The sequence below is a fragment of the Schistocerca gregaria genome, chromosome 4 (genome assembly GCF_023897955.1).
Source record: "Schistocerca gregaria isolate iqSchGreg1 chromosome 4, iqSchGreg1.2, whole genome shotgun sequence".
NCBI classification, from domain to species: Eukaryota; Metazoa; Arthropoda; class Insecta; order Orthoptera; family Acrididae; genus Schistocerca; species Schistocerca gregaria.
The window spans coordinates 224,778,063-224,922,241 of record NC_064923.1 but is presented as its reverse complement, the minus strand read 5'-3'; positions in this window follow the sequence as shown (position 1 = coordinate 224,922,241).

The following is a 144,179-nucleotide window of genomic DNA, read 5'->3' as shown; positions in this document are numbered from 1 at the left end:
TCCTCTTAGTCCAGTGGTGGCCAACTTCTTCATGGAACATTTCGAAGCACAGGCACTGGACTCGGCGACTTGTAAACCTAAGGTGTGGTACAGGTACGTCGATGATACTTTCGTCGTGTGGAGCCATGGTGAAGAACAGCTCGGTGACTTCCTAAGACACTTGAACAACCTCCACGCCAACATAAAATTTACCATGGAAGTGGAAAAGGACAAAAAACTACCATTTCTAGATGTGCTGGTCACAAGGGATGGCTAAAACCTGGGACATAGCGTGTACCGAAAACCGACGCACACGGACCGATATCTGCACAAACTGTCAAACCACCACCCGAGCCAGAAAAGAGGCATGATTCAGACGCTCGTAACGCGAGCAGCACGAATATGTGAGCCGCAGCACCTTAAACGCGAAATGCAACACCTGGAAAGTGTTCTGAGGAGCAATGGGTACTCCACAAATGATATTAGAAGTGTAACAGAGCCAAACCACCGGCGAAGTAAGAAACCAGAAAAAGAAATGTCGGGTACGGCCTTTCTGCCATACATTCCCAGAGTGACGGACAGAATCGGCCGTATATTACACAAGCACGGCGTAAAGACAATTTTCAAACCGACAAGGAAGATCAAAGAATGTCTTAGATCGGCAAAGGATAAAAGGGACCCACTTGCAATGTCAGGAATATACCGCTTACCATGCACATGCGGGAAAGTTTATGTCGGAATGACTGGAAGATCAATCAACACCAGGATCAAAGAACATAAGCGACATTGCAGGTTGGGACAGGTGGAAAAATCGGCCGTGGCAGAACACGCACTGAGTGAGACCGACCAGGTACATGTAATAAAATTCACCGACACGGAAGTTCTGGCTGTAGAGAAGCACTATCACACCCGCTTGTACAGAGAAGCTGTAGAAATACACAAACACGGGAACAGCTTCAACAAGAAAGAAGAAAGCCTTAAGGTAAACGGCTCCTGGCTTCCCGTACTGCAGAGAACGACCGTAGCAGGTAGCAAGAGGAGAAACGCACCGGAAATGACCGCGGAAATGACCGCGGAGAAGCCCTCGGACGTTGGCGCGCAAGGTACATATAGTCTGCGGCCGCGAGCCCGGCTCCAGTTCACCTCCGGCAATGGAGGGTGAAGCTTTGACAATGCCAGCCACTCGTGCTGGCGAAACGTCAGCAAAATCATCACACGAACGTCGGCCGAAGAACCCGAGACAGAAGCAAATAAGCAGTTTGTCAACAAGTGGCCACGAAAGTCTTAACAATTTTGTATTGCGCCTCTACGGGGAGGAAATTTGCAGATTGTACCGACGCCTTGACCAACAACGGAAGAAGAAAGCGCGATTGATGTCCTCTCTCGCCTTCCTTTCGCGGTGCAGAGATGAAGATGCTACACCGAAGTTCTTGAAATGTAAGCGCCTATTCACCACCGCCCAAGCTCATCGTATCTACAACAGAATGGAACGAGCTTTTCTTCGTGAGCGAATTCACACAATACGGAGAAACTTGGCAAAAACGGATCAGGAACTTTTGGACATGTTCTACCAACTAAGTAGCAGAATGCATCGAGACGACTGGGACAAGATCGACAGCATCACTTACAGGAGCATGCAGAATGAACTCGAGCGCTGCACAGAGCGACAGAAGAAAAAGTTTGAAGGATTCCGGAAGAAGACTGACAAGGCGATTCCCGACATGTCACGCACTGTGGTCAACCTCACTGAACGACAATTGACCGAAGAGGAAGCATCCGTTCTTCAAAAAGGAGGGAATTTCGCTGTCATCCCAAGAACTATACCTGTGGAGGACATCATTGCTAACACCGAAGCGGCCATTCGGACCCTTCCTTGTGAAAGGGCAGAGGAAATACGCACTGAAACAGCCAGGATACTGCGCCGAGCTAAACCACCAGCATGCAATCTGAAGAAAGAAGAAGTACAAGCTATTAAGAATCTTAACGCTGACAAGAGTATATTGGTACTGCCTGCCGATAAGGGGAATGCGACCGTCGTAATGAAGACCGAAGATTATGAACAAAAGATCCGAGACCTATTAGATCCGACGACGTACCGAAAACTAAGCGCAGATCCGACGCAGCGTATCACACGGAATACGAATCGGTTAATCAAGGCATCTTCTGTTCCGGAGGACATACAGAGATACCTGCGCAACACAGAAGCCCTACCACCTCGCCTGTATGGATTACCTAAGATCCATAAGAACAACGTTCCATTAAGACCGATTGTTAGCGCTCCTGGCTCACCGACATATAAACTGGCAAAACACTTGGCCTCTCTGCTCCAGCCGCACGTGGGGAAGACCGACACGTACGTAAAGGACTCAGGACATTTCATCGAGAAGCTGAAGAAACTAAAACTTGCACCAAACGACATCCTGGTCAGCTTTGATATTGTTTCTTTGTTTACGAAAGTGCCACTCAGTGACGCTCTGGAGCACATCGGTTCCATTTTCCCGCAAGACATCATGAAGCTCTTCCATGCCTGTCTCACCACGAGCTATTTCACGTGGAATGGCAATTTCTACGAACAGCTGGAAGGCGTTGCCATGGGTAGTCCTCTTAGTCCAGTGGTGGCCAACTTCTTCATGGAACATTTCGAAGCACAGGCACTGGACTCGGCGACTTGTAAACCTAAGGTGTGGTACAGGTACGTCGATGATACTTTCGTCGTGTGGAGCCATGGTGAAGAACAGCTCGGTGACTTCCTAAGACACTTGAACAACCTCCACGCCAACATAAAATTTACCATGGAAGTGGAAAAGGACAAAAAACTACCATTTCTAGATGTGCTGGTCACAAGGGATGGCCAAAACCTGGGACATAGCGTGTACCGAAAACCGACGCACACGGACCGATATCTGCACAAACTGTCAAACCACCACCCGAGCCAGAAAAGAGGCATGATTCAGACGCTCGTAACGCGAGCAGCACGAATATGTGAGCCGCAGCACCTTAAACGCGAAATGCAACACCTGGAAAGTGTTCTGAGGAGCAATGGGTGCTCCACAAATGATATTAGAAGTGTAACAGAGCCAAACCACCGGCGAAGTAAGAAACCAGAAAAAGAAATGTCGGGTACGGCCTTTCTGCCATACATTCCCAGAGTGACGGACAGAATCGGCCGTATATTACACAAGCACGGCGTAAAGACAATTTTCAAACCGACAAGGAAGATCAAAGAATGTCTTAGATCGGCAAAGGATAAAAGGGACCCACTTGCAATGTCAGGAATATACCGCTTACCATGCACATGCGGGAAAGTTTATGTCGGAATGACTGGAAGATCAATCAACACCAGGATCAAAGAACATAAGCGACATTGCAGGTTGGGACAGGTGGAAAAATCGGCCGTGGCAGAACACGCACTGAGTGAGACCGACCAGGTACATGTAATAAAATTCACCGACACGGAAGTTCTGGCTGTAGAGAAGCACTATCACACCCGCTTGTACAGAGAAGCTGTAGAAATACACAAACACGGGAACAGCTTCAACAAGAAAGAAGAAAGCCTTAAGGTAAACGGCTCCTGGCTTCCCGTACTGCAGAGAACGACCGTAGCAGGTAGCAAGAGGAGAAACGCACCGGAAATGACCGCGGAAATGACCGCGGAGAAGCCCTCGGACGTTGGCGCGCAAGGTACATATAGTCTGCGGCCGCGAGCCCGGCTCCAGTTCACCTCCGGCAATGGAGGGTGAAGGTTTGACAATGCCAGCCACTCGTGCTGGCGAAACGTCAGCAAAATCATCACACGAACGTCGGCCGAAGAACCCGAGACAGAAGCAAATAAGCAGTTTGTCAACAAGTGGCCACGAAAGTCTTAACAATTTTGTATTGCGCCTCTACGGGGAGGAAATTTGCAGATTGTACCGACGCCTTGACCAACAACGGAAGAAGAAAGCGCGATTGATGTCCTCTCTCGCCTTCCTTTCGCGGTGCAGAGATGAAGATGCTACACCGAAGTTCTTGAAATGTAAGCGCCTATTCACCACCGCCCAAGCTCATCGTATCTACAACAGAATGGAACGAGCTTTTCTTCGTGAGCGAATTCACACAATACGGAGAAACTTGGCAAAAACGGATCAGGAACTTTTGGACATGTTCTGCCAACTAAGTAGCAGAATGCATCGAGACGACTGGGACAAGATCGACAGCATCACTTACAGGAGCATGCAGAATGAACTCGAGCGCTGCACAGAGCGACAGAAGAAAAAGTTTGAAGGATTCCGGAAGAAGACTGACAAGGCGATTCCCGACATGTCACGCACTGTGGTCAACCTCACTGAACGACAATTGACCGAAGAGGAAGCATCCGTTCTTCAAAAAGGAGGGAATTTCGCTGTCATCCCAAGAACTATACCTGTGGAGGACATCATTGCTAACACCGAAGCGGCCATTCGGACCCTTCCTTGTGAAAGGGCAGAGGAAATACGCACTGAAACAGCCAGGATACTGCGCCGAGCTAAACCACCAGCATGCAATCTGAAGAAAGAAGAAGTACAAGCTATTAAGAATCTTAACGCTGACAAGAGTATATTGGTACTGCCTGCCGATAAGGGGAATGCGACCGTCGTAATGAAGACCGAAGATTATGAACAAAAGATCCGAGACCTATTAGATCCGACGACGTACCGAAAACTAAGCGCAGATCCGACGCAGCGTATCACACGGAATACGAATCGGTTAATCAAGGCATCTTCTGTTCCGGAGGACATACAGAGATACCTGCGCAACACAGAAGCCCTACCACCTCGCCTGTATGGATTACCTAAGATCCATAAGAACAACGTTCCATTAAGACCGATTGTTAGCGCTCCTGGCTCACCGACATATAAACTGGCAAAACACTTGGCCTCTCTGCTCCAGCCGCACGTGGGGAAGACCGACACGTACGTAAAGGACTCAGGACATTTCATCGAGAAGCTGAAGAAACTAAAACTTGCACCAAACGACATCCTGGTCAGCTTTGATATTGTTTCTTTGTTTACGAAAGTGCCACTCAGTGACGCTCTGGAGCACATCGGTTCCATTTTCCCGCAAGACATCATGAAGCTCTTCCATGCCTGTCTCACCACGAGCTATTTCACGTGGAATGGCAATTTCTACGAACAGCTGGAAGGCGTTGCCATGGGTAGTCCTCTTAGTCCAGTGGTGGCCAACTTCTTCATGGAACATTTCGAAGCACAGGCACTGGACTCGGCGACTTGTAAACCTAAGGTGTGGTACAGGTACGTCGATGATACTTTCGTCGTGTGGAGCCATGGTGAAGAACAGCTCGGTGACTTCCTAAGACACTTGAACAACCTCCACGCCAACATAAAATTTACCATGGAAGTGGAAAAGGACAAAAAACTACCATTTCTAGATGTGCTGGTCACAAGGGATGGCCAAAACCTGGGACATAGCGTGTACCGAAAACCGACGCACACGGACCGATATCTGCACAAACTGTCAAACCACCACCCGAGCCAGAAAAGAGGCATGATTCAGACGCTCGTAACGCGAGCAGCACGAATATGTGAGCCGCAGCACCTTAAACGCGAAATGCAACACCTGGAAAGTGTTCTGAGGAGCAATGGGTACTCCACAAATGATATTAGAAGTGTAACAGAGCCAAACCACCGGCGAAGTAAGAAACCAGAAAAAGAAATGTCGGGTACGGCCTTTCTGCCATACATTCCCAGAGTGACGGACAGAATCGGCCGTATATTACACAAGCACGGCGTAAAGACAATTTTCAAACCGACAAGGAAGATCAAAGAATGTCTTAGATCGGCAAAGGATAAAAGGGACCCACTTGCAATGTCAGGAATATACCGCTTACCATGCACATGCGGGAAAGTTTATGTCGGAATGACTGGAAGATCAATCAACACCAGGATCAAAGAACATAAGCGACATTGCAGGTTGGGACAGGTGGAAAAATCGGCCGTGGCAGAACACGCACTGAGTGAGACCGACCAGGTACATGTAATAAAATTCACCGACACGGAAGTTCTGGCTGTAGAGAAGCACTATCACACCCGCTTGTACAGAGAAGCTGTAGAAATACACAAACACGGGAACAGCTTCAACAAGAAAGAAGAAAGCCTTAAGGTAAACGGCTCCTGGCTTCCCGTACTGCAGAGAACGACCGTAGCAGGTAGCAAGAGGAGAAACGCACCGGAAATGACCGCGGAAATGACCGCGGAGAAGCCCTCGGACGTTGGCGCGCAAGGTACATATAGTCTGCGGCCGCGAGCCCGGCTCCAGTTCACCTCCGGCAATGGAGGGTGAAGCTTTGACAATGCCAGCCACTCGTGCTGGCGAAACGTCAGCAAAATCATCACACGAACGTCGGCCGAAGAACCCGAGACAGAAGCAAATAAGCAGTTTGTCAACAAGTGGCCACGAAAGTCTTAACAATTTTGTATTGCGCCTCTACGGGGAGGAAATTTGCAGATTGTACCGACGCCTTGACCAACAACGGAAGAAGAAAGCGCGATTGATGTCCTCTCTCGCCTTCCTTTCGCGGTGCAGAGATGAAGATGCTACACCGAAGTTCTTGAAATGTAAGCGCCTATTCACCACCGCCCAAGCTCATCGTATCTACAACAGAATGGAACGAGCTTTTCTTCGTGAGCGAATTCACACAATACGGAGAAACTTGGCAAAAACGGATCAGGAACTTTTGGACATGTTCTACCAACTAAGTAGCAGAATGCATCGAGACGACTGGGACAAGATCGACAGCATCACTTACAGGAGCATGCAGAATGAACTCGAGCGCTGCACAGAGCGACAGAAGAAAAAGTTTGAAGGATTCCGGAAGAAGACTGACAAGGCGATTCCCGACATGTCACGCACTGTGGTCAACCTCACTGAACGACAATTGACCGAAGAGGAAGCATCCGTTCTTCAAAAAGGAGGGAATTTCGCTGTCATCCCAAGAACTATACCTGTGGAGGACATCATTGCTAACACCGAAGCGGCCATTCGGACCCTTCCTTGTGAAAGGGCAGAGGAAATACGCACTGAAACAGCCAGGATACTGCGCCGAGCTAAACCACCAGCATGCAATCTGAAGAAAGAAGAAGTACAAGCTATTAAGAATCTTAACGCTGACAAGAGTATATTGGTACTGCCTGCCGATAAGGGGAATGCGACCGTCGTAATGAAGACCGAAGATTATGAACAAAAGATCCGAGACCTATTAGATCCGACGACGTACCGAAAACTAAGCGCAGATCCGACGCAGCGTATCACACGGAATACGAATCGGTTAATCAAGGCATCTTCTGTTCCGGAGGACATACAGAGATACCTGCGCAACACAGAAGCCCTACCACCTCGCCTGTATGGATTACCTAAGATCCATAAGAACAACGTTCCATTAAGACCGATTGTTAGCGCTCCTGGCTCACCGACATATAAACTGGCAAAACACTTGGCCTCTCTGCTCCAGCCGCACGTGGGGAAGACCGACACGTACGTAAAGGACTCAGGACATTTCATCGAGAAGCTGAAGAAACTAAAACTTGCACCAAACGACATCCTGGTCAGCTTTGATATTGTTTCTTTGTTTACGAAAGTGCCACTCAGTGACGCTCTGGAGCACATCGGTTCCATTTTCCCGCAAGACATCATGAAGCTCTTCCATGCCTGTCTCACCACGAGCTATTTCACGTGGAATGGCAATTTCTACGAACAGCTGGAAGGCGTTGCCATGGGTAGTCCTCTTAGTCCAGTGGTGGCCAACTTCTTCATGGAACATTTCGAAGCACAGGCACTGGACTCGGCGACTTGTAAACCTAAGGTGTGGTACAGGTACGTCGATGATACTTTCGTCGTGTGGAGCCATGGTGAAGAACAGCTCGGTGACTTCCTAAGACACTTGAACAACCTCCACGCCAACATAAAATTTACCATGGAAGTGGAAAAGGACAAAAAACTACCATTTCTAGATGTGCTGGTCACAAGGGATGGCCAAAACCTGGGACATAGCGTGTACCGAAAACCGACGCACACGGACCGATATCTGCACAAACTGTCAAACCACCACCCGAGCCAGAAAAGAGGCATGATTCAGACGCTCGTAACGCGAGCAGCACGAATATGTGAGCCGCAGCACCTTAAACGCGAAATGCAACACCTGGAAAGTGTTCTGAGGAGCAATGGGTACTCCACAAATGATATTAGAAGTGTAACAGAGCCAAACCACCGGCGAAGTAAGAAACCAGAAAAAGAAATGTCGGGTACGGCCTTTCTGCCATACATTCCCAGAGTGACGGACAGAATCGGCCGTATATTACACAAGCACGGCGTAAAGACAATTTTCAAACCGACAAGGAAGATCAAAGAATGTCTTAGATCGGCAAAGGATAAAAGGGACCCACTTGCAATGTCAGGAATATACCGCTTACCATGCACATGCGGGAAAGTTTATGTCGGAATGACTGGAAGATCAATCAACACCAGGATCAAAGAACATAAGCGACATTGCAGGTTGGGACAGGTGGAAAAATCGGCCGTGGCAGAACACGCACTGAGTGAGACCGACCAGGTACATGTAATAAAATTCACCGACACGGAAGTTCTGGCTGTAGAGAAGCACTATCACACCCGCTTGTACAGAGAAGCTGTAGAAATACACAAACACGGGAACAGCTTCAACAAGAAAGAAGAAAGCCTTAAGGTAAACGGCTCCTGGCTTCCCGTACTGCAGAGAACGACCGTAGCAGGTAGCAAGAGGAGAAACGCACCGGAAATGACCGCGGAAATGACCGCGGAGAAGCCCTCGGACGTTGGCGCGCAAGGTACATATAGTCTGCGGCCGCGAGCCCGGCTCCAGTTCACCTCCGGCAATGGAGGGTGAAGCTTTGACAATGCCAGCCACTCGTGCTGGCGAAACGTCAGCAAAATCATCACACGAACGTCGGCCGAAGAACCCGAGACAGAAGCAAATAAGCAGTTTGTCAACAAGTGGCCACGAAAGTCTTAACAATTTTGTATTGCGCCTCTACGGGGAGGAAATTTGCAGATTGTACCGACGCCTTGACCAACAACGGAAGAAGAAAGCGCGATTGATGTCCTCTCTCGCCTTCCTTTCGCGGTGCAGAGATGAAGATGCTACACCGAAGTTCTTGAAATGTAAGCGCCTATTCACCACCGCCCAAGCTCATCGTATCTACAACAGAATGGAACGAGCTTTTCTTCGTGAGCGAATTCACACAATACGGAGAAACTTGGCAAAAACGGATCAGGAACTTTTGGACATGTTCTACCAACTAAGTAGCAGAATGCATCGAGACGACTGGGACAAGATCGACAGCATCACTTACAGGAGCATGCAGAATGAACTCGAGCGCTGCACAGAGCGACAGAAGAAAAAGTTTGAAGGATTCCGGAAGAAGACTGACAAGGCGATTCCCGACATGTCACGCACTGTGGTCAACCTCACTGAACGACAATTGACCGAAGAGGAAGCATCCGTTCTTCAAAAAGGAGGGAATTTCGCTGTCATCCCAAGAACTATACCTGTGGAGGACATCATTGCTAACACCGAAGCGGCCATTCGGACCCTTCCTTGTGAAAGGGCAGAGGAAATACGCACTGAAACAGCCAGGATACTGCGCCGAGCTAAACCACCAGCATGCAATCTGAAGAAAGAAGAAGTACAAGCTATTAAGAATCTTAACGCTGACAAGAGTATATTGGTACTGCCTGCCGATAAGGGGAATGCGACCGTCGTAATGAAGACCGAAGATTATGAACAAAAGATCCGAGACCTATTAGATCCGACGACGTACCGAAAACTAAGCGCAGATCCGACGCAGCGTATCACACGGAATACGAATCGGTTAATCAAGGCATCTTCTGTTCCGGAGGACATACAGAGATACCTGCGCAACACAGAAGCCCTACCACCTCGCCTGTATGGATTACCTAAGATCCATAAGAACAACGTTCCATTAAGACCGATTGTTAGCGCTCCTGGCTCACCGACATATAAACTGGCAAAACACTTGGCCTCTCTGCTCCAGCCGCACGTGGGGAAGACCGACACGTACGTAAAGGACTCAGGACATTTCATCGAGAAGCTGAAGAAACTAAAACTTGCACCAAACGACATCCTGGTCAGCTTTGATATTGTTTCTTTGTTTACGAAAGTGCCACTCAGTGACGCTCTGGAGCACATCGGTTCCATTTTCCCGCAAGACATCATGAAGCTCTTCCATGCCTGTCTCACCACGAGCTATTTCACGTGGAATGGCAATTTCTACGAACAGCTGGAAGGCGTTGCCATGGGTAGTCCTCTTAGTCCAGTGGTGGCCAACTTCTTCATGGAACATTTCGAAGCACAGGCACTGGACTCGGCGACTTGTAAACCTAAGGTGTGGTACAGGTACGTCGATGATACTTTCGTCGTGTGGAGCCATGGTGAAGAACAGCTCGGTGACTTCCTAAGACACTTGAACAACCTCCACGCCAACATAAAATTTACCATGGAAGTGGAAAAGGACAAAAAACTACCATTTCTAGATGTGCTGGTCACAAGGGATGGCCAAAACCTGGGACATAGCGTGTACCGAAAACCGACGCACACGGACCGATATCTGCACAAACTGTCAAACCACCACCCGAGCCAGAAAAGAGGCATGATTCAGACGCTCGTAACGCGAGCAGCACGAATATGTGAGCCGCAGCACCTTAAACGCGAAATGCAACACCTGGAAAGTGTTCTGAGGAGCAATGGGTACTCCACAAATGATATTAGAAGTGTAACAGAGCCAAACCACCGGCGAAGTAAGAAACCAGAAAAAGAAATGTCGGGTACGGCCTTTCTGCCATACATTCCCAGAGTGACGGACAGAATCGGCCGTATATTACACAAGCACGGCGTAAAGACAATTTTCAAACCGACAAGGAAGATCAAAGAATGTCTTAGATCGGCAAAGGATAAAAGGGACCCACTTGCAATGTCAGGAATATACCGCTTACCATGCACATGCGGGAAAGTTTATGTCGGAATGACTGGAAGATCAATCAACACCAGGATCAAAGAACATAAGCGACATTGCAGGTTGGGACAGGTGGAAAAATCGGCCGTGGCAGAACACGCACTGAGTGAGACCGACCAGGTACATGTAATAAAATTCACCGACACGGAAGTTCTGGCTGTAGAGAAGCACTATCACACCCGCTTGTACAGAGAAGCTGTAGAAATACACAAACACGGGAACAGCTTCAACAAGAAAGAAGAAAGCCTTAAGGTAAACGGCTCCTGGCTTCCCGTACTGCAGAGAACGACCGTAGCAGGTAGCAAGAGGAGAAACGCACCGGAAATGACCGCGGAAATGACCGCGGAGAAGCCCTCGGACGTTGGCGCGCAAGGTACATATAGTCTGCGGCCGCGAGCCCGGCTCCAGTTCACCTCCGGCAATGGAGGGTGAAGCTTTGACAATGCCAGCCACTCGTGCTGGCGAAACGTCAGCAAAATCATCACACGAACGTCGGCCGAAGAACCCGAGACAGAAGCAAATAAGCAGTTTGTCAACAAGTGGCCACGAAAGTCTTAACAATTTTGTATTGCGCCTCTACGGGGAGGAAATTTGCAGATTGTACCGACGCCTTGACCAACAACGGAAGAAGAAAGCGCGATTGATGTCCTCTCTCGCCTTCCTTTCGCGGTGCAGAGATGAAGATGCTACACCGAAGTTCTTGAAATGTAAGCGCCTATTCACCACCGCCCAAGCTCATCGTATCTACAACAGAATGGAACGAGCTTTTCTTCGTGAGCGAATTCACACAATACGGAGAAACTTGGCAAAAACGGATCAGGAACTTTTGGACATGTTCTACCAACTAAGTAGCAGAATGCATCGAGACGACTGGGACAAGATCGACAGCATCACTTACAGGAGCATGCAGAATGAACTCGAGCGCTGCACAGAGCGACAGAAGAAAAAGTTTGAAGGATTCCGGAAGAAGACTGACAAGGCGATTCCCGACATGTCACGCACTGTGGTCAACCTCACTGAACGACAATTGACCGAAGAGGAAGCATCCGTTCTTCAAAAAGGAGGGAATTTCGCTGTCATCCCAAGAACTATACCTGTGGAGGACATCATTGCTAACACCGAAGCGGCCATTCGGACCCTTCCTTGTGAAAGGGCAGAGGAAATACGCACTGAAACAGCCAGGATACTGCGCCGAGCTAAACCACCAGCATGCAATCTGAAGAAAGAAGAAGTACAAGCTATTAAGAATCTTAACGCTGACAAGAGTATATTGGTACTGCCTGCCGATAAGGGGAATGCGACCGTCGTAATGAAGACCGAAGATTATGAACAAAAGATCCGAGACCTATTAGATCCGACGACGTACCGAAAACTAAGCGCAGATCCGACGCAGCGTATCACACGGAATACGAATCGGTTAATCAAGGCATCTTCTGTTCCGGAGGACATACAGAGATACCTGCGCAACACAGAAGCCCTACCACCTCGCCTGTATGGATTACCTAAGATCCATAAGAACAACGTTCCATTAAGACCGATTGTTAGCGCTCCTGGCTCACCGACATATAAACTGGCAAAACACTTGGCCTCTCTGCTCCAGCCGCACGTGGGGAAGACCGACACGTACGTAAAGGACTCAGGACATTTCATCGAGAAGCTGAAGAAACTAAAACTTGCACCAAACGACATCCTGGTCAGCTTTGATATTGTTTCTTTGTTTACGAAAGTGCCACTCAGTGACGCTCTGGAGCACATCGGTTCCATTTTCCCGCAAGACATCATGAAGCTCTTCCATGCCTGTCTCACCACGAGCTATTTCACGTGGAATGGCAATTTCTACGAACAGCTGGAAGGCGTTGCCATGGGTAGTCCTCTTAGTCCAGTGGTGGCCAACTTCTTCATGGAACATTTCGAAGCACAGGCACTGGACTCGGCGACTTGTAAACCTAAGGTGTGGTACAGGTACGTCGATGATACTTTCGTCGTGTGGAGCCATGGTGAAGAACAGCTCGGTGACTTCCTAAGACACTTGAACAACCTCCACGCCAACATAAAATTTACCATGGAAGTGGAAAAGGACAAAAAACTACCATTTCTAGATGTGCTGGTCACAAGGGATGGCCAAAACCTGGGACATAGCGTGTACCGAAAACCGACGCACACGGACCGATATCTGCACAAACTGTCAAACCACCACCCGAGCCAGAAAAGAGGCATGATTCAGACGCTCGTAACGCGAGCAGCACGAATATGTGAGCCGCAGCACCTTAAACGCGAAATGCAACACCTGGAAAGTGTTCTGAGGAGCAATGGGTACTCCACAAATGATATTAGAAGTGTAACAGAGCCAAACCACCGGCGAAGTAAGAAACCAGAAAAAGAAATGTCGGGTACGGCCTTTCTGCCATACATTCCCAGAGTGACGGACAGAATCGGCCGTATATTACACAAGCACGGCGTAAAGACAATTTTCAAACCGACAAGGAAGATCAAAGAATGTCTTAGATCGGCAAAGGATAAAAGGGACCCACTTGCAATGTCAGGAATATACCGCTTACCATGCACATGCGGGAAAGTTTATGTCGGAATGACTGGAAGATCAATCAACACCAGGATCAAAGAACATAAGCGACATTGCAGGTTGGGACAGGTGGAAAAATCGGCCGTGGCAGAACACGCACTGAGTGAGACCGACCAGGTACATGTAATAAAATTCACCGACACGGAAGTTCTGGCTGTAGAGAAGCACTATCACACCCGCTTGTACAGAGAAGCTGTAGAAATACACAAACACGGGAACAGCTTCAACAAGAAAGAAGAAAGCCTTAAGGTAAACGGCTCCTGGCTTCCCGTACTGCAGAGAACGACCGTAGCAGGTAGCAAGAGGAGAAACGCACCGGAAATGACCGCGGAAATGACCGCGGAGAAGCCCTCGGACGTTGGCGCGCAAGGTACATATAGTCTGCGGCCGCGAGCCCGGCTCCAGTTCACCTCCGGCAATGGAGGGTGAAGCTTTGACAATGCCAGCCACTCGTGCTGGCGAAACGTCAGCAAAATCATCACACGAACGTCGGCCGAAGAACCCGAGACAGAAGCAAATAAGCAGTTTGTCAACAAGTGGCCACGAAAGTCTTAACAATTTTGTATTGCGCCTCTACGGGGAGGAAATTTGCAGATTGTACCGACGCCTTGACCAACAACGGAAGAAGAAAGCGCGATTGATGTCCTCTCTCGCCTTCCTTTCGCGGTGCAGAGATGAAGATGCTACACCGAAGTTCTTGAAATGTAAGCGCCTATTCACCACCGCCCAAGCTCATCGTATCTACAACAGAATGGAACGAGCTTTTCTTCGTGAGCGAATTCACACAATACGGAGAAACTTGGCAAAAACGGATCAGGAACTTTTGGACATGTTCTACCAACTAAGTAGCAGAATGCATCGAGACGACTGGGACAAGATCGACAGCATCACTTACAGGAGCATGCAGAATGAACTCGAGCGCTGCACAGAGCGACAGAAGAAAAAGTTTGAAGGATTCCGGAAGAAGACTGACAAGGCGATTCCCGACATGTCACGCACTGTGGTCAACCTCACTGAACGACAATTGACCGAAGAGGAAGCATCCGTTCTTCAAAAAGGAGGGAATTTCGCTGTCATCCCAAGAACTATACCTGTGGAGGACATCATTGCTAACACCGAAGCGGCCATTCGGACCCTTCCTTGTGAAAGGGCAGAGGAAATACGCACTGAAACAGCCAGGATACTGCGCCGAGCTAAACCACCAGCATGCAATCTGAAGAAAGAAGAAGTACAAGCTATTAAGAATCTTAACGCTGACAAGAGTATATTGGTACTGCCTGCCGATAAGGGGAATGCGACCGTCGTAATGAAGACCGAAGATTATGAACAAAAGATCCGAGACCTATTAGATCCGACGACGTACCGAAAACTAAGCGCAGATCCGACGCAGCGTATCACACGGAATACGAATCGGTTAATCAAGGCATCTTCTGTTCCGGAGGACATACAGAGATACCTGCGCAACACAGAAGCCCTACCACCTCGCCTGTATGGATTACCTAAGATCCATAAGAACAACGTTCCATTAAGACCGATTGTTAGCGCTCCTGGCTCACCGACATATAAACTGGCAAAACACTTGGCCTCTCTGCTCCAGCCGCACGTGGGGAAGACCGACACGTACGTAAAGGACTCAGGACATTTCATCGAGAAGCTGAAGAAACTAAAACTTGCACCAAACGACATCCTGGTCAGCTTTGATATTGTTTCTTTGTTTACGAAAGTGCCACTCAGTGACGCTCTGGAGCACATCGGTTCCATTTTCCCGCAAGACATCATGAAGCTCTTCCATGCCTGTCTCACCACGAGCTATTTCACGTGGAATGGCAATTTCTACGAACAGCTGGAAGGCGTTGCCATGGGTAGTCCTCTTAGTCCAGTGGTGGCCAACTTCTTCATGGAACATTTCGAAGCACAGGCACTGGACTCGGCGACTTGTAAACCTAAGGTGTGGTACAGGTACGTCGATGATACTTTCGTCGTGTGGAGCCATGGTGAAGAACAGCTCGGTGACTTCCTAAGACACTTGAACAACCTCCACGCCAACATAAAATTTACCATGGAAGTGGAAAAGGACAAAAAACTACCATTTCTAGATGTGCTGGTCACAAGGGATGGCCAAAACCTGGGACATAGCGTGTACCGAAAACCGACGCACACGGACCGATATCTGCACAAACTGTCAAACCACCACCCGAGCCAGAAAAGAGGCATGATTCAGACGCTCGTAACGCGAGCAGCACGAATATGTGAGCCGCAGCACCTTAAACGCGAAATGCAACACCTGGAAAGTGTTCTGAGGAGCAATGGGTACTCCACAAATGATATTAGAAGTGTAACAGAGCCAAACCACCGGCGAAGTAAGAAACCAGAAAAAGAAATGTCGGGTACGGCCTTTCTGCCATACATTCCCAGAGTGACGGACAGAATCGGCCGTATATTACACAAGCACGGCGTAAAGACAATTTTCAAACCGACAAGGAAGATCAAAGAATGTCTTAGATCGGCAAAGGATAAAAGGGACCCACTTGCAATGTCAGGAATATACCGCTTACCATGCACATGCGGGAAAGTTTATGTCGGAATGACTGGAAGATCAATCAACACCAGGATCAAAGAACATAAGCGACATTGCAGGTTGGGACAGGTGGAAAAATCGGCCGTGGCAGAACACGCACTGAGTGAGACCGACCAGGTACATGTAATAAAATTCACCGACACGGAAGTTCTGGCTGTAGAGAAGCACTATCACACCCGCTTGTACAGAGAAGCTGTAGAAATACACAAACACGGGAACAGCTTCAACAAGAAAGAAGAAAGCCTTAAGGTAAACGGCTCCTGGCTTCCCGTACTGCAGAGAACGACCGTAGCAGGTAGCAAGAGGAGAAACGCACCGGAAATGACCGCGGAAATGACCGCGGAGAAGCCCTCGGACGTTGGCGCGCAAGGTACATATAGTCTGCGGCCGCGAGCCCGGCTCCAGTTCACCTCCGGCAATGGAGGGTGAAGCTTTGACAATGCCAGCCACTCGTGCTGGCGAAACGTCAGCAAAATCATCACACGAACGTCGGCCGAAGAACCCGAGACAGAAGCAAATAAGCAGTTTGTCAACAAGTGGCCACGAAAGTCTTAACAATTTTGTATTGCGCCTCTACGGGGAGGAAATTTGCAGATTGTACCGACGCCTTGACCAACAACGGAAGAAGAAAGCGCGATTGATGTCCTCTCTCGCCTTCCTTTCGCGGTGCAGAGATGAAGATGCTACACCGAAGTTCTTGAAATGTAAGCGCCTATTCACCACCGCCCAAGCTCATCGTATCTACAACAGAATGGAACGAGCTTTTCTTCGTGAGCGAATTCACACAATACGGAGAAACTTGGCAAAAACGGATCAGGAACTTTTGGACATGTTCTACCAACTAAGTAGCAGAATGCATCGAGACGACTGGGACAAGATCGACAGCATCACTTACAGGAGCATGCAGAATGAACTCGAGCGCTGCACAGAGCGACAGAAGAAAAAGTTTGAAGGATTCCGGAAGAAGACTGACAAGGCGATTCCCGACATGTCACGCACTGTGGTCAACCTCACTGAACGACAATTGACCGAAGAGGAAGCATCCGTTCTTCAAAAAGGAGGGAATTTCGCTGTCATCCCAAGAACTATACCTGTGGAGGACATCATTGCTAACACCGAAGCGGCCATTCGGACCCTTCCTTGTGAAAGGGCAGAGGAAATACGCACTGAAACAGCCAGGATACTGCGCCGAGCTAAACCACCAGCATGCAATCTGAAGAAAGAAGAAGTACAAGCTATTAAGAATCTTAACGCTGACAAGAGTATATTGGTACTGCCTGCCGATAAGGGGAATGCGACCGTCGTAATGAAGACCGAAGATTATGAACAAAAGATCCGAGACCTATTAGATCCGACGACGTACCGAAAACTAAGCGCAGATCCGACGCAGCGTATCACACGGAATACGAATCGGTTAATCAAGGCATCTTCTGTTCCGGAGGACATACAGAGATACCTGCGCAACACAGAAGCCCTACCACCTCGCCTGTATGGATTACCTAAGATCCATAAGAACAACGTTCCATTAAGACCGATTGTTAGCGCTCCTGGCTCACCGACATATAAACTGGCAAAACACTTGGCCTCTCTGCTCCAGCCGCACGTGGGGAAGACCGACACGTACGTAAAGGACTCAGGACATTTCATCGAGAAGCTGAAGAAACTAAAACTTGCACCAAACGACATCCTGGTCAGCTTTGATATTGTTTCTTTGTTTACGAAAGTGCCACTCAGTGACGCTCTGGAGCACATCGGTTCCATTTTCCCGCAAGACATCATGAAGCTCTTCCATGCCTGTCTCACCACGAGCTATTTCACGTGGAATGGCAATTTCTACGAACAGCTGGAAGGCGTTGCCATGGGTAGTCCTCTTAGTCCAGTGGTGGCCAACTTCTTCATGGAACATTTCGAAGCACAGGCACTGGACTCGGCGACTTGTAAACCTAAGGTGTGGTACAGGTACGTCGATGATACTTTCGTCGTGTGGAGCCATGGTGAAGAACAGCTCGGTGACTTCCTAAGACACTTGAACAACCTCCACGCCAACATAAAATTTACCATGGAAGTGGAAAAGGACAAAAAACTACCATTTCTAGATGTGCTGGTCACAAGGGATGGCCAAAACCTGGGACATAGCGTGTACCGAAAACCGACGCACACGGACCGATATCTGCACAAACTGTCAAACCACCACCCGAGCCAGAAAAGAGGCATGATTCAGACGCTCGTAACGCGAGCAGCACGAATATGTGAGCCGCAGCACCTTAAACGCGAAATGCAACACCTGGAAAGTGTTCTGAGGAGCAATGGGTACTCCACAAATGATATTAGAAGTGTAACAGAGCCAAACCACCGGCGAAGTAAGAAACCAGAAAAAGAAATGTCGGGTACGGCCTTTCTGCCATACATTCCCAGAGTGACGGACAGAATCGGCCGTATATTACACAAGCACGGCGTAAAGACAATTTTCAAACCGACAAGGAAGATCAAAGAATGTCTTAGATCGGCAAAGGATAAAAGGGACCCACTTGCAATGTCAGGAATATACCGCTTACCATGCACATGCGGGAAAGTTTATGTCGGAATGACTGGAAGATCAATCAACACCAGGATCAAAGAACATAAGCGACATTGCAGGTTGGGACAGGTGGAAAAATCGGCCGTGGCAGAACACGCACTGAGTGAGACCGACCAGGTACATGTAATAAAATTCACCGACACGGAAGTTCTGGCTGTAGAGAAGCACTATCACACCCGCTTGTACAGAGAAGCTGTAGAAATACACAAACACGGGAACAGCTTCAACAAGAAAGAAGAAAGCCTTAAGGTAAACGGCTCCTGGCTTCCCGTACTGCAGAGAACGACCGTAGCAGGTAGCAAGAGGAGAAACGCACCGGAAATGACCGCGGAAATGACCGCGGAGAAGCCCTCGGACGTTGGCGCGCAAGGTACATATAGTCTGCGGCCGCGAGCCCGGCTCCAGTTCACCTCCGGCAATGGAGGGTGAAGCTTTGACAATGCCAGCCACTCGTGCTGGCGAAACGTCAGCAAAATCATCACACGAACGTCGGCCGAAGAACCCGAGACAGAAGCAAATAAGCAGTTTGTCAACAAGTGGCCACGAAAGTCTTAACAATTTTGTATTGCGCCTCTACGGGGAGGAAATTTGCAGATTGTACCGACGCCTTGACCAACAACGGAAGAAGAAAGCGCGATTGATGTCCTCTCTCGCCTTCCTTTTGCGGTGCAGAGATGAAGATGCTACACCGAAGTTCTTGAAATGTAAGCGCCTATTCACCACCGCCCAAGCTCATCGTATCTACAACAGAATGGAACGAGCTTTTCTTCGTGAGCGAATTCACACAATACGGAGAAACTTGGCAAAAACGGATCAGGAACTTTTGGACATGTTCTACCAACTAAGTAGCAGAATGCATCGAGACGACTGGGACAAGATCGACAGCATCACTTACAGGAGCATGCAGAATGAACTCGAGCGCTGCACAGAGCGACAGAAGAAAAAGTTTGAAGGATTCCGGAAGAAGACTGACAAGGCGATTCCCGACATGTCACGCACTGTGGTCAACCTCACTGAACGACAATTGACCGAAGAGGAAGCATCCGTTCTTCAAAAAGGAGGGAATTTCGCTGTCATCCCAAGAACTATACCTGTGGAGGACATCATTGCTAACACCGAAGCGGCCATTCGGACCCTTCCTTGTGAAAGGGCAGAGGAAATACGCACTGAAACAGCCAGGATACTGCGCCGAGCTAAACCACCAGCATGCAATCTGAAGAAAGAAGAAGTACAAGCTATTAAGAATCTTAACGCTGACAAGAGTATATTGGTACTGCCTGCCGATAAGGGGAATGCGACCGTCGTAATGAAGACCGAAGATTATGAACAAAAGATCCGAGACCTATTAGATCCGACGACGTACCGAAAACTAAGCGCAGATCCGACGCAGCGTATCACACGGAATACGAATCGGTTAATCAAGGCATCTTCTGTTCCGGAGGACATACAGAGATACCTGCGCAACACAGAAGCCCTACCACCTCGCCTGTATGGATTACCTAAGATCCATAAGAACAACGTTCCATTAAGACCGATTGTTAGCGCTCCTGGCTCACCGACATATAAACTGGCAAAACACTTGGCCTCTCTGCTCCAGCCGCACGTGGGGAAGACCGACACGTACGTAAAGGACTCAGGACATTTCATCGAGAAGCTGAAGAAACTAAAACTTGCACCAAACGACATCCTGGTCAGCTTTGATATTGTTTCTTTGTTTACGAAAGTGCCACTCAGTGACGCTCTGGAGCACATCGGTTCCATTTTCCCGCAAGACATCATGAAGCTCTTCCATGCCTGTCTCACCACGAGCTATTTCACGTGGAATGGCAATTTCTACGAACAGCTGGAAGGCGTTGCCATGGGTAGTCCTCTTAGTCCAGTGGTGGCCAACTTCTTCATGGAACATTTCGAAGCACAGGCACTGGACTCGGCGACTTGTAAACCTAAGGTGTGGTACAGGTACGTCGATGATACTTTCGTCGTGTGGAGCCATGGTGAAGAACAGCTCGGTGACTTCCTAAGACACTTGAACAACCTCCACGCCAACATAAAATTTACCATGGAAGTGGAAAAGGACAAAAAACTACCATTTCTAGATGTGCTGGTCACAAGGGATGGCCAAAACCTGGGACATAGCGTGTACCGAAAACCGACGCACACGGACCGATATCTGCACAAACTGTCAAACCACCACCCGAGCCAGAAAAGAGGCATGATTCAGACGCTCGTAACGCGAGCAGCACGAATATGTGAGCCGCAGCACCTTAAACGCGAAATGCAACACCTGGAAAGTGTTCTGAGGAGCAATGGGTACTCCACAAATGATATTAGAAGTGTAACAGAGCCAAACCACCGGCGAAGTAAGAAACCAGAAAAAGAAATGTCGGGTACGGCCTTTTTGCCATACATTCCCAGAGTGACGGACAGAATCGGCCGTATATTACACAAGCACGGCGTAAAGACAATTTTCAAACCGACAAGGAAGATCAAAGAATGTCTTAGATCGGCAAAGGATAAAAGGGACCCACTTGCAATGTCAGGAATATACCGCTTACCATGCACATGCGGGAAAGTTTATGTCGGAATGACTGGAAGATCAATCAACACCAGGATCAAAGAACATAAGCGACATTGCAGGTTGGGACAGGTGGAAAAATCGGCCGTGGCAGAACACGCACTGAGTGAGACCGACCAGGTACATGTAATAAAATTCACCGACACGGAAGTTCTGGCTGTAGAGAAGCACTATCACACCCGCTTGTACAGAGAAGCTGTAGAAATACACAAACACGGGAACAGCTTCAACAAGAAAGAAGAAAGCCTTAAGGTAAACGGCTCCTGGCTTCCCGTACTGCAGAGAACGACCGTAGCAGGTAGCAAGAGGAGAAACGCACCGGAAATGACCGCGGAAATGACCGCGGAGAAGCCCTCGGACGTTGGCGCGCAAGGTACATATAGTCTGCGGCCGCGAGCCCGGCTCCAGTTCACCTCCGGCAATGGAGGGTGAAGGTTTGACAATGCCAGCCACTCGTGCTGGCGAAACGTCAGCAAAATCATCACACGAACGTCGGCCGAAGAACCCGAGACAGAAGCAAATAAGCAGTTTGTCAACAAGTGGCCACGAAAGTCTTAACAATTTTGTATTGCGCCTCTACGGGGAGGAAATTTGCAGATTGTACCGACGCCTTGACCAACAACGGAAGAAGAAAGCGCGATTGATGTCCTCTCTCGCCTTCCTTTCGCGGTGCAGAGATGAAGATGCTACACCGAAGTTCTTGAAATGTAAGCGCCTATTCACCACCGCCCAAGCTCATCGTATCTACAACAGAATGGAACGAGCTTTTCTTCGTGAGCGAATTCACACAATACGGAGAAACTTGGCAAAAACGGATCAGGAACTTTTGGACATGTTCTACCAACTAAGTAGCAGAATGCATCGAGACGACTGGGACAAGATCGACAGCATCACTTACAGGAGCATGCAGAATGAACTCGAGCGCTGCACAGAGCGACAGAAGAAAAAGTTTGAAGGATTCCGGAAGAAGACTGACAAGGCGATTCCCGACATGTCACGCACTGTGGTCAACCTCACTGAACGACAATTGACCGAAGAGGAAGCATCCGTTCTTCAAAAAGGAGGGAATTTCGCTGTCATCCCAAGAACTATACCTGTGGAGGACATCATTGCTAACACCGAAGCGGCCATTCGGACCCTTCCTTGTGAAAGGGCAGAGGAAATACGCACTGAAACAGCCAGGATACTGCGCCGAGCTAAACCACCAGCATGCAATCTGAAGAAAGAAGAAGTACAAGCTATTAAGAATCTTAACGCTGACAAGAGTATATTGGTACTGCCTGCCGATAAGGGGAATGCGACCGTCGTAATGAAGACCGAAGATTATGAACAAAAGATCCGAGACCTATTAGATCCGACGACGTACCGAAAACTAAGCGCAGATCCGACGCAGCGTATCACACGGAATACGAATCGGTTAATCAAGGCATCTTCTGTTCCGGAGGACATACAGAGATACCTGCGCAACACAGAAGCCCTACCACCTCGCCTGTATGGATTACCTAAGATCCATAAGAACAACGTTCCATTAAGACCGATTGTTAGCGCTCCTGGCTCACCGACATATAAACTGGCAAAACACTTGGCCTCTCTGCTCCAGCCGCACGTGGGGAAGACCGACACGTACGTAAAGGACTCAGGACATTTCATCGAGAAGCTGAAGAAACTAAAACTTGCACCAAACGACATCCTGGTCAGCTTTGATATTGTTTCTTTGTTTACGAAAGTGCCACTCAGTGACGCTCTGGAGCACATCGGTTCCATTTTCCCGCAAGACATCATGAAGCTCTTCCATGCCTGTCTCACCACGAGCTATTTCACGTGGAATGGCAATTTCTACGAACAGCTGGAAGGCGTTGCCATGGGTAGTCCTCTTAGTCCAGTGGTGGCCAACTTCTTCATGGAACATTTCGAAGCACAGGCACTGGACTCGGCGACTTGTAAACCTAAGGTGTGGTACAGGTACGTCGATGATACTTTCGTCGTGTGGAGCCATGGTGAAGAACAGCTCGGTGACTTCCTAAGACACTTGAACAACCTCCACGCCAACATAAAATTTACCATGGAAGTGGAAAAGGACAAAAAACTACCATTTCTAGATGTGCTGGTCACAAGGGATGGCCAAAACCTGGGACATAGCGTGTACCGAAAACCGACGCACACGGACCGATATCTGCACAAACTGTCAAACCACCACCCGAGCCAGAAAAGAGGCATGATTCAGACGCTCGTAACGCGAGCAGCACGAATATGTGAGCCGCAGCACCTTAAACGCGAAATGCAACACCTGGAAAGTGTTCTGAGGAGCAATGGGTACTCCACAAATGATATTAGAAGTGTAACAGAGCCAAACCACCGGCGAAGTAAGAAACCAGAAAAAGAAATGTCGGGTACGGCCTTTCTGCCATACATTCCCAGAGTGACGGACAGAATCGGCCGTATATTACACAAGCACGGCGTAAAGACAATTTTCAAACCGACAAGGAAGATCAAAGAATGTCTTAGATCGGCAAAGGATAAAAGGGACCCACTTGCAATGTCAGGAATATACCGCTTACCATGCACATGCGGGAAAGTTTATGTCGGAATGACTGGAAGATCAATCAACACCAGGATCAAAGAACATAAGCGACATTGCAGGTTGGGACAGGTGGAAAAATCGGCCGTGGCAGAACACGCACTGAGTGAGACCGACCAGGTACATGTAATAAAATTCACCGACACGGAAGTTCTGGCTGTAGAGAAGCACTATCACACCCGCTTGTACAGAGAAGCTGTAGAAATACACAAACACGGGAACAGCTTCAACAAGAAAGAAGAAAGCCTTAAGGTAAACGGCTCCTGGCTTCCCGTACTGCAGAGAACGACCGTAGCAGGTAGCAAGAGGAGAAACGCACCGGAAATGACCGCGGAAATGACCGCGGAGAAGCCCTCGGACGTTGGCGCGCAAGGTACATATAGTCTGCGGCCGCGAGCCCGGCTCCAGTTCACCTCCGGCAATGGAGGGTGAAGCTTTGACAATGCCAGCCACTCGTGCTGGCGAAACGTCAGCAAAATCATCACACGAACGTCGGCCGAAGAACCCGAGACAGAAGCAAATAAGCAGTTTGTCAACAAGTGGCCACGAAAGTCTTAACAATTTTGTATTGCGCCTCTACGGGGAGGAAATTTGCAGATTGTACCGACGCCTTGACCAACAACGGAAGAAGAAAGCGCGATTGATGTCCTCTCTCGCCTTCCTTTCGCGGTGCAGAGATGAAGATGCTACACCGAAGTTCTTGAAATGTAAGCGCCTATTCACCACCGCCCAAGCTCATCGTATCTACAACAGAATGGAACGAGCTTTTCTTCGTGAGCGAATTCACACAATACGGAGAAACTTGGCAAAAACGGATCAGGAACTTTTGGACATGTTCTACCAACTAAGTAGCAGAATGCATCGAGACGACTGGGACAAGATCGACAGCATCACTTACAGGAGCATGCAGAATGAACTCGAGCGCTGCACAGAGCGACAGAAGAAAAAGTTTGAAGGATTCCGGAAGAAGACTGACAAGGCGATTCCCGACATGTCACGCACTGTGGTCAACCTCACTGAACGACAATTGACCGAAGAGGAAGCATCCGTTCTTCAAAAAGGAGGGAATTTCGCTGTCATCCCAAGAACTATACCTGTGGAGGACATCATTGCTAACACCGAAGCGGCCATTCGGACCCTTCCTTGTGAAAGGGCAGAGGAAATACGCACTGAAACAGCCAGGATACTGCGCCGAGCTAAACCACCAGCATGCAATCTGAAGAAAGAAGAAGTACAAGCTATTAAGAATCTTAACGCTGACAAGAGTATATTGGTACTGCCTGCCGATAAGGGGAATGCGACCGTCGTAATGAAGACCGAAGATTATGAACAAAAGATCCGAGACCTATTAGATCCGACGACGTACCGAAAACTAAGCGCAGATCCGACGCAGCGTATCACACGGAATACGAATCGGTTAATCAAGGCATCTTCTGTTCCGGAGGACATACAGAGATACCTGCGCAACACAGAAGCCCTACCACCTCGCCTGTATGGATTACCTAAGATCCATAAGAACAACGTTCCATTAAGACCGATTGTTAGCGCTCCTGGCTCACCGACATATAAACTGGCAAAACACTTGGCCTCTCTGCTCCAGCCGCACGTGGGGAAGACCGACACGTACGTAAAGGACTCAGGACATTTCATCGAGAAGCTGAAGAAACTAAAACTTGCACCAAACGACATCCTGGTCAGCTTTGATATTGTTTCTTTGTTTACGAAAGTGCCACTCAGTGACGCTCTGGAGCACATCGGTTCCATTTTCCCGCAAGACATCATGAAGCTCTTCCATGCCTGTCTCACCACGAGCTATTTCACGTGGAATGGCAATTTCTACGAACAGCTGGAAGGCGTTGCCATGGGTAGTCCTCTTAGTCCAGTGGTGGCCAACTTCTTCATGGAACATTTCGAAGCACAGGCACTGGACTCGGCGACTTGTAAACCTAAGGTGTGGTACAGGTACGTCGATGATACTTTCGTCGTGTGGAGCCATGGTGAAGAACAGCTCGGTGACTTCCTAAGACACTTGAACAACCTCCACGCCAACATAAAATTTACCATGGAAGTGGAAAAGGACAAAAAACTACCATTTCTAGATGTGCTGGTCACAAGGGATGGCCAAAACCTGGGACATAGCGTGTACCGAAAACCGACGCACACGGACCGATATCTGCACAAACTGTCAAACCACCACCCGAGCCAGAAAAGAGGCATGATTCAGACGCTCGTAACGCGAGCAGCACGAATATGTGAGCCGCAGCACCTTAAACGCGAAATGCAACACCTGGAAAGTGTTCTGAGGAGCAATGGGTACTCCACAAATGATATTAGAAGTGTAACAGAGCCAAACCACCGGCGAAGTAAGAAACCAGAAAAAGAAATGTCGGGTACGGCCTTTTTGCCATACATTCCCAGAGTGACGGACAGAATCGGCCGTATATTACACAAGCACGGCGTAAAGACAATTTTCAAACCGACAAGGAAGATCAAAGAATGTCTTAGATCGGCAAAGGATAAAAGGGACCCACTTGCAATGTCAGGAATATACCGCTTACCATGCACATGCGGGAAAGTTTATGTCGGAATGACTGGAAGATCAATCAACACCAGGATCAAAGAACATAAGCGACATTGCAGGTTGGGACAGGTGGAAAAATCGGCCGTGGCAGAACACGCACTGAGTGAGACCGACCAGGTACATGTAATAAAATTCACCGACACGGAAGTTCTGGCTGTAGAGAAGCACTATCACACCCGCTTGTACAGAGAAGCTGTAGAAATACACAAACACGGGAACAGCTTCAACAAGAAAGAAGAAAGCCTTAAGGTAAACGGCTCCTGGCTTCCCGTACTGCAGAGAACGACCGTAGCAGGTAGCAAGAGGAGAAACGCACCGGAAATGACCGCGGAAATGACCGCGGAGAAGCCCTCGGACGTTGGCGCGCAAGGTACATATAGTCTGCGGCCGCGAGCCCGGCTCCAGTTCACCTCCGGCAATGGAGGGTGAAGCTTTGACAATGCCAGCCACTCGTGCTGGCGAAACGTCAGCAAAATCATCACACGAACGTCGGCCGAAGAACCCGAGACAGAAGCAAATAAGCAGTTTGTCAACAAGTGGCCACGAAAGTCTTAACAATTTTGTATTGCGCCTCTACGGGGAGGAAATTTGCAGATTGTACCGACGCCTTGACCAACAACGGAAGAAGAAAGCGCGATTGATGTCCTCTCTCGCCTTCCTTTCGCGGTGCAGAGATGAAGATGCTACACCGAAGTTCTTGAAATGTAAGCGCCTATTCACCACCGCCCAAGCTCATCGTATCTACAACAGAATGGAACGAGCTTTTCTTCGTGAGCGAATTCACACAATACGGAGAAACTTGGCAAAAACGGATCAGGAACTTTTGGACATGTTCTACCAACTAAGTAGCAGAATGCATCGAGACGACTGGGACAAGATCGACAGCATCACTTACAGGAGCATGCAGAATGAACTCGAGCGCTGCACAGAGCGACAGAAGAAAAAGTTTGAAGGATTCCGGAAGAAGACTGACAAGGCGATTCCCGACATGTCACGCACTGTGGTCAACCTCACTGAACGACAATTGACCGAAGAGGAAGCATCCGTTCTTCAAAAAGGAGGGAATTTCGCTGTCATCCCAAGAACTATACCTGTGGAGGACATCATTGCTAACACCGAAGCGGCCATTCGGACCCTTCCTTGTGAAAGGGCAGAGGAAATACGCACTGAAACAGCCAGGATACTGCGCCGAGCTAAACCACCAGCATGCAATCTGAAGAAAGAAGAAGTACAAGCTATTAAGAATCTTAACGCTGACAAGAGTATATTGGTACTGCCTGCCGATAAGGGGAATGCGACCGTCGTAATGAAGACCGAAGATTATGAACAAAAGATCCGAGACCTATTAGATCCGACGACGTACCGAAAACTAAGCGCAGATCCGACGCAGCGTATCACACGGAATACGAATCGGTTAATCAAGGCATCTTCTGTTCCGGAGGACATACAGAGATACCTGCGCAACACAGAAGCCCTACCACCTCGCCTGTATGGATTACCTAAGATCCATAAGAACAACGTTCCATTAAGACCGATTGTTAGCGCTCCTGGCTCACCGACATATAAACTGGCAAAACACTTGGCCTCTCTGCTCCAGCCGCACGTGGGGAAGACCGACACGTACGTAAAGGACTCAGGACATTTCATCGAGAAGCTGAAGAAACTAAAACTTGCACCAAACGACATCCTGGTCAGCTTTGATATTGTTTCTTTGTTTACGAAAGTGCCACTCAGTGACGCTCTGGAGCACATCGGTTCCATTTTCCCGCAAGACATCATGAAGCTCTTCCATGCCTGTCTCACCACGAGCTATTTCACGTGGAATGGCAATTTCTACGAACAGCTGGAAGGCGTTGCCATGGGTAGTCCTCTTAGTCCAGTGGTGGCCAACTTCTTCATGGAACATTTCGAAGCACAGGCACTGGACTCGGCGACTTGTAAACCTAAGGTGTGGTACAGGTACGTCGATGATACTTTCGTCGTGTGGAGCCATGGTGAAGAACAGCTCGGTGACTTCCTAAGACACTTGAACAACCTCCACGCCAACATAAAATTTACCATGGAAGTGGAAAAGGACAAAAAACTACCATTTCTAGATGTGCTGGTCACAAGGGATGGCCAAAACCTGGGACATAGCGTGTACCGAAAACCGACGCACACGGACCGATATCTGCACAAACTGTCAAACCACCACCCGAGCCAGAAAAGAGGCATGATTCAGACGCTCGTAACGCGAGCAGCACGAATATGTGAGCCGCAGCACCTTAAACGCGAAATGCAACACCTGGAAAGTGTTCTGAGGAGCAATGGGTACTCCACAAATGATATTAGAAGTGTAACAGAGCCAAACCACCGGCGAAGTAAGAAACCAGAAAAAGAAATGTCGGGTACGGCCTTTTTGCCATACATTCCCAGAGTGACGGACAGAATCGGCCGTATATTACACAAGCACGGCGTAAAGACAATTTTCAAACCGACAAGGAAGATCAAAGAATGTCTTAGATCGGCAAAGGATAAAAGGGACCCACTTGCAATGTCAGGAATATACCGCTTACCATGCACATGCGGGAAAGTTTATGTCGGAATGACTGGAAGATCAATCAACACCAGGATCAAAGAACATAAGCGACATTGCAGGTTGGGACAGGTGGAAAAATCGGCCGTGGCAGAACACGCACTGAGTGAGACCGACCAGGTACATGTAATAAAATTCACCGACACGGAAGTTCTGGCTGTAGAGAAGCACTATCACACCCGCTTGTACAGAGAAGCTGTAGAAATACACAAACACGGGAACAGCTTCAACAAGAAAGAAGAAAGCCTTAAGGTAAACGGCTCCTGGCTTCCCGTACTGCAGAGAACGACCGTAGCAGGTAGCAAGAGGAGAAACGCACCGGAAATGACCGCGGAAATGACCGCGGAGAAGCCCTCGGACGTTGGCGCGCAAGGTACATATAGTCTGCGGCCGCGAGCCCGGCTCCAGTTCACCTCCGGCAATGGAGGGTGAAGGTTTGACAATGCCAGCCACTCGTGCTGGCGAAACGTCAGCAAAATCATCACACGAACGTCGGCCGAAGAACCCGAGACAGAAGCAAATAAGCAGTTTGTCAACAAGTGGCCACGAAAGTCTTAACAATTTTGTATTGCGCCTCTACGGGGAGGAAATTTGCAGATTGTACCGACGCCTTGACCAACAACGGAAGAAGAAAGCGCGATTGATGTCCTCTCTCGCCTTCCTTTCGCGGTGCAGAGATGAAGATGCTACACCGAAGTTCTTGAAATGTAAGCGCCTATTCACCACCGCCCAAGCTCATCGTATCTACAACAGAATGGAACGAGCTTTTCTTCGTGAGCGAATTCACACAATACGGAGAAACTTGGCAAAAACGGATCAGGAACTTTTGGACATGTTCTACCAACTAAGTAGCAGAATGCATCGAGACGACTGGGACAAGATCGACAGCATCACTTACAGGAACATGCAGAATGAACTCGAGCGCTGCACAGAGCGACAGAAGAAAAAGTTTGAAGGATTCCGGAAGAAGACTGACAAGGCGATTCCCGACATGTCACGCACTGTGGTCAACCTCACTGAACGACAATTGACCGAAGAGGAAGCATCCGTTCTTCAAAAAGGAGGGAATTTCGCTGTCATCCCAAGAACTATACCTGTGGAGGACATCATTGCTAACACCGAAGCGGCCATTCGGACCCTTCCTTGTGAAAGGGCAGAGGAAATACGCACTGAAACAGCCAGGATACTGCGCCGAGCTAAACCACCAGCATGCAATCTGAAGAAAGAAGAAGTACAAGCTATTAAGAATCTTAACGCTGACAAGAGTATATTGGTACTGCCTGCCGATAAGGGGAATGCGACCGTCGTAATGAAGACCGAAGATTATGAACAAAAGATCCGAGACCTATTAGATCCGACGACGTACCGAAAACTAAGCGCAGATCCGACGCAGCGTATCACACGGAATACGAATCGGTTAATCAAGGCATCTTCTGTTCCGGAGGACATACAGAGATACCTGCGCAACACAGAAGCCCTACCACCTCGCCTGTATGGATTACCTAAGATCCATAAGAACAACGTTCCATTAAGACCGATTGTTAGCGCTCCTGGCTCACCGACATATAAACTGGCAAAACACTTGGCCTCTCTGCTCCAGCCGCACGTGGGGAAGACCGACACGTACGTAAAGGACTCAGGACATTTCATCGAGAAGCTGAAGAAACTAAAACTTGCACCAAACGACATCCTGGTCAGCTTTGATATTGTTTCTTTGTTTACGAAAGTGCCACTCAGTGACGCTCTGGAGCACATCGGTTCCATTTTCCCGCAAGACATCATGAAGCTCTTCCATGCCTGTCTCACCACGAGCTATTTCACGTGGAATGGCAATTTCTACGAACAGCTGGAAGGCGTTGCCATGGGTAGTCCTCTTAGTCCAGTGGTGGCCAACTTCTTCATGGAACATTTCGAAGCACAGGCACTGGACTCGGCGACTTGTAAACCTAAGGTGTGGTACAGGTACGTCGATGATACTTTCGTCGTGTGGAGCCATGGTGAAGAACAGCTCGGTGACTTCCTAAGACACTTGAACAACCTCCACGCCAACATAAAATTTACCATGGAAGTGGAAAAGGACAAAAAACTACCATTTCTAGATGTGCTGGTCACAAGGGATGGCCAAAACCTGGGACATAGCGTGTACCGAAAACCGACGCACACGGACCGATATCTGCACAAACTGTCAAACCACCACCCGAGCCAGAAAAGAGGCATGATTCAGACGCTCGTAACGCGAGCAGCACGAATATGTGAGCCGCAGCACCTTAAACGCGAAATGCAACACCTGGAAAGTGTTCTGAGGAGCAATGGGTACTCCACAAATGATATTAGAAGTGTAACAGAGCCAAACCACCGGCGAAGTAAGAAACCAGAAAAAGAAATGTCGGGTACGGCCTTTCTGCCATACATTCCCAGAGTGACGGACAGAATCGGCCGTATATTACACAAGCACGGCGTAAAGACAATTTTCAAACCGACAAGGAAGATCAAAGAATGTCTTAGATCGGCAAAGGATAAAAGGGACCCACTTGCAATGTCAGGAATATACCGCTTACCATGCACATGCGGGAAAGTTTATGTCGGAATGACTGGAAGATCAATCAACACCAGGATCAAAGAACATAAGCGACATTGCAGGTTGGGACAGGTGGAAAAATCGGCCGTGGCAGAACACGCACTGAGTGAGACCGACCAGGTACATGTAATAAAATTCACCGACACGGAAGTTCTGGCTGTAGAGAAGCACTATCACACCCGCTTGTACAGAGAAGCTGTAGAAATACACAAACACGGGAACAGCTTCAACAAGAAAGAAGAAAGCCTTAAGGTAAACGGCTCCTGGCTTCCCGTACTGCAGAGAACGACCGTAGCAGGTAGCAAGAGGAGAAACGCACCGGAAATGACCGCGGAAATGACCGCGGAGAAGCCCTCGGACGTTGGCGCGCAAGGTACATATAGTCTGCGGCCGCGAGCCCGGCTCCAGTTCACCTCCGGCAATGGAGGGTGAAGCTTTGACAATGCCAGCCACTCGTGCTGGCGAAACGTCAGCAAAATCATCACACGAACGTCGGCCGAAGAACCCGAGACAGAAGCAAATAAGCAGTTTGTCAACAAGTGGCCACGAAAGTCTTAACAATTTTGTATTGCGCCTCTACGGGGAGGAAATTTGCAGATTGTACCGACGCCTTGACCAACAACGGAAGAAGAAAGCGCGATTGATGTCCTCTCTCGCCTTCCTTTCGCGGTGCAGAGATGAAGATGCTACACCGAAGTTCTTGAAATGTAAGCGCCTATTCACCACCGCCCAAGCTCATCGTATCTACAACAGAATGGAACGAGCTTTTCTTCGTGAGCGAATTCACACAATACGGAGAAACTTGGCAAAAACGGATCAGGAACTTTTGGACATGTTCTACCAACTAAGTAGCAGAATGCATCGAGACGACTGGGACAAGATCGACAGCATCACTTACAGGAGCATGCAGAATGAACTCGAGCGCTGCACAGAGCGACAGAAGAAAAAGTTTGAAGGATTCCGGAAGAAGACTGACAAGGCGATTCCCGACATGTCACGCACTGTGGTCAACCTCACTGAACGACAATTGACCGAAGAGGAAGCATCCGTTCTTCAAAAAGGAGGGAATTTCGCTGTCATCCCAAGAACTATACCTGTGGAGGACATCATTGCTAACACCGAAGCGGCCATTCGGACCCTTCCTTGTGAAAGGGCAGAGGAAATACGCACTGAAACAGCCAGGATACTGCGCCGAGCTAAACCACCAGCATGCAATCTGAAGAAAGAAGAAGTACAAGCTATTAAGAATCTTAACGCTGACAAGAGTATATTGGTACTGCCTGCCGATAAGGGGAATGCGACCGTCGTAATGAAGACCGAAGATTATGAACAAAAGATCCGAGACCTATTAGATCCGACGACGTACCGAAAACTAAGCGCAGATCCGACGCAGCGTATCACACGGAATACGAATCGGTTAATCAAGGCATCTTCTGTTCCGGAGGACATACAGAGATACCTGCGCAACACAGAAGCCCTACCACCTCGCCTGTATGGATTATCTAAGATCCATAAGAACAACGTTCCATTAAGACCGATTGTTAGCGCTCCTGGCTCACCGACATATAAACTGGCAAAACACTTGGCCTCTCTGCTCCAGCCGCACGTGGGGAAGACCGACACGTACGTAAAGGACTCAGGACATTTCATCGAGAAGCTGAAGAAACTAAAACTTGCACCAAACGACATCCTGGTCAGCTTTGATATTGTTTCTTTGTTTACGAAAGTGCCACTCAGTGACGCTCTGGAGCACATCGGTTCCATTTTCCCGCAAGACATCATGAAGCTCTTCCATGCCTGTCTCACCACGAGCTATTTCACGTGGAATGGCAATTTCTACGAACAGCTGGAAGGCGTTGCCATGGGTAGTCCTCTTAGTCCAGTGGTGGCCAACTTCTTCATGGAACATTTCGAAGCACAGGCACTGGACTCGGCGACTTGTAAACCTAAGGTGTGGTACAGGTACGTCGATGATACTTTCGTCGTGTGGAGCCATGGTGAAGAACAGCTCGGTGACTTCCTAAGACACTTGAACAACCTCCACGCCAACATAAAATTTACCATGGAAGTGGAAAAGGACAAAAAACTACCATTTCTAGATGTGCTGGTCACAAGGGATGGCCAAAACCTGGGACATAGCGTGTACCGAAAACCGACGCACACGGACCGATATCTGCACAAACTGTCAAACCACCACCCGAGCCAGAAAAGAGGCATGATTCAGACGCTCGTAACGCGAGCAGCACGAATATGTGAGCCGCAGCACCTTAAACGCGAAATGCAACACCTGGAAAGTGTTCTGAGGAGCAATGGGTACTCCACAAATGATATTAGAAGTGTAACAGAGCCAAACCACCGGCGAAGTAAGAAACCAGAAAAAGAAATGTCGGGTACGGCCTTTTTGCCATACATTCCCAGAGTGACGGACAGAATCGGCCGTATATTACACAAGCACGGCGTAAAGACAATTTTCAAACCGACAAGGAAGATCAAAGAATGTCTTAGATCGGCAAAGGATAAAAGGGACCCACTTGCAATGTCAGGAATATACCGCTTACCATGCACATGCGGGAAAGTTTATGTCGGAATGACTGGAAGATCAATCAACACCAGGATCAAAGAACATAAGCGACATTGCAGGTTGGGACAGGTGGAAAAATCGGCCGTGGCAGAACACGCACTGAGTGAGACCGACCAGGTACATGTAATAAAATTCACCGACACGGAAGTTCTGGCTGTAGAGAAGCACTATCACACCCGCTTGTACAGAGAAGCTGTAGAAATACACAAACACGGGAACAGCTTCAACAAGAAAGAAGAAAGCCTTAAGGTAAACGGCTCCTGGCTTCCCGTACTGCAGAGAACGACCGTAGCAGGTAGCAAGAGGAGAAACGCACCGGAAATGACCGCGGAAATGACCGCGGAGAAGCCCTCGGACGTTGGCGCGCAAGGTACATATAGTCTGCGGCCGCGAGCCCGGCTCCAGTTCACCTCCGGCAATGGAGGGTGAAGGTTTGACAATGCCAGCCACTCGTGCTGGCGAAACGTCAGCAAAATCATCACACGAACGTCGGCCGAAGAACCCGAGACAGAAGCAAATAAGCAGTTTGTCAACAAGTGGCCACGAAAGTCTTAACAATTTTGTATTGCGCCTCTACGGGGAGGAAATTTGCAGATTGTACCGACGCCTTGACCAACAACGGAAGAAGAAAGCGCGATTGATGTCCTCTCTCGCCTTCCTTTCGCGGTGCAGAGATGAAGATGCTACACCGAAGTTCTTGAAATGTAAGCGCCTATTCACCACCGCCCAAGCTCATCGTATCTACAACAGAATGGAACGAGCTTTTCTTCGTGAGCGAATTCACACAATACGGAGAAACTTGGCAAAAACGGATCAGGAACTTTTGGACATGTTCTACCAACTAAGTAGCAGAATGCATCGAGACGACTGGGACAAGATCGACAGCATCACTTACAGGAGCATGCAGAATGAACTCGAGCGCTGCACAGAGCGACAGAAGAAAAAGTTTGAAGGATTCCGGAAGAAGACTGACAAGGCGATTCCCGACATGTCACGCACTGTGGTCAACCTCACTGAACGACAATTGACCGAAGAGGAAGCATCCGTTCTTCAAAAAGGAGGGAATTTCGCTGTCATCCCAAGAACTATACCTGTGGAGGACATCATTGCTAACACCGAAGCGGCCATTCGGACCCTTCCTTGTGAAAGGGCAGAGGAAATACGCACTGAAACAGCCAGGATACTGCGCCGAGCTAAACCACCAGCATGCAATCTGAAGAAAGAAGAAGTACAAGCTATTAAGAATCTTAACGCTGACAAGAGTATATTGGTACTGCCTGCCGATAAGGGGAATGCGACCGTCGTAATGAAGACCGAAGATTATGAACAAAAGATCCGAGACCTATTAGATCCGACGACGTACCGAAAACTAAGCGCAGATCCGACGCAGCGTATCACACGGAATACGAATCGGTTAATCAAGGCATCTTCTGTTCCGGAGGACATACAGAGATACCTGCGCAACACAGAAGCCCTACCACCTCGCCTGTATGGATTACCTAAGATCCATAAGAACAACGTTCCATTAAGACCGATTGTTAGCGCTCCTGGCTCACCGACATATAAACTGGCAAAACACTTGGCCTCTCTGCTCCAGCCGCACGTGGGGAAGACCGACACGTACGTAAAGGACTCAGGACATTTCATCGAGAAGCTGAAGAAACTAAAACTTGCACCAAACGACATCCTGGTCAGCTTTGATATTGTTTCTTTGTTTACGAAAGTGCCACTCAGTGACGCTCTGGAGCACATCGGTTCCATTTTCCCGCAAGACATCATGAAGCTCTTCCATGCCTGTCTCACCACGAGCCATTTCACGTGGAATGGCAATTTCTACGAACAGCTGGAAGGCGTTGCCATGGGTAGTCCTCTTAGTCCAGTGGTGGCCAACTTCTTCATGGAACATTTCGAAGCACAGGCACTGGACTCGGCGACTTGTAAACCTAAGGTGTGGTACAGGTACGTCGATGATACTTTCGTCGTGTGGAGCCATGGTGAAGAACAGCTCGGTGACTTCCTAAGACACTTGAACAACCTCCACGCCAACATAAAATTTACCATGGAAGTGGAAAAGGACAAAAAACTACCATTTCTAGATGTGCTGGTCACAAGGGATGGCCAAAACCTGGGACATAGCGTGTACCGAAAACCGACGCACACGGACCGATATCTGCACAAACTGTCAAACCACCACCCGAGCCAGAAAAGAGGCATGATTCAGACGCTCGTAACGCGAGCAGCACGAATATGTGAGCCGCAGCACCTTAAACGCGAAATGCAACACCTGGAAAGTGTTCTGAGGAGCAATGGGTACTCCACAAATGATATTAGAAGTGTAACAGAGCCAAACCACCGGCGAAGTAAGAAACCAGAAAAAGAAATGTCGGGTACGGCCTTTCTGCCATACATTCCCAGAGTGACGGACAGAATCGGCCGTATATTACACAAGCACGGCGTAAAGACAATTTTCAAACCGACAAGGAAGATCAAAGAATGTCTTAGATCGGCAAAGGATAAAAGGGACCCACTTGCAATGTCAGGAATATACCGCTTACCATGCACATGCGGGAAAGTTTATGTCGGAATGACTGGAAGATCAATCAACACCAGGATCAAAGAACATAAGCGACATTGCAGGTTGGGACAGGTGGAAAAATCGGCCGTGGCAGAACACGCACTGAGTGAGACCGACCAGGTACATGTAATAAAATTCACCGACACGGAAGTTCTGGCTGTAGAGAAGCACTATCACACCCGCTTGTACAGAGAAGCTGTAGAAATACACAAACACGGGAACAGCTTCAACAAGAAAGAAGAAAGCCTTAAGGTAAACGGCTCCTGGCTTCCCGTACTGCAGAGAACGACCGTAGCAGGTAGCAAGAGGAGAAACGCACCGGAAATGACCGCGGAAATGACCGCGGAGAAGCCCTCGGACGTTGGCGCGCAAGGTACATATAGTCTGCGGCCGCGAGCCCGGCTCCAGTTCACCTCCGGCAATGGAGGGTGAAGCTTTGACAATGCCAGCCACTCGTGCTGGCGAAACGTCAGCAAAATCATCACACGAACGTCGGCCGAAGAACCCGAGACAGAAGCAAATAAGCAGTTTGTCAACAAGTGGCCACGAAAGTCTTAACAATTTTGTATTGCGCCTCTACGGGGAGGAAATTTGCAGATTGTACCGACGCCTTGACCAACAACGGAAGAAGAAAGCGCGATTGATGTCCTCTCTCGCCTTCCTTTCGCGGTGCAGAGATGAAGATGCTACACCGAAGTTCTTGAAATGTAAGCGCCTATTCACCACCGCCCAAGCTCATCGTATCTACAACAGAATGGAACGAGCTTTTCTTCGTGAGCGAATTCACACAATACGGAGAAACTTGGCAAAAACGGATCAGGAACTTTTGGACATGTTCTGCCAACTAAGTAGCAGAATGCATCGAGACGACTGGGACAAGATCGACAGCATCACTTACAGGAGCATGCAGAATGAACTCGAGCGCTGCACAGAGCGACAGAAGAAAAAGTTTGAAGGATTCCGGAAGAAGACTGACAAGGCGATTCCCGACATGTCACGCACTGTGGTCAACCTCACTGAACGACAATTGACCGAAGAGGAAGCATCCGTTCTTCAAAAAGGAGGGAATTTCGCTGTCATCCCAAGAACTATACCTGTGGAGGACATCATTGCTAACACCGAAGCGGCCATTCGGACCCTTCCTTGTGAAAGGGCAGAGGAAATACGCACTGAAACAGCCAGGATACTGCGCCGAGCTAAACCACCAGCATGCAATCTGAAGAAAGAAGAAGTACAAGCTATTAAGAATCTTAACGCTGACAAGAGTATATTGGTACTGCCTGCCGATAAGGGGAATGCGACCGTCGTAATGAAGACCGAAGATTATGAACAAAAGATCCGAGACCTATTAGATCCGACGACGTACCGAAAACTAAGCGCAGATCCGACGCAGCGTATCACACGGAATACGAATCGGTTAATCAAGGCATCTTCTGTTCCGGAGGACATACAGAGATACCTGCGCAACACAGAAGCCCTACCACCTCGCCTGTATGGATTACCTAAGATCCATAAGAACAACGTTCCATTAAGACCGATTGTTAGCGCTCCTGGCTCACCGACATATAAACTGGCAAAACACTTGGCCTCTCTGCTCCAGCCGCACGTGGGGAAGACCGACACGTACGTAAAGGACTCAGGACATTTCATCGAGAAGCTGAAGAAACTAAAACTTGCACCAAACGACATCCTGGTCAGCTTTGATATTGTTTCTTTGTTTACGAAAGTGCCACTCAGTGACGCTCTGGAGCACATCGGTTCCATTTTCCCGCAAGACATCATGAAGCTCTTCCATGCCTGTCTCACCACGAGCTATTTCACGTGGAATGGCAATTTCTACGAACAGCTGGAAGGCGTTGCCATGGGTAGTCCTCTTAGTCCAGTGGTGGCCAACTTCTTCATGGAACATTTCGAAGCACAGGCACTGGACTCGGCGACTTGTAAACCTAAGGTGTGGTACAGGTACGTCGATGATACTTTCGTCGTGTGGAGCCATGGTGAAGAACAGCTCGGTGACTTCCTAAGACACTTGAACAACCTCCACGCCAACATAAAATTTACCATGGAAGTGGAAAAGGACAAAAAACTACCATTTCTAGATGTGCTGGTCACAAGGGATGGCCAAAACCTGGGACATAGCGTGTACCGAAAACCGACGCACACGGACCGATATCTGCACAAACTGTCAAACCACCACCCGAGCCAGAAAAGAGGCATGATTCAGACGCTCGTAACGCGAGCAGCACGAATATGTGAGCCGCAGCACCTTAAACGCGAAATGCAACACCTGGAAAGTGTTCTGAGGAGCAATGGGTACTCCACAAATGATATTAGAAGTGTAACAGAGCCAAACCACCGGCGAAGTAAGAAACCAGAAAAAGAAATGTCGGGTACGGCCTTTCTGCCATACATTCCCAGAGTGACGGACAGAATCGGCCGTATATTACACAAGCACGGCGTAAAGACAATTTTCAAACCGACAAGGAAGATCAAAGAATGTCTTAGATCGGCAAAGGATAAAAGGGACCCACTTGCAATGTCAGGAATATACCGCTTACCATGCACATGCGGGAAAGTTTATGTCGGAATGACTGGAAGATCAATCAACACCAGGATCAAAGAACATAAGCGACATTGCAGGTTGGGACAGGTGGAAAAATCGGCCGTGGCAGAACACGCACTGAGTGAGACCGACCAGGTACATGTAATAAAATTCACCGACACGAAAGTTCTGGCTGTAGAGAAGCACTATCACACCCGCTTGTACAGAGAAGCTGTAGAAATACACAAACACGGGAACAGCTTCAACAAGAAAGAAGAAAGCCTTAAGGTAAACGGCTCCTGGCTTCCCGTACTGCAGAGAACGACCGTAGCAGGTAGCAAGAGGAGAAACGCACCGGAAATGACCGCGGAAATGACCGCGGAGAAGCCCTCGGACGTTGGCGCGCAAGGTACATATAGTCTGCGGCCGCGAGCCCGGCTCCAGTTCACCTCCGGCAATGGAGGGTGAAGCTTTGACAATGCCAGCCACTCGTGCTGGCGAAACGTCAGCAAAATCATCACACGAACGTCGGCCGAAGAACCCGAGACAGAAGCAAATAAGCAGTTTGTCAACAAGTGGCCACGAAAGTCTTAACAATTTTGTATTGCGCCTCTACGGGGAGGAAATTTGCAGATTGTACCGACGCCTTGACCAACAACGGAAGAAGAAAGCGCGATTGATGTCCTCTCTCGCCTTCCTTTCGCGGTGCAGAGATGAAGATGCTACACCGAAGTTCTTGAAATGTAAGCGCCTATTCACCACCGCCCAAGCTCATCGTATCTACAACAGAATGGAACGAGCTTTTCTTCGTGAGCGAATTCACACAATACGGAGAAACTTGGCAAAAACGGATCAGGAACTTTTGGACATGTTCTACCAACTAAGTAGCAGAATGCATCGAGACGACTGGGACAAGATCGACAGCATCACTTACAGGAGCATGCAGAATGAACTCGAGCGCTGCACAGAGCGACAGAAGAAAAAGTTTGAAGGATTCCGGAAGAAGACTGACAAGGCGATTCCCGACATGTCACGCACTGTGGTCAACCTCACTGAACGACAATTGACCGAAGAGGAAGCATCCGTTCTTCAAAAAGGAGGGAATTTCGCTGTCATCCCAAGAACTATACCTGTGGAGGACATCATTGCTAACACCGAAGCGGCCATTCGGACCCTTCCTTGTGAAAGGGCAGAGGAAATACGCACTGAAACAGCCAGGATACTGCGCCGAGCTAAACCACCAGCATGCAATCTGAAGAAAGAAGAAGTACAAGCTATTAAGAATCTTAACGCTGACAAGAGTATATTGGTACTGCCTGCCGATAAGGGGAATGCGACCGTCGTAATGAAGACCGAAGATTATGAACAAAAGATCCGAGACCTATTAGATCCGACGACGTACCGAAAACTAAGCGCAGATCCGACGCAGCGTATCACACGGAATACGAATCGGTTAATCAAGGCATCTTCTGTTCCGGAGGACATACAGAGATACCTGCGCAACACAGAAGCCCTACCACCTCGCCTGTATGGATTACCTAAGATCCATAAGAACAACGTTCCATTAAGACCGATTGTTAGCGCTCCTGGCTCACCGACATATAAACTGGCAAAACACTTGGCCTCTCTGCTCCAGCCGCACGTGGGGAAGACCGACACGTACGTAAAGGACTCAGGACATTTCATCGAGAAGCTGAAGAAACTAAAACTTGCACCAAACGACATCCTGGTCAGCTTTGATATTGTTTCTTTGTTTACGAAAGTGCCACTCAGTGACGCTCTGGAGCACATCGGTTCCATTTTCCCGCAAGACATCATGAAGCTCTTCCATGCCTGTCTCACCACGAGCTATTTCACGTGGAATGGCAATTTCTACGAACAGCTGGAAGGCGTTGCCATGGGTAGTCCTCTTAGTCCAGTGGTGGCCAACTTCTTCATGGAACATTTCGAAGCACAGGCACTGGACTCGGCGACTTGTAAACCTAAGGTGTGGTACAGGTACGTCGATGATACTTTCGTCGTGTGGAGCCATGGTGAAGAACAGCTCGGTGACTTCCTAAGACACTTGAACAACCTCCACGCCAACATAAAATTTACCATGGAAGTGGAAAAGGACAAAAAACTACCATTTCTAGATGTGCTGGTCACAAGGGATGGCCAAAACCTGGGACATAGCGTGTACCGAAAACCGACGCACACGGACCGATATCTGCACAAACTGTCAAACCACCACCCGAGCCAGAAAAGAGGCATGATTCAGACGCTCGTAACGCGAGCAGCACGAATATGTGAGCCGCAGCACCTTAAACGCGAAATGCAACACCTGGAAAGTGTTCTGAGGAGCAATGGGTACTCCACAAATGATATTAGAAGTGTAACAGAGCCAAACCACCGGCGAAGTAAGAAACCAGAAAAAGAAATGTCGGGTACGGCCTTTCTGCCATACATTCCCAGAGTGACGGACAGAATCGGCCGTATATTACACAAGCACGGCGTAAAGACAATTTTCAAACCGACAAGGAAGATCAAAGAATGTCTTAGATCGGCAAAGGATAAAAGGGACCCACTTGCAATGTCAGGAATATACCGCTTACCATGCACATGCGGGAAAGTTTATGTCGGAATGACTGGAAGATCAATCAACACCAGGATCAAAGAACATAAGCGACATTGCAGGTTGGGACAGGTGGAAAAATCGGCCGTGGCAGAACACGCACTGAGTGAGACCGACCAGGTACATGTAATAAAATTCACCGACACGGAAGTTCTGGCTGTAGAGAAGCACTATCACACCCGCTTGTACAGAGAAGCTGTAGAAATACACAAACACGGGAACAGCTTCAACAAGAAAGAAGAAAGCCTTAAGGTAAACGGCTCCTGGCTTCCCGTACTGCAGAGAACGACCGTAGCAGGTAGCAAGAGGAGAAACGCACCGGAAATGACCGCGGAAATGACCGCGGAGAAGCCCTCGGACGTTGGCGCGCAAGGTACATATAGTCTGCGGCCGCGAGCCCGGCTCCAGTTCACCTCCGGCAATGGAGGGTGAAGCTTTGACAATGCCAGCCACTCGTGCTGGCGAAACGTCAGCAAAATCATCACACGAACGTCGGCCGAAGAACCCGAGACAGAAGCAAATAAGCAGTTTGTCAACAAGTGGCCACGAAAGTCTTAACAATTTTGTATTGCGCCTCTACGGGGAGGAAATTTGCAGATTGTACCGACGCCTTGACCAACAACGGAAGAAGAAAGCGCGATTGATGTCCTCTCTCGCCTTCCTTTCGCGGTGCAGAGATGAAGATGCTACACCGAAGTTCTTGAAATGTAAGCGCCTATTCACCACCGCCCAAGCTCATCGTATCTACAACAGAATGGAACGAGCTTTTCTTCGTGAGCGAATTCACACAATACGGAGAAACTTGGCAAAAACGGATCAGGAACTTTTGGACATGTTCTGCCAACTAAGTAGCAGAATGCATCGAGACGACTGGGACAAGATCGACAGCATCACTTACAGGAGCATGCAGAATGAACTCGAGCGCTGCACAGAGCGACAGAAGAAAAAGTTTGAAGGATTCCGGAAGAAGACTGACAAGGCGATTCCCGACATGTCACGCACTGTGGTCAACCTCACTGAACGACAATTGACCGAAGAGGAAGCATCCGTTCTTCAAAAAGGAGGGAATTTCGCTGTCATCCCAAGAACTATACCTGTGGAGGACATCATTGCTAACACCGAAGCGGCCATTCGGACCCTTCCTTGTGAAAGGGCAGAGGAAATACGCACTGAAACAGCCAGGATACTGCGCCGAGCTAAACCACCAGCATGCAATCTGAAGAAAGAAGAAGTACAAGCTATTAAGAATCTTAACGCTGACAAGAGTATATTGGTACTGCCTGCCGATAAGGGGAATGCGACCGTCGTAATGAAGACCGAAGATTATGAACAAAAGATCCGAGACCTATTAGATCCGACGACGTACCGAAAACTAAGCGCAGATCCGACGCAGCGTATCACACGGAATACGAATCGGTTAATCAAGGCATCTTCTGTTCCGGAGGACATACAGAGATACCTGCGCAACACAGAAGCCCTACCACCTCGCCTGTATGGATTACCTAAGATCCATAAGAACAACGTTCCATTAAGACCGATTGTTAGCGCTCCTGGCTCACCGACATATAAACTGGCAAAACACTTGGCCTCTCTGCTCCAGCCGCACGTGGGGAAGACCGACACGTACGTAAAGGACTCAGGACATTTCATCGAGAAGCTGAAGAAACTAAAACTTGCACCAAACGACATCCTGGTCAGCTTTGATATTGTTTCTTTGTTTACGAAAGTGCCACTCAGTGACGCTCTGGAGCACATCGGTTCCATTTTCCCGCAAGACATCATGAAGCTCTTCCATGCCTGTCTCACCACGAGCTATTTCACGTGGAATGGCAATTTCTACGAACAGCTGGAAGGCGTTGCCATGGGTAGTCCTCTTAGTCCAGTGGTGGCCAACTTCTTGTAAACCTAAGGTGTGGTACAGGTACGTCGATGATACTTTCGTCGTGTGGAGCCATGGTGAAGAACAGCTCGGTGACTTCCTAAGACACTTGAACAACCTCCACGCCAACATAAAATTTACCATGGAAGTGGAAAAGGACAAAAAACTACCATTTCTAGATGTGCTGGTCACAAGGGATGGCCAAAACCTGGGACATAGCGTGTACCGAAAACCGACGCACACGGACCGATATCTGCACAAACTGTCAAACCACCACCCGAGCCAGAAAAGAGGCATGATTCAGACGCTCGTAACGCGAGCAGCACGAATATGTGAGCCGCAGCACCTTAAACGCGAAATGCAACACCTGGAAAGTGTTCTGAGGAGCAATGGGTACTCCACAAATGATATTAGAAGTGTAACAGAGCCAAACCACCGGCGAAGTAAGAAACCAGAAAAAGAAATGTCGGGTACGGCCTTTTTGCCATACATTCCCAGAGTGACGGACAGAATCGGCCGTATATTACACAAGCACGGCGTAAAGACAATTTTCAAACCGACAAGGAAGATCAAAGAATGTCTTAGATCGGCAAAGGATAAAAGGGACCCACTTGCAATGTCAGGAATATACCGCTTACCATGCACATGCGGGAAAGTTTATGTCGGAATGACTGGAAGATCAATCAACACCAGGATCAAAGAACATAAGCGACATTGCAGGTTGGGACAGGTGGAAAAATCGGCCGTGGCAGAACACGTACTGAGTGAGACCGACCAGGTACATGTAATAAAATTCACCGACACGGAAGTTCTGGCTGTAGAGAAGCACTATCACACCCGCTTGTACAGAGAAGCTGTAGAAATACACAAACACGGGAACAGCTTCAACAAGAAAGAAGAAAGCCTTAAGGTAAACGGCTCCTGGCTTCCCGTACTGCAGAGAACGACCGTAGCAGGTAGCAAGAGGAGAAACGCACCGGAAATGACCGCGGAAATGACCGCGGAGAAGCCCTCGGGGGGGGATGTAGAGGATGATGGTCCAGGACCAATGAGAGATTAGCATCGAAAACATTAAATCATAACTTTACATGAACAGAAGTTCTATGACTTTTTATACCGATAGTGTGTAAGGGCTCATGTCTTGGGCCTAGAGTTGTCACATCTAGCTGGGACCTCGTCGGGACAATCTGAGATCGGGGTGTAGAAATGAAGTGAAAAATTTATTCACTATAATTACTTTTTAATTAGATCACAGTTACATGAAACATTTCGGAAGATTTCACCTTTTCCAGCAAGATTTTTTTTCTTCAAAGTATTTCTAAAACTTCATGCAAGTCAGCTTGTACTAAACTGGTACCGTAAGATTGATTCCACAGTCTCTGGTAGCAGTCGATTTCTTTCATCAGTCCACTGTCCACCTCGATACCAGAGTGGTCACCGCGGCCGAATGCTGTGCATAGGGGCCCGGGTTCGATTCTCGTCTGGGTCGGAGGTTTTCTGCGCTCAGGGACTTCATAATCATCTCATAATCATAATCATCTCATCCCCATCGACACGCAAGTCGCCGAAGTGGCGTCAACTTAAAAGAGTTGCAGCAGGTGACAGGCCTACCCGACGGGAGGCTCTAGCCACACGGCATTTCATTTCATCAGTCCACTGGGACGACATCAGCGAAATTACTCTTTCCACAGTTGCTCTGTGTGCGAGAATAGAAAACCAATACATAATTTGGAAAATCGAGAGGAAACTGCGTCTTGTCGGGATGTCGGGACAAGAAGGTCCATAACGCTGATGGTCCCGATATATCGGGACGGGTGGCAATCCTACTTGGGCCGCACGTGGCCAGCGGGCGGCGGGTTGGACAACCCTGCGCCATAGGATGTGCTCCGAAACGTGCCTTAACCAGAGTTGTACTCTGGCGTCGGATCTGTCAGAGATGGCCGCCACCAATCTTGTTTGAAGACCGTGCCAGACGGAACGAGGCCTGAAAGTGCGGCCCAACCATAAAAGAGAATGCGACTAGCTGCAGCGACTTCTGTTTGCAAGATCCCCTCGCTTCTAAACTGATACTGTTATTACTCAGCTTAGCCGCGAGTCAGTAGAGGGTCGTATATGTGACGTACAGTGTGACTGGTCAGCCTTTCCACCTGGAGTTTGCGAGTGTAATTCGGACCTTCCTAGAACCGCTTTGGTGGGTCGTGTCGTCGTATTTCCTCCTACCTATGCGCGGTGCAGCTCTCGTAAATCTCATCTCGTGCAGATTCTTCATTGGCTCATTGGATGTCTCTGTCGGTGGAAGCTAATTATCTGAAACTGCTGTCGGTCAACTTTGGGGTATTAACATTCAGAATGCCGTAATATCACTTTTATTTCTATTAGATCAATAATAAAATACTCATGTCACAAACCACTCGTAACTGAGAGCATGGCTACCATCGAACAAGACAGGAAGAACTCTTAACGCCAACTGCCGACTTTGGCGGGCAGTCAGTATCTCTTACTAGTTTCGTCATAGTTTCCGATCAAGTTCGTACAAACTAAGATATGCATTTTTTAATGAACGGGTGTGAATTTTAACGAGGCAAAATTATAATAAATAGGTTTAAACGTCCAGAGGCACCTCCTAGTATTCCTGTTGTCATAAATGTCTTTAATTATTAAATATAAATAAACAAAATCGGTGACTTTGGCGCCAAGATGGCGGTACTTGCCATCATGTATATTTCCCAGGCTAGCGCTTGTTGCTACGGTCCAGCGCCGAGCCCCACCCCACTGCGCGCGACATATGATCGCTGCGTCACCTAGCCATCCAGCGTGGGAAATGCTCTCCGATTCATGGCCGGCTCCGGACTATAGCACTTCCTAACTATTCTGAATACATCAATAAGAGACAATAATATATTAAAATTGGTAAAAATGTCTTCCTCACGTAAGGGGCACCTTACGTGTTGCTGCGTCAGCTGTCACGCAGGGGAAGCGGTACACACCTCATTAGCAGCTTGCGTGTGTAGACAGTGCAGTACGACAGAGCTGCCTCTCGCCGCTGCAGCCACATAGCAGTCAAGTACACCAGCAAAGTGCACACAGCCGCTGCGGCGAATCAGTATTTGTGGAAACTGGGCGTTTGCCGCTGCGGCAGACAGGTGAACGCCACATCAAAGCCGCTCTCTGTGTGACTAGGCAGCAACGAGTATTACTGCGATGCCAACTGCCTGCACCGCCGGGCCGCATCCCCTCTGGCCAGCCCTTTACAGAGTGGGCGAGCTTCAGACCTCCATGTTCTGAGATGAGACGTCAACGTCGAATACCTTCTCGCCAACTAGTCGTTTCACGTCCTCCTACCACTTTTCAGAGACGTTCACAATAGCAGGACGCTAACAGCCGACCAGCTCCACCGTTTCCTAAACGCTTGTCCCTAGACACACCAATTCGCCCTTTGCCAAAGTCGCTTTTCCTGACATGGAGAACACGGCATGCGCCATAACCCGACATCCCAGAAACTTCTCTGGGTGGAAGAGGGCTCAAATTAACTATGCTCGACCGTTTCCCAGGAAACGACAGTCTGAGTTTTCAAGGTACTTTATATGCCTTTTAGCAAATAAATAGATCACAGGTAGAAGTGGCAGAGTGGCTAGCGTCGCGGCTTCTCATGGTTGCTCCCCGTTTTCGAGACCCAATTATTATATTTGTTTATGTTTTTCGTTTACACATGTCCGTAGAAGATTTCCACATGAAAATTTTCCACTGCATATTGAAATAACGTGTCCTCATATTCGTTGATACATTTTGAAGAGTTTTGGAGTCAAACAGTAGCCTTCTATCAACCTTTTTTAATATTTTAAATGACTTAAAGGTGACAGGTCCTACCCTTATTATTCTGTGCTCATCTTTATACCTGTATATGTTTTGTACACTTCTTATGTACAATAGGACTATGTCATTATGCTAGTGCTTCGAAAACAGCTGGGCAAGACGGACGTTTCAAACTTCTTAGCTGTTCGTACTGTTGACAATTTAAAGTAGGAAAAGCTCACTTTGTAACCCCTTAGGCAACTTAGTTGAGCCTCATTTGTAATTACAATCATTGCAAATATTGCAGACCGACAAACCAGTAAGTTTACATAGTTTACGTATTTTCATTCAGTAAAGTCATATGGAATAATTTTCTGTGGTGTCTTCGTAGTTCAAAAACGTGTTGTAAGAGCAACACGTGGTGTTCTTGTAGACATCTGCCTAAGGAGTTGGGCATTCTGATTACTGCTTCATAGTACTTTTATTCCTTCACGAAATTTGTTGTAATTAACTAATTGACTGATCAGAATAAGCTTTTTCGATGTCGAGGAACACTAAATATGTTTCAAATATGGTTCAGATCTTTTCCCTGTCAGCTGGCGTAGAGAGCTCGTATTATTAATACACGATCTGACTCCTCTAAATCCACTCTGTTTTTTCATGTTTACAGTCATATTTCTACATTTAATAGGTTGGAAAATACAGAACTGTGAAAGCGAATGAGTCATTTGTACTAGTCCTGTATTGATATTTCTTGCCTTCTACACGAATATGGTAAGTCGCAAGTGAATACTTACATCGTGTATCTACAGTCATCCTTGAAACTGAATATAGTAAAAGTGGTGAAAATTTTCAGATGTTGAGAAACACCTAAAATCTCTAAAATTGGAATCAGGCCCAGGCGTTTGCGATCCCAAGCACATTACGTACAAAAGTTGTGACTGAGGTAGTCCCTCTTTTCACATCAATATACTGTAGATCCCTCGAACGAAAAACTGTTCTCGGAAACGAATGATATAATTATTTGAAATTGCTGTAGTGTATCTTAATTCATAATCAACTGCAAGCGCCAGTTTTCAATCAAGTGATTGCTTGTTATTGGTTTTCTGCGAAATTATTCCCAACGCATCAAATCTTCAGCATTGTTAACGACTTTCGTTCCCGATTGAGGATAATACGAGGTAATGTCACTAGGCAAACCTGCCTTCGGGTGATGTTTCGAAAGTTTCGACGATCTCCCTGAACATTAAATATAAGAACAGAATATTGGAATTAGTATAAGAATTGATATAATAATGATATATAACTATACGAAATTCTGAAAAGATTCTCAGGTTTGAAAATACGATACATACATGTAGTATATGATCAACTAGCTGACCCGGCGAACTCTGGTCCACCTTAAAGCCAATAAATAATCAGATTTTAGATGTTAAGTTCAAGGAAATACAAAAAAATAAGTATTTTAATGATTCTTTATTCTTTATGGTTTTTGGTGAATAGATTCCACTCTTCAATTAAGTACCTTATGATACGTGACATTTATTGTTTTATTATCAGGCGCAAGAACAAACAACGCAGATAGTCTTCCGACCTGCGAACAAGCCACATATAATTGACCTTATGAAAAACATGGATATTCCAGATTTAAACCATAAACTTTTAAGGATTGGCCTTGTGATTTGTTGATGGTCACGGCGAATGCACGGCGGATCGGAAATTGGTCTTTTAAACTCAAACGGTATATCGGTTGGTACCATCGGGATCCTCGGAATGAGAACTTCCTCACAATCGAATTTTCCTTTGAGTATCGTCACGTAAATAAATAAATACCTTGATTGTCGGATTAAATCCTCCTTCTTCGATACTGTCTGCCCCAAATGAGGTCAATTGGAAACAATTATTATATTTTTGGGCACAAGTAATACAAGAATTACATATTTCAGAGGACACTCGCGCTCCAACATGGGAAGAGGAACTTAGAAATACGGAAAAGCCACAAAATAATAACACAGGGCATTTCAGAAATCATGAAATAAATTGGCAAGGTGCACCGAATTTTGAGATGGAACCGCCGACACGACGTAACAATGACCGATATGCTACTCGCCGACACGATGATTTTGACTATAAAATGTTCATTACTGCACGTAAATTCAAAACATTTAAGAATTCTGGCAACGACATCCACCCACAAGCGTGGCTCCATCAATTCTCTCATTGTTTTCCTCCCAACTGGTCATTAGAGCACAGATTAGAATTTATGTGTGGCTAGTTGGAGAGTGAACCAGCTGTAAGAATGCGATCGGTCATTCACGATTATCAATTTTATCATGCCTTCCTCTCAGCATATTGGTCTCAAGCTACATAAGAGCGACTAAAACATAGCATCATAATGATGAAACATTTCGAACAATCTGAATTTTCCACTCTTGTCAAATATTTCGAAGACATGTTACATAAGAATCAATATCTTTCAAACCCATACAGCCCTTCAGAACTCATCCGCATTTGCTTAATGAAATTGCCGGAACATTTAAGGAATATTATTTTAGCAGGACGATGCAAAGACGACATTGAAGCTTTTCAGGGACTGTTACAAGAACTGGAAATTGACACTTACAGTCGCGGAATGCGAAAACAGGAGCACAACAATTACAGGTCCCACCTGTCTCAATTCCGCGATGACAGAAATAATACACGACAAGGCTATTCGTACAACGTAAATCGTGACCAAAACAGACACCACCCATATGACAACCACTGGCAGAGTAACAGTTACAGAGAAAGATCGCATTTCCGTAGTAATGAACATTACACAGACAATCATAGAAACAGACAATGTGGCAACCAGAACTATTATTATCACGGGAGACGAAGATTTTTGGTGAGGTAAGTGATTTTTGAAAGAAATAGGTTAATGTTCGTCAGGGCCATTCTTTTGTAGGGATTTTTGAAAGTCAGATTGCGTTGCGCTAAAAATACTGTGTGTCAGCTTAAGCACAGTCATGTATAAATGTTCAAAGAAGACGTTTCATATGGAACGAAATTTCTGAGAAATCGGGTTATTGCACTTGCTATGTTCTCCTCGTTAGTGGATTTCTGCATTCGCGGTCCACATCGTCTCTTGATCGGTTCTCCATTCTTTTCCATTCCGCACATATGTTTTCCTTGCCGTGTCACGTGTGCATAGGGGTCATAATGTTTCCGCTCATGTGTATGACCTCAGTAGATTATGGGCCAACAAACTGTTATTCATATAGGGTAAACTAGTACTTAAATTAGCGAAGCAAATGTTCAGACGTGATAATCCTCACATTTTGGGTGTATGTAAAACAATACACATAAAGGAAATACAAATACGTATTGCTTAATAGGGGTCAGGCAATTCATCAGTGCTACGGGCGCAGAATGATCTTAAACCGATCTGATGACATCAGCAGACAATTTATTTTGAGTAGAGAGCTGATTCTGAATGTTTGAATTTATGTTCAGCCACGTCTCTGTATCTACACTCTGCAAACCACTATGAAGAGCATGGCAGAGGGTACTGCCCACGAATGGAATGTGGAAAGACTGATCATTCAAGTTCTTATGATAGCGCTGCAATTAATCTGATCTTGTCTTCGTGGCCCTTACTGGCTCCAAGTGAGTAGGTGTATTCGTAGATACCGAATTAAAAATGTTCCAGGAAAGAATGAAAAAAGGCTTCCGTATGATAGTTGATATCCATCTTCCAACGTCTCCAGCTCTGTTTTTCAGAATCTCACTGGCGCTCTCTTGCGGGTTCAACAAACCTGAGAGCAATAATTTTTTCTGAAAATGGTAGCCCTGTATTTGAATTACGATGTTCCTCAAATCTGTAAACGCTGGAGCCGTCCTTCATATATCTCCAGTTACACCTGTTGCTTCTATTTGTCATGCGTTCCACAAAGTTGAAAATTATTGTTGTATGGGTCGCAATAGTGTTTTAGAAGTAGTCCTTTTTGTCGACTTGCTGCAGTTACATAGTTTGCTTCCAAGAACCGAAGTCTAACGGATTCTTTACCTACGACTGAGCTTACGCGATCATTCTATTGTCAGCCCTACAAAGAAACTCAGGAATTTGCATGACTAATTCCAATTGTGAATCATTCTAGTACCGGTTTCTACGTTTTTATATTATGTAAAGATTGAACTTCTACATCACTGTACGTTTGAAGTAATTTGCCAACTCCTGCACCACTTCGAAATCCAGTCAAAATTTTTGTGCAAGTTTCTTTTCAGACAGTACTTCCTCATAGATAACGGTATGATTTGGAAAATGTTTGAGGTTGCTGCTAATATTGTTTGACGATGGCTCTACATCCGAGAGAACGTGCTGTGTCCACCCAGCCAAGAAATCCTCAATCGAGCCATAAATTTCGTTTGCCAGCCTACATGATCTTACATTCGTTAATAATCGTTAGTGTGGTAGGAGTCACATGCGTTCCGGACATCAAGAAGCATATTGCATCTACCTGATTACCTTGACCTACGGCTCTCAGGATCTCATGTAAGACGTTTTCAAGTTTAGCATGGCCAATATTTACCGAATACATGTTGGGTGGCATGGAGCAGGTAATTCCCCATTAAACTTCGGCTCAGAATGTAATCCATGATTCTACCACAGATGGGTGCGAAGGAGAATGGACGAGTAACTTCTGCTAGCCTTTTTGTAGGCAGGTATGAACTCAACTCCGTTTGGTTTTCAACTTCCGAGAACAGTTTTTCGTTCGAGGGATCTACGGTATATTGAGATAAAAAGAGGGATTATCTCAGTCACAAATTTTGTATGTAATGCGCTTGGGACTGCAAACACCTGGGCCTGGTTCAAATTTGAGAGATTTTAGGTATTTCCCAACATATGAAAATTTTCACCACATTTACTCTATTCAGTTTCAAGGATTCCTGTAGAAACTCGGTGTACGTATTCACTTGCGACTTACCCTACACTTCTAGAAAGCAGGAAATATATCAATACAGGACTACTACAAATGATTCATTCGCTTTCACAGTTCTGTATTTTAACTATTGTTGCTGGATGTATTCCAATCTCTGTTACTATTTGTCGGATGTATTCAAATCTCTGTTTTTTTCTACAATTTTTACCCTCTACAGCCCCACTAGTACCACGGAAGTGGTGTCTTAACAGATGTCCTACCATCCTGTCACTTCCTCTTGTCAGTGCTTTCGCAACATTCCTTTCCCCTCCGATTCTCTGCAGAACCTCCTCATAACTTACCTTATGAGTCTACCTAATGTTCACCATTCTTCTGTAATACCACATCTCGAATCCTTCGATTCTCTTCTTTTCTGGTTTTCCCACAGTCCATGTTTCACTATCATACTATGATGTGTCCAAACGTACATTCTCAGAAATGTCGTCCTCAAATTAAGACCCATGCTTGATACTAGCAGACTTCTCGTGGCCAGGAATGACCTGTTTGCCATTGCTAGATAACAGAATTCTTTAGCTTACTTCACTTTGTGATCAGCAGTCCTGACGGTGAGTTTCTCGCTCTTCGCATTACTGGTGGTGCTTCTCAGTACTTCTCTCAGTCCATATGTTGTACTTACAGACTGTTCATTCCATTCAGCAGATGCTATAATTCTTCTTCACCTTCGCAGAGGATAGCAATTTCATCAGCAAATCATATCGTTTATATCCTTTCAGCTTGAATTCCACTCATGAATCTTTCTGTTGTTTCCGTCATTGCTTCTTCGGTGTACAAACTCAACAGTAGGGGTTAAAGACTACATCCCTGTCTTACACCTGTTTTAATTCTAGCACTTATTTCTTAGTCTGTTATTCCGTATTGGCTCTTTTATATATTGTATATTACTGGTCTTTCTCCATAGCTTACCACTATTTTTCTCAGAATCTGAAACGACTTACATACTTGACATTATCGAACGCTTTTTCAAAGTCGACAGATCCTATGAACGTGTCGTCATTTTTCTTCAGTCTTGCTTCCATTATCAACCGCAGCGTCAGAACTGCCACTGTGGTGCCTTTACCTTTGCTATAGTCAAACTGATAGTCATCTAAAACATCCTCATCAATTTTCATTTCCATTTTCCTGTATACAATTCTTGTAAGCAACGTGGATGGGTCAGCTGTTAAGCTGGTTGTGCGATGATTCTCGCACCTGTGGGCTCTTGCTACCTTCGAACTGTTTTCTTGGAAGTCCGATGCTATATCACCAGACCCTTAAATTCTACACACCAATGTGAACAGTCGTTCTGTTGCCACTTCCCCCCAACTGTTTTACACAGTCTGATGGAACATCATCCATCCCCTCTGCCTTATTCGATCTTACGTCCTCCAACACTCTTTTAAATTCTGATTCTATTATTGTGTCCCCTATCTCTCCTATATCGTCTCCTGTCGCTACTTCTGTCATCAAACAAGTCTTCCCCATCAAACGGGCCTCCACTGTACTATCTGTTCGCTCCTCTGCATTTAACAGTGATTTTCCTATTGCACTCTTCCTGTTAGCACCCACGCTTTTAATTTTACCGACGGTTGTTTTGAAATTTCTGTATGTTGAGTCAGTCCTTTCGACAACCGTTTCGTTTTAGATTCCTTCACGTTTCTCGTGTAGCCATTTCGCCTTAGCTTCCCCGCACTTCCTGTTTATTTCGTTTCTATGTCTTAAATTTATGTATTTATGAATTTCCTTGAACATTTTTGTACTTCCTTGTTTCGTCGATCAACTTAAGTATTTCTTTTTGTTACCCATGGGTTCTTCGCAGTTACCCTCTTTATACGCATGTTTTACTTTCCAGCTACTGTGATTTTCCTAATTAGAAATGTCCATTGCTCTTCATCTGAATCGACTATTCAGCTGTTCCTCATCGTACCATTTACAGCCTCAGACAGCTTCAAGTGTATCTATTAATTGCTTGGTACTTCCGTGTTCCACTTCTTTGCGTACTGATGCTTCCTGACAAATCTGTTAAACTTCAGCCTACTCTTCATCACTACTGAACTGTGATCTGAGTCTATAAATGCTCCTGTGTACACCTCACATTTCAGTACCTGACTTTGGAATCTCTGCCTTTCAATGATGTAATCCATGTGAAACCGTCCCGTATCTCCCGACTTTTCCTAAGTATACCTCTTCCTCTTCTGATTCTTGAACAGAGTATTCGCTGAAGACCTGAAGATGTGGCTTTTAGCACTACGAAACCGGTAGTGATACAATAATAAAGGACCAATTGCAGGTGAAGCGGTTATTAATACCCAAGAAGAGTATTCGCTTATATTAGCTGAAATTATGACGGAACGCAATTAGTTTTGCTCCTCTCTCATTTGTAGTACCAAGCCCATATTTTCCCGTAGCCCCGTGTATCTACTCCTTCCCCTGGAATCGCATTCAAGTCTCCCATGACTGTTAGATTTTCATCTCCCTTTACGTACTGCATTAGCCGTTCAATATAAGTCTTTCCTCTATCTCTTCAACTTGCCACGTCGATATGTATACCTGAAATATTTTATTGGTGTTGGGTTGCTGGCCATTCTGATGAGAACAACCCTACCACTGAACGCGTATACACCGTATAAAAGGCCAGTGCATTGGCAGAGCTATCATTTGTAATTGGGTGATTCATGTGAACTTGTTTCCGACTTGACTGGCCACACGATGGGAATTAACTGACATTGAACGCGGAAGAGTAGTTTGAGCTAGACACACGGGACATTCCATTTCGGTAATCGTTTGCAAATTAAATGTTCTAAGGTCCACAGTGCCAAGACTTTACCGAGAATACTAAATTTTAAGTATTACTTTTCAACACGGGCAACGTAATGGCCGCCGGCCTTCACTTAACGACCGAGTTCAGCGGCGGTTGTGTATAGTTGTCAGTGCTAACAGACACGCAACACTACTTAAAATAACCGCAGAGATCAACGAGGGACGTACGACTGGCGTGTCTGTTAGGAGAGAGCGGCGAAATGTGACGTTAATGGGCTATGGCAGCAGACGAACGACGCCTGTGCCTTTGCTAACAGGAGGACATCGCCTGCAGCGCCTCTCCTGGGGTCTTGACCATATCGGCTGGAGCCTAGATGACTAGAACACCATGGCCTGGTCAGACGTACCACGATGTCAGTTGGATAGAACTGGTGGTAGGGTTCGTTTCTGGCGCAGATCCAAAGTTGTCAACAAGGCATGGTGCAAGCTGTTAGTGACTTCAAAATAGTGTGCGCTTTGGCTACATGGAATGTGGCCTCTGGTCGAAATGAACCGAGCATTCATTGGTTATGTTAGACTACTTGGAGGTCATTTGCAGCCATTATGGACTTCATGTCCGCAAACAATGATAGAATCTTTAAAGATGATAATGCGCCACGACACCAGGCCAAGCTGTTCGTAACTGGTTGGGAGAACACTATCGAAAACTCGAGCGAACGATCTGGCCACCCACCGAACATTTATGGGAAATACCAGAGAGTCATTTCGAGCAGAAGCTCCTGCACCGACAACACTTTCGCAGTTATGAATCACTACAGAGGCAGCGTGGCCCATTAATTCTGCAGCGGACTCCCAATGACTTCTTACGTCCACGGCACATCGAGCTGCTGCACTAAGTCGGGTAAAAGACGGTGCGACACTATATTAGGACGCATCCCATGACTTTTCTCAACTCAGTGTGGAAAGCTATTATTGAGCCTGTTGCGATCGATGCTTCGGATTTGTCAGTGATTACGGAAGAGAACCGCAATAAGATCGAAGCTGTAAAAATGCACTTTCTAAGATGGCCATCAAAAATCTCCCGTTTAGAACTCACAGCAAAGGATGATGGATGAATGCAAACAAGTTTTCAGTTTCGGACACTGAATGAGAATGAGACAAGAAAGTATAATCAAAAATATGTTTTAATATAGAGCGACAAAGAACAGGCGCAGAGGAAGACCGCGCCCCACCAGCGCAGCGGCAGCAACCAGACCGAAACAGGGCAGTGCCGTCGCTGCCGGATTGCTGTTTATTCTTCAAGATTGACTGTCCTTTTTAATACTTGTCGATAAAACTAGTATCGCTTTAGACTAATTTGGGAACCCTCTAACGTATGGTCACGTAAAATTACGCTTTAAAAATAATTTTGTTTGTAACGGGAAACCAAATGACACTTTGCCGTGTGGGGTAGCCGTGCGATCCAGGGCGCCTCGCCACGGTTTGCGCGGTTCCCCCCGTGGGAGGTTAGAGTCCTCCCTTGGGCGCGGGTGTGTGTGTTGTCCTTGGTGTAAGTTAGTTTGAGTTAGAGTAAGTACTGTGTAAGCCTAGGGACCCATGACCTCAGCGGTATGGTCCCATAGAATTTTCCACAAATTTCCAGTTTTCCAACCGACGCTTTCCTTCGAAAGTGGGCTTCACAGAAAAGACGTGAGGAGCAGTATTTGTTGGGCTGATCCCAGCGACACAACGCAAAAACGCTATCGCAAATACCTGCTGAAACACCAGATAAATACGAGCTATTAGCACCTCTGCACCTTCGACATTGTGAATTCCCTCAAATGTTTTTTATTCCAGTCTTTGATCACAATATGAATTCTTTAGACTATGACCCATCTCAGTCCGTAATGACCATCCTCAGATCTATAATATACAAATATATACACCTAGTGAGCAGCGTGTCTTTCAACATAATACGGCAATATGTATCACAATATACTATCATACAATTCGGAACATGTACAGAAAATACCGTAAAACGTACCTTTTTTACACCATGTCCTAAAGTGATAAGGCCATAATGCCATCGTCAAAACATATAATCAGCCCAGCACCATCATATAGATCTAAAATAAGGTGTAGAATAAGCCACATCGTCCACACAGTCATTATTGCAACTGGCTACTGAAGTACAGCAGCTACCAGAAATCTGTTTGCCTACATCCTCCCTAGATGTCGCTACTGTGGGCTTAGATGTAGTCATCATTTGCGCAAAAAACATAATCTAATAAAAACATATTATGTAAAATACATGTAGCAGACTTTTAAAATTGATAACTATCATAGAGACCAATTGCGATGCATTAAAAGACGAATGCAGTTACCCATATAAAATTTTTAAAAGGAAATATGTGAATAGAATAGGACCAAACTTTTTTACGGTAAATTTATGGTCAACAATTAATGTACGTAATACATTGCCTGTAGCAACCTATAAATTGCCTATGAAAGACAAAACGTCTACATGACAGCTGAAAAAATGACAGAACAGTTATGAGCGCCTTCTGTTGGGTCGGCCACAGATCTCAGGATGGTCAGTATGGGCTGAAACGGGTCATCGTCTGAAGAATTTATATTGTGGTCGAAGACCGGAATATAACACATTTGACCGTATTGGATCACTGATTGTATACGCGACCATGTCGCAGTTGGTGAAATAAATCCCTCCTACTGCAAGCTCTTTGCTTTTCATATTTCGGGCATGGTAGTATCAATCAAAACAAAAAATGTCTGTAGTAAACACGGGGTCTAATATCCATACCTTAAGATCTATGAGCAGTTGTTCCATAGAAGAAATGTGTTTCACCATAGCCAAGATTAATAAATGCTACTAGCTCTTAAATCATGACTTTTAGTGTCCATGTTAACTGGACTTTTGTTCTTCTTCTTAAATGAGGAATCCATTCCTGTTTGCCGTCGAGTTTTGAAACACCGAGTATACGCTTATCAGCCCGAAAATTACGACCACAGACCTACTATTGATATAAATCTGTCCTAGCGACAGCAGCGTCACCTGGTGAGGGATGACTGCCAGGCAGACACACCCACTGTGAATGTAGTATTGCTGAGCGTGCTTTCCGTATGGAGAATGTGGAAGCCGCGCAATCTATCTGAGTTTGACCGGAGGCTCAGTACAAGCATATCGGAAAGTGCTCGACTTGTCGGGTATTTGAGGAGTGCTGTGTTCAGTGTCTTCAATACACGGCGAAACCAAGGTGAAACCAGAGACGTAGTGGGATTGGTCGGTCATCCCTCATTACAGACGTTAGACGTCATAGGATGGACCGACTGGCAAACCAGGACAGACGTCGACTTGTGGCGGAACATACATCACACCTTAATGCTGGGTAGGGTGCAAGTGTGTCTGAACACACAGTACACTGAACACTCCTAAAAATGGAACTCTGCAGCAACCGACCCATGCATTTTCCAGTGTTAACACCATGACATCTACATGTACGACTGAAATGGACACTTGACCATCGGCACTGGACGTTGGCAGATAGTTGCATGGTCTGATGAATACCGATACCTTCCTCACCACGCCTATGGAAGGGCGCGTATCCGTTGTCTTCCAGGGCAACAGCTCCTGACGCCTGTACTGCGTGACAAACTGGTGGTGGCTCCATTATGCTCTGAGGAACATTCACGTGGGCATTATGGGTCCATTAGAGTTCGTGGAAGGCACCATGACGGCCAAGAAGTGACGTACACTGAGTGGAGAGCACGTACGCTCTTTCAGGACGATCACGTGGCATTTTTCAAAGGCACTTTTTAGCAAGATAATGCCCCATGTCACAAGGCCAGGAGTGAGATGCTGTGTTTAGACGGATACAGTTGTGAGTTCCAGTTGATGTGCTCCCCCCCCCCCCCTCCCGTTCCCCCCTCCCCCCAGCTTGTCAGATATGAACCCGATCGACCACATCTGGGATGTGACTGAAAGTAGCGTCAATGTTCATCGCCCAGATTTTACAGGAATTAAGTTACTTGTGTGTGCAAATGTGGTGCCATCTCCCTCCAGCAACCCACCAACACCTCACTGATTCGATGCCACTACGTTATCCGTACCAGAGGTGAACATATCGGCCATTAGATAGGTGGTCGTAATGTTCTGGCTGAGCAATGTATATGACTGACGCATGAAGAGGACCATAAACTCATCGAGTTATGAACTGTGGCCACCAGCTATGACCGCCACCTCCAATTTTGTATCACAACGCAGGAAGCACTTGGGGTGAATACTTCGGCTATAAACTGATATTCGGAAACGGGGTAACATTCTCTTTATCTGGGAAGGTTAATCGCCACAATATAAGAGTGTGGGGCACGGAAATCCTCGATAAATCATGGAGCATGAACGAGATTCGCCGAAGGTTACCGTTTCCTGTTGACTGACACAGAAGAACCTGTATGGACCCTGTTTTTTTCTTTTTTTGAGAGAGAGAGAGAGAGAGAGAGAGAGAGAGAGAGAGAGAGAGAGAGAGAGAGAGGGGGGGGGGGGGGGTGGGAGGGAGGGAGGGAGGGAGGAGGGAGGAGGGAGGGAGACAGAGGAGGGAGACAGAGGACTGTGACAAGTATCTCTTACCTTGACATGTTGCACTTCTGGTGGTTTCCACAACTGACAGCTGATTCCGGGAATTTCCTGTTCAAACAAGACGGGGCACCCCTCATTGGACGTCTACGTTCGTCGTCACCTAAACCACGAACTCCTGCATCGCTGGGTTGGGCGTAGTAGTGAAGATAATGTTGTCTTGTAGCTTTTCCTCTCCCCCCCCCCCCTTCCCAAGTTGTCTGACCTAAAGTCTTGTGACTTTTTCCTTTGGGGTACATTAAGGACCGTCTTTACAAACGCCCAGAGTTGAAAAAGCTCAGAAATGAAATAAATGATGCTGCGATGACCATTGACAGGATATTGCTACTTGAAGCACAGAACGACCTTGCCTACCGCTTGGATGTACTTGTTGTGACCAGAGGGGCACTCAAAAACATTTTTTGAGGTAAAAATACAAATTTGGCGACTTTATTACTCTATTCATGCATCGATCATGCTTGCACTTGTAATTATTGGATATAGGGTTCGCCTGTTATGCAAAACACTGCATTTCCACGTGACTCGAAAACCTCTGTGCCATCATCAGCGGGTTTTCTTTACTCAAATCCGTGCAATGTGAACATTTTTAACCGGTAACTTACATACGAAAATTAGACGTAAAGGCACTTTTTTAGCAAATATATGTGGGAAATCAAAATTACGACTAAACATAAAGTGATGTGTTAACTAACATCATTTGGTTGCAGACTTCAAGCTTTATGCAGGAAAATGTACAAATCGTCCTACGGAACCATAAAATGTAGAATTAACGTAATAACGAAAACTATCTTTAGACCTAATTTTCGTAGTCCTTAACTAAAATATGTCCACATTTCACAGATTTAAATAAAGAAAGCATATTGATGATGGCACAGAGGTGCCGAAACATGTTTGAGTCATATTAAAAAGCAATGTTTTGCGTAACAGACAGACCTTATAACTAACAATTTTAGCTGCAAGCACGCCAGACACAAGAGCTTCAAGTGCAAATTATGATGTACATATGACACTTTGGAAAATATAGATCCTCGAAAACGATTGACTCATTTATATTGGTGACGTGCATGGTAAGACAGTAGCCTTCCCCAATCCATAGCAAAGATTTTCACAGTTTAGGATTTTGTTAAAGAAACGTCGCCCTATGTGACAGTGTGAAGGCAAACTGAATAAACAAATTGCGGCTGACGACCGGAAAAAAGTTTAAAATACTGCAAGCACTGTTCACGACACACAGTTTTAGAACTTATCCCAATTTCGGACTCAAGCATTTGCAGAACTTGAAAATGAGTAAGTACGTAAAGCAGTCTAACCAAGTCTTTTATCTGTGCAGTCATCAGCGAAACAGCACAGTTTTATGTTGTGAGACTTGTGGCACAGCGTCCTATAAATTATCGCAAATGGGAGAAGTCTTAGGCCCATTTGTTTACATGTTATATGATGTGAACACTCGTGGATCGACGTTAACTTCGGCGACTCCTTAAACGACGGTTACAAGGAGGTCACGAGCAGGTGTCGGTAGCCATTTGTGCGGAAGGGGGGACAAAACATCATGACAATTCGAAGTTGGAAATATCTTTCCGACATCATTTTTCTCGGCTTCACAACCAAAACATTTTTGAATAAATGTGCAAAGAAGACATCTCTTCTGACAGAAGTTCAGTCACCATACGTCTCCAGTAACTGTTAAGCAATAAAGCTATTGAATCCTGCCTAGTCGACAAATATGGGATGTCTAGGAAAACTGCTTTCTCAGATCTCTAGACAACAATTCAAACAAATCGTATTAACGAGTTTTATTACGAAAGGAATAAATATACTTAACATATAGTTAATCAGACGTGTCGCAAGCAAAGGGCGACTGACGAAATAATAAATGTCTTCAGTACAACTGTTCCAGGTTTGAGCTACATAGAATGTACGAGAAAAGTAACGAGCTTTGACGATTCTATTGAGGTGGCTGATCTTGAAGTTTATCGTAGAACTGGGGCGCGACTGGTCGGGCGTCGTTCTTATTTTCGTCTTCTTCAAAATTTCAAATTCAAATGGCTCTGACCACTATGGGACTTAAAATCTGAGCTCATCAGTGCCCTAGACTGAGGACATCACACACATCGATGCCCCAGGCAGGATTCCAACTTGCGACCGTAGTAGCACCGCGGTTCCGACTGAAGCGCCTAGAACCGCTCGGCCACAGTGGGCGACCGTCTTCTTTACAGCCCTCTCTGCTCTCTCGTTCCTGTTGGCGTACCGGCGCTTCACTTTACGCCGTAAGAAAAGCTACTTACCATAGAAAGGAAATAATTAAACAATAAAGAATAGAATCTTCATTGTAAGCAATACGGTATAGGTTCAAAATTCTGTCAAACCATTCTCGCATACGGTCGAATGGCTACGCCATATCACTGCAGCTGGGAAGTTGAATAACTTCTTTGTTAGACTCACTTTCCACGAAACTTGTGGGGCCCCGACGTTAAACCGTGTAGTGAAACTTTCTACCAAGCGGTAGTGTGACGCACCGTGAGTAAGAGTCTAGTGACCAGCTCGTGAGTAACGTCACCGCTGTGTCACGCTAATTGCCGATGTGGCGTGGCACAGTTGGTGGAACACACTGCAGGGATCGCGGGCTGTGTGTACTGTGACGCTGACGTCACAGCGACTCAGCCACCACCCAGCAATCCGACTCTGCCAAAACCTGTTATGTTGTCGTTCTGGTTTTTAGCGAATAAGTTGTTTAATAGCTGTAATTGGTTTCTGTGATTATTCTGCACTCGTGCAATCGTACAGTAATGCGTCTTTCTGCCCAATTATCCGCAACGCGTTACTTTTGTTAATGCTGAGCGTTAACTGCCAATCGCTGCATGAAGCAGCGATCCTCTGCAGGTCTTTCCGCATTTCGCTGCAGTTTTCTAGCGTTGCAACCTCTCTATGTGTAACAACATTATCCGTGATTGAAGATCGAATGCTGACTTGCACTATAAGTATCAGTGTATTGAGGGGTTCTGAGAGTATTTTTTGAACATTTTTCATTGAAAAATAATAGTTTGCTGTGTGATCGGCAGTTGTGCTAACCACTGCAGACGAAAAAATTTATAGTTCAAGTTTCATACAATTCATAGGAACAATAAGACGAAATGAAAATGGATAAATGCTTTTAAACGTATCATTTCGTTCTCAGCTACAGTTAGCAGTAAGAGCAAAAATAATGCACTCCAGAACGGACAGTCATGGACTGAGCGGCTGGTCCCAGCGGAGGTTCGAGTCCTCCCTCGGGCATGGGTGTGTGTTTGTCCTTTCGATAATTTAGGTTAAGTAGTGTGTAAGCTTAGGGACTGATGACCTTAGCAGTTAAGTCCCATAAGGTTTCACACACATTTGACCTTTTTTTTACAGCATGGAAAAATATCAGTTGTATTCATAGTTTATCTTCTGTTTATGCTATCTACTCCCATTTCTTCTTATATTTTCTCCTATAGGTATATAAATTAAAATCCCCTGATAGATTTTCTGCCTGTACCCTGAGGATAATCTCAGGTCCTACTTTAGCGATTCTGAAGTAGTTTTCAGTAATAGACTGATTCCAGGTTTCTGTATATAATTTACAAATATTTAGTGCAAATCGGTGAATTAAGGTTCCCCACCACTGTGCAAAAGATTTGATTGTCATCTTGGTCAGAACTTCTTAGAATCGCACAGTGCCACTTGACTGTAGTGCCAGGCCATCACGAGCTACCACCGACTTCCCTAACGACTTGTGCTGCAGAATATATAGGATCTTCTGGCGGACAGAAAGTTTTTAAAGGGTGTGAAGGAAAATCTGGAATAAGTCACATAGAAAATGTAGTTCATGCCGGACCGAAGTCATCTAGCCGTACATACCAGTGCTGCCTGTGCGAAGTGGGATGGTTCGCTAGTTGTATGTTAGTTAAGCAAGTGTGCACGGTGTCCCAACAAGCTTCTATTTGGTGTGGAAAGCGAGAGGGTCACAAGTGACGTCACCCCTCACAGCACAACTGAGACTGATACCTGCCGTTTATTCCGGCAAACGTGCTGCATCGGATAGAATTCACCTACGGTACTCTACTTGCCAGTGTAAGTACCACGGAAGCAGGGTGCATCTGTGAGTAGTACATTAGTGGGATTAAACATGAGACCGCTAAGATCTCATGTAGAAGTTTCAAAGACTGAGGCTGTGGTACACGATGAGATCACTGAAAATGAATAGATGGAGTTCATGGACGGATGACTTTGCCCAATGGTCTGAAGGTTTGGAAGTGCTAGAATTTGTGAGATATCTGGAGTAAAGATAATGTGCCACATATTTCCCAGTAAAGTATGAGTGCAAGCTGTGAACTGATTCTTATGACCTTATTTTCAGTAAGGCTGAACGAAGTTGATGATAGTATGTGATCGTCACGCGTAAGGTCAGCAAGTGTCGGTTAACTGTAAATCCACAAGTGTAGTTGAGCCTTCGAGAATATGAGTATGTGATACTGTTGCTGGGTGTCTAGTACTTTATAGTGTCTTGTAGAGTTTTGGTGGCGAAGTAGAGGCACCCGTCTGGTAAGCCAGCTAGTAATCGTTGATGCGGCCGCGCTTTAAAAGAGCAGTTCTTTTTCTAATATTCACAAACAAGAAGAAAACAGATTACTTTTCCGTCTGTCGATTGCTATTTTTATTGCTTGAAACTAACAACTTTCGGACAGTGTCCCCCTTTTATAGATCAATTCTCTTTGTTACATAAAAGCCAATGTTAACGGAACTATTTATTTCACTGTCATGATAGTCATTTGCAAAGGAAGATTCTGCGTTACTGTCCAACTTTAATTCGTACACCGCTGCGAAGATGAATGGTATAGTTACTGGTATCAAAAGAGCTGAGAAAAGCCTAAAATCGCTAAAACTAAATAAAGTCTCGTCTATAAAGAGTGTTGAAGAAGTGATCTGCAAAAACCGTCCAATATCATTACCCAATCTAGGAACACATTTTGATCCGAAGCATAACGGGGCTATTTGAACAGAAAACCCATGCCAACTTGCATAGGTTCAAACAACTGTCATTACAGTGAAATAAGTAAATTTCCTACAAGTAAGGATTGCGGGCGACATCCTACAACAATTATGTACAGTTTTAATAAATCATAGTCCAGAACTTTATTACGTACGTATTTGGGATTTATTACTACAAATATATCAAGAGTTGTAGTAGGTACCTTAATCTCTGGTACTTATCAATAAAATAAAATAAAATATGTAGTCGAACTGTGAATGGACCTTTGCCTTCAAATTATGTTATAACCCGAAATGAGTCAAGAAGTTGGTTACTAACTTTATGTATCACTTCTTCTTAGGCCCAAGTTTATAGGAAACCCTTCCTTCAACCGGGTATGTTTTCACGACACTTGTGTACTTCTAGTTCCAGCTCAACTACATTGCTTTCATGTTTCTGTCTTCTCTGGTTTCGGTTTCCAGGCCTAAACATTTCTGTCTTTTCTGTCATTTTACCTGATCTTACTTCACACATGTCTCTGAAGATACATGAGTGCCATCTGTCAAAGGCTCCAGTCACTGTCCATATATGTGCCTTCTGGTATTCCATTTGGTATCATACTAGTACCCCATTAGACTGGAAACATTTATTTTAAATTTTGGGTCTTCAAACATCTTTATATTTTAAAACATTGTTTTTTCACTACTAGAATATTTTCTCAAGAGAAGCCACTTAGATAGTAAGGCTTCTTTAGAGTACCTACTGTCCATAAATTGAATTGAAAACTCTAATTTTGGATGTATAAAAGTCTTTCGCAGTACTTCTCAAGTTTACTCATTCTAGCTTCCTTTGAAAATGTCAAGATAATATCCATTTTTTACTGATTAAAAATGCCTTCAGCTGTTCTCACCAACTGACTACTGTATTGAATTATCAAGACCACACTCGTTTCATTGACTGAAAACAGTGTCCGTTGCAAACAGATCACCTTTTTTTTAGAAACTTGCTTTAAATGTTTAGAAATATAAAATTATGCACATCAAAAAATAGAAAAACATAGTATCCTAGGGCCACAATATTAGTGAGCCATGATTGGAATCATCAAAACTCATACAAATACCAGAGTGCAACAATCTGTGCGGTTATTGTTATGATGCGAGTCGGCGGCCTCTATATTCTGAGGAACTAAATGTTAAGTCCTCGTTGCTAATAATAAATAGGAGGAAGTTGGCCAAAGGTGTCTGTCACCATAGGAATCTAGGCAGGCAAGCAAAAGATCAGTTGACGTAAGTGCACTTAAATATATTGAACTCAACTTGTGTGGAAGGACTGCCACACTCTTGACGACTTGTGGCAACTGTAAGTGGAGGCCCGACACCGCCGTGTGTCCTCAGACATCGGCTTTGACAATGTCAATAGGCTACGATACTACAGATATGAAGTGAAATGATTACACAGGCTCTTCTTCTTCTTTTTCTTCTTCATCGTCACCTTGTCCCACGTCACGTAGGGTCGGCTTTGCTCTTCTAGATCCTTCTCCTCCATAGTACTCTATCCATTGACTCTTCCTTCTTCCATCCTTTCTCCCTTACGTCCCCGGGTATCTTATCCTTCCACCTCATCTTCGGTCTTCCTCTCCTTCTCGCTCCTTCTATCTTTATATCTTCAACTCTGTTTCCGGTATACTCTTCCCCTTTTCTCTGTAAGTGCCCGTACCACCTTAGTCTGCTTTCTTGTATCTTTTTCCCCATGGGTCCCACTTTTACAGCTCCTCTAACAAATTAATTTCTAATCCTATCCTTCCGTGTGCCCCACACATCCATCTCAGCATCCTCATTTCCGCCACTTCCATCTTCCTTTCCTGGACCACTATGATTGGCCACGTCTCTGCCCCGTATATCATATCAGGCCTTACATCAACTTCTGCACTTTCCCTTTCAACCCAATGCTCACCTTCTTGTCACACAACACTCCACTCATTTTCCTCCAGTTGTTCCAACCGCTATTTATTCGGTGTTGTATCTCGCTTTCCAGTTCTCCGTCCCTCTGTATGTACGACACCAGGTTAAATTTGCAGACCGATTTCAGCTCATCATCTTGGGTCTTGCAAGACCTCATCTGGACATCCTGCAGAGATAAATATTCTGACTTTGTCCTGTTAATTTTCATCCCTCTTTCTTCTAGTGGCTTCCTGCAATCCTCCAGCTTTGCCTCAAGTCTGTCGATGCTCTGCTCACAAAGAACCACATCATCAGCAAACATCATATTCCACGGCGCTTCCTTCTTGACATCTTTCACCAGCATATCGATAATCAGGCCAAACAGGTAGGGACTAAGCTCATACCCTTGATGTAACCCTACTTTTACTGGAAACTCCTTTGTCATGTCCACACTACTTCTCACCTGTGTCACTGCTCCTCTGTACATTTCCTTCGCTAACCTCACATACTTCTCTGGCACGCACTGCTCTCTCATGCTTCTCCATATTTCTTCCTTTGGTACTCTGTCATATGCTATCTCCAAATCAATGAAAGCCATATGTAGATCGACTTGTAGCTCCCCGTGTCTCTCCACTATCAGTCTTAAAGTATGTATTGCATCAGTCGTTCCTCTTCCAGGCATGAACCCAAACTGTTGACACACCACATTCTCCTTGCGTAATCTTGCTTCTATAACTTTTTCCCAAATTTTCATTGGTTGTGACATCAGTTTAATACCACTATAGTTACTGCAGACCTGCACATCACCTTTCCCTTTAAATATTGGGATTAGTACACAAGTTCTCCACTCGTCTCGCATCTCCTCCTGTCGCCAAATCTTCTTCATTAAATCCCAAAGGGCTCAATTCCCTGAGACACTTTCATACCTCAATGGGGATTTGGTCTGGGCCAACTGCCTTCCCATGATTACACAGGCTCAGTAGCTGATAAAGCAGGTGGCTGACGTCGATTAATTGGTAGAATATTAGCAAAATGCAGTTAGTCTACGTAAGACAGCTTACATTGTAAGGTGGGCATGTCATTTTGATTTTTGTAAGCTATCGATGTACCGGTCAGAGAGAGAGAGACACACAAAGAGTTCTGTTACTATTAAACAATCTTTGGTCTCGTTATGGCACAGTATTTGCCGATGTGCAGTCTGATACATTCTTAGCTGAAGAGTGGCAGGTGATGGACGTATTCAGTAGTGATGTGATAAATTGTGATTACGTCCGATGAAGAAAGGTCAGCAAGGATGAACATGATCTATACATTGAAAGTTTAAAGGAATATATCGGTGGAATAATGTTCTTATTTCTGTTTTTAAAGAGAAGAAGTTTGAGGTGCGACTGCAGCACTACACAGCTAGTTTGTCAGAATGACTACCGTCAGTTACTTAACTCCGTTCACTTGTTCAGAGCTGAGAGAAGGACCACCCCACTTCCCTGAGTCATACATTAGCATATCAACTGATGAAGCTGTCTGGCTTTTAGAGAAATTCTCTGTTTACATTGTACCATTCTTAAACCGTTGTTCACTTTGTTAAGCATAGTATTGTTCAGAGCAATGTTATGAGTGAAGATCAAGCGAAGATTTGCTGTCCTTTGAATGCATATTTCATTCTAAAATCTTTGTCTAGGAATATCATTTCATAGGAATCGTTACTCTCCCCATCCCACTGTTTAACGAAGGTTTATCATCACACATTACCACACTACACCACGTGGTATGCAACAGTTTGAACATTATTTGGAAATTTAACTTTAAAAACAAGAAATCTAGCTTAGCCGCTGCCTGCTTCATGCTAACTGTGGTCCTTTCGAGAAATCTGCAACGGTAAGCAAGAAATTTTGATTAGGAGCAGCTAATTGTTTTAGTTAAGTTGCGCATTAATATTAAGACAATTTGCATTCATACCAGAAACAGTTCAATTCAAATTAGATTCTGTTTTGTCAAAGGCCAGCATATCAAAGGTTATCATACGAGTTTAATTTGGATAACAGTTTGTGGGTACATAGTTTTGGTAACAGGTAGAACTTTTATGGAGCGGGACGTAAATCTGGGATAAATTTCATACAGAAACACATAGAGGGGAACTTACAACATTAAACTCGTGCGACCCACCCTAGAATATTGGTCAAGTGTGTGGGACATGTAAAAAATATAACTAACAGTGGATATAGGACGTATATAAAGAAGGATAGTACGAATGGTGACAGATTTGTCTGATCTGTGGGAAACTCGCACAGAGATGCTGAAAAAACTGAACTGGCAGACTCTTGAACATAGATTTCACTCAGTGGTTTGTGTCTTACAATATTTCAAGAACTAGCTTTAAGTGAATAATCCAGGAATATACTACAGCCTCCAACTTATCGTTCCTGGCTAGTTAGTTGATTTGGGGAAGGGACCACAAGGCAAGGTCATCGGTCCCATCGGATCAGGGAAGGAAGTCGGCCGTGCCCTTTCGAGGGAACCATCCCGGTATTTGCCTGAAGAGATTTAGGGAAATCAAGGAAAACCTGAATCAGGACGGCCGGACGCCAGTTTGAGCCGTCGTCCTCTCGAATGCGGGTCCAGCGTGCTAACGACTGCACCACCTCGCTCGGTATCGTTCCTGCAGGAATCACGAAGACAAGGATAGAGTAATATTGTCACCCAAACCGAGACTCTTAAGCAGGCATTCTTCCAGCCCTTCATACGTGTATGGAACGGGAAGAAGCATTAATAAATGGTGCAATGTCAGGAGTTTCTCATGCACTTCATAGTGGTTAGCAGAATATGTGGATATCAGTAGCTGTCTTTTTCAAGGCGTTACATAATTGTTTTGCCTTTGCTTCTCTTTATTGTTTTTTCACACCTAATAACCGGCTGCCTTTCTTCAGTCGACGATTCGTGTATATTGTTATTTTCGTTATTTTGCAAAGCTGCATCACCATCTGAACTATATAGCTCATCTGGCGTCAGTTTCTTGATTTGCCGTTTCTCTTATTGATACCTCGTTATGAGGATTCCCTTTTTTGAAAATCTAGTCTCGCGGTTTAAACCACATGAGAAATTTAATGTGCTATTTCCTCTGAACTATTTACTTCTTTCTTAATTTATCATAATTAGTGCTTTCGAGATAATTCGGTCTGAAAGCTATGTTTCAAAGCTGTTTCTTTTCTTTTTTCCAGATTGAGAAGAAACAGGTACAGTTCTGTGGGGGGTGTAGCTCACAACACCTCCCCCCCCCCCCCCCTCGATTTCAGAACCGTGGTGGTCTAATCACAAGGCATAAAACGAGCCTCAGATATCGCGCTCTTAGTACCACAAAGATTGCCAAAACTGGCAAATGAAGCGTTTGATATCAGTCTCGGAAGGGCAAAAGTTGAAGGAACAACAATGGAGATTACTTGATGGGCTAGTAAAAATAGGTCCTAAGAGCAGAGTAGACGAATTTAGTATTAACCAAGAACAGATTAAAAATCCCGGCAGAAGTCGAGACTGATGACCACAGGTGTTACGTCCCATAGTGCTCAGAGCCATTTTTGAACCAGATGTTAACATTCAGCGATTTTATTTCGAATTGATTTCGGGCCGCTGTCAGTCGTCATTAATGTCTATTCTTTCGGATATGCAGCTAAACATTAATATAGATGTAGTCACACGAAGCAGAAAAGAATTATCGGTGGTGGGCATTGTGTTTGTGAAACTGTTATCATTCACTGTGAACACGTAAACGTCTCGTGAGACAAAAGTTTCTAGAAATTTTACCGCTGCGACCAAGAATGAAAATTTTGTTTGAGAAAGAACGACAAAGTTAGAATGAAAATTCACCCTTGGAAACAGCCTAAGCCCGAAACTTGAGGATTCTAATATTGAAAACAATTGTCTCCTGCGAAAAAAACAATGATGACCAAAGTGAACGTTGGAATGCTCGCAGCACTATTTGATTTCCTTCGTGCCTTCTCAAGAGTCACTTTCATTAATAAGGAATCCTGTCCCGGAACGAACAATCGCAATGATGGAACGAAATTCGAAATAATGTCGACGCTCTAATCTAATTTTAAAGAAGTTTTCCTAAGTCATCCATACAAGTCTTAAGCTGAGTATCACAATCGCTGTTTCATATCAGTATCAGAGCAGTACTTGTGGCGGCATTGTCGTTTGCATGACACTGAGAGATGAAATGAGTAGATGGAACTCGAATATTCAACTTCAACAATTGTCCATAGCTGAGTCATCAGATCCTTTCGCGATATTGATATGATTTCAAAGGAATACCACCATTGACAACTTGTTTTAAATGTTTAGAAACATGAAATAATGTATTTAAGAAAATGCAGGCTCGTGTTATGATCACAACCAGGAGTGAGTCTAGAAGGCGGTCAAGGAGAGGTGGGGAGGGGGGTAGGGGGTTTGAGGGAATGGAATATCACTTAAAAAAAGAGAGCTGGGGTCCTCCACCGACTAAATGGTAAAATTTGCTTTTGCTCAAAGTAGTAACTGTTTCGGAGGTCAGGGTAAAAAAAAACTTATTTTAACATGGGAGATTTTATAAATTACATAAACCTTAAAAAAGGTCAACCCACATCGAATAAGTTTTCATTAATTTCCTGAATACGGAAGAAGACATAAAAGTAAAAACGTGAACTTGACATTAATACAAATAAATTCTGTAACCAAATTCATTGGATATTTCGGTCTTCTGCCCAGTTTGTCGTGCTCACTCGTCACTGTTTCTTTTTACTAAATATGTCAATGATATTTTCAATGCCCACGTCTATTTCTTTATGGATATTTGCAAGAGCCAATCCATTTAATCTCACCTGCTCCATTGTGTTAGGAAAATAATTTATTCTCCTGAAAGTAGAGGAGCACTGTTCACGAGTGCTTGTGGTGCCAGGAATAGTCCCAAATATTTGAAGTGAAACATATTAATTGGGGAAAAACTGCTTGTCACAGTTCTTTAAACCTTGCTTGTAATACATTGCAACATATATTGCTACATAGTTATAAAAGGTATGATTGCATCTGTTAAAGTAATATATTCACTGTTTTCTGAAGTCATTTTATCCTATGTAATATGATATTCCATTGGGAGGGGAGGGGCTCAATATCCCCAAAGCTCCCCCCCCCTCCTCCTTGCCACCGCCCCTGATCACAGCATCATTGAGTCACACCTGGCTGTTCCGAAATTATACACATATCTGAGTAACGAATAAATATTTCGACCACAAGAAACGGCATTATCAGGGCTGGGACTGTTGATCAATATAAATAAAACACTTTCTGCGTCAGTCACTTGTTCATTTTGCACACGCTTCAGGAAAGGCGCCAACTATCCTACGAAATTCTACTTACAAAGTTTTAAGAACCAGCTTTAAGTGAAGGGTCTGTAAGTCAGCCCCTACCCACCGCTCTCGTGGGCCGTACTGAGGGGATGGCGAGATGGGCCACCGAAAAGAGCGCAAATACTGTCCGGCAACGAACCAGGAAAATGGCGGTATAAAAATTAACCTGAACACCTTAATTTTTCTATCTTTTGGTTTTGGAAAGAAGCCTTTCTCTCGGCCCCCAGCTTTTAAACAGTAGCTGTCAAAGTGTCATTTCTACATTGTCTTTTCGTCAGAATACCATGATAAAGAAACGATTGCTAGAGATCGGACGTTTATAATTAAGGTAGTATTTTGGGAACAGTGCGCTTGGTTCACACGACTGTTGCCTACACTGCTAACTGATGTTCAACAACGGAGCTTTTCCTCTTACTTCGTTACCACATCGTAAGACTGTAATATCTTTGACTTTACAGCCATCATATTCATCTAAAAGAAGCTCTCCTTAGAGCGGTTGAGAAGGCAGCATAGGAAGATGACGTAGTGTGATGTGAGGTACCGATGACAGATTGGTTGCTCGTTACAGCTATCGTCCTATGTTGTGGTTCTCCTCTGCGGTTGGATTCTACGTTCGGAGACAGCGCGCCATAGTGATAAGCTTCTGTTCTTAATGTCAGAAAAATTAAACAGTGAATTTCCTTGCATTTAATATAAAAGCAGACCATCATTCTATCATTTCAGAAATGCTAATTTCGAGCAGAATAATAAATAGCAGCTAAACGAAAAGCACTTCGGAGCTCTTCGGATTGCGCCGAAACTGGATGGCCGGTGAAGTGGTTCGACTGTAAGATCAGCTGTTTCGGCACCCTCGGAAGATACACATGTCGTGTGCCTTTGTCGGTATCGTTTCTGAACTTTGTTAGTAATCTCTAGTTATTTGGATACGTAATTCAGATCAATTTGATAGTAATTACGAAAATGAATTTGTGATTCATAAAGTGGAATATAATCGTGCAGTTTCTCGTATTCTGCTAATAAAAAGCGAGTGGCATCTCGTACAAACAAACAAATTAAAAATTTAATTATTTACACAGAGCTTATTAGAGCCTCACAAAACGATGCTGCTTTCTGCGCAGGAGACAACTACAGAAGTCTGCAAGTCGGTGAGCGTTATTCAGAACTTAACGCATTCCACTCATGGTTGTGGAAGCAACTAAGCACCTCGCATGTACTGCAGTCTTAGTACAAATGAGATCAGTGACACGTCATCTGTATTGACACAAAGTAGGTATGAAGGACAGAAAATTTTCCAAGGAAGAGGGTTATCATATACATGTACATCCTTCTAATGCTCTCTCTCTCTCTCTCTCTCTCTCTCTCTCTCTATGTCTATCTGTCTCTGTCTCTCTCTCTCTCCCTCTTCCGGTAACATGTGGATCGTCGTGAGACTACCGAAGCAAGTAGGCTGCTTCAGCGAAAGCTCTGGCTACAGAGGATTGCAGCTAGACTGGTTGAGGGAGGAAGCAAGCAAAAAAGGGGAGGGGGGGTTGCTATATAATTTAATCGTCCCTCCAACCAGTACTTTTGCTGCTCCAAACTTTTGGTATGATGTGACGCGTGAAAATAAGTCAAGAATAAGCCTTCTGCGACTGATTAATAGAGTTAACGGCGTTGTTCTCCGATGTTCCTATAGATAGCTATAACCTGTTCAACTAAGTTAGGAGACGTGAAAGCAGACTGTCAAATTTACGTAGCTTGGTGATAGAATAGGACACAATGACTAAGCTTGATTTCACTGAGATACGTCATGCTAAATGCAATGTACGTTAATCTAGTACACAGTATCAATACTAGGAGTAATAATAATATACATAAAGATATAAAATCACTTACTCTAGCCCAGAAAGGAGTTCAGTATTCAGCAACGCATATTTTCTATAAGTTATCAGCAACCATTAACAGTTTAGTTTCAGACAAGGCACAATTGAAACATAACTTAAAAGAATTTTTGGTGGCCAACTCCTTCTATTCCATTCATGAATGTCTCAACAAGTGAAGTAGACCATTTTAATGAAAATTTATTATACTTTAATTTTTGACAATTCTTGGTTGTAACAGCCAAGTAACTACCTACTGTGTGAATGATGGATAATTGGAAAGAAGATGAAGTCTTAAGTCTGTAAATAGTGGAAGTTTAATGTTAAATCTTGCACATAATTTGACTGTTCTTAACTGAGGATCGTTGAAACGAATAATTTACTTTAATTTTTGACAATACTTGGTTGTAAAAGCCAAGTAACTAGCTACTGTGTGAGTGATCGATTTAATGAAAGCAGATGTAAGTATTACACCTGTAAATATTAGAAGTTTAATTTTAATTCAAGTACATAATTTTACTGTTTATTGACTAAGGATCATTAAAATTAATGAAACTCAAGTTTTTGTAATTACATTTTTGTAATGTGTTTATCTGACATGTTCCACACCCAGGAGGATTCCGTCTTTTGTGGGTCTGTGAAATGAATAATTAATCTGATCTAATCTCAAGCGCAAAAAATAGATTTTACTGTACTTTCAGTTTCTTTAGAATAGTTGCACCGTTTATCAATTATTTACTAAAATGCTATATTTAATTGTTGGTAAATAATACAGAGAGCCACAAATACTCTTGAAATGCTTTACTTCAGTGCCTTAATAAAAAGTTCTACATAATTTCCTTGGACTGTACACACAAATTAACCACAACATGGACGTCTAAAAGTCATAAATCTTTACAAAAATGTCCTCATTACAGCCCCGCATCTACGATATTTTCGAAACGGGGCAAAAACGTTATTGTGGGGCCCCCTCCCTCCCCCCTTGAGCGTTTGAAGTACGACGTCAAAAATTAAAAAAGTACTATTTTTCAAAAGTATATTCATTTTGTAGCACATAGCTTTCTGAAATATAAAAAATATATGTTCGAGGAAATGTAAGGCATGTTATTTGGTTTTAAGTGGCTAAAGTGCAGTGGCACGCCACTTCACACTGCTTTATTTTATCACACGTCACTGTATTTCGCTCTGTGAAACTCAAAGGTGCATACTTTGCATTGGAAGCTATCAAACCTATATTCTGGAGAGTGGAAAATAAAATGCCCTGTGGTGCCTCTCCATCTCCTAGTCGACCTACTCCCTGAAAAAAAGTAATAATAATTCTGCTGGCCGGGATTGTTAGTGAACGGGGGAGAATAAGAACTCTTCAGAAAATTTATACTCTTAATTGGCTGTTAGCTAATTACGTTCTCTTTCGTGCAACATACAATTAAGCATAGTAAACATGAAAACAGTAATCACAAGAAACGAGCAAGACAGTACATGTTTCGATAATCCTTAGATACCAGCATTTTTCTCTCTGTAATATCGCTAGAGCTTATCACGGCGTGCCTTCTTTTCTGCGAAAGAATCTATTACCTTATCTAAGTTCGTCAGACTCTTTGCTCCACGTAAAACCAAAATCCCGTTATCTAATAATGAAAAAAACTGCTAACATGATTAGTCCCAAAGAGCGGTGTGGTAACTGACTGCGTCTATTTTGTCACTGTCTGCTAGATAAAACGAAATACGTCTGTCTAATATTGCAGCAGTTGTAAAATACCCGAAACGAGCGAGATAGTTTTCCCACAATTGGTCATTTTATGTACCTTATTTACATAAATAACAAGACAGAATATAATTCACAAAGCACCAATGTCAAACCCCCTATTACACCAACAGCAAGCAACATCTATATCTACATACATAGTCCGTAAAACAATGTGAAGTGCGCTGCAGATGCATTGTATTATGTGTTAGGATTTCTATGCGTTATTATTGGAGACGGTGAGCTTGAAAAATCACTGTTAAAATTCCCTTCTGTGTTACGACACCAGGGCTGTAACAGTGTGAACAATACACTCCTGGAAATTGAAATAAGAACACCGTGAATTCATTGTCCCAGGAAGGGGAAACTTTATTGACACATTCCTGGGGTCAGATACATCACATGATCACACTGACAGAACCACAGGCACATAGACACAGGCAACAGAGCATGCACAATGTCGGCACTAGTACATTGTATATCCACCTTTCGCAGCAATGCAGGCTGCTATTCTCCCATGGAGACGATCGTAGAGATGCTGGATGTAGTCCTGTGGAACGGCTTGCCATGCCATTTCCACCTGGCGCCTCAGTTGGACCAGCGTTCGTGATGGACGTGCAGACCGCGTGAGACGACGCTTCATCCAGTCCCAAACATGCTCAATGGGGGACAGATCCGGAGATCTTGCTGGCCAGGGTAGTTGACTTACACCTTCTAGAGCACTTTGGGTGGCACGGGATACATGCGGACGTGCATTGTACTGTTGGAACAGCAAGTTCCCTTGCCGGTCTAGGAATGGTAGAACGATGGATTCGATGACGGTTTGGATGTACCGTGCACTATTCAGTGTCCCCTCGATGATCACCAGAGGTGTACGGCCAGTGTAGGAGATCGCTCCCCACACCATGATGCCGGGTGTTGGCCCTGTGTGCCTCGGTCGTATGCAGTCCTGATTGTGGCGCTCACCTGCACGGCGCCAAACACGCATACGACCATCATTGGCACCAAGGCAGAAGCGACTCTCATCGCTGAAGACGACACGTCTCCATTCGTGTCCCCACTGGAGGCGGGCTGCACGATGTTGGGGCGTGAGCGGAAGACGGCCTAACGGTGTGCGGGACCGTAGCCCAGCTTCATGGAGACGGTTGCAAATGGTCCTCGCCGATACCCCAGGAGCAACAGTGTCCCTAATTTTCTGGGAAGTGGCGGTGCGGTCCCCTACGGCACTGCGTAGGATCCTACGGTCTTGGCGTGCATCAGTGCGTCGCTGCGGTCCGGTCACAGGTCGACGGGCACGTGTACCTTCCGCCGACCACTGGCGACAACATCGATGTACTATGGAGACCTCACGCCCCACATGTTGAGTAATTCGGCGGTACGTCCACCCGGCCTCCCGCATGCCCACTATACGCCCTCGCTCAAAGTCCGTCAACTGCACATACGGTTCACGTCCACGCTGTCGCGGCATGCTACCAGTGTTAAAGACTGCGATGGAGCTCCGTATGCCACGGCAAACTGGCTGACACTGACGGCGGCGGTAAACAAATGCTGCGCAGCTAGCGCCATTCGACGGCCAACACCCCGGTTCCTGGTGTGTCCGCTGTGCCGTGCGTGTGATCAATGCTTGTACAGCCCTCTCGCAGTGTCCGGAGTAAGTATGGTGGGTCTGACACACTGGTGTCAATGTGTTCTTTTTTCCATTTCCAGGAGTGTAGATCAAGGAAAGACAAACGTACGTTTCTAGCATTTGTAGACTTAGAGAAAGAAGGTGGCAGGGGTAAAATACAGGGAGCGAAAGACTATTTACAATTTGTACAGAAACCAGATGGCAGATTTAAGAGTCAAGGGGCATGAAAGGGAAGCAGTGGTTGGGAAGGGTGTGGGACACTGTTTTAGACTCTTCCCGTTGTTATTCAATCTGTATATTGAGCAAGCTGTAAAGGAAACGAAAGAAAAATTCGAAGCAGGTATTAAAGTCCATGAAGAACAAATAAAAACGTTGAGTTTCGCCGATGAGATTGTAATTCTGTCAGAGAGAGCAATGGACTTGGAAGAGCAGTTGAACGGAGTGGACAGTGTCTTGAAAGGAGGATATAAGATGAACATCAACAAAAGCAAAGCGAGGATAATAGAATGTAGTCGAATTAAGTCGGGTGATGTTGAGGGAACTTGCTTAGTAAATGAGACACTTAAAATAGTAAAGCAGTTCTACTATTTGGAGAGCAAAATAACTGATGATGGTCGAAGTAGAGAAGATATAAAATGTAGTTTGGCAATGGGAAGGAAAGCGTTTCTGAAGAAGAGAAATTTGTTACAATAGAGTATGGATTTAAGTGCCAGGAAGTCGTTTCTGAAAGTATTCATATGTAGTGTAGCCATGTATGGAAGTGAAAACATGGACGATAAATAGTTTGGACAAGAAGAGAATAGAAGATTCCGAAATGTGGTGCTACAGAAGAATGCTGAAGGTTAGATGGGTAGATCACATTACTAATGAGGATGTATTCAGTACGATTGGGGAGAAGAGAAGTTTGTGGCATAACATGACCAGAAGAAGGGATCGGTTGGTAGGACATGTTCTGAGGCATCAAGGGATCACCAGTTTAGTATTGGAGGGAAGCGTGGAGGATAAAAGTCGTAGAGGGAGACCAAGAGATGATTACATTAAGCAGATTTAGAAGGATGTAAGTTGTTTTTTTAGGTTAGAGAATTCCCTCCCTAGGCCCGACAAGACGCCTCCTGAGACGCGGCAAGGCAGTAGGCAAAATGCAACAAGGAATAACAATATTAATGTGCTTATAGTAAACTGCAGGAGCGTCTATAGAAAGGTCCCAGAACTGCTCTCATTAATAAACGGTCACAACGCCCATATAGTACCAGGAACAGAAAGTTGGCTGAAACCAGACGTAAACAGTAATGAAATGCTAAACTCGGATTGGAATGTATACCGCAGAGATAGGCTGGACAGTGAAGGGGGAGGCGTGTTTATAGCGATAAGAAGTGCAATAGTATCGAAGGAAATTGACGGAGATTCGAATTGTGAAATGATTTGGGTGAAGGTCACGGTTAAAGCAGGCTCAGACATGGTAATTGGATGTCTCTATAGGCCCCCGGGCTCAGCAGCTGTTGTGGCTCAGCACCTGAAGAATAATTTGGAAAATATTTCGAGTAGATTTCCCCACCATGTTATAGTTCTGGGTGGAGATTTTAATTTGCCGGATATAGACTGGGAGACTCAGACGTTCATAACGGGTGGCAGGGACAAAGAATCTAGTGAAATATTTTTAAGTGCTTTATCTGAAAACTACCTTGAGCAGTTAAATAGAAAACCGACTCGTGGCGATAACATATTAGACCTTCTGGTGACAAACAGACCCGAACTATTTGAATCAGTTAATGCAGAACAGGGAATCAGCGATCATAAAGCGGTTACTGCATCGATGATTTCAGCCGTAAATAGAAATATTAAAAAAGGTAGGAAGATTTTTCTGTTTAGCAAAAGTGACAAAAAGCAGATTTCAGAGTACTTGGTGGCTCAACACAAAAATTTTGTCTCAAGTACAGACAGTGTTGAGGATCAGTGGACAAAGTTCAAAACCATGGTACAATATGCGTTAGATGAGTATGTGCCAAGCAGGATCGTAAGAGATGGGAAAGAGCCACCGTGGTACAACAACCGAGTTAGAAAACTGCTGCGGAAGCAAAGGGAACTTCACAGCAAACATAAACATAGCCAAAGCCTTGCAGACAAACAAAAATTACGCGAAGCGAAATGCAGTGTGAGGAGGGCTATGCGAGAGGCTTTCAATGAATTCGAAAGTAAAGTTCTATGTACTGACTTGGCAGAAAATCCTAAGAAATTTTGGTCCTATGTCAAAGCGGTAGGTGGATCAAAACAAAATGTCCAGACACTCTGTGACCAAAATGGTACTGAAACAGAGGATGACAGACTAAAGGCCGAAATACTAAATGTCTTTTTCCAAAGCTGCTTCACAGAGGAAGACTGCACTGTAGTTCCTTCTCTAGATTGTCGCACAGTTGACAAAATGGTAGATATCGAAATAGACGACAGAGGGATAGAGAAACAATTAAAATCGCTCAAAAGAGGAAAGGCCGCTGGTCCTGATGGAATACCAGTTCGATTTTACACAGAGTACGCGAAGGAACTTGCCCCCCTTCTTGCAGCGGTGTACCGTAGGTCTCTAGAAGAGCGAAGCGTTCCAAAGGATTGGAAAAGGGCACAGGTCATCCCCGTTTTCAAGAAGGGACGTCAAACAGATGTGCAGAACTATAGACCTATATCTCTAACGTCGATCAGTTGTAGAATTTTGGAACACGTATTATGTTCGAGTATAATGTCTTTTCTGGAGACTAGAAATCTACTCTGTAGGAATCAGCATGGGTTTGGAAAAAGACGGTCGTGTGAAACCCAGCTCTCGCTATTCGTCCACGAGACTCAGAGGGCCTTAGACACGGGTTCACAGGTAGATGCCGTGTTTCTTGACTTCCGCAAGGCGTTTGACACAGTTCCCCACAGTCGTTTAATGAACAAAGTAAGAGCATACGGACTATCAGATCAATTGTGTGATTGGATTGAGGAGTTCCTAGATAACAGAACGCAGCATGTCATTCTCAATGGAGAGAAGTCTTCCGAAGTAAGAGTGATTTCAGGTGTGCCCCAGGGGAGTGTCATAGGACCGTTGCTATTCAAAATATACATAAATGACCTGGTGGATGACATCGGAAGTTCACTGAGGCTTTTTGCAGATGATGCTGTGGTGTATCGAGAGGTTGCAACAATGGAAAATTGTACTGAAATGCAGGAGGATCTGCAGCGAATTGACGCATGGTGCACGGAATGGCAATTGAATCTCAATGTAGACAAGTGTAATGTGATGCGAATACATAGAAAGATAGGTCCCTTATCATTTAGCTACAAAATAGCAGGTCAGCAACTGGAAGTAGTTAATTCCATAAATTATCTGGGAGTACTCATTAGGAGTGATTTAAAATGGAATGATCATATAAAGTTGATCGTCGGTAAAGCAGATGCCAGACTGAGATTCATTGGAAGAATATTAAGGAAATGCAATCCGACAACAAAGGAAGTAGGTTACAGTACGCTTGTTCGCCCAATGCTTGAATACTGCTCAGCAGTGTGGGATCCGCACCAGGTAGGGTTGATAGAAGAGATAGAGAAGATTCAACGGAGAGCAGCGCGCTTCGTTACAGGATCATTTAGTAATTGCGAAAGCGTTACGGAGATGATAGATAAACTCCAGTGGAAGACTCTGCAGGAGAGACGCTCAGTAGCTCGGTACGGGCTTTTGTTAAAGTTTCGAGAACATACCTTCACCGAAGAGTCAAGCAGTATATTGCTCCCTCCTACGTATATCTCGCGAAGAGACCATGAGGATAAAATCAGAGAGATTAGAGCCCACACAGAAGCATACCGACAATCCTTCTTTCCACGTACAATACGAGACTGGAATAGAAGGGAGAACCGATAGAGGTACTCAGGGTACCCTCCGACACACACCGTCAGGTGGCTTGCGGAGTATGGATGTAGATGTAGATGTAGATGTAGTAGGTACTGGGAGATGAAGAAGCTTGCACAGGTCAGAGTAGCTTGGAGAGGTGCATCAAACCAGTCTCTGGACAGAAGACCACACACACCAAACTTTTAGCTTCTGGTACGCTAACAGGCATTTGATATTTGTACTTCGTGAATTATATTTGTTTGTGTTATTTACGTAAATGAGGTAGACAACATCTACATCACTGCCATGGAATGCCTCAACACCAGGTGCAAGCGCAGGGCTGTCGCAGACGCTGTTCTCCCAGGGCACGGCGCCTCTCCTCCTGCTGTGCGTTCTGCCGCAGCTCCTCAGCTCGCCGGCCCCCTAGGAGTCACCAGCAGTCTCTTACAAGACGCATCAAGCCGTGGAAGGGCACGCATGCGCGCCACGTTTGCCGCACTGCGTGCTGCCTGCTGCGGAACTTCCGGCACAGTGCCGTGTTCCCCCTGGACCACTGCTGCTACCACTGCCTCTGCGCGGAGCGGCGCGAACCACGCAGACCTTCTGCGACCTACGTGCTGTGAGCTCACACGAAAGGGGTCTCCAGTTTGTCTGGTCAGGCTCGGAACCTGTGAAATGGAATAACTATTGCTGTACTAGCCATTTAATACAAAAAAGAAAGGAAACGATGCGTCGAGATACTCTTCTCGATTGTGTTTACGTAGCGTTGTGAGGGTTAGACACTTCTGAAGACAGGCGGAATGCCGGTCATTATTATTAGTAGTATTATTATTAGGGATATATTTGATATATTTGCTGTGTGTGAATTTTTACAGAACGTATGAAACATTTGCTCAAAGCTTTTATTTATAGTCATAGTTCCTGATCGCACTGAGTAAATTGCAAGTAACAATATTTTCTTTCAGTGAGTACAACGTGTAATGTGGGCTTGCAAACTGGAAAATATGGTCACTATGTTCTCTATCGCATTCTGGTTTACCGCGGAAACTGTGTACAGGCTCTTGTAAACGGTAAAGGTAGGTGTAAAGCATACACAGACAGTTTAAGTGTCTCTTTACATCGATGTAACTGAAGTTTCGACCACTGCACATTCATCCTCTACTCCACAACTGATACACGAATGATTTTCCACTTTCTGCAATGTCACCTAGATTGTTATAAGCCGCTGTTTGAGAACCGGGACCTCCACTCCCTTTTGCGTTTCCCAGTGCCTCACAGGGAAATTGTTACCATTTCCTTCATCGTCATTCATACCTGTTCGGTACCAATGGAAGCGTCTTCACCCCTTAAACACTGTCATGTGGACGTATGTTTGAAAGTGCTAATCCGAGATGAATAGAAATTCGTGGTGGGCCGCATCAAACCAGTCAGAAGGCTGTTGACTAAAAGAAAAACAGAAAAGGTACTCTGAAGCTTCTCTTGGACTCATGTACGGTGGCGAAGTAGTTTTCAGATAGCTCATCTAGATGGAATATCTGTACTTACTCCATTGTGTCGCAGTAAGGAAGGATTTCTTGGAGGGTAAACTTTGCTGACTTTTTCCATTGGTGATTACATGACACCTCACTTCGTATATTAAATATTGGATATCCCTCTCTCTTTTGCTAATAAGAGATATGTGAGGAGTTATTCGACATCTCATCGTTTTCTTCAGAGGTGAGGTCCTTTATTCAACATAAACAAAATTTTCCCGTAATGAAAGTATGCTCTAATGTAACTTTCCACATTGACATATTTATTTATACACGCTAAGACGATAACAGCGACAAGCCACAAAGGAATTATTCGATCGGGACGGAAATGGGGAGAAGTGATTTACATGTACAGACGAACAAATGACAAATTCTGTCCAATTGTGGCGTTAGATCGTCCTAATTTCTGGCTGATTGGAGGACCCTGCCTATAATGCAACAAACCTTAATTGGGGAGAGATCAAGCAAGTTTGATGGACAAGGTAGGGTTTGACAAGCACGTAGAAACACTCCTTGTCTTCGGGCGGGCATTATGTTGCTGAAATGTAAATCCAGGATGGATTGCCATGGAGGCCAACAAAATGTGGCTTAGAATATAGGCGAAGTCCCGTTATGTTGCGAGCATACCGCCCATGACGACCAAAGAGGTCTTGCTAAGAAAGTAAATGATACCCCAGACCATCACTCCTGGTTGTTGGACGATACGGCCAGCGATAGTGACGTTGGCATCCCATCGCTGTCTGGGAAGTCTTCAGACACATCTGCATTGCATTGGGGTACATTTTGGAGCAGGACTCATCACTGAAGGCACTTCTACTCCGGGCAAAAAGACTGCAGGCTAAATGTGCCAGACACCACTGGAAAATGGCCTTTTGGCGTACAGAGTTCAATGGTAGTCGACCCAAGGGGTGTCGTGACCTCAGCTCCCTTTTCTGTTAACCGCCTATGAATGGTCCTTGTGGTCCCTGAAGCACCAGCTGTACGTCAGAACAATGGTGACGATGAATCCGGAGCCCTGAGTGCTTACCTGACGATTGCTCGCTTTTCACGTTCTGCCGTCTCTCTTGGTCGACAACTTCCCTCTTGACACTGTGTTCGGCCATGGTCACCCATTACAGCAAGTATTATCGAATAGTGGCATTGCGCTACACAAAATGTCGAGCGATTCACCGGTTGCTACAACCGGCTTTTCTGAACTCAGATACACTTCTCATATGCTAACATTTGCGAATATTGATCACACGACTGTCTTCAAATGGCTCAAATGGCTCTGAGCACTATGGGACTTAACTTCTGGAGTCATCGGTCTCCTATAACTTAGAACTACTTAAACCTAACTAACCTAAGGACAACACACATCCATGCCCGAGGCAGGATTCGAACCTGCGACGATAGCGGTCGCCTGGCTCCCCACTATAGCGCCTTGAACCACTCGGCCACCTCGACCGGCGACTGTCTTCGGCGCATAGTTACTGTTCAACAGAGCACACGGAATGATACTCTTAAATACTTTATGCCCTGATCCTCGATACCTGTATGACCAATTTGCATAACTTCTTTCTCTTTTTTGTAGTGTATTTATTTCATACTTCCTTTGTTTTAAAAATTGTTCTCGATTTTACTAACATTTCGTATAAGTCAGAAGCACATTCGTATTACGTAAGTCTGCAGGCTTTCGTGGCCGTTGTCACCGAAGTTAAAATCTTCTTTGTTATTCGGCTGTTTCATGTTTCTTCTAAAATGCTCAACGTTTCGACACCTCTGCTGGGATCTTAATCAGAAGTAGTGGACACCAGAAGATACTGATTAAGATCCCAGCAGAGGGATCGAAACGTTGATCATTTTAGGAGAAATATGACGGGGCCTAATAACCCAGAAGATCTTAACTTCACATTCGTATTCACATAAAAGGTTTTGTGGACGATAGCTCCATGAAATACACTGAAGCGGCGAAGGAACTGTACAGGCATGCGTATTCAAATACAGAGATATGTAAACAGGCAGAATATGGCGCTGCGGTCGGCAACGCCTATATAAGACAAGTGTGTGGTGCAGTTGTTGGATCGATTACTGCTGCTGCAATAGCAGGCAGATGATACTTGAAGGTATCGCTATAGCGAGCAGAAATCTACTAATACCAGTATTTATGCTGCTGTTTTGGTCAGAACCGAGGTGGAATCTTCCAACACGTCGGTCAGGATCCTGATGATGGCTCGTTAAATCACCGGAACTGGTAGCCAAATAAAATAAGTTTGGAAACTAGACGGCTGAACTGTGTTTATATAAATAATGTCCATTTGAAGGTTCAGTTTCAGAGAACAATGCCATGTTATAATTTTGTGGCGTTGTATTCCTGCATCGACTATGCAGTTGTATACACTTAAAAATTTAATTTATATGGTATCATTACCGTAAGTAGTCTATTTGTATGTTGGCAGCGCTGTAGACTGTGTTAATATCGCTGACAGCGCTCTCCGCCCTCGGCAATAGGTTCTGTGGTTGGACGGACTAGCAGTTAGGGAATCAGTAGGGAAGCGTATAGACAAGATTTTCTTAGTCGAGACTCTGTGTTGGTGGGATATGTATTGCAAAGTGAGATGAAATGAAATGTGTGTAAGAAAATATACAAGGAAATGTATGAGGATGGATGTTGTTGATTATGTTTGTATAGTGGAATTGTTAACAATTATATAATTTTTTGAAATGGATGTCGCATGAATAAAGTAAAATTTTCTAAATACGTTGTTTGCTCTTCAAAAAAATCTTTCATTTGCTAACATATGCCTCCTAGTAGTTAGAGTCTATATTAGTTAGACTTTTTATTTAGCTGGCTGTTGTTGCTACTTGCTGTAATTCGTGTCATGAAGATTTTCTGTGAGGTATGTGACTTATGAAAAAGAATAGGGTTTCCTCTATCGGAAGTCGTGATTGAAATGAGTTTAGCCAATTAACAGAGTTTGAGGCAGTTTCAAATTTCTTCAATTTCATATTTTTTGTATTTTTATTATTGTTAGGATTTCTTGCAATTCAGGTCCATTCTTTTGTGTTAATTATAGAAAGTCATGTTGTCAATGTGTAGCAGTCAAATTGCATTGGGCTTGTATGTTGTGGGTAATGAATATATTGGTTAAGTTTTAGTTTTCCTTGTCAGGGAAAATTCTGTACGTCAGTGTTTAATAAAAAATAATTAAAGCAATAGTTTCATTACCAATAACATATTTGAAGAAAGTGGATAACGCTAGATTTCTTTCACTCTATGAGAGTTTTTAATCCTTTTCTGCATTTCATCGCAATAAGTAATTCATGTAAAAGTATTCTTCATGTTCAAATCATTGTAGATGATCAAATTTTTATTGCAATAACATCTGAATTGAAAGCTTCTGCGAGGGCACAAAGACGACCCTGCCCTCTCGTACATTTTTTTTCAGTAAAAGTAATGATGTCATTTTGATGATGACTCAACGTGTTTGTGTTAAAGCCCAGACGCGCCATGCAGGCAGCTGTAATCACTTGGGCAGGGCTACCTGTCAGAAGCGGATGATCCCCATCCGGCGGCCATCAGCCGCAGGATGTGCGATACGCTGTCGATATCCGTCACTGTTTAATTAAGTCTGTGTACTGTTGCCAATAACCGGTAGAGCTCCCCGTCCCTTGTACACAGCATTAATCAACATGTATACGTGCATATTAACAATAATACAATTACAGCGCCAGCGGCTGTAGAAAAGGAAAGTATGCCTTCCCAAAGGACAAGACATCGTACTGTTACTGAAACGTTGAAGCCATTTGCAACCGAAATGATTGGCCACAAGGGATTAACTAAATTAAAAATTGTTTCTCTCTTAAATGAAGCTCCCACGCAGAAATTTAGAGGACATACAAAAGTAGCAGTTCTCCGTGAATTATTCTTACTGATACTATCCCTTTATTCCAACATCTGATTAACTTACAATAGCAGCTATATTGTGATTACTGCAATTCGTATCTTTCACGCTCGTAATTACATTGAGAAAGGTATAAACTGTATTTGGAATACTTAGTTGCTTATCTTGTAGACAGTCTTTTCACATTTTATTGATCAGTCTATCTTGTGCTAACGCCTTCATTTCTCAGTTGCCTCTACTATTACCAATTGTCTATTGCGATACTGTCGATACCGAAGCATATTCTTGTTCTTATCAGTAGATCTACTTACCGAGAGATAAAATGCGTCTTAATTTGCTTAACCTGTGACCTTACTTGCAGGAGAGATATTAGCATTAACCATGTGGGGCTACGTATCAAATTTATTCACGTTATGGAGAGGGACAACAACTTTTTAATGAGCCTATCTGACTACCAATTATCCACAATTAGGAGCAAAATCGTTGTTATTATTATACTTTTAATGTGTCACTATGTCTCTAAAGTAGCATATATTAAAAACTTATTTCTGTACACTAGGTGCTGCAAGTAAAAACATTTAATTGCCAGTCCACTACTCGGGCATCACCAGCAGAATATTTTACATATATCTATCTGAAATGACATATGTGTCCAGTTTGATGCTTTTATGATGTTAAAATTGATGTGCAGCTCTGTTGTACACAGGTTGTCGTGTTGACATGTTATAGGTGTCCAACCCTAAACGGCCACACGTCTTAGTCGCACTAGGCACTGGATGAAAGCATGTTTATCAAGTGGACTCACTACATCACAATAAAAGATGTAAAAACATTGCAGCGAACCAAAAGAACAGACTAACTACAGCAAAGGAAACAGATTCAAGTACAAAATAAATTTTATGCGCCTTGTAACAACGTATTCCGCGCTCACTTAGCAAAATATACTGCATTTCAAAAAAATGCATACGATTTCACATAACTACACTACTGGCCATTAAAATTCATACACCACGAATATGACGTGCTACAGATGTTAAATTTAACAGACAGCAAGAAAAAGCTGTGATATGCAAATGATCAACTTTTCAGAGCATTCACAAAAAGTTGGCGCCGGTGGCGACACCTACAAAATGCTGACATGAGGAAAGTTTCCAACTGATTTCTCATACACAAACAGCAGTTGACTGGCGTTGCCTGGTGAAACGTTGTTGTGATGCCTCGTGTAAGGAGGAGAAATGCGTATCTTCACGTTTCCGACTTTGAGGAATGTCGATTGTAGCCTATCACGATTGATGTTCATCGTATCGCGACATTGCTGCGCGCGTTGGTCGAGATCCAATGACTGGTAGCAGAATATGGATTCGGTGGGTTCAGGAGGGTCATACGGAATGCCGTTCTGGATCCCAACGGCCTGGTATCACTAGCAGTCGAGATGACAGGCATCTTATCCGCATGGCTGCAACGGATCGTGCAGCCACGTCTCGATCCCTGAGTCAACAGATGGGGACGTTTGCAAGACAACAACAGCGATCTGCACGAACAGTTCGACGACGTTAGCAACAGCATGGACTATCAGCTCGGAGACCACTGCTGCGGTTACCCTTGACGCTGCATCACAGCCAGGAGCGCCTGCGATGGTGTACTCAACGACGAACCTGGGTGCACGAATGGAAAAACGTCATTTTCTAGGATGAATCCAGGTTCGGTATGAACGCACCCCTCTTGGAAGCGTGTATTCGTCATCGTCATACAGACGTATCACCCAGCGTGGTGGTGTGGGGTGCCATTGGTTACACGTCTCGGTCACCATTGACGGCACTTTGAACAATGGACGTTACATTTCAGATGTGTTGTGACCCGTGGCTGTACCCTTCATTCGATACCTGTGAAACCCTACATTTCTGCAGGATAATGCATGACCGGATACAGAAAATGTTCGACTGCTGCCCTGGCCAGTACATTCTCAAAATCTATCACCAATTGAAAACGTCTGGTGGCCGAGCAACTGGCTCATCACAATACGCCAGTCACTACTCTTGATGAACTGTGGTATCGTGTTGAAGCTTCATGGGCAGCTGTACCTGTACATGCCATCCAAGCTCTGTTTAAGTCAATGCCCAGGCGCATCACGACCGTTATTATGGCCAGAGGTGGTTGTTCTTGGACTGATCTGTCAGGATCTGTGCACCCAAATTACGTTACAATGTAATCCCCTGTCACTTCTAGCATAATTTATTTGTCCAATATAAATATGAGCGAATGGCATTGGTGGCAGGGATACCCCTCTAGGGGGGTTTCGGCCACCGCTCCACATGTACCTTAACGCCACTATGGTGACATGCGAGTGAATGAGGATGAAATGATGATGAAAGACACACGAAATCCAGTCATCTCGAGGCAGAGAAAATCCCTGCCCCCCCCCCCCCCCCTCCCGGGAATCGGACCCGGGACCGCGTGCGCGGGAAGCGAGAACGCTACTGCAAGGCCACGAGCCGTGGACATTCGTTCAATGAATACCCGTTTATCATCTGGATTTCATTTTGGTATAGCAATTTTAATGGCCAGTAGTGTAAATGGACATCAGCGGTGCCATAAGGGACCTTGAAATGCTCGTTCATGTGACTGTGGTGTACATACACTGAAACGCCAACGAAACGGTATAGTCTTGCATATTCATATACAGAGATATGTAAACAGGCGCCAGCCGCGGTGGTCACGCGGTTCTAGGCGCGCAGTCCGGAACAGTGCGACTGCTACGGTCGCAGGTTCGAATCCTGCCTCGGGCATGGATGTGTGTGATATCCTTAGGTTAGTTAGGTCTAAGTAGTTCTAAGTTCTAGGGGACTAATGACCACAGCAGTTGAGTCCCATAGTGCTCAGAGCCATTTGAACCATTTGTAAACAGGCTGAATACGGCGCTGCGGTCGACAACACATATGTAAGAGAAAAATTGTCTGGCGCAGTCTTTAGATCGGTTACTGCTGCTACAATGGCAGCTTACCAAGATTTCAGTGATCGTGGTGTTACAGTCACCGAGTCAGCGATGGGACACAGCATCTCCGAGGTAGTGATGAAGTGGGGATTGACCCGTGAATATCAGGAATCCGGTAAAACATAAAATCTCTGACGTCGCTGGGGCCGGGAAAAGATCCTGCAAGTATTGGACCAGCGACGCTGAATATAATCGATCAACGTGACAGAAGTGCATCGCTTCCGCAAATTGCCGCAGATTTCAATGCTGGTCATCAACAACTCTCAGCGTGCGAGTCACTTAACGAAACATCATCGATATGGGCTTTTGGAGCCGAAGGACCACTCGTGTACGCATGATGACTCCACGACACAATGCTTGGCACCTCGCCTGTGCCCATCAACACCGAAATTGCACTGTTGATGACTGGAAATACGTTGTCTGGTCGGACGAGTCTCGTTTTAAATTGTACGGGTATGGAGATAACCTCATGAATCCATGGACCTTACATGCAAGCAGGGGACTGTTCAATTGGTGGACGCTCTGTAACGGTATGTGGTGTGTGTAGTTGGAGTATTTGGAGTATTATGGGTCCTCTGATACGTCTAGATACGACAATTACAGGTGACACGTACGTAAACATCTGGTCTGATCACCTGCATCCATTCATGCCCAGTGTGTATTCCGACGGACTTTGGCAATTCCAGCTTGACAATGCGACACCCCACACGTCCAGAATAGCTACAGAGTGGCTCCATGAATACTCTTCTGAGTTTAAACACTTCCGCTGCAGTCCAAATTCCCCAGCCATAAACATTATTATGCATATTTTGGATGCAGCGTGCTGTTCAGAAGAGATCTCTACGTCCACGTACTCTTACGGATTTATGGACAGCCATGCAGGATTCATGGTGTTAATCTCCTCCAGCACTACTTCAAACATTATTAGAGTCCATGCCACGTCGTATTGTGGCACTTCTTCGTGCTCGTGGATGCCCTACATGGTATTAGTTTAGTGTACTAGTTTCTTTGGCTCTTCACTGTGTATTTCTTCGAATCCAAATAGTCGTATGTACTTTCCTCGTAAGTTATAGTGTGTCCCCATCTAGCTCTAATTCTGTTCTGTTTAATTCTGCTTATTGTGGTGTCTGTTTTTCGGATGTGTTATGTGTTTCTACAGTCCCAGAACACCTCAGTAACTTCCATTCCCTCAGACTCGTCTGATTCAGTTGATATAGTTAACTATTTTAACTTTGGATCCATCAGATGGCTGTTTACTGCCTCGAGTCATCCATTGTTTGACCAGCTCTCGTCACCATCGCACACACTTTGCTTGTCCTACCTGTCGACTTTTGTAAGTCTCTCTCATCTCCTGATTTTTTCAAGCCCTCCACCAACAATCCACTCCCTTCAGTAGAACCACCAGATCGGCTGCCGATCAGTTGTTAATGACTCTTCAGCTACGTGTTCATGTGCATGGACATAAAGCACATGCCGTAGGGTACCTCATATCACTACTAGTCATTCGCAAGTGGACAGTGAAAGAAACGACAGTCGTTCGCAAATGGAAAGAGGCAGAATCGACTGTCTGTATATCTCCGAACAAGCACCAATTTCTTTCTTCTCTTTGTGGTCCTTACTTGAAATATACGTTGGTGGCAGTAGACTCGTTCCGCGGTCAACTGAAAATGCCTGTTCTCTACACCTTCTCACTAGGCTTTGAGGAAACAACGTCGTCTTCCCTCCAGGTATTCCCATTTACGGTCATGAAGCATCTCCGTAATGCTCTTACACTGAACAAATCTCCCGGTAGCAAATCTAGAAGTACACCTCTCAATAGCTTTAATGCCGAGTCGTCGGTCTGTTAGTGTGCGGCTTTAGTTGCGATGGTACTTGAAGCATACTTAGGAGGGTGTGCTGAACAGGCCATAGAAGAACTTTAACTGTCAGAGACTTTGTAAACTGGTTCTTGTTGTTGAAGGTGCTGGTCCCAAGACTGGTTTACTACAGTTCTCCCAGTTCGTCTGTCAGGCGCAAGCCTCTTAATCTCCACACAACCTACCCCCAGTTAACCTTCTTGTCGTAAACATCAATTGATCTCCCTTTACAGTCACCATCCCCCTCATTTCTCTCCAGTGACAAATACACCATTCATTGATGCCTCAAGATGTGTCCTACCACCTGATCTCTTCTTTTAGTCAATCTGTGCCACAAATTTAGTTTTCCCCCAATTCTGTTCAGTACCTCCCAATTAATTGCTCGATTTACCCACTTTCATCTTCAGCATTCTTTTCTAGCACCACCTTTCAGAAGTTTCCAGGCCAAGACCAAGAACGAAATTTTCGGATTAGAAAGGATGTAAGGCAAGGATGTAGTCATCTTTTCAATCTATACAGGGTGTATCATGATTAATGGCGTAAACGCATACACTTGAAAGTACACGATACTAGAAGCAAAAAAGTCTCAGTAAACATGGGGTCGAAAATGCATACATTAAGAGCTACGAGAAATTTTTTATCTTCGATGCTGTGAAGCAAATCTCTTCTACTGCAAGCTCTTTGCTTTCCAGATTTCAGGAAGTAATAGTATGGACCAAAAAAGAAAAAATTGTCTAGTAAACATTTGCTCTAAAATTGAATATGTTAAAAGTTATGAGGAATTGTTCATTAGAAGAATTGTGTTTCCAAGTACTGAAGAGGAGCACGTGCTCATAGCTCTTAAGTTATGCATTTTAGAGCACATGTATACTGGACTTTTTTTCTCGCTTTGGTCCACATTACCATTTGCCAAAATATGGAAAGCAAAGAGCTTGCAGTAGATTTGCTTCACAGTACCGAAGATGAAAAATTGCTCGTAGCTCTTAAGGTATGCATTTCCGACTTAGTGTTTACTGAGACTTTTTTACTTTTAGTATCGTGTACTTTCAACTGTATGCGCTTATGTGATTAATTATGATACACCCGTATACGCAGAAGCAACAATGGAAAAAGACGAAAGGTTCACGAGTGGGATTAAAATTCAGTGTGAACTTATGTCAGCGATAAGATTCGCTGACGGCATTGCTTTCCTTAGTGAAACTGAAGAAGAATTAAAAGGATGTGACGCATCGAATGTACGTCTAATGACTGTGGAATGTGGAATGATAGTAAATCGTAGAAAGACGAAAGTAATTAGAAGCTGCAGAAATGAGAATATTGAGAAACCCAGCATCAGAATTGAGGATCACGCAACAGACGGAGTCCAGGAATTCTCCGGCCTAGGTAGTAAAATAATCCATGAGGGGCGCGGCAAGGCCGACGGAAGAAAGCAGACTAGCACTGGAAAAAACGGTATTCCTGGCCGAGAGAATTCTACTAGGGACAAACACAGGCATTAATTAGAGGAGCAAATTTCTGAGAATATACGTTTGGAGCACAGCATCGTGTGGAAAGGAGGCATGAAGTGTGAGTATCTACATCTTCATCTACACTGATACTCTGCAAATCACATTTAAGTGCCTGGCAGAGGGTTCATAGAACCACCTTCACAGTTCCAGCGCGCGGAAAGAATGAACACCTATATCTTTCCCTACGAGCTCTGATTTCCCTTATTTTATCTTGGTGGTACTTCCTCCCTATGTAGGTCGGTGTCAACAAAATATTTTCGCATTCGGAGGAGAAAGTTGGTGATTGGAATTTCGTGAGAAGATTCCGTCGCAACGAAAAACGCCTTTCTTTTAATGATGTCCAGCCCAAACCAGTATCATTTCTGTGGCACACTCTCCCATATTTCGCGATAATACCAAACGTGCTGCCTTTTTTGAACTTTTTCGATGCACTCCGTCAGTCCAATCTGGTAAGGATCCCGGGCAGCAGTATTCTAAAAGAGGACGGACAATCGTAGTGTAGGCAGTCTCCTTAGTAGGTCTGCTACATTTTCGAAATGTCCTGCCAACAAAACACAGTCTTTGGTTAGCCTTCCCCACAACATTTTCTATGTTTTCCTTCCAATTGAAGTTTTTCGTAATTGTAACACCTAGATATCTAGTTGCATTTACGGCTTTTCGATTAGACTGATTTATCGTGTAACCGAAGTTTAACGATTTCCTTTTAACACTCATGTGGATGACGTCACAATTTTCGTTATTCAGGGTCAACTGCCACTTTTCGTACCACTCAGATATTTTTTCTAAATAGTTTTGCAGTTTGTTTTGATCTTCTGATGACTTTATTAGTCGATAAACGACAGCGTCATCTGCAAACAACCGATGATGGATGCTCAGATTGTCTTCAAAATCGTTAATACAGATAAGGAACAGCAAAGGGCTTATAACACTACCTTGGGGAACGCCTGAAATCACTTCTGTTTTACTGGATGGCTTTCCGTCAATTACTAGGAATCGTGATCTTCCTGACAGAAAAACACAAATCCAGTAACATAACCGAGACGATATTCCGTAATTACGCTATTTCACTACGAGCCGCTTGTGTGGTAGACTGTCAAAATCCAGAAATACGGAATCGATCGGAAATCCCTGGTCAATAGCACTAAATACTTCATGTGAATAAAGAGCTAGTTGTGTTTCACAGGAACGATGTTTTCCAAACCCATGTTGACTGTGTGTCAATAGACCGTTTTCTTCGAGGTAATTCATAATGTTCGAACACAATGTATGTTCTAAAATCCTGCTGCATATCGACGTTAACGATATGGGCCTGTGATTTAGTGGATTACTCCTACTACCTTTCTTGAATATTGGTGTGACCTGGGCAACCTTCCAGTCTTTGAGTACGGATCTTTCGTCGAGCGAACGGTTGTAAATGATGGTTAAGTATGGAGCTAATGCATCAGCATACCAAATTGTTATACAGTCTGGATCGGAAGACTTGCTTTTATTAAGTGATTTAAGTTGTTTCACTACTCCGAGGGTGTTGTGTGATGTCCTTAGGTTAGTTAGGTTTAAGTATTTCTAAGTTCTAAGGGACTGATGACCATATCTGTTAAGTCCCATAGTGCTCAGAGTCATTTGAATCATTTTTGAACTACTCCGAGGGTATTTACTTTTACATTAATCATTAGTTGTTCTAGATTCGAATTTTGGAATATATACTTCGTCATCTTTTGTGAAGGCATTTCGGAAGGCTGTGTTTTGTAACTCTGCTTTCGCAGTACCGTCTTAGATAGTATCTCCATTGTTACCATGCAGAGAAGGCATTGATTGTTTCTTGCCGCTAACATATTTCACATACGACCAGAATCTCTTTGGATTTTCTGCCACGTTTCGAGACAAAGTTTCGTTGTGGAAACTGTTATACGCATCTCGCATTGAATTCCGTGCTAAATTTCGAGCTTCTGTAAAAGATCACCAATCTTGGGGATTTTGCGTCTGTTTAAATTTGGCGTGTTTGTTTCGTTGTTTCTGAAACAGTCTTCTAATCCGTTTTATGTACCAAGGAGGATCAGCTCCGTCGTTTGTTAATTTATTTAGTATAAATCTCTCAGTTGTTGCTGATACTATTTCCTTGAATTTAAGTGACAACTGGTCTACACTTATATTAGTAATTCGAGATGTGTGGAGATTGTCCCTCAGAAAGGCCTCAAGTGAATTTTTATCTGCTTTTTTGCATAGGTATATTTTTCTCTTATTTTCGAGGGTTTGGGGATCACAGTCTTCAATCTCGCTAAGACAACCCTTCGTTTACTAATCCCTGAATCGGTTTTGATGCTCGTTATTAACTCAGGATTATTTGCTGCTAAGAGGTCAAGTGTGTATTCACAACCGCTTGCTGTTCGCATGGGCTCATGAACTAACTGCTCGAATTAATTTTCAGAGAATGTGTTTAGCACAATTTCGGATGATATTTCATGCGTACCTCCGGAATTAGACATGTGTTTTCGTCAACATATCGAGGGTAAATTAAGGTCACCACCAACTATTGTCGTATGAGTCGAGTACGTGTTTGAAATCAGTCTCAAATTTTCTTTGAATCTTTCAGCAACTGTATCATCTGAATTGGGAGGTCGGTAAAAGGATCGAATTATTATTTTATTCCGGTTGCCAACAATGACCTCTGTCCGTACTAACTCACAGGAAGTATCTACTTCAATTTCACGACAAGTTAAACTACTTCTGACAGCAACAAACACGCCACCGCCAACCGTGCTTAGCCTGTCCTTTCGGAACACCGTTAGGTTCTTTGCAAAAATTTCGGCTGAGCTTATTTCCGGCCTTAGCCAGCTTTCAGTGCCTATAACGATTTGAGCATCAGTGCCTTCTATGAGCGCTTTGAGCTCTGGTACTTTCCCAACACAGTTACGACAAGTTAGAACTGTTATACCAACGGTTCCTGCATCTACGTTTTTTTTTTCTGTGTTCAGCCTGCACCCTTTGTGACTGAAGCCCTTCTTGCGCTTTCTCGAGACCCTCTAACCTAAAAAACCGCCCAGTCCACCCCACACAGCCCTGCTACCATCGTAGCCGCCTTCTCCGTATAGTGAACACCTAACCTGTTCAGCGGAACACGAAACCCAACCACTCTCTGGCGCAAGTCGAGGAATCTGCAGCCTACACGGTCGCAGAACCGTCTGAGCCTCTGATTCAGATCCTCCACTCGGCTCTGTACCAGAGGTCTGTAATCAGTCCTGTCGACTATGCTGCAAATTGTCAGCTCGGCTTCCATCTTGCAAGCAAGACTGGCAGCCTTTACCACTTCTGTTAGCCGCTCGAAACCAGAGTGAATCTCTTCTGATCCAAGCTGACACTTATCATTGGTACTGATGTGAACCACCATCTGCAGCTGGCTGCACCCTGTGCTCTTCATTGCATCCAGGAGGACACTTTGCACATCTAGAACGACTCCACCCCGAATGCACAAGGAGTGCACATTGGATTTCTTACCATTCTTGCCTGTCAAGTCCCTAAGGGACCTGTAACGCGCCTAACGTTGGAGCTCCCAACTACCAATAATCCCACTCTCTGCAAGTGCCTGGATCTTGCAGGCTGAGTGGTTTCCTCTGAAACAGGACAGGCGACAGCATCTGGCTCAGCGACAGTGTCAGCCACAGACAGCACCTGGAACCTGTTGGTCAGACAAACTGGGAAGGCCTTACGTGCGGCCGCCTGGGAAGTCTCTCGCCGCCTGCATCGCCCCGGCGCGACCTTCCACTGGATCACAGGTGAGGTGTCAGCCTCAGTGCGAGCAGTAATTGGGTTTGCCACTGGCGAGGACCGATCGGAGGACGTCCGTTGGATCCCCACAACAGTGGTGCCCATCCACTGCAGCCTCGAACTGTGTAACCGAAGCCATCACAGCCTGAAGCTCAGAGCGAAGTGTCACCAACTCGGCTCGCAACGGCACACTAAAGGCCGTGGAATACTAAACTACGCAGATAAACGGACTAATGGCAAGTGCTGCGCAACTCTACTGTAGACCCTGACGAAAACGCACGAACTGTGTCTAGTAATACGCAGATATTCAAAAACCTATCTACGGAAGCACTCAGGTGAAACTAAATGATTTACCCCTGATTAGGAACTTGTAATATGTCAGAATATCGGTTTACTTTCCGACTCAAACGAAAACACGCAACTGTGGCTATTAGATATTAACTTTACACGCAGAAACACAAGAAACTGAACTATTAAACCACACAGATAATATAATAAAATTCGCTCCTGGTTAGGAAACCGTAAATGACAAATGCGGCTACTTTCCTGTTGCTGCGTTTGTCTTGGTCGGCTACTGCTGACTGAGTAAAACCGGACCGGAAGAGAATCGAACCATTAGAGATCTGGCGCTATTGAAGAATGCTGAAAATTTTATGGATTGATAAGGTAAGGAATGAGAAGGTTCTTCGATGAAGCAATGAGGCAATGAAAATGTGGAAAATGCTGACAAGAAGAAGAGACAAGTGAAAGGACACCTGTTACGACATCAGAGAATAAGTTCCAAGGTTCTAAAAGAAACTGTAGTGAGTAAAAACTGTAGAGAAAGACAAAGATTAGCTCGCATCCAGCAGATAATTAGGACTTGGGTTGTAAGTGTTACTCTGATATGAAGAGGTGGGCACAGGGGAGGAATTCATGGCGGGCCACATTAACCCGTTAGAAGACAAAAACGGAATCTCTGCTGCAATGAACAGCTTGCCTTCCACATTTCATATGTGTACAACATTTTTATTGTTTTGTCTGGTTGGATGGGGCCCGCCACTAATTCCTCTGCTGCACCAACCTATTCAACATAAAGATAGCATTTACAACTGAGATCCTCAATTATTTGCTGGGTGTATTCCAATCTCTGCCTCCCTCTACTCTCTACAGTTCCCTCTAGCTATTCCCCGACGTCCTAACAAATGTCCGACCATCCTGTACCTTCTTGTTATCAGTGTTTTCCTCGCCTATTCTACAGAGAACTTCCTCATGCCTTGCCTTATCAGTCCATCTAATTTTCAACATTCTTCTCTAGCACAACATTTCAAATGCTTCGATTCTCTTCCGTTCCACAGTCCATGGTTCACTACCATACAATGCTATAATCCAAACATACATTATCAGAAATTTCTTCCTCAAATTAAGAGGTATCTTTGACACTAGTAGACTTCTCTTGAGCAGGAATGCTCTTTTTGCAAATGCCAGCTTGTTTTTTCTGTCTTCCTGCCTCCGTCCGTCATAGGTTATTTTGCTGACTATGTGACTTCGTGATCACATATTATGATGTTACGTTTTTAGCTGTTCTCACTTCCGCTATTTGTCAGTACTTTCGTCTTTCTTCGATGTACTTCCAATCAATATCCTGTACTCAGACTGTTGATTCCATTCAGCAGATCCTGTAATTCTTCTTCACTTTCACTGATCATAGCAATGTCAACAGCGAATCCCATAACTTATATCTTTGAGCTTTGAATTTTAATTCCATTTTTTAACATTCTTATATTGCTGTCATTACTTCTACGTTGTCTAGATGGCACAGTAGGGGCGAGGAGCTATAACTCTGCCTTACACCGTTTTAAATCGGAGGACATCGTTCTTGATTTTCCATTCTTGTTTTTTCCTCTTGGCTTTTGTACATGTTGCACATTACACGTGTTGCCCTATAACTTACGCCTATTTTTCTTAGAATTTCGGGCATTTTGCACCAGTGACGCTTTTTCCAGGTCAACAGATACTATGACAGTGTCTCCGTTTTTCTTTAGTCCTGCTTCCATTATCAACTGCGACTGCAGAACTGCCTTTCTGGTGCCCTTATCCTTGGCTAAAGCCAAACAGAGCGTCATATAACAGTTCCTCAACTTCTTTTTCGATTTTCTGTATATTATTCTTGTCAGAACTTGAATTCAAGTGCTGTTAAACAAACTGTGCAGCTATTCACAAATTTGTCAGCTCTTACAGTCTTCGTAATTTTGTGCATGATATTTTTCAGAAATGCAGATGATACATCGCCAGACTCATACAGTCTGCACAAGAACGTCAATAGTCGTTTTGTTGTCACTTCCACCAACGGCTTTTGAAATTTTGATGGAATGTTATCTATCGCTTCCGCCTTGTTTGATACTAAGTCTTTCAATTAAATTCTGATTCTAATATCGGAACCCCTATCTCTTTCCTATGGACCCCTGTTTCTTCTTGTATCACGTATCAGACAAGTCTTTCCCCTCGCAGATGTCTCCAGTGTACTCTTTCCACCTCCTCTGCAGCTAACGGTGGAATTCCCGGTGCGCTGGTAATGTTACCACCCTTGCTTTTAAGTTCATCGAAGGTTGTTTTGACTTTCCTACATGCTGATTCAGTCCTTCCGACAATCATTTTTTTTAATTTCATCGCATTATTCATGCAGCTTCTCTGCACATCCTATTAATTTCATTCTTAAGTGACTTGTATCTCTACATTCCTGAATTTCCAGGAAAATGTTTGTACTTCTTTCTTTCATTGATCATCTGAAGTGCTTTTTCGGTTACCCATAGTTTCTTCGCGGTTACCTTCTTTGTATCTATGTATTTCTCTTCAACTTCAGCCCTTTTTAGAGATGTCCATTCCTCTTCGACTGAACTACCTACTGTGCTATTCCTTATCGCAGTATCTATAGCCTTAGAAAATTTCGATTACTTCCGTTTGTTTGCCTATCCGTTAAGATCCCTTGTTTAAATGGTTCAAATGGCTCTGAGCACTATGGGACTTAACATCTGAGGTCATCAGTCCCATAGAACTTATAACTACTTACACCTAACCAACCTAAGGATATCGCACACATCCATGCCCGAGGCAGGATTCGAACCTGCTACCGTAGCAGTCGCACGGTTCCAGACTGAAGCGCCTAGAACCGGTCGACAACTCCGGCCGGCTAAGATCCCTTGTCATGAGGAACAGGTTGACATATAGAATCAAGATGAAATTTATGTCACTTATTGAAGTCTATGGTCCCTTGGCGGTGTAAAATGTTTCCTTCTAAATCACTTGCATCAAAATATACGGCTATTTTGTTCGCGTATTTTATACTCGCCAACTACATCAACAAAACATATAGTGTACATCCCGCTGACCAAGAATAATAATATTTGTCAAGGAGCAAGATTTTGCAGTACAATCAAAAGAAAAAAAAATCCGAAAATTGTTAAACTATAGTTACATCGCACGAAAAAATTTCTTCTGTCAAGACCCCTTTTTTTAGAAAAGGGTAGACGAATATCTTGCCTGTATCGATACAGGCGGACTGCGTCGATATCCTCGTTTCATGGTGTGGATGAACTATCTACACTCACGCTCATAGATTAAGGATAATGCTGATACATCGTGAAACAACTTTGCGGGTTTAAATCACCTCGGGGTATGAGCATCCGATGCATTTGACCTGCGGTCGTCGCACGGTGGCGCTGGCAGTAGTCCACATGCGCACAGGTGTGTTGGTGCATGTCAGAGTACGGTGCAGCGGGTAAGTGTGCAGACGTTTTCGGACGTGCTAATGGTGACTGTGTGTTGAAAATGGCTCAAAGAACACTTATTGATAACGTTATGAGGGGTAGATCACTAGGGCGACTGGAGTCTGGTCAAACACAGCAGGTCGTAGCAAGAGCCCTCTGTGTGCCACAAAGAGTGATAACAAGATTATGGCAATGATTCCTACAGACAGTAAAAGTGTCCAGGCGCCACGGTACGGGACGTCCACAGTGTGCAACACCACAAGACGAACGATATCTCACCATCAGTGCCCGCAGACGTCCACGGAGTACTGCAGGAAGCCTTGCTCGGGATCTCACCGCAGCCACTGGAACAGTTGTCTTGAGACACACAGTCTACAGACGATTGAACAGACATGATGTATTCGCCCAGAGACCTGCAAAGAGCATTCCACCGACCCCTGGTCACAGGGAAGCCCGTAAAGCCTGGTGTCAAGAACACATTACATTGTTGTAGGAACAGTGGTCCCAGGTTATGTTCAAGGACGAGTCCATTTATAGCCTGAACAGTGATTCTCGCCGAGTTTTCATCTGGCGTGAATCAGGAGCCAGATACTAACTCCTTAATCTCCTTGAAAGGGACCTGTATGGAGGTCGTGGTTTGATGGTGTGGGTTGGGACTGCAATTGGTGCACGTACACTCCTGCATGTCGTTGACAGAGGAACTGTAACAGGTCAGGTGTATCGGGACGTCATTTTGCACCAGTATGTCCGCCTTTTCAGGTGTGCTGCCGTCATGGAGGAGTACCTTGAAACAGAAGATATCAGGCCAATGGAGCAGACCTAAGCCCATTGGAGCACGTCTGGGATGCTCTCGGTCGACGTATCGCTGCTTGTCTTCAAACCCCTAGGACACTTCAGGAGGTCTGAGAGGCACTGGTGCAAGGATGGGAGGCTATAGCCCAGCAGCTGCTCGACCACCAGCTGCTCGACCACCTGATCCTGAGTGTGCCAATCCGTTATGCTGCCTGTGTACGTGTGCATGGTGATCATATCCCATGTTGATGTCGGGGTACATGCGCAGGAAACAGTGACGTTTTGTAGCACATGTGTTTCGGGACGGTTTTCTGAAGTTCTCACCAATACGATTGGACTTACAGATCTGTGTCGTGTGTGTTCCCTTTATGCCTATGCTATTAGCTCCAGTTTTGTGTAGTGCCACGTTGTGTGGCACTAAATTTTGCAATTGTCCTTAATTTATGAGCATGAGTGTATATACATAATTATGTTCATAGGGAACCCTCTATGTACATAATTATGTTTATAGGGAACCCTCGTTGAATGAGTTCTACCCACACTTATCCGGATTTACTTTATTACAGGCTGCCTGCATTTAATCCTCTCAGACGGCCAATGTCTGTTATTTGCCGCCCAAAACTCAAGACAGGTCTTCTGCTTCTATAGTCTCATTTAGTAATCTGAGTCTCTAAGCTACGCCTCATACAATCCTGTATCATTACATTTTCCTTGTTTTGCTAATGTTGATGTTCATCCGATAGTCGCTTTTCCATGTACAATCCATTGTAAGTCCTGTACTGTCTCTGACAATCCTTAAAGCTCTATTTCACCTGATTGAACTTTCATTTCCTTTCCAAATCTCTCTTTCGTTTTCTTTATTGTTCGCGCAATATAGAATTGAATAACATGGGAGACAGGATACAACACCTTCTCACTCCTTTCTCAACCTCAGTTTCACTTTCATTTTCTTAGACTCTCATAACAGTAGTCTATTTCCTGTAGAAGTTATAGATAAGCTTACACTCCCTGTGTGTCACCCCATCTACTTTCAGGATTGTTAAGAGGGTATTCCGGTCAACACTATCAAACGCTTTCTCTAAATGTGTAAATGCCACAAATGCCGCAAAAGTTGATTGCCTTTCTTTAACCTAAGTTCCAATATAAGTTTTGGGGTATTTCCTCATGTGTTTTACATTTCTGCAGAACCCGAAGTGATTTTCCTTGAGATCGGCTTCAACCTGTTATTCCACTGCATCTAATTATTTTCAAGTATTAATAGCAAGTGCAAAATAGAGTTTACCTACCAAATTTTTGTTTGGAAAAAATTTTAGTATCTAGATGGTATTCGAGAGGGACTGAATCATAATGTGGCTGACATAGTCTCAATATCTCATGTTAAAATCTTATATTAGCCCTTGCTTTTCTTTTTCAATATTCACTTCTTCCACCTCTGGCAATGGGGACGTCCCTATCTCCCAAGATGAATGGTGACAGAGAAGAAAACTTACAGACGGACTGTTTCACCGGCGTCTGGTGTGAGTTGTGTAGCCTTCGCTGGACAAATAGCAGCGGCGATTGGAGAAGCGAAGGCGTGCTAAACGTGGATAACAGACTTATACAAAATTACTGACACCATTGATAGGTAGAGTCTGGTATAGATATATGTGGACAATATTGTTGTGTAGTTAGTGGCATCAGAAGAAAAGCAGAGAAAACTGGCGGAGATATTGTTAACCGACCGCAATTGCAGGGCTGATGAGTGCTTTTAAATCTTGGCGGCAGTTGCAGAGTGTAAGGAGACGAGGCATGGTGTGCTACTCAGTCAAGTATTTGAGGACTGTAGTAGCATCATCGTGACTATTTACTCATCTTCCAGAAAATATCAATGGAAACAATAACTCTTACTTTCTAATGGTTGAGGTTTTTCAGGAACTTCTTTGACTACTTTACATATCTCATAATTTGTGAATTTATATATCCAAAAACTTTCTTATGTATATTCGCCATCGTACTGTAAGTGCGAGACAAAGGTTTCAGCCTTTATTACATATAGGTCTAGTGCTCATATACAGTTTTCCCTAATGGAATATAAACTATCTACAACGTGGTACTACAGCGTCACTTTTTTTTAGTGACTGATTTCTACTTTGAAAATCGTTTCTTTCTCAAGACGGTTGTTTCGTTGCATCTTAATCTTTTTTTGGGAGGGGTGTCCCTCCCAAAGCTGAAGCATCTCCGGTTACTCATCTTATTTTAGAGACCGACGGAAACTTGGCAGCTTCTGCTAACTGCGTTTGCAGCGGACTCCTCTTCTTTCCCGTTCATCCGGAGAAAATCCTGCGGACGAATGAGCCAGGGAATTCAATATGTCAGAACTTGCAGTATCAGAACGCTACAGAAAATCCTCCAAGAACGTGACGGGTAAACTTCCTGATCGTGCTACTGTAATACGAGGAGATTTCATATTACTAGCTATAAACTCGAGGGTTCATTTAATTAAAATTGTTACTAGAGACAGGAGATCGTATGATATTGTCCTTAACTTTTCTGAAAATTATTCCGAATAGTTAGTTAGACAACTGACTCATGAACGCGATGTCTTAGATCTTCTTGTAGTTACCAGATACAAATTTTCAAATCAAGTATTGAAGAGGAGCGAATTAATGACGAGAAGCTTGTTACATGAACAGTGGCTACAGATGTTAAAAGGAGTGTTAAGAAAGGTAGATAAATATTTCTTCGTGACAGTTGGGACAGGAAATAGATCATCGGAGCAGTCAATAATAGACACTCCTCTATGGATGTATTGTGAAGTATCAATGTGAAAGTTCACAAATGTTGTACGATCCGATCAAGATTGTGGGGCATTCGAAAGACCCGCCGTGTGTCAAACAGTACATTACGCAGTTGGCACAAAAACAAAGTTCAGTCAGATTGAAAGTAAAATTTGACTAAATCGCAAGAAGCGTAGCCGCTACGGATCAAAATTATCTGTTGAGTCTCCTCATTGATCACACTGACGTCGAAATGGAAAGTGACAAAACGAAAGTTGAAATACTGAGTTAGGTCTTCCAAATTATTTTCATTTCAAATATCGTAATATGGTTAATTCTTCGAACATTACAAGTATCCTGAAAGGGAAGATGCTAATATAAGTAACTGCGGAGTAAAAAAACTAACTAAAATATCTCAGTGAAGAGAAAAGAATATGTACCGGATGAAACTTCCGTGACATTCTAACGAGATTATGCGAAAGAATGTGCTCTCCATCCGGCAGTAGTTTACCATAGTTCGCTAAAGGATACCAAATGAATGGAAAAAGGGCAGGTCATTCCCTTTTCCAAGAAAGGTTGTGTGGCTGATTTGTGTAATTATAGACCTGCATCACTAACGTCAAACCGCTGTAGAATTGTTGAACCAGTTTTATACTTCGTATTATGATATTTTTTGGTGAATGCAAATCTGCCTACAGCGAGAAACACACGGGGATTTATGGAACTCAGTCCTCTCTCTTCGTTCGCAAGACACTGGAGCAGCAGGTAACAGTTCGCCTGTAACCCCGCGTACTTTGTACACTGAAAGACATTCTATACAATTCCGAACTGACTCTTAATGACCAAAATACGAGCATAAGTAAAAACAAACAATTTTTGTTACAAGATTCAGAACTTGCTAGCAGGTAAGTCGCTCTGGACGAAACAAATGTAAAAGCGCTTTCGACAGTAACCACAGGGATAGTTAAGCACCGTTACTGTTCGTTATTTTGTATCTAAACGAGTAGTGAGTAACTTTGAAAGATCTGTGAGATTTGTTGAAGCAGTTCCGTGCTCTCATATTAGATTAGATTAGATTTACTTTCATTCCAATTGCTCAGTAGTGAAGAGGTCCTCCAGGATGTAGAACATGTCAGGAAAACAACAGCACCTGACAAATATTTACAACTCAAACAAATAAGCTAATGTACCATTCCACAGATACCAAGTGGCATGGTCGTCATTTTTTAATGAACGCTATATGAAAGAATCATTTTATAATTATTAATATACTGAATTTAAAATAATTCTTTATTTATTTATAAGGTAATAAACGTGTAATACAACTACTAAATACTTATTTACAATGAACACATTACTGCACTGAAATGGTGCAGAAGTTATATATATATATATATATAAATCTGTTCTACTGAGAAATTCATCAATGGAGTAGAAGGAGTTGGCCACCAATAAATCCTTTAGCCTTCTCTTAAACTGAATTTCATTGGTTTTTAAGCTTTTTATGGCTGCTAGAAAGTTATTGAAAATGTGTGCTCCTGAATAATGCTCACCTTTTTGTACAAGACTAAGTGACTTTTAAATCTTTGTGAGGATTATTCTTCTTTCTGCTATTGATTCCATGAATTGAGTTGTTGGTTTGAAAAAGTGATATATTTTTAATGAAAAATTTCATTAAGGAATAAATATATTGAGAAGTGGTCGTTAGTATCCCTAGTTCCCTAAATAGGCTTCTGCAGGATGTTCTTGAGTTCACACAACATATAACTCTTATGCAACCGTGCAAGGGCTCGTACAGAAATTTATTATGTAAAATAGCCACTAACTACCAAAAACATACACATTACTGGTTTCGACATCTTAACTGCCATCCTGAGACATGAAAATAATACACTGTTTCGTCATAATCTATAAACAACAGTTAAATGATTCCAGATCATCATGTTAAATAGTATAAAAAAACATTTTACTGTCACGTGATAAAAAGAGAAATAAAAATGTCGTGCGCCATTTATAAAGGGCTTATGCTTGACAAGGGCCGCGCCAAGGGAGATTGGAAAGTTGCGGGTGATGCGCGGACAATAATGCACTCTATAGCACTATTCTTCTTTACAAAATGCGAAATACGATAGTGTTAAAATACGGGCAAGCGTAAAGAAACCAAAGCTGAAAGTATTTAAGGAAGTTGCAGAACATATAACATACTTTCATACGCCAGTAACTGCCATTTCATAAGATCATGACACATATTAGCTATTTGCGTCGAAACAATCACTGACATCTGGATTCCATTTTTCCCTTTTTTATTTTATTTATTTACTTTCTTTGAGTCATCAGTCTTTGGACTGGTTTGATGCTGCCCACCAGGAATGCGTCTCCCGTGCCAACCTCTTCATCTCAGAGTAGCGCTTGCAACCTCATTATTTGCTGGATGTATTCCAATCTCTGTCTTCCTCCATAGTTTTTCTCCAATACACTTCCCTCTAGTACCACGCAAGTCATTCTCTGATGTCTTAACAGATGTCCTCTCCCTTCCCCTTGTCAGTGTTTTCCACATATTCCTTTCCTCTCCGTTTCTGCGCAGAATCTCCTTCTGCAATCCACCTAATTTTCATCACTCGTGTATAGCACCACATCTCAAATGCTTCGCTGTTCCGGCTTTCCCACAGTTCAAGTTCACTACCGTACTACGCTGTACTTCAGACGTACGTTCTCAGAAATTTTTTCGTCAAATTAAGGCCTATGTTTGTTTCTAGTAGGCCTCCCTTGGCTAGGATTGCCCTTTTCGTCAATGCTAGTCTACTTTTGATGTCCTCCTTGCTCCGTCCGTCATTGCTTATATTACTACCTAGGTAGCAGAATACCTTACCTTCATCTACTTCGTAACCATCAGTCCTGACGTTTAGTTGCTTGCTGTTGTCATGTCTGTTACCTTTCATTACTTTCGTCTTCCTTTGATTTACTGTCAGTCCGTATTCTATACCCGTTAGACTGTTCATTCCGTTCAGCAGATCTTGTAATTTTTCTTCACTTTTACTCAGGACAGCAAACTCATCAGCGAATCGTATCATTGATTTTCTTTTACCTTGAACCTTAATTGCAGTCTTAAAACTTTCTTTTATTTCCATCATTTCTTCTTCGATGTACAGTTTGAACAGTAGGGACGAAAGACAATATCCCTGTCTCAAACCCTTTTTAATCTGAGCACTTCGTTCTTGATCGTCCACTATTATTATTCCCTTTTGACCCTTGTACATATTGTATATTACATGTTTCTCCCTATAATTTACCCCTATTTTTTCAGAATTTCAGATATCTTGCACCGTTTTACGTTGTGAATAGTCGCTATGCCTCTTCTCACCCCAATGACGTTAGAAATTCTGTTGGAATGTTATCTATCCTTTCTCCCTTAATTATCGTAAGTCTTCCAAAGGTCTTTTAAATTCTGATTCCAATACTGGGTTCCCTTTCTCTTCTATATCGATTCTTGTTACGTCTCCTATCACATCAGACAAGTCTTCCTCTCATACAGGTCTTAAGCGCACACTTTCCATTCATCCACTCTCTGCTCTGCTCTCAAAAGTGGAATTCCCATTTCACTCTTAATGTTACTACCCTTGCTTTTAATTTCACTGTAGGCTATTTTGACTTTTCTGTATGCTGAATCAGTCCTTCGGGCAAACATTTTTTTTCTCGTTTTCTTCACATTTTTCATGCACCCGTTTTGCTTTAGCTTCCCTGCACTTTCTGTTTATTCCATCGCTCACCGACCTGTACTTCTGTATCACTGGATTTCCCTGAACATTTTTGTTTTATTTCTTTCATCGATCAACTGATGTGTTTTGTCTGTTATTCATGGTTACCTTCTTTGTACACACTTTTTTATTTCCAATTTCTGTGAGTGCACCGGCCGCGATGGTCTCGCGGTTCTAGGCGCGCAGTCCGGAACCGTGCGACTGTTACGGTCGCAGGTTCGAATCCTGCCTCGGGCATGGATGTGTGTGATGTCCTTAGGTTAGTTAGTTTTAAGTAGTTCTAAGTTCTAGGGGACTGATGACCACAGCAGTAGAGTCCCATAGTGCTCAGAGCCATTTGAACCATTTTTCTGTGAGTGCCCTTTGTAACTCAACTGCCTATTCACCTATTCTTTATCACAGTATCAATAGCTTTAGAAAACTTCAAGTTTTTCTCTTCATTCCTTAATACTTTCGTATACCACTTCCTTGCATATTGATTCATCCTAACTAGTCTCTTTTGCTCTTCAGCCTACTCTTCATTACTACTAAATTGTGATCTGTGTCTATATCTGCTCCTTGGTGCGACTTACAATACAGTACCTGATTTCGGAATCTCTGTCTGACCATGATGTAATCTAACTAAAGTCTTCCGGTACCTCGCCCCAGTTCCAAGAATACTTCCTCGTCTTGTGGTTCTTGAACAGAGTTTTCGCTGTTGCTAGTTGAAATTTATTGCAGAATTTAATTAGTCTCTCTCCTCTCATATTCGCAATTCTGATCCCTTATTCTCCCGCAAACCTACTCCTTCCTACACAGCCGCATTCCAATTACCCATGACTTATTTTCATCTCCCTTTACGTACTGAATAACACGTTGACTGTCCTCATATACTTTCTCTGTCTCTTCATCTTGAGCTTGCGACGGGGTCTTGTATACCTGAACGATCGTTGTCGATGTTGGTTTTCTGTCGTTTCTTCGATAACAAGCTGCTCCCAGTAACTCACTCCCCGCTCTACATTCCATTTCATAACGAATGGTACTCCCTTTAAACCATTTTCTGATGCTGTTGATATTATCCTATACTCGTCTGACCAGAAATTCTTGCCTTCTTTCTATTGCACTTCACTGACACCCTCTATATCCAGACTAAGCTTAGCATTTCCCTTTCCAGATTTTCTTCCTTCTGTTCCACGTTCACACTTTTGACATTCCACACACCGATACTAGAACTTTATCCTTCCGTTCGTTGCTCAGTCTTCTTCTAAACGTCACCTTCGCCTTGGCAGTGTCCTCCTGGAGAAACGAATGGGAGAATAGTCCGGAATCTTTGACAGTGGAGAGTTTATCATGACACTTCTTCAGTTACGGACCACATGTTCTGTAGATACACATTCTGTGTCTTTAATGCAGTGGTTTCTATTCTCTTCTGTTACCTCATACTACTGATCATTACTGATTCCTGAGCCTTTAAGGGCAGTTTTTCATCCGAAGGGCAAGAGAGTGCCCTGTCCTCTTTTACAAGGCCGTTGGGAAAATGACGATCACTTCTTATCCCGAAGTCTTTGGCCGCCATTGCTGATGATTTTTATTCAAAATCTAAGGGGTGGCAGGTTCGAACCCGGGACTGACGACGTTTTGATTACTAATCGGAGACGCTACACAAAGACCGTTTTTTGTGATTTTTTTTTCCTTGTTGTTCGTTGTATTTGGTCGTAGCCGACGTTACATGACATGCGTTGAAGTTCGTTGTTGATCCTTTCACTTAGTTTTCTATTACAGAGACCAGCCGGCTCTCTGACGGAACACGCAGAGATACCGTGCCGGCTTAGACTATGAGTCCTTTCCTCTAGGCGGAAGAAAAGAGCCAAGAGAAAAAAAGCAGCCACGTTCCCAGGTGACAGGCTGCTGACCACCTGCAAAGCAGCAGATTTTTAATGTCGTGTTCCCATATATTTTATTAAAGCTAAAGGTGTCTCTCATGGTGTTTCTTTGACAGAGACTCGACTATCGCCCCCTGATTTGCAGAATTCCTCGCTGTAGAACTACAGCGTTCAGGGAGCCTTTCTTGAACAGGGCACACATCATAATAAGCACCTTCCCCAACTAGACCGCGCCCGTTTTTAATGTGTCTGCCGGCTGTCTCACCTTGTACCAGTCACTGGCACTGTCCAATGGGGACCACTGAACCTGTGTGTGGTCCTCTGCTTTCAGGCGCTTAGTATTTACGACCCAAGCCGTTTCTACCTTTGTCGGCCACCTTCCAATTGTCAGAACACCTTGTCCCTTATGTAGAGTGGTTCAGTTTCACTCGTATTTCACCATGAATGTCCCGAACACGGACTGCAGCACGTCACAACTTAAAAATGTATCCAAACAAATAACTATCATTGCATTCAGTAGGTTAAATGAAGTACAGCAAGAAAAGGAAATGGTATCGCCTCTCACAGTCATTGTTATAGCTTTAACCAACACGGATAATGTTTTTGAACCATCTGCATAAATTTATTCCGTTAAATCGAATTTACATATCAAAGAAAATGAGTGACCAGTCGAAATGGCTTGACACCTGTAAACTTGATACAGGGATTAAAAGTCCCACCATAAATGAAAGAAATATGTTGTGCACAAATACACTCCTGGAAATGGAAAAAAGAACACATTGACACCGCTGTGTCAGACCCACCATACTTGCTCCGGACACTGCGAGAGGGCTGTACAAGCAATGATCACACGCACGGCACAGCAGACACACCAGGAACCGCGGTGTTGGCCGTCGAATGGCGCTAGCTGCGCAGCATTTGTGCACCGCCGCCGTCAGTGTCAGCCAGTTTGCCGTGGCATACGGAGCTCCATCGCAGTCTTTAACACTGATAGAATGCCGCGACAGCGTGGACGTGAACTGTATATGCAGCTGACTGACTTTGAGCGAGGGCGTATAGTGGGCATGCGGGAGGCCGGGTGGACGTACCGCCGAATTGCTCAACACGTGGGGCGTGAGGTCTCCACAGTACATCGATGTTGTCGCCAGTGGTCGGCGGAAGGTGCACGTGCCCGTCGACCTGGGACCGGACCGCAGCGATACACGGATGCACGCCAAGACCGTAGGATCCTACGCAGTGCCGTAGGGGACCGCACCGCCACTTCCAGCCAATTAGGGACACTGTTGCTCCTGGGGTATCGGCGAGGATCATTCGCAACCGTCTCCATGAAGCTGGGCTACGGTCCCGCACACCGTTAGGCCGACTTCCGCTCACGCCCCAACATCGTGCAGCCCGCCTCTAGTGGTGTCGCGACAGGCGTGAATGGAGGGACGAATGGAGACGTGTCGTCTTCAGCGATGAGAGTCGCTTCTGCCTTGGTGCCAATGATGGTCGTATGCGTGTTTGGCGCCGTGCAGGTGAGCGCCACAATCAGGACTGCATATGACCGAGGCACACAGGGCCAACACCCGGCATCATGGTGTGGGGAGCCATCTCCTACACTGGCCGTACACCTCTGGTGATCGTCGAGGGGACACTGAATAGTTCACAGTACATCCAAACCGTCATCGAACCCATCGTTCTACCATTCCTAGACCGGCAAGGGAACTTGCTGTTCCAACAGGACAATGCACGTCCGCATGTATCCCGTGCCACCCAACGTGCTCTAGAAGGTGTAAGTCAACTACCCTGGCCAGCAAGATCTCCGGATCTGTCCCCCATTGAGCATGTTTGGGACTGGATGAAGCGTCCTCTCACGCGGTCTGCACGTCCAGCACGAACGCTGGTCCAACTGAGGCGCCAGGTGGAAATGGCATGGCAAGCCGTTCCACAGGACTACATCCAGCATCTCTACGATCGTCTCCATGGGAGAATAGCAGCCTGCATTGCTGCGAAAGGTGGATATACACTGGACTAGTGGCGACATTGTGCATGCTCTGTTGCCTGTGTCTGTGTGCTTGTGGTTCTGTCAGTGTGATCATGTAATGTATCTGACCCCAGGAATGTGTCAATAAAGTTTCCCCTTCCTGGGACAATGAATTCACGGTGTTCTTATTTCAATTTCCAGGAGTGTATTCATTACTGTTCGATAACACTATTAGTGAGAAGTCTCTGGGAACAAAAGCCTAGGAGATTTACATAAAGAGGAACGACGAAGCAGAAGCCACATCGATGTTCACTGAAAGAATCCCGAAGAAAAGTAATTCTTCTACGAAAGAAGAGGCTCACAATAATATCGTACGAACGATTCTTGAGTATTTCTCGTCAGTCTGGGACCCTTAACTATGAGAATTAATACAAGAGGCAGACCAGTTTCTAAAAAGAGTTGCCCTTTTCGACGCGACAGCACTACGAAGTATCGTATCAAACTCTAGCGACAGACAGTACAAAGGAAATGGAGTGTCGTGCATCAAGGAGAAGTTTTCTCTCAAAATTTCAAGAACGAATGTGTCTCAAGATGAGTCAATCATTCGCATACAGAACAGGAAAGTAACCTTCACCACACACATAAAGCTGATTTTGAGATACAGGTGTAGAGGGTGGGCGGAAAGTAGCTCCATATTTTTAATATTTTTCCCTTCTAAAACACCGTGGGTATAAATTCTATTTTTTGCTTTCATGTAGTTTATTATATACCACTGTACCTCCAAAAGTTACAACTCAACGTTTTCTAGACACTGCCTTAAGTTAACAGGTACGTTTGCTACAACCTTGCTCATGAACTAAGCAGGAACACCGGTTGTGACCTCACGGATATTATTCTCCACCAAGAGTTTGTGACTCGCTGCGCTACACTTCTGCCACAGCCCAGCCCCATAAAAAGAAACTGACGTCTGGACTCCGTCGTGGCCATTATGTTGGACCTTGATGATTTATCCAGCACCCTGCTACACGTTCATCAAGCCATTGCCTTACAGAAACGTCATAGTGGGAGTTGGGGGAGGAAGAGAGAGAGAGCTCCATTTTGTATAATAACTTCATGTGACTTTTCCCAATCACAAATTGTTGGCCATACAAAAATTTTCTAAGGTTTCCAAGTATCTTCCAGTTCTAAAAGCGTCTCTCATAACTCGGGAAGTACTTAGTCCATACGACAGTGTCACTTTCGGCTTGCCCTGCATTTTTTCAGTGGTCTCTTTGGGATCACTTTCTGCCAGATAATAGTTAATATGGCGATTAACGAATCCACTCACCACAGAGATTTTCAAAACAAGCCAAGCGTGCATTACTTCACAAAATTCAACAGGCCTCTAGCAATCATTTGGATACAACGTCTGGACGTAATGTCGCTTCCGGGGTCTGTAATGTAGCCGTTTGTAGAGAACTGCACGCACAGAATAGCGTGTACTGCCATTTTTTCTTGCAGCGTGCCTTCTTGATTTTGAGTCACATTTCCCTCTGAAACTGAAGTCGAGGGCCTCCCTGACCTTTTCATGTCCACGGCATTTCCGATGAACTTTTATTTTCTGTGGCAATCTTTAAGTGTTCTTACATCCAGAACAACTTGTCTCCGGTGTTGTCTCGTTCACCGCCGTTAAACCTCAATTACTAACTGCCACATATCATATCTTGCTGCAGTTTCGGCTCCTTCCTTAATGCTTGATCGCCCTGGTTTCTCTGCGGCTTCAAAAGAACTGAAAAAAATGAGAAACATATACTTTAGTCTATAAAGCAAGACAACTTCCATTTCGATCTTCACGTTACATCAACAGAAATTTAAAATTCAAAATGGGAAGTTAATTTTCACCAACTCTGGACGCGTATGTGGTTGGCAGGTAAACTGGCCATCTAGAATGCTTCCGACAATAACGAAGTGTAATTAGTTTCCCAATTTGGCGGAAATTACCTTAGACTGGATCGCTGTACCGGTCCCCATCTGTTTTAACTCACTAGTAATCGGCTCTGACGCGGAACTCGCTTGTAGGGTTGTCTGTGTAGGAACAAATACCGTACTTCTTTTTTATTGTTTACAAACACGTCTCGCTACCTGCTCTGGCTCAGTCATCAAGGGCTCGCAAGTGTTCAGCAGAGAGACATTCTACTCTGTCGTCTTTCGTTTTCTCAGTTTGCGCCATGTGATAAAAAGTATGCGAATACCTCTACCTAATGCGAAATTGGCCACTAGATGTCACGAGAGACCTAAAATGAGGTAGGGATTCTTTAGTTGTCAACAGGGAAGTAGCAACAGCAGAATGGCTCACTGATTTTCAACGTGGAATTGGATGTCACCAGAGTATGAAATCCATCAGAGACATTTCAGCTCTTCTAGAGCTGCCCACGTCGAATTTTGGTGATGTGATTGTGACCTGGAAATGCGAAGGAACGATCACTGCCAAACTAGGATCAAGCATCCCTCATGTAATGACAGGCAGCGACATCCGAGCGTTGCAGAGGGTGGGTGTAGCATTTTAGATGAATTTATGGAAGGACTTCAAAAGTGCTACCACCAGTCCAGCTGGCACAGTGACGGTGCCAGGAGAGTTGAAAGAAAGGGTACAACGGTCAAGCAGCTCCTGACAAACAGTACATTTCTGGAGTCAACGCTAAGTGACGCTTGATATTGATGTTTGGTTTGTGGGGCGCTCAACTAGGCGGTCATTCGCGCCCGTACAAAGTCCCAATTTTCACACAGTCCAATTTTTACACATTCCAATCTACCCACTGTCACGAATGACAATGATGACGAGGACAACACAGAAAAACCTGGTCGGTAATTGAACCCGGACCCCGTGGTTCAGAGGTAGCAACGCTAACCACTAAACCGTGAGCTCAGGTGGTGTAAAAAACGACGCCACTGGTCAGTGGGTGACTGAAAACGAGTGACTTGAAGGTCTGAATCAGCATATATCCTGCGTAAATCCGACAGAAATGTTTAGATTGACGGTACATGCTATCATGTCCACAGCGAACCGTGGTGTATGGAAGAGGTGGCGTTACGGTATTGGGGGTTTGTCGTGGTTATCGTGTCATCCCCTTATTGCAATCAAGAAAATGGTAAATACGGAAGGATATGAACACTTTTTATAGGGTTATGTAATGCGTATATTAGTGGAATATTTGGGAGATGGTGACTGATAGTATCAGAATTATAATGCACCCTGTCAAAAATGGAAGAGATGAGATAATGGTTTGTGGGCGATAACGTTCCGAAAAGGACTGTTCTATCAAGATTAAAAAAATGGCTCTGAGCACTATGAGACTTAACATCTGTGGTCATCAGTCCCCTAGAACTTAGAACTACTTAAACCTAGAAGTCCCGAGTTCGAGTCTCGGTCGGGCACACAGTTTTAATCTGCCAGGAAGTTTCATATCAGCGCACACTCCGCTGCAGAGTGAAAATCTCATTCTGGAAACATCCCCCAGGCTGTGGCTAAGCCATGTCTCCGCAATATCCTTTCTTTCAGGAGTGCTAGTTCTGCATGTTTCGCAGAAGAGCTTCTGTAAAGTTTGGAAGGTAGGAGACAGATACTGGCAGAAGTGAAGCTGTGAGTACCGGACGTGAGTCGTGCTTCGGTAGCTCAGATGGTAGAGCACTTGCCCGCGAAAGGCAAAGGTCCCGAGTTCGAGTCTCGGTCGGGCACACAGTTTTAATCTGCCAGGAAGTTTCATACTTAAACCTAATTAACCTAAGGACATCACACACATCCATGCCCGAGACAGAATTCGAACCTGCGGCCGTAGCGGTCACGCCTTTCCAGACTGAAGCGCCTAGGACCGCACGGCGACAACGGCCAGCTCAAGATTCTAAACCTCAAAAATGAAACGCGTTTAAAGTGAGATGGAACGTCTACTTCACTACCTTTTCTGGTTTCGGCTCTTGAGGATGAATGAAGAATGGGCTGCCATTCCTCCACAGTCATTCAGCCACCTCACTAAAAGTGTCCCCAGCAGAGTTCAAGACCTCATAGAGGTGAAGCGCTGACACTCCGTACATTAACGTGCACTAATAGGTGCCTGGATGAGATAGTGCATACCATCCAGTCAGCTTCTAAAGAGCTATTAACTGAAATGACCTGGAGCTCCATTGTTGGTTGGAATTACACCTTGTTTGCACCTCTAGATCGCATGATTTCTTTCGAAACTTCACTCTGCACTCTCGCTTCTGTCGCTAGGTGCCAAACGCTACTGCTCGTACTTCGTTTTAATGGTTTGAAATCGATCTGTGACGTTCACGACACTGACTGGGTAAATCATCGATTACTCGTGGCCACCGAACTTCTCCCAAGTGGTGGGAAAATAACTAACAACATAGGACTGAGCGTATCGACACTGTGTCCCTAGCTGAGCTAGCTACTCTCCCGCAACTTCGGTGTTTTCTCACTTCATTACCGTTTACATTTTCTGCCGTATGGCTGGGAGCTACGGATGCTTCCCCAGGATGCATGTTTCCGTGGGTTGAGACAGGCGTAGTTAATGCTGGCCTGGATGCGCCGGAAGTGACACTTTCGTGCCATTTCAGTCGGAGTTTCATACTTCCTTTGGCTGTACAGGAAATTCAGATACATGGATCGAGCTGACGGCGTTCTGCTTCCCGCGGAAATTTTTCATACAGTCGTATATAAAACTGTTCAATAAATATCCTGTTTGCGTGTGTACAAAGGAATAAGAAATGAAAAAGAAGAAAATGCGCAGAAAAACTACTACTACTAGTATCTTTGGAATGCACGTGATAAAACAGCCAGACTCATGATACTGCAGTAGTATGAAACTTTCATTTGATTAGCAGAGTGGCAGTACACGTCCTATCCCTGACTATTTCATGAATCAAAACCAATTTTATAACGCAGCTACAAATGAGTTAATGTGTTAAATATTTGAAGTTAAGCTTGTAAGTGACAAAAAGTTCATACAAGGTTTGAAATTATGTTTAAAGATTGTAGGAAGTTGGTAAGAAAAAGATCTGAATGTTCGTGGTATTACACCTCCTGCATTATGCGTCGTACAATGATACGATTTGGCAGCTGCATTCAGTGGTATATGTGGACGCTGTGTGTTAAATGTAGTAGTAAAGAAATAATAAATTTAATTTTCATGCTTTAAGTTTAAGTTTTACTACATGAACAGCGAAAATTTTGCAAGCCATAAAGCTTTTATTTCCTTTCATCATTTTGAGGGGTTTGTCAGCAAGAAAAGTTTCTTACGAGTTTGAAATTACGCGTTAAATTTTCTGCACGTCTTCATGTAACATCATTCTCAATTAATGGACAAATATAGTCTGGGCACTTGGGCGTCGTGATTTATGCTGCACCAAGCCATGTACACAATTTGTAACTATAACCGTTGTCTTACTATTTTAAACCTTTGCCATAAGAAGTATCTCTTAACTAGTAAAGTATGACAGCAGTGAAAATTTTTAAACTGTGTCCATAATTATACAAATTATGAAAATCAAATTTTTGTTGCCTTTGGAAGCCATTAAATAGCCAGTCTGCTCTTTATTTTTCACCGAAAATCGGTTCGTGTTTTCACAGTGTGTCTTTTTTCTTTCTTCGGTCATCACTTCTTCTCTGACTGCTTCTGTCTTCCTATCCTTCTAAATTTAGCTATTTTCTTCTGAAACTTTATCTGTCTGGTGCGTCTTCTGCTTTCATGTTGTATGTTCAATACATTTTTAACATCCCTCACCCACGGTGTTGTTCATTATTTTTCCATACATGCTCGAATATTTGTTTTGCCATTCTATTTCCATTTATCCTGAATAAATGACTGGGATTTTTTAATTTTTCGTATACCTTTTCCCATATTTCAATGCATTACATCTTTGTTTCTTAATTGTCATGCTTTTATGGATTTTATTGGGCCAACCATTTAATTTGTTTAACTTATAATTCAATGTTAGGCCTTTATTTTTTGGAAGGATTTCTCGTTTAGCTTCCATGTAGTAATGAATTATTTTTATAGTTTTTTAAATTTTTTATTTGTTTTTAGACCTCCACCCACACAGCAATCTAAAAACAATTTCTTATCCTTAGTACTTATTTCTTACAATTTCTTAGCACGTTTTTTAACTGGTTTCAGTGGATCAGATGCAACAGTTTTGTTTATGTTCATAGCGGGATAGCACTAGTTAGCAACGGAGATTCAGAATTGAACAGTATATAGTACTGTGTTAGGCCAGTTAAAACAAAACAGAGGAAAACAGAGACAGATAAAACCGTATTGGACGGTACACACTACATAACTACATTTATTATTAGATTTACACTACTGGCTATTAAACTTGCTACACTACGAAGATGACGTGCTAAGACACGAAATTAAACCGACAGGAAGAAGATGCTGTGATATGCAAATGAGTAGCTTTTCAGAGGACTCACACAAGGTTGGCGCCGGTGACGACACCTATAACGTGCTGACATGAGGAAAGTTTCCATCCGATTTCCCATACACAAACAACAGTTGACCAAATGCGTACCATCACGTTTCCGAATTTGATGAAGGTCGGATTGTAGCCTAACCCTATTGCGGTTTTTCGTATCGAGATATTGCTGCTCGCGTTGGTAAAGATCCAATGACTGTTAGCAGAATATGAAATCGGTGGGTTCTGGAGGGTAATATGGAACGCCGTGCTGGATCCCAACGGTCTCGTATCACTAGCAGTCGAGATGACAGGCATCATATCCGCATGGCTGTAACAGATCGTGCAGCCACGTCTCGATCCCTGAGTCAACAGATGGGGAAGTCTGCAAGACAACCACCATCTGCACGAACAGTTCGACGGCGTTTGCAGCAGCATGGACTATCAGCTCGGAGACCATGACCGCGGTTACGCTTGACGATGCATCACAGACGAGAGCGCCTGCGATGTTGTACTCAACGACGAACGTGGGTTACGAATAGCGAAACGTAATTTTTTTCGGATGAATCCAAGTTCTGTTTACAGCATCATGATGGTCGCATCCGTGTATGGCTACATCGAGGTGAACGCATATTGGAAGCGTGTATTCGTCATCGCCATACTGGCGTATCACTCGGCGTAATGGTACTGGGTGCCACTGGTTACACGTCTCGGTCACCTCTTGTTCGCATTGACGGCACTTTGAACAGTGGACGTTACATTTCAGATGTGTTACGACCCGTGGCTCTACCCTTCATTCGATTCCTGCGAAACTGTACATTTCAGCAGTATAATGCACGACCGCATGTTGCAGGTCCTGTACGGGCCTTTCTGGATACAGTAATTGTTCGACTGCTGCCGTGGCCAGCACTTTCTCCAGATCTCTCAGCACCTGAAAACATCTGGTTAATGGTGGCCGAGTAACTGGCTCGTCACAATACGCCAGTCGCTACTCTTAATGAATTGTGGTATCGTATTGAAGCTGCATGGACAGCTGTACCTGTACACGCCATCTAAGCTCTGTTTGACTCAATGCCCAGGCGTATCAAGGCCGTTATTACGGCCAGAGGTGGTTGTTCTGGTACTGATTTCTCAGGATCTATGCACCCAAATTGCGTGAAAATGTAATCACATGTCAGTTCTAGTATATCATACTTGTCCAATGAATACCCGTTTATCATCTGCATTTCTTCTTGGTGTAGCCATTCTAATGGCCAGTAGTGTATATAGTTGATAAAAGTGCTACCCATATTCGTGCTACATAGGTCTTAGAAGAGTCCTTGGCAATTAATTGCATTACGTCCTGTAAATTTACAAGCTAGTTGTAATTTATAAGTTTCTTCTATGTCAGTTCAACAGCGATTCACCTAATTGTATGTATTACTATTACATATTCAATAAGCTTACAAAGAAGACTGAAAAATTCTTGGTGCAACCGATATTCGATCACATATCGTTGTTTTTTTTTTAAACAGCATTCGTAGTCTGTTTGCGGATCTGATGATACACTCCAACGAGGTAGTTATGATTATCGATATAAGCTTTGCGCTTGATTTTTTTTTTTTTCGTTGAAGATCTGCTGTTCAAATGCTGACGCCCCCTTTCCGTCACATCTCTTTCTTCTTACCCAGAGCTTCAAAAAATAAGAATAATAAAATATGACAGCTAATCCCCGTCTCTCCTATGCAACTGGAGGCGCTACCAGAAATCCACGCACATAGATTCTTGACCGCACGCCGTTCGCAGCCCCTCAGCCGACAGTGCTGCAACCGCTTGCCGGCTACGCTCCGTGGGGATGACCGACTGCTGTCGCTCCGTGACCTCGCCTCGACCTCCCTCCGACTTGGCCTTCGCCCTCCACGGCTGCACTGGATGTATAACCCTAGGGAGCGCACTGGTCCGAAACTCCGACCTAACTCGCCACTTAATCGGATCCGCCGACCAGTTGCAGTCATGATTCAGATAACTTCTACATTTCCCTTCTCTGCTCTGCGATCTCGCTTCACAGGCCATTTTCCTCTCCACGGGCTCCATGAGTTCCTACACATAGATTCATGGCCAACTGGTCGGCTTTGACAGCTTATGGAAAACTTTCCTGTAGGTAAATCCCCGAAGACGGCTAACGGAGTAATTATTCTGCAAAGGGCTGATTAGTTATTGTTATCATCCTACTTAGACAATGAATACATACCATTTTGTTCGAATAAGATGGACGTAAAAGATTTGCACGCAAAGTTTAAACTGACTGTAAATCTCCTTCTGGAGAAGTGTGCGCAGAGCAAGTGGATTAAGGACAGAAAAAACCCACTGTGGGTTCAAACTAGAACTCGGAAAATGCTAAGAAAGCAGAGAGAGTTGCGCACTCGCATCCAAAAATGTCGTGCAAATGTCGACAGGCAAAATTTAGAAAGTCATGCGTCTATAAAAAGATCGAAGCATACAATAACTTCCACCGTCATACTTTAACAAATGATCTTGAAGGGAACCCTAGAAAATCCTGGTCCTACACAAAATCACTAAGCTGGTCGATGGCGTTTATCCACCTACTCGTCGACCAGTGTTGTGTTGAAATAGAAGGCAGCAAAGTGAAAGTTGAAGATTTCAATTATTCGTTTAACAAAAACATTCACGCAGAGGTCTGCACACATAGTATACCATAGTTTGAACATCGAAGAAACTCCCAAAAATACGAAATGGGCATTCCTGGCTTAGTGATGCAAATGAAATACTTGAAAATAAATAATAAGAAACCAGACAGTTCGGTTTTACACGGAGCACAATAGGTCATTCTCACCTAAATTAGCCTGCATTGATAGCGAAACTCTCGCACAGCGCAAAGGTCAAACGACTGGAAAAAAAGAGAGTCTTGAGGACATTCTACTTTCGTATGTGATAAATTTCCTTGGGACAGAAAAGCTTCTGACCATTAATCAGCGTGGATTTACAAACCATGGCTTGTGCGAATCGCAACTTGCCATTAATCAGCGTGGATGTAGAAAGCATGGCTTGTGCGAATCTCAACTTGCCCTTTTCTTGCACGATATCCTGTGAAACACGGATGAAGCCCAACAGACAGGTTCCTCATTCCTAGATTTCCGGAAAGCGTTTGTCGCTGTACTCAACTGCAGATTGTTAACGAAAATCCTAACATACGGAATAGGTTCTCATATATGTGAGTGGCTGGAAGGTTTATCAAGTAAGAGAACCAAGTAGGAGTGTTCACCAGACTCGTTTGCTCCAGAGAAATGTGATAATACCACTTTTGTTCTTTCTACACATAAGTGTTCCGACGGAAACGGTGAGCGGAATCTGTGACTGCTGATGGTGCTATAGTATACGGGAAAGTTTAGCCATTGAGTAACTGTAGGAGGATACAAGATGACTTAGACACAATTTCTGTCTTGTGTGGTTGCCCCAAAATTAATTCAATACAGATGACTAACAAAATCAGTCCTGTAATGTTCGATTGCAGTGTCAGTGTTGTCGATTAAATGTCCAGGCCTAACATCGTAAGCGATATAAAATAGTACGAGCACGTAGGGTCGGTGTTCGCCCTCTGTTTTTGGGAGAGTGTAGCTCATATACAAAGAAGACGACGTATACAACACTTTTGTTGAAAGTTTTCTTTAAAAAATTTATTGTTGTTTGTTTTTTGAACTCATATAGGCTTGGTTGGGTGAACTTTGTTGTTGTTATATTTGGGTGACTTTGTACCTTTCCAGTTGCGAAAAAATAACAAATATTTTGCCTACGAAAGTCCATCATCAATTTGCCCCCGTTTTATAATCTTTCTAGAAGATGTGCAAACTGATTAAATCCTGAATTTTGCTATTAACCTCTTTAACTCAACAAAGTGGTCCCTGTGCGTTAATGATCTGCCTACGAATGCTGTTCATGAAATGCCCCCTGTGCAGTGATAATTTTCGTAGCAAATTGATCCTGAAACGAAAATATGTAATCTTACAATGTAATTGCTTGGAAAGGCGGTGCTTGCTGCTCTTTGTGCGACAGCTGCAAATTTGTAACTGCAATTTCTGAGAGCTTAGTGCAATGTTCCAGACAACAAGCAGATGTTGACATTGCTCTTAGGAGAAATATTGGATTAACGAGCTGTGTTCAAATTATCTGATATATTATTATTCCTTGTATGCAATTCGTGTTATAACACTCATTAACACTGACGAAGGGCAACACTGATACCAAACTCTTACTCTCACAAATGTTAGATCTGCTAGACAAATAATTAATAATCATGAGAAATACTTTACAGTGAAAATTACTCAATTTTCAATGAAAAATCGAAGTTCCCTGGTATTAATGTCTCATTCAACAATGAATCCTAACCATGTGCAAATGCAGCGCCACGAAATAAAATACATTACCTTCATTCCACTTCATACCCTTTTTTAATATCCTTTCCCCTCATTTGATTGTAAATCATGAATCAAATATTTCTCCTCTGTTTCACAATATTCAAACACAGATTATTTTACCGTATCACAGATGCACGTAACTTACGTTTACTTTGCTAATAGTCCTGTGATCGGTATCTGTCTCTCTACTACACTAACTGTAGAACTCCCGTGTTCCTCGCTGACAAGCAGCGACGACCAGACACACACATCTTCCAGCGATACAGCTTTTCTGACCAAAGACTGCGCGCGAATAACGACCGATTCAAATTTTTCGCTTAGCGTTTGAGACATCCAAAGTATGTACAGATTGCAGAAATGCAAATAAACTCCCAATGGACCTGTTTCAGTATGATCCATTCTTCAGTGCTGCTAGAGTACCTTGCATCTCCATAAAGTCGGATTAAAGGGAGAGGTCGAAGCATTTCAGAGGAGTGCTGTTACATTCCTTACCTTTAGGTTTGATCAACAGGAGAGTAAAAAAGTGGTTGAAATGGCTCTGAGCACTATGGGACTTAACATCTATGGTCATCTGTCCCCTAGAACTTAGAACTACTTAAACCTAACTAACCTAAGGACATCACACAACACCCAGTCATCACGATGTAGAGAAAATCCCTGACCCCGCCGGGAATCGAACCCGGGCGTGGGAAGCGAGAATACTACCGCACGACCACGAGCTGCGGACCAACAGGAGAGTAACAGAGATGGTTTGTGAACCCAACTGGGAATGCTTGGAGGGCGAACATCCCTTTCGCGAGATACAATTGGGAAAAATTAGGGAACAGGCACCCGCAGCTAACTGCACAACGATTCTGCTGCTAACAACGTAGATTTCACGTCAAGACCGCGGAGAGTAAAGAAAAATAATGCTGGTACGCAGGTAAATAGACAGTCGTTTCTCTCTCTCTCCATCTGTGAGTGAAATTCAGGAATGACAAATCGTGGTACGTGGTACCCTGCATCATACACAGTATGGCGACTTGGCTTGTGGAGTCTCTACATCGATATATATGTCTGGACCCTATTTTTCTGTACTCTTAATAATTTTACACAAATATATACTGATAAAATTTTCACAACTTTCCTGAGGCGTCAAATGGTCAAATTTCCACGAGCTTTCAATTGAGAATTCTTCAGCGACTGTCAAATGGTGGCTGTCACGTGATTGCTGCATCTGTCATACGGCCGGACTGCCTTCTGCGTCTTCACTGATGTTCGCTCCAGCGCCTTATATAATAATGCTCTTATTGAAAAAAACCAAGCAACCTATTCACCTTTCTAATGCTGGGTCCCAAGATGTGCTTAGCTGCAGTTCACCTTCTTTATTGAGGGTCTTATCAGAAGTGATTTTGATCGCTTCTATAATGACACTACCCCAGAAACCATTTGTTCGTTTAACACCAAATGTTTCATGGAATATAGTTATGTGTCAGTTTTGCAGAGTACGTTGTGCTACGCTGATTTCCCTGGGTGCCGTAGGCGGGAACACTTCCAGTGTTCTACACAACGCTGTTCAATAGTTATTGCAGTCTGTCCAATGTATAACTGTCCACAGTCACACGGTATTTCAATTGCCCCTGCCATTCTGAGGCGTACAGTGTCTCTCACAGGCCTCAAAACTGTGTAATTTTTGCTGGAGACCTGAAGATCGAATCGGTTTCATGCCTGTTTAGGAGCCAGCTAATCTTACCCTTTACTGTGTCACAGAACGGCAAAACTCAAGGACACCCTGGTCTCGGTCATCGGAAGGTTGAAGTGGGGGCGGCGGTAGCACAACGAAAACATTACCATATATGGAGATGGAGCGAGCAACAGTGACGTCACAGAAAGTATACGAGGACGGCAGCAATAATCACACGACAGCCAACAACTGACAATCCCTGAGGATTTCTCGACTGAACGCTTCTGGACATTTAATCTCTTAACGCCGCTGGAAGCTCGAGAAATTTGTATCAATAAGAGTTATATTTTTACTTGTAAATAATATATTTCAGCTATCAGTCGTCCTTTGGAATTTTTATTAGCAGATCTAGTTTTCAGCTAGAAACTAATTCTCAGTGCTAAGTATACAACAGGTACATAGTTACATGATGTCATAAAAAAGTCGCCATGAAGGGCTTAGATGGCGCCATGTAACCACACAACCCGCCTTCGGCAAACATTAGTATTCAATGAACTGTGGATGAAGCCCGACCAACAGGCATTACATGCATTGATCAAAATGATAGTGGTATGCAATATATAAACCATATGAGTTAAGCCATTAATTGCAATTTTTATGACAGTAGACATTATCTAATTATGTACCTGTTGTATTCTTAGCATTGAGAATGGCTAGTTTCCAGCTGAAATTTTGATCTGCCAATAAAAATTCCAAAGGACGATTGGTAGCTGAAATCTATTATTTACAAGTAAAAATAATAGTCGCTGCGTGCAACAGCCTCTGAATGGAGAGTAATCTGATGAAGTTATACTTTTGTCACAAATGTGTACTTTTCTAGCATCTTAAATAAAATACGAAGGTTATTCCAAATTTAAATTGTTACGATACTGAACAATTTTAGTTCGCAATGTGGAGACTTTCAAGAGTTTATTGATTGTTCGGGTTCCATTATGCGGAATGACTAAGCAGACCGTGAGAACAAAATTACCAGTCACTGCGAAGCGCAAATCGTTAAGTTTTCTGAATCTTTGCCAACTGGTGACCTGCACTGCACGGTATTTTTTTAATTAATGCATCGAGGATAACCAAGAAACGGGGTCAACAAAATAAAAGAGTGACGACACTTGTCTATCTATGCACTGGGGTTGGTCAAGATGCCCTGTGTGCAATATGTCTTCAGTTACGATATTTTATAAAAAACTAAAACCCCGCCTCTATTGCGAAAAAAGCACCTAGTGTTAAGTGTTAACCCAGGTTTCGGCGTAAATAACTACACCTTCCTCAGAACAACAATAAAACCCATAAGTGCCTAAGAAAAAAAAATGGTTCAAATGGCTCTGAGCACTATGGGACTTAACTTCTGAGCTCATGAGTCCCCTAGAACTTAGAACTACTAAAACCTAACTAACCTAAGGACATCACACATATCCATGACCGAGGCAGGATTCGAACCTGCGACCGTAGCGGTCACGCGGTTCCAGACTATAGCGCCGAGAACCGCTCGGCCACCCTGCTGGCAGTGCCTAAGAAGACCTTTGTCAACGATTAAAAGAACACCGTAGCTACACATTTATAAACGGAGAAGAAAAGGAAAACACAAATAGTACATATGCCGGCCGGAGTGGCCGTTTGGTTCTGGCGCTACAGTCTGGAGCCGAGCAACCGCTACGGTCGCAGGTTCGAATCCTGCCTCGGGCATGGATGTATGTGATATCCTTAGGTTAGTTAGGTTTAATTAGTTCTAAGTTCTAGGCGACTGATGACCTCAGAAGTTAAGTCGCATAGTGCTCAGAGCCAGAGCCAAATAGTACATATGTAGAAAGTCAAAACCAGTACTTAATCGTGTACGCTCCACCTCACACCGGCCTGTGTTCGATGGGCCATGACCCGCCATAAGCTGCAGCTACAAACGGTCGCCTACTTACAAGCCTGACCCGCTATCTATGCACATGCGCCAAACAAGTGAAGTTACTTGAATGCGAAAGCGCATTCGAATACGAGAAAGTTTATACATGGGTCGAGGCTAAATAGCCCATATATTCCCAACTGTGGATCAACGTATATCAAAAACTGAAATGGATAGAACTGGAGACGAGCTAAATAGAAGATGAAACCTAAAAATAACCGCACACGGTTGCTTAAGCTAGTAAAGAAACTTATACATGAAGGTACCTATGACTCTTAAAAACTATACCTAAAGCCAGTGTTTAGCCTGGGGGTGGAGCGGAAGGGACGTATGTAAAGACGTCGTGGTAATATAGATATAGGGATAAAACGTGAGGTCTTCTAATAATTTCCGGGTATGCAGCCGGATCCCGTCGACATTCTGCCACGATATTTCGGCCCAGAGACGTCCGGCCATCATCAGGTGAGTACACAACTACTGAAGAGCCCAGGTGCAGTCGCGGTATTTATACCGATTCTCGTGCACGTGTTGACATGCGCGGCATAGCCGAGTTGTACGTGCTGCCCTCGGTGGTGAAAGTAAAAGATCATCTAGTCATTGAGTATCGAATGACGCTGTCTATTCCGCTGTGAATGTATAATTTTAATAACAGGATTCCAAGTTTTATCCAGTTGAAAGCCGTTGTCACGATTTATAAGATTATCGGCAAGACGTATTTCCACTGATTCCTTGATTACGGAATCCCAAAATCCGGAAACCGGAGCTAAAATTTTTGTTCCATTGTATTCCATTGAACGTCCCAATGAAATACAGTGCTCTGCTACTGCCGATTTTGACGGTTGCCGCAGACGGGTGTATCTTTCATGTTCTGTACATCGTTCATGGACAGTTCTTGTCGTCTGGCCAATATATGCAGAGCCACATTCACAGGGAATTTTGTAGACGCCTGCTTTCTTCAGTTGTAAATCGTCTTTAACGGATCCAACCAGGGCCCGGTTCTTTGCTGGTGGACGGAAGATAACCTTGATTTTATTCTTCTTCAGTAGTCGGCCTATTTTCGACGACACATTCCCGGCGTATGGAAGAAACGCAGTTGATTTAAAGTCGTCATCAGCGTCCTCAGTGCGCTGCTTCTTGTTATGACAGTTGCGCATGGCCTTTCTTATTTGGCGTGAAGTGTAGCCATTCTCTTTAAAAACCTTCTCCAAGTGTTCTAATTCTGCGTGGAGGTTTTCATCGTCCGATATTACATGCGCTCGATGTATTAAGGTACTGAGAACACCGGCTGTTTGTGCTGGGTGGTGGCAGCTTGACGCTTGGAGATACAGATCTGTGTGAGTCGGCTTCCTGTACACTGAATGTCCTAATGACCCATCATTTTTACATTTCAGTAAAAAATTTAGTGAACACAGCAACCTGGCTCTTTTCTCACGTAATTTATCCAGTACGTGGATATCCTGAACCATCTCCTCCCCGTAAAGGTATTTGATGTGACTTCTGAAATTTCTTCAGTAGTCGGCCTATTTTCGACAACAAATACGCCGGGAAAATTTCAGAAGTCACATCAAATACCTTTACGGGGAGGAGATGGTTCAGGATATCCACGTACTGGATAAATTACGTGAGAAAAGAGCCAGGTTGCTGTGTTCACTAAATTTTTTACTGAAATGTAGAAACAATAACTTGATTCCAACTTTCGCCAGAGTTGTTCATTTTATTAATAGTGTGGCCGCCAACAATATAAAACGCAAGGCGAGTCTGGCTTTATTAAGAGAACGAATCCGTTATACGCGTCGTGAGTTAGACACTGTTGCCAGGAATTTATATTATTTACATCTGAAGATTGCAGCAAGATGTTCTTCCTTTAGCTGGGACTGGATTGACGGTGTATCCTGGGCCAAGGCAGACTGGGCTCACAGGAACAGTACGAACAGGCAAAGTGCGAAGTTTAGCCAACTCGTAACAAGAAAGCCGCAAGAAGCTATCTCTGGACGATCCGTGGTGAACCTTACGGAGAAATCATTTGACGATGCGACGATGTCAGTGCTTGCGAAAGGTTTAAACTTCGCCGCTACTCCTGTTTCACTGCCTTTAACGGATTTCATTAGTTCCATTGAGGAAGCCATTAGACGTCTCCCTGCGGATAATGCAGACGAAATTCGACGTGAATCTTGCCGAACGTTGCTGAAATGTGCGCCACAACGGAGTAACATCTCGCCAGCTGAAAGAGCTGCTCTCCGCAGCCTCAGAGAAGATACTAGCACAGTCGTACTGCCTGCGGATAAGGGTAACGCCACAGTTCTTCTGACAAGGGAAGCCTACAACGAGAAGATATATTGTCAGCTAAATGATTCCACGTACCGCAGAATTGAAAAGGACCCAACAAGCCGAATATCAAGGAAAACTGCTACCCTTTTGAACGACTGTTCTCTACCTGAACAAATTATCAAGAGATTGAGACCACACAATGCAGTACCACCAAGACTCTACGGTCTTCCCAAGATACACAAGGATGGTGCCCCACTACGATTAATAGTGAGTAATATTGGTGCTGCCACCTATTCTACAGCAAAATATCTGGCCTCACTACTAAAGCCGTATGTGGGTAAGTGTTGCCACCATATACGTAATTCCGAGGATTTTGTCAGTCACTTGAAGGAAGTTAAGCTTAGCAGCTCGGATTTATTAGTCAGCTTTGATGTGGTCTCACTGTTTACCAAAGTGCCTTTAATGGAATCGTTACATCTTATTGGTAACTTATTCAGTGCAGAAATGACGGCCTTGTTTGAACATATACTCTCCTCAACGTACTTTCTATTCAATGACGAATTCTTTGAACAAACAGATGGCGTCGCCATGGGGAGCCCTTTGTCCCCTGTGGTAGCTAATCTCTTTATGGAGGACTTTGAGGAGAAAGCACTTGAGTCTGCTGTCTTAAAGCCTACGGTCTTCTGGTGGTACGTAGATGATACTTTTGTTGTATGGCCTCATGGCAGACAGGAACTGGAGAAATTCCTTCATCATTTAAACTCTTTACATGAGAACATCAAATTCACGATGGAGATTGAAAAAGATGGCACTTTACCATTTCTAGACGTGCTAGTATGCCGTAAAAATGATGGGTCATTAGGACATTCAGTGTACAGGAAACCGACTCACACAGATCTGTATCTCCAAGCGTCAAGCTGCCACCACCCAGCACAAACAGCCGGTGTTCTCAGTACCTTAATGCATCGAGCGCATGTAATATCGGACGATGAAAACCTCCACGCAGAATTAGAACACTTGGAGAAGGTTTTTAAAGAGAATGGCTACACTTCACGCCAAATAAGAAAGGCCATGCGCAACTGTCATAACAAGAAGCAGCGCACTGAGGACGCTGATGACGACTTTAAATCAACTGCGTTTCTTCCATACGCCGGGAATGTGTCGCCGAAAATAGGCCGACTACTGAAGAAGAATAAAATCAAGGTTATCTTCCGTCCACCAGCAAAGAACCGGGCCCTGGTTGGATCCGTTAAAGACGATTTACAACTGAAGAAAGCAGGCGTCTACAAAATTCCCTGTGAATGTGGCTCTGCATATATTGGCCAGACGACAAGAACTGTCCATGAACGATGTACAGAACATGAAAGATACACCCGTCTGCGGCAACCGTCAAAATCGGCAGTAGCAGAGCACTGTATTTCATTGGGACGTTCAATGGAATACAATGGAACAAAAATTTTAGCTCCGGTTTCCGGATTTTGGGATTCCGTAATCAAGGAATCAGTGGAAATACGTCTTGCCGATAATCTTATAAATCGTGACAACGGCTTTCAACTGGATAAAACTTGGAATCCTGTTATTAAAATTATACATTCACAGCGGAATAGACAGCGTCATTCGATACTCAATGACTAGATGATCTTTTACTTTCACCACCGAGGGCAGCACGTACAACTCGGCTATGCCGCGCATGTCAACACGTGCACGAGAATCGGTATAAATACCGCGACTGCACCTGGGCTCTTCAGTAGTTGTGTACTCACCTGATGATGGCCGGACGTCTCTGGGCCGAAATATCGTGGCAGAATGTCGACGGGATCCGGCTGCATACCCGGAAATTATTAGAAGAACAAATACGCCGGGAAAATTTCAGAAGTCACAAAACGTGAGGTGTTCAACGGGCTAAAATCACCTTCATCGTAAAAGGAAAATGAGAATAAAAAGAAAGAAGATGAACAGCTTGATCAACCGCACTCGCCAATCAGCGCGCGCATGTGATAATCCCCATATCATCAGATTTACAAGTAAGAAGAACAAAGTAAAGGCGTGGAACCTTCACAAAATTTCTATTTCTTAGTAGGAGTTGGTCATTGAGGATATTGTCTTTAACATGTTTCAGATGCTTAAAGATGTGCTTTTATTCCAAAACATCCAGTTTTAAGCCCTTAACCTTGGCATGAAGTAACTCGATGTTAACTGGAGGGCTCGGCGCATGAGCTGCTTGCACATGGTGTTCCGCATAAGTAGAGACCTTAGTACCGTCACCGCTTCTAGTAGAAATATGCTCTTTATACCTGAGACCCAGAGCTCGCCCCGTTTGCATGATGTAAAATTTTGGACAATCCCCGCATGTAATTTTACATACCACTGATTAGGAAAGTTTGTCGCTCTTACGCTTCAAGGAGTGAATTAAATTCCTATGTAAACTATTATTAGTAGAACAGGGGACTCTGAAATTATGGGCTCTGAGTAAACGCCCCATTTATAACTTATATTGCCTATATAAGGGATAGATATCGTTGCCACCTGTTTGTCATCTAACGCATCCGTTAGGGTGGAAGACATAATATTATTTTTATTGATTTCTTTGAAACACATCTGTCTTACCAACTGAGACCTATATCCATTATTTATAGCAATAATCTCAAGTGTGACCAGTTCAGTTTCTACCGCATCTGGTGCAAGAGGGATAGGTATAATTGGAATGAATAAAGGCCGTGTATGGGCGTACGGATGGGCCGAGTCTGCAGGTATTATATTGTTGGAAAACGTGTTTTTCCGAAAAAATATTAAATTCAATGCGGTTGTCAACCACAGGTAAAGTGAGGTCCAAGTAACTTCCCTTGTTCTGCGCTGTGCATAGATAGCGGGTCAGGCTTGTAATTGAGCGACCGTTTGCAGCTGCAGTTTATGGCGGGTCATGGCCAATCGAACATAGGCCGGTGTGAGGAGCAGCGTACACCATTAAGTAGTGGTTTTGACTTTCTACATATGTACTGTTTGTGGTTTCCTTTTCTTTTTCGTTTATAAATGTATAGCTATGGTTGTGGTGTGCGTACTGTAAGACCTTCGGTACACACACACCATCAGATTATTTGACTTGTCGCTCTAATGAAGCAGGGAGTGTCAGCAATATGTCTCGTGGTCTTATCGTGGCGTGTTTATCTTCTGCCGTTAAGTCAGACGATAGAATTGCCACTTGCACGCTTAGAGTAGCAGATTGACGGTGACCAGCTTTAAACAGAATTTGATTAATTTTCACATACATTTATTAAAATAATAATAAGCATAAAAATAACTTCTGTATGCTATTTACAATTGACAATCTGAAGTTCCTTTGGTCTTGGCACGTTAATCTTATTCTCACATATCTCTGATACTTGAGAAAGTGTCTATTCATTTCCCTTCATGGCTATGTACAGGAATATGATAATCTTATTAGGCGCAGACTGATACTTGACTATAGACTGGTACAGACAAATGCAGACTAAGGCATACTGACGCAGACTGACTAATCGGAGGTCTGTACACTCGTTATAATACCTCGCGCGTTCAGGTATCACTGCGCGAGTGTGATCCGCGAGGAGAAAAGGTTCTACGTTAGCAGCAATCTCATTGGTTGCGTTACATATTAATACGCGGATTGGCGGAAGCATAATTTGATCCGTCTATATGGCAGCGCCATCTCGTAGTGCGGAGACGAACGAGCGCTGCGTCTGCGCTGTTGTGCTTAGCGGGGCGCGCTCTAGTGGCAAAGTTGTGTACACGCTGACTACGCGGAACTATGTACACAACAATGTTGTTATTTTAATCATTTACAAAGGTCTTCTTAGGCACTTGTGGGTTTTATTGTTGTTCTGGAGAAGGTGTAGTTATATACTCCGAAACCTGGGTTAACAATTAACGCTAGGTGCTTTTTTCGCAATCGAGGCGGGTTTTTAGTTTTTTATAAAATAATAACCAACGACTGCTGACGCGCTGCAATGTTGAAGGTTTTTATGATATTTTCTTTGGATACATACTTGAGACAGAATCAATTAACAGTGTCTTAATGTCAAATTTTCAGACTTATCTGACTGATAAACGCTGGAGCAGCGTGTAGTAAGAAACGCAGATTCCCTCAGACGTGGCTCCTTTGTGAGACGTGCCAAGTAGGACCATGACAAGGGAAGGGCGTCCCCGCATCACGCCGTAAATAGCAGCCCTGTCACCCGCAAGCGCTCGTTAGCCACACACCTTGCCTCAGCCAGCCGTCAGTAGCAAACACGACCCACTTTTATCGGCTGCCTATCAGCATTAATATTACGCATCCATCCCACTTTATTAGCGGCAATTTTGGCATGGCCGCATTTTTTAAATATTCAGCACACCATCCGTTCGCTTTTTTTACGGCCACGTTACAGCAGACACGAAAACATCAATGGAAACGAGCCACGTGGCCTTATGGCCTATGCACAAGTCGTTGCTGCTCCAAAGCGTTATTAAACAATTATGAAGATCTAGTGGTACTGGTTTATAAATTATTGATCCGAAAATATCTGTATTACTAAACTACTGATGTAGTTCATGGCACTATTCCAGTTGCAGGTAGTCTATCTAAAGTTTTCAGAAGCAAAAAATCTCCATTTTTCATTGTTTCTGAAACCTTCCCTTCTCCTCTATATCTCTTTTGTTACGTAATAACCGTCTCCTCTATATCTCATTTGTTACTCAACCTTCCCTTCTACAATAACCTATGAAACATTCCCTTAGGAATTCTATCTCTTGCTTAATAGTAACTAATGAAATCTTCCCTTTGAAATTAATTCTCTTTTTCAATATTAGCATACAGATTTAAATGGTGCTTATTAAAAGTTATTTTCTGATTATTTCGACGGAACATAGAATGTGTTGTCGTCGTGGCCCTCAGTCGTTAACTAGCAATAACCCAAAACTGTTCCTTACCTTTTTTACTGTTACTGGATCGCCATCTGACTGCTATATCGAACTGCGACATGAATATACTTACACTGTTTTACTATACTCTATTAGCTGCTGGTGGACTTTCATAATAAGTGGCTGTACTTATTACCAAAGCTGACGTTATTCTTTAATAGCAAAGCTGATGTTATTCTTTAATTAATTTGACTGAAATTACGTAATTCACAGTTAAACTTTTTCTTGACAACAATAAAATTTTGCGAAGTTTTACGTTGATGGTTTTTGAGATGGATTATTATCGTAAATGCAATATTGCTGGCAAAAATTAATTATATTCTGAATGAAATGATTTTACAAACGTTCAAATGGGACTTACTTTTTACAATAATCTTACAACTACCATTGCGCAAACATACCTTCAGTAGTCTTGAGTTTCTCAAAAAAATAATTTAATGTTATTAATTCCTCTTATGATAGTAGTTAGCTGATGTCTCTGTACATCCGTTTATAATCTCTTGTAAATCATAGCTGGTGCTTGGCAGGAGCGCTAAAGTGCTGTCTCTCCCACTAACAATGCTTTCTGGTGCAGACAATCCCTGCTACCATTACAAAATGTATCAATGCGTAGTCTTTCCCGCTCTTTTCTTAAAATGTATCCATACGCGGTCTCTCCCGTCCTTTTTAAGATTATATCAACAATACTTTGCGGCAGATATTTCCTGCTACCACATTTATTTCCAACATGACAAATATTAATTATTCCTACTTAATTCTATTAATAACATATAAACACCTTTCTTGTAATTACTGACTGAATTTAAAAATTCCAAATGCTGTCATAGTCTGTTCATTAAGAGGTACATTGATGGGCAAGAACATTATGATCCGATGATACAGCTGGCGGAACAGTTCAGAGAAAGTTTGAGTCTCGTAACAAATAAACACCCCACACATACGGTTATAGTTGGTGGGGACTTCAACCTACCCTCGGTATGTTGGCAAAAATACTTGTTCAAAACCGGTGGTAGGCAGAAAGCGACTTCCGAGATTGTCCTAAATGCATTCTCCGAAAATTATTTCGAGCAGTTAGTCCACGAACCCACGCGAATTGTAAATGGTTGCGAAAACACACTTGACCTCTTAGCCACAAACACTCCAGAGCTGATAGAGAGCATCATGACTGATACAGGGATTAGTCATCACAAGGTCATTGTAGCTAGGCTCAATACCATTTCTTCCAAATCCATCAGAAACAAACGCAAAATAATTTTATTTAAAAAAGCGGGTAAAGTGCCACTAGAAGCCTTCCTAAAAGACAATTTCCATTTCTTCCGAACTGACTTTGCGAATGTAGACGAGATGTGGCTCAAATTCAAAGATATAGTAGCAACAGCAATTGAGATATTCATACCTCATAAATTGGTAAGAGATGGAACGGGTCCCCCGTGGTACACAAAAAAGGTCCGAACGCTGTTGCAGAGACAACGGAAAAAGCATGCGATGTTCAGAAGAACGCGAAATCCCGAAGATGGGCTAAAATTTACAGACGCGCGAAATTTGGCACGTACTTCGATGCGAGATGCCTTTAATAGGTTCCACAACGAAACATTGTCTCGAAATTTGGTAGAAAATCCGAAGAAATCCTGGTCGTATGTAAAGTACACAAGCGGCAAGACGCAGTCAATACCTTCGCTGCGCAGTGCCGATGGTACTGTTATCGACGACTGTGCCGCTAAAGCGGAGTTATTGAACGCAGTTTTCCGCAATTCCTTCACCAGGGAAGACGAATGGAATATTCCAGAATTTGAAACACGAACATCTGCTAGCATGAGTTTCTTAGAAGTAGATACCTTAGGGGTTGCGAAGCAACTCAAATCGCTTGGTACGGGCAAGTCTTGAGGTCCAGATTGTATACCGATTAGGTTCCTTTCAGATTACGCTGATACTATAGCTCCCTACTTAGCACTCATATACAACCGCTCGCTCACCGATAGATCTGTACCTACAGATTGGAAAATTGCGCAGGTCGCACCAGTGTTCAAGAAGGGTAGTAGGAGTAATCCATTTAACTACAGACCTATATCATTGACGTCGGTTTGCAGTAGGGTTTTGGAGCATATACTGTATTCAAACATTATGAATCACCTCGAAGGGAACGATCTATTGACACGTAATCAGCATGGCTTCAGAAAACATCGCTCTTGTGCAACGCAGCTAGCTCTTTATTCGCACGTAGTAATGGCCGCTATGGACAGGGGATCTCAAGTTGATTCCGTATTTCTAGATTTCCGGAAAGCTGTTGACACCGTTCCTCATAAGCGACTTCTAATCAAGCTGCCTAGCTATGAGGTATCGTCTCAGTTGTGCGACTGGATTCGTGATTTCCTATCAGGAAGGTCGCAGTTCGTAGTAATAGACGGCAAATCATCGAGTAAAACTGAAGTGATATCAGGTGTTCCCCGGGGAAGCGTCCTGGGACCTCTACTGTTCCTGATCTATATAAATGACCTGGGTGACAATCTGAGCAGTTCTCTTAGACTGTTCGCAGATGATGCTGTAATTTACCGTCTAGTAAGGTATCAGTTGCAAAGCGATTTAGAAAAGATTGCTGTGTGGTGTGTCAGGTGGCAGTTGACGCTAAATAACGAAAAGTGTGAGATGATCCACATAAGGTCCAAAAGAAAGCCATTGGAATTCGATTACTCGATAAATAGTACAATTCTCAAGGCTGTCAATTCAACTAAGTACCTGAGTGTTAAAATTACGAACAACTTCAGTTGGAAGGACCACATAGATAATATTGTCGGGAAGGCGAGCCAAAGGTTGCGTTTCATTGGCAGGACACTTAGAAGATGTAACAAGTCCACTAAAGAGACAGCTTACACTACACTCGTTCGTCCTCTGTTAGAATATTGCTGCGCGGTTTGGGATCCTTACCAGGTGGGATTGACGGAGGACATCGAAAGGGTGCAAAAAAGGGCAGCTCGTTTTGTATTATCACGTTATAGGGGAGAGAGTGTGGCAGATATGATACACGAGTTGGGATGGAAGTCATTACAGCATAGACGTTTTTCGTCGCGGCGAGACCTTTTTACGAAATTTCAGTCACCAACTTTCTCTTCCGAATGCGAAAATATTTTGTTGAGCCCAACCTACATAGGTAGGAATGATCATCAAAATAACATAAGAGAAATCAGTGCTCGAACAGAAAGGTTTAGGTGTTCGTTTTTCCCGCTCGCTGTTCGGGAGTGGAATAGTAGAGAGATAGTATGATTGTGTTCGATGAACCCTCTGCCAAGCACTTAAATGTGAATTGCAGAGTAGTCATGTAGATGTAGATGTAGATGACCAACTACCTAGTAGCCGGTGCGTCCACCATTGGCATGTATAACAGCGGCGACGCGCTGTAGCAAGGAAACACTGAAGTCTCGGTAGTTTGCTGCACCACATCTGCACACACAAGTCAGCTAATTCCGTTAATTCAAGGGAGGGGGAAGTGACCTCTGACACCAATCACATCCCAGATGTGCTCCATCGGGTTCAGATATAACGAGTTGGGGGGGGGGGGGGGGGGGGAGGTCAGCGAACCAACTGGAAGTCGTCACTGTGTTCCTCGAACCACTCCATCACACTGACGCATTGAAATGTGGCGCATTATCTTGTTGAAAAATGGCAGTGCCTTCGGGAAACACGATGGTCATGAAGGAGTACGTGATATGCAACGAGTGTATGATACTCCTTGGGCATCACGGTGCCTTTCATAAGCTCAACGAGTCACGTGTATGCCCACATGGATGTTCCCCAAGCATAATGGAGCTGCCTCCAGCTTGTCTTCGTCCCATGGTACAGGTGTCTAGGAACTGTTCCCCTGGAAGACAACGGATTCGTGTCCACCCATAGACATGATGAAGAAGTTATTGGGCTTCATCAGACCGTGCAAAGATCTGTTGCTGTGCCAACGTCCAGTGCCGATGGTTACGCCCCCGTTTCGTATTTGCCGATGTCGTGGTGTTAACATTGGCACAGTCAGGGGTCGTCAGCTGCGGAGGCCCACCGTTAGGAGTGTTCGGTGCACTGTGTGTTCAGACACACTTGTGCTCAGCCCAGTATTAATGTCTGATGTTAGTTCCGCAGCAGTTCGCCTTCTGTGCTGCTTTGCCAGTCTGTCCAGCCTACGATACCTGACATCTTACAGATGAGGTGTGGCCGACCAACGTCACGACAACTGGTCGTTTTCTGCCCTTGATTTCTCCACTTGCTGAAGAGACCACAGCTTCGCTCTAACAACCGACGAGTCGTGGAGTACATGATATGGTCGTGCCGAGTAGCCGGGCCATCGCAATCTGCCTTCCGTCAAACTGAGACAGATCGCGCGCCTTCCCCGTTCTACATTGAGAGCGTATATACGACGATAGTGGCCAGTCATGTTTTTACCAGATTCGGCGCGGGAAGAGCAATTAGGTAGCAACGCAAGAAGAAAGCTAACCACTTCACGAGTAAATTAAGGCATGTGTTTGACGCATGAGACCAAAGCAGATATTCTAGCTTAATACTCAGTACATGATTAAAACAAATGACATTCGTCTTCGTTTATATAGGCCTAATAAATTTGTGAGCAAATGGAAGTATCGTGTAGTAGTGTGTATGTCTGCCGAATTTCAGCAGCTGTATTTTATGATGATATATAAATATTGACAACTGATTAATAAGAAAAAGAAGTTTCATTTAATGTATCTCAGAGTACATGATGCTATTTCAGATTTTTCCTTGCGGATATTCATCGCTGAAATTGGTAAACTCTTGTCTCCTTCCGTCCCAACATTTTAAATGTGTGTCGGTCTTATAACATTTTCTTACGCTGGCTAAACGCGTCATTCTGTACACACTTTTTGGAACTCTGTTCCACAGAAAATGAGAAAAATATCAATACTTAGGTACTCTACTTAAACAACAGAAAGTAATTCAAAATAGGTAACTGAATATCCACACGATAATTATAATTTACTGGAATGTGAACAGCCAAGACTACAGAGCCAAGTGCGAGTCGCCAGTCGGAAGTATGTAGACTTACTGTTCCGTATACATGTTAAAACACACCGTGTCACTCAAGAACCATTAAAAGTCTAGAAAATAACGTTTAAAGAAAACCTGGACTGAGCAGGATTCCGACTCACGACCTTCGGATTACAACGAGCACCATACATCCATATTCACTTCGGTTTTTGCACCCAACAGCGGAGCAACCAGGCATTTCTCTTGATTGTCCTTGATGATTTTGTAGTTGATATTAAAAGTGACACTCAGCAAATCACTTTAAATAAAAATTTTGCCTCTAAAATTGCTGTGAAGTTCTAAAAGTATCGTCATAGATCCGAGTAACCGAGTGGCTGTAACGTAATTTACATAAATAGAATCGACAGAGAAGATGCAAAAGTTCTTCAATACCTACCGTATTACAACCTTTACACAATTGTACAGTTGAATTGGCGTCCGAAGCGTTGAAGAGAACCAATAGTACAGAATCACGCACAGTACCTATTTATACTCGTACCAAGTCAGTGTCAGTTTGGTAAAAACATGGCCTCCTCGACTCTCAGCCAGTCAGCGACGTTATCGCCATCGGCCACTCTCTCCCTCTATATAGGATCTCTAGTTCCACACACGGACAACACATTCATTGATACTACATGTGTCTTGGGTGTGTCTGAGTGGCCGTCATTCATTGCCACGTGACACTGCTGTCGCCTTGACGGGTTTATATTGATAGTTGCTCAGTGGAAATGATGTTCCGGCTCATCAGTTTATAAAGCAATGTTAAATGTTTAACACAGTGAGACCAGTATTACTGTTAGAAACTGTGCGAATGTTTTGAATCGGCGTAACTCACTCGCAGCAAATACCGAAATTTTATCCATCCAGTATTTGAGGATGTGATTACAATATGATTTGCTACAAACCTAAATAATTTCAAACATTTACGAAACTTCTTATTCTCGCTGACACACCCCAAGAAGTGTTAAAAGGAAGAAACTTTATCGCTTACTGCATGTTCACTGTTTGTGCAGTAGAACTACCGCATCCGGCAAGGTGTTTTCATTTATTGTAAGAGGCGATCAAAAAGCTTCCGTTCGAGGTCACTGCTGCAGCGTACATGCACCGTGGTGCGACGCCGATGCTGATATACAGGGTAATCCAGTGATCGTGACCGGCCAAATATCTCACGAAATAGGAGTCAAACGAAAAAACTGCAAAGAACGAAACTTGTCTGGCTTGAAGGGGAAAACCAGATGGCGCTATGGTTGGCCCACTAGATGGCGGTGCCTTAGGTCAAACGAATATCAACTGCGTTATTTAAAATAGGAACCCCATTTTTATTACATTTTCGTGTAGTACGTAAAGAAATATGACTGTTTTAGTTGAACCACTATTTTCGCTTTGTGATAGATGGCCTAGGGACCCGTGGTCTAGGGGTAGCGCCTTTGATTCATAATCAAAAAAGTCTTCGGTCCCGGGTTCGATCCCCGCCACTGCGTAAATTTCGATAAATAATCAGCACTGGCGGCCGAAGACTTCCGGCATAAGAAGTCAGCCTCACTCTGCCAACGGCCTTGTCAAAGAGGGCGGAGGAGCGGATAGAGGTCAGGGCACTCTCTTGTCCTAGGAGTGGGAAATTTCCCCTAAAAGCGGAAGAATCAGCAATGATCAACGACATGAGGATGCAGAAGGCAATGGAAACCACTGTATTAAAGACACGTAACGTGTATCTACCGGACATGTGGCCTGTAGCTGAAGAAGTGTCATGATCATCTCGCCATTGGCAAAAGATTCCGGAATAGTCCCTCATTCGGATCTCCGGGAGGGGACTGGGAATGAGGAGGTTACCATGAGAAAAAGATGGAATAACCAACGAAAGGATAACAGTCTACGAGTCGGGGCGTAGAATGTCAGAAGCTTGAACGTGGTAGGGAAACTAGAAATCTGAAAAGGGAAATACAAAGGCTCAATCTAGATATAGTAGGGGTCAGTGAAGTGAAGTAGCAGGAATACAAGGATTTCTGGTCAGATGAATATCGGGTAATATCAACAGCAGCAGAAAATGGTATAACAGGTGTAGGGTTCGTTATGAATAGGAATGTAGTGCAGAGGGTGTGTTACTGTGAACAGTTCAGTGACCGGGTTGTTCTAATCAGAATCGACAGCAGACCAACACCGACAACGATAGTTCAGGTATACATACTGACTTCGCAAGCTGAAGATGAACAGATAGAGAAAGTGTATGAGGATATTGAAAGGGTAATGCAGTATGTAAAGGGGGACGAAAATCTAATAGTCGTGGGTGACTGGAATGCAGTCGTAGGGGAAGGCGTAGAAGAAAAGGTTGCAGGAGAATATGGGCTTGGGACAAGGAATGAAAGAGGAGAAAGACTAATTGATTTCTGTAACATGCTACAGATAGTAATAGCGAATACCCTGTTCAAGAATCACAAGAGGAGGAGGTATACTTGGAAAAGGCCGAGAGATACGGGAAGATTTCAATTAGATTGCATCATGGTCAGACAGAGATTCCGAAAACAGATACTGGATTTTAAGGCGTATCCAGGAGCAGATATAGACTCAGATCACAATATAGTAGTGATGAAGAGTAGGCTGAAGTTCAAGACATTAGTCAGGAAGAATCAATACGCAAAGAAGTGGGATACGGAAGTTCTAAGGAATGACGAGATACGTTTGAAGTTCTCTAACTCTATATATACAGCAATAAGGAATAGCGCAGTTGGCAGTACAGTTGAAGAGGAATGGACATCTCTAAAAAGGGCCATCACAGAAGTTGGGAAGGAAAACATAGGTACAAAGAAGGTAGCTTCGAAGAAACCATGGGTAACAGAAGAAATACTTCAGTTGATTTATGAAAGGAGGAAGTACAAACATATTCCGAGAAAATCAGGAATACAGAAATACAAGTCGCTGAGGAATGAAATAAATAGGAAGTGCAGAGAAGCTAAGACGAAATGGCTGCAGGAAAAATGTGAAGACATCGAAAAAGATATGATTGTCGGAAGGACAGACTCAGCATACAGGAATGTCTAAACAACCTTTGGTGACATTAAAAGCAACGGTGGTAACATTAAGAGTGAAACGGGAATTCCACTGTTAAATGCAGAGGAGAGAACAGATAGGTGGTAAGAATACATTGAAAGCCTCTATGAGGGTGAAGATTTGTCTGATGTGATAGAAGAAGAAACAGGAGGGATAGGGGATCCAGTATTAGAATCGGAATTTAAAATAGCTTCGGAAGATTTACGGTCAAATAAGGCAGAAGGGATAGATAACATTCCATCAGAATTTCTAAATTCATTGGGGGAAATGACTATTCGCGTTGGTGTGTAGAATATATGAGGCTGGCGACATACCATCTGACTTTCGGAAAAGCATCATCCACACAATTCCGAAGACGGCAAGAGCTGACAAGTGCGAGAATTATCGCACAATCAGCTTAACAGCTCATGCATCGAAGCTGCTTACAAGAATAATATACAGAAGAATGGAAAAGAAAATTGAGAATGCGCTAGGTGACGATCAGTTTGGCTTTAGGAAAAGTAAAGGCACGAGAGAGGCAATTCTGACGTTACGGCTAGTAATGGAAGCAAGGCTAAAGAAAAATCAAGACACGTTCATAGGATTTCTCGACGTGGAAACAGCGTTCGACAATATAAAATGGTGCAAGCTGTTCGAGATACTGAAAAAAGTAGGGGTAAGCTATAGGCAGAGACGGGTCATATACAATATATGCAACAACGAGACGACGATCAAGAACGGTGTGCTCGTATTAAGAAGGGTGTATGACAAGGCTGTAGCCTTTCTCCCCTACTCTTCAATCTGTACATCGAGGAAGCAGTGATGGAAATAAAAGAGAGGTTCAGGAGTGGAATTAAAATACAAGGTGAAAGGATATCAATGATACGATTCGCTGATGACATTGCTATCCTGAGTGAAAGTGAAGAAGAATTAAATGATCTGCTGAACGGAATGAACAGTCTAATGAGTACACAGTATGGTTTGAGAGTAAATCGGAGAAGGACGAAGGTAATGAGAAATAGTAGAAATGAGAACAGTGAGAAACTTAACATCAGGATTGATGGTCACGAAGTCAATGAAGTTAAGGAATTCTGCTACCTAGGCAGTAAAATAACCAATGACGGACGGAGCAAAGAAGCCATCAAAAGCAGACTCGCTATAGCAAAAAAGGCATTTCTGGCCAAGAGAAGTCTACTAATATCAAATACCGGCCTTAATTTGAGAATGAAATTTCTGATGGTGTACGTCTGGAGTACAGCATTGTATGGTAGTGAAACATGGACTGTGGGAACCGAAACAGAAGAGAATCGAAGCATTTGAGATGTGGTGCTACAGACGAATGTTGAAAATTAGGTGGACTGATAAGGTAAGGAATGAGGATTTTCTACGCAGAATCGGAGAGGAAAGGAATATGTGGAAAACACTGATAAGGAGAAGGGACAGGATGATAGGACATCTGTTAAGACATGAGGGAATGACTTCCATGGTACTAGAGGGAGCTGTAGAGGGCAAAACTGTAGAGGAAGACACAGATTGGAATATGTCAAGCAAATAATTGAGGACGTAGGTTGCAAGTGCTACTCTGAGATGAAGAGGTTAGCACAGGAAAGGAATTCGTGGCGGGCCGCATCAAACAAGTCAGTAGACTGATGAAAAAAAAAAAAGTGGTACGGGAACAATCGATGTTGATGTAGCATTCTCAACGCCGACGTTTTTTACATTCCCGATTTTCGTGCCATTTGTCTTCTGCTGATGTGCGGATTACCCGCGACAGCAGCTAAAAGACCTACTTGGGTATCATCATTTGTTGTAGGTCGTTTTTGAAGTTTCACATGTGGCTGAACACTTCCTTTCTCCTTAAGTAACGTAGCTATCCGGCGGACGGTCCAGACTCTTGGATGATGTTGTCCAGGATACCGATCAGCATACATAGCACACGTCCGTTGGGCATTTTGATCACAACAGCCTTACATCAACAGGATATCGACCTATTCCGCAATTGGCAAACAGTCCATTTTAACACGGTAATTGTATCAAGAAACAAATACCGTCCGCATTGTCGGAATGGTTCAAATGGTTCAAATGGCTCTGAGCACTATGGGACTATACTGCTGTGGTCATCAGTCCCCTAGAACTTAGAACTACTTAAAACTAACTAACCTAAGGACTTCACACACATCCATGCCCGAGGCAGGACTCAAACCTGCGACCGTAGCAGTCGCTCGGCTCCGGACTGCGCGCCTAGTACCGCGAGACCACCACGGCCGGCTTGTCGGAATGTTTCGTGATGCCACGTACTTACAAGTTTGTTACTTATAAGTTTGTGATTATTACAGCGCCATCTAACACAAAGTGAAAAAAGTGGTCCAACTAAAACATTCATATTTATTTACGTAATACACAAATATGTGATAAAAATGGGGGTTCCTATTAAAAAATAACGCAGTTGATATCCGTTTGACCTATGGCAGCGCCATCTATCGGGCGAACGCCTTCAAGCTAGACGAGTTTCGTTCTTTGTAGTTTTTTCGTTTGATGCTTACCTGTCACTATCAGTGGACCACCCTGTGTACTAAAAGTCATATATTTAATGCAGTAACTGATCTGTAAACTGAAGTTCATTCTTTAATGAATCGTGGATTCACTGGTAAATAAATGTTATGCACACTACATGCTGAATATTATTGT